The following is a 130,288-nucleotide window of genomic DNA, read 5'->3' on the forward strand; positions in this document are numbered from 1 at the left end:
CCAGTACCATTGCTTATATTCTCATTCCATGTGGTTCTCGGTCACTCAATGTTTCCAAGTATCAAATTGGTTCTCAGCCACTCAATGTTTTGTTAGGGAAATATTATCAAACGTGAACAATTTGTATATCCTGAAAGGCGTGAAAACAAATATTATCAAACGTGAACAATTTGGATATCCTAAAAGGCGTGAAAATAGTTTCGGATCAAATCAATTTGGCGGTTCTACCAATATTTGATCGGATACAATTCAGGTTTTGAAGTATATCGTATGTTGATTCTGTGATACCTTTTCGAACCAGAAGATGATCAATAAAAGGAGGTTGAAAGTGAAACGTTGCATCCTTTCAATATCACAACCGTTTTTAACAGTTTTTTGGCGGGTTACGAATATTGTAATTTAGTCCTTCAATTATCGAAAATTATATTTCCGAATGAATTTTCTGTATAGCAACTTTAATCGACCCCAGCCAGGGGCGCTGCCCTCGAACCCCCGTCTAATCATAACGAATTCAAATAAGGGTACACTCCGCACTTCCAACTTATTTGTTGTCTCATTATGATCATATTGATCAATCAAGTTAATCCAATTATACTAAAATATCCAACATGTTTCCGAGTATCAAATAATCCTAGTCCCTAGAGACGCTAATCAAGTTGAGAATTCACTCACAAGAAGAATTAAACAAACTAACAAAAACAGACAATTACACAATGCGAAAACTTGTATGGATTAATATATGCAATAATGGAGTATTTTCTATATCCTTTATAATTTCATATCAATTATTCCATATAATTATCTATCAAGCTTGTAGTCTCTATTATCCAAATGCCTTTACATTTTAGAAGCTTATAAAATATTGCACTTTATAAATTGTTGAAACATCTCATGTGCTAGTACCTCTCTAAAATAAACCTACCAAACACCCCTAAAATGGATATGAAAAATGAAATCGACATAAGAATGGCCGACATCGTCCACTATGCTATCCATTTATAGATATATATAGTCTAAGTTCAAGTTTGAGTTTAATTACAAAGACACTTTACTTTCAACAATGAGGAAGCTTCAATTGCAATATTTTGATAATTAACTGTCCATTGAATGTAGGTGGCTTCCCAATTTTTACTTTAATTTTGCATACTAACATAAAGTGCAACTTCACCAAAATAAAAACAATTAAAGATTATAATATTAACATGGAATTCATTTATTACAAAGTTAGTAGCATCTAACATACTAACATTGCGTGCAAATCTGTTGGAAATTAAGTCTTCAATTTGACATCCCAAAATTTTTGATAGTGACAAGTTCTAATGTTCAACTCATCAATTAAAGATTATTAAATGAGAAAACAACACGCATATGCATATTAGTGAATACTGCCTATAATTTGATTTTATGTCACTTTTGTTATTACTCATGACTTAATCAACCTATTAATTTCTTGTTTGGTTTTGTAGTGAGCTAAATAGGGTGGCGGGAAAATAAACATCATAATTTACCAACTACTTTTATTACACTTTTCGTTTTTAATTATGATTGGGTGCAATTTTCCCATTCGTTTTAATACAAAAGTTAGTATGCGTAGTTCATTTCTAACATCCATGGTCTCTCGTGAATTTTATTAGTAAGAACGATTAGTCATGGACAAGTAATTAAATTTAAGATTTTTTTAACTATATAAATATAATTTATTTTTTATCCTCTCTCATTTTTCACATACTTGTATCATTTTTTTGTCATTAGACAATATCTTATACTCCTACTACTATCTATTTTATACGGAGTAGGAGTATTAAAACTCTTGTCGTCTACTGTCAAATTACTATTTTTAGTGTATATGGACGATATTTTTAATACGAAATTTTATGTTATGTTAATTAAGTGAAACCATTTTGAAAATGTTTCATTTTAAATGGAATATTCCAAATAGAATAATAGTAGTATGTCATTTTAACACAGATGGAGTATTAAATTTTCACATTAACTCTTAATATTGATAAATCAACAATTAAAAAGAATACAAGATTTAAAAAAAATTCATTTTGTATACCAACATCTGAACTTTTCTATAATCGTACCATATGTATGGCCGGGAAAGTACAATTTAACATATATATGACCATTGTTATTAATAAGTAATTAAGATACACTATTCATAGCAATGACCGTTGAATAATTACATAAATGCCTTGTAGTTGGAGGTTGAATGGTAAATATTCAAAGCAAAAAAATTGAGACTAAAGAAAATTCCATGAATTTAATTTCAATTTATTATACTGTGAATAATCCAAAGTAGTAAAGAATTATTTATTGACGAGCGTTATTTAAATATATGTTGTGTGATGCAGAATCGATACTTCTCCTAGAGAAGATAGATAAGTCTGACATTGTTTTGCGTTGTTGTTTTGTGCTAGTTGATTTTGTCATTTGTTAGTTTTTAATGTGTCAGTTTTATTATTGTTTGTATTTTAATTGTTCGTGCAAGTTATTAAGTAATAAATCATAAAATATCTTATTCTCTTTTAATGAGAGTTATGTAAAGCAACAAAGGCAGCCTCTTTTAATAGGAGGTACTCCCTATTGCATAAAAACATTTATCTTACCCCTTCATCATTTGTCAAAGAGTAGTGTGTCCATTTCACCTAATATTTTGAGTTTTTTTTCACTTACTATTAATTATAGTCAAATAAATTAATTTCACTGCCAGATAAGTAATCGAGAAAAGCACACTTATTATTTATTCATAATCAGAGATTGAGTACAAAAGTTATTCCCTTAATCTAAGGCAATTCCACAATTATTTTTGGCCCAGTAACCTACTAAAAGACGACTTGTTATAGGAAATATATCCTAATATCTGCATTTTAATGGGAAAAAGTCAGATGATTTTTTTATAATAAAATAATGACTTTTAATTAGATTAAATTGCAATGAAGTGTTTTTTATTTGGTCTGTCAAGTTGAAATATCCAAAAACTGGTTTTATTTATTTCGATTTTATCTTTTATTTAAATAAAAAACGTCACATCTTTAACATGTTTTTTGGCATATGAAATCATTTGTGTGGCCTAACATTTACACCAAAAAAAAAAATCATATTGAGTTCAAGTAAGATTTAAGTAACCCATTGATAATAATAATAATTATTATTATTATTATTATTATTATTAGTATTTTTAGTTCCTACTCTTTTATTTTAATTACGTTATCATTTTTCATATGTCTCCTTAGGTTAGGGTGTCGGTTGTGTAACATACATTATCATTCAAATCGAACACCTACGTAAAGACTACGAGTAATTATAGGTAATAAATCCTAATATCTGCATTTTGCCTTAAAAAAGTCAGATTATTTTTTATAATAAAGTAATGTTTTTCAATTATAAAATGAAGTCTTTTATATTTGGTCGTCAAGTTGAAATATCCAAATACTGATTTTATTTATTTCTGTTTTATTTTGTTATAGTATTTTGAATCAAAACCGTCCCATCTTTTACATTATTGTTTTTATTTCTTATCCTCTTATTCTAATTACGTTATTAAAGTCAAAATCACATTATTATTATCTCTCTCTTTTTCATACGTCGCCTTAGGTTAGCATGCCACCGGTGTAAATATCATGTGGTGTTGTTAATTATCGTGTAGAGTCAACAAGAATCGGATCGTGTCTATAACTGGTCGTATTCAGTTTGAATGTGGCAGGTTGAGTTCAAAATGTAATTAATATAATAATCAACGACGTAATATATCGAATCTAGAGTTCGATTTTTATTAATGTGAGAAATAAAAGTATTAATTATAAATCAACAATTCCAATAGCAATAACAAACTGCAAATTTAGGAAGATCAGGATGTGGGTTAAAGCACTCGGCAATAGCTTGTATGCCGTGACGCTTTTGGCACTCGCTCCAACAATCTTGATCAACTCTGATCTTATTTTCACAGTTCACCTTAATCCATGGATACCCTTCCTTGCATTGTTTTCCACTCACTGCATATTTCTTTTCATTATTAACATTCTAATTTAATCAACATATGTATTAATTACTCCCTCCGTCCCACAAGAATATATGCTCTTTTCTTTTTAGTCTGTCCCACAAGAATATGCACTTTATAATTTTGAAAAGTCTTATATCTCTAATGAGGTGAGACTCATTCTCACTAACAATATTTTAATTATTTTTTCTCTCTACATCTCTCTTACTTTATCAATTTTACATTAAAACTCGTGCTGAATCTAAGGTACATATTCTTTGGGGACGGAGGGAGCGTAATTTTCTCTAAATATAACAAACTATCCACTTTGGGATGTGTCATACTTAGAGTTTTAATCGGGTCGGATCTACACAGGCCAGCATGGCCAGGACCGAGCCATCAGTGAAACAAAGTGGATTTGGTCTAGTCATATTAGTTGAAGCATGTTTCAATCAGACTATTTTCATACTTGGGCCTTGACCCAAGTCAGGCAGGCCCAAGCTGAAAAATTGTTGGAAAATGCATGCGTCTTGGTCATATTCTGGTCTGCTCCATAATTTTAAAAATAGCCAGAGAAAACATGAAGTTTGGATTTGTTCACAATTATGCCACATCAATTTTTTTATGAAATTGTATCAGATGCGATAATCGTGGAAATCATATGTGGCATGTCACCATAAGTGAGTTTAATCATGTCATCTGTTCTTACATAAAACAACTACATTTGGTTGAAAACATCAGCAAATTTACAATATATTACACGTATATAACAAGAGATATATGTTTGTTGGATAGTTACGAACAAATCCAAATTTTATCATTTTCTCAGCTGAGTTTTAAAGTTGCAGGATAGATGACCATAATTTGACAAATTTTCATGCCTTTTTACAATCCCATAAGTTTATTATTTTAATATTATTTAATATAGAACAAAACTTGATGTAATATAATTAAAAGCTTCAATTAACAGTAATAACAAAGGCAAAGTTAAAAAAAATTATAAACACTATTTCTGAAATAATCAAAAGTAAGTCATCAACTAAAAATGGAATTACCTGATGATACAGAGAGAAGGGTAAAGGAGATGATCAAACAAATAGCTATCAAAGATTTTGTTTGTGCCATTTCAATTCTCTGGATTTACTTGGGTATACCTATAGGCTATAGGTCAAGTCTATATAGAGATGTTGTAGAATTTTACATTTATAGCACCCAAATTTTTTCATACATAGATTGGTTCAAATATCCTATAGAATTTATGTGTTATGTCTCAATTCTTACATGCCACGTAAGCACAGTAAATAACTGTGAATATTGCACTGAATATAATACTGCTGGATTCGACATAAAATTGACTGTATTAAAAGAGAAGGAATACCTTTAAAATGCTATGAAATTTAGTTTACTTTCTTTGATTTTGTTAAGTTTGATATTCATAACGAATGTGTTGATTTTTAAATTTTAGTAGGTTTGGTTGTTGGCTTTCTTGCATTTTTATTACTCCAAAATGCTTCACTTTTCTTTTCCTTTCTCCATTAAAACAAATTATTATATTTTAATGAGTCATGGGATAAGCAATAATGGCACAAGCTGTTAAATTATACTGAAAATCTTGAATATTGTCAAGTCGTAATTGTTGCTTGCCAAATAACGTAGGGTTTATTTTTACTATTTCAAAAAAAATTATATATACAAATGTCATACGTTTTGATTTATCACAATATCCACACCTCAATTTTTGAAAATATCAGAAGATTGTCGACTTATCGTGTCAATGTGTCATGCCACATTTTTAATGCATACTTGGATATTATGTTCGGCTGTTCGCGTCAATTAATGAGGCATTTCATATCAATATCAGGTGATCCGGAAACCTACATATTGAAAATTAATAAAAGATGATTTGCAAGAATATCATATCAAAAAGTACAAAAGTAAATAGATCAAAGTTAACACAAAATAATACTAGTACTAGTCTTATTTATCAATTAAGCTTTGAATTATGAGACAGTTAACAGAATTTGGGGGGAATAATTTTGGAGGGAGCTCAACTACTCTTAACTAACATTTAAAATCAGAACAAATAAGAAGAAGAAAAAAACTAAACATTAAAAATCAACGTTAGGTAGCACACCTCACCTCAGCTCAAACCTTACTTGTTTTAGCTAATCTTAATCACTTGAAACTAAGAAGTTGGTCAACAAGACATAACTATTTTTGTCACTCGTGTCTGAAAAAAAACACCTTATTTAAACCTCAATCAAATCTCCAATCCAAAAACACCAAAACAAAACTTTTCAATCCAAACTAGAAAGGAAAATCTTGTCTTATTTTTTTAACTTGATTAGCAAAATGAGTTGGGCAAACAGGGTGATGTTGGCGGTGGCGGTGGTGGCGGCGGCGCTCCTAAGGGGAGGCATGGCGCAGTCGGGGTGCACGGTGGCGCTGATGAGCCTGAGCCCGTGCCTAAACTACGTGTCTGGCAACTCGTCTGATCCCTCATCGTCGTGCTGCTCTAGCCTATCAAGCGTGGTGGACTCACAACCGCAGTGCCTGTGCACCCTGCTCAAAGGCGGGGGCTCCAGCTTGGGTATCACAGTGAATCAGACCCTCGCCCTTGCTCTGCCCGGGGTCTGCAAGGTGCAGACTCCTCCAATGAGCCGGTGCGATGGTAAGTTAGATCGCGACGCTTCTCTGTTTTGGGTGGGCTTGGGCCCACCCAAAAGTTTTATTTGAGAAATAAAATTTATTAATTTAGAAATGTTGTTCGTTTAATTGATAGATGTGAATGGATCACCAACTTCTGCGCCCGCGCCTGGTGATGCTCTTTCTGGATCTCCTGACGAGACGGTTGATGATCCGACGACGCCATCCGTGACGGACACTCCATCGGGTGCAGGGTCGAAGACAGTTCCTAGGGCAGACGGATCGAGCAATTCAGGAAGCAATGTGGGAGCAAAAATGAGCCTTGTTGGGTTGATGATGGCTTCATTGTGGGCTCTTTCTTGAACACGATTTCCCACAAATTTGAAACATGATGGATGTTATTTGTTGTTTTGTTTAATGATTTGGTGTAATGTGTTATTCGTTGGGCTTGTTTATTATAGACAAAGTTCGTGCATTGATTATACAAGGAGATTTTAGATTTTCGTCATACCAAACAACAATAAAATCAACATAAAATAGCAAAGACAAAAATCAACTAACAATCAACAATGTCAAACCTGCTTGTCTCATTTAGGAGAGTCTTGCATTACAAAACATATCCAACAAACGCGCACGATACAGTAAACACGCAACACAATCTTCTCAATCAACCAACTGAAATGGAATCTGATCTCATAACTACAAAAAAAAACAAAAAAAACTTATATAAACTTGAATTTCCATCGATTCCTTTTATCTCTCTCAAGCTTTGGCTATTAATTTTATATGTTTTGCCTAGAAATGAATCACATATATGATCAGTACAACATATATATCCAAAATTTTCGGTTTGATGGTGCTCTAAAAAATAACTACGTGCATATTCAAAATCGACTAATCCTTTTAAGTAATTCAAGAATTAATCTTCTTAAATTGCCAGTATAGACTTTCAGAAGCACCTACACAGTTTTTAATAGGTATTTAGATTTGATTTAGGTGATAATGTATATTAATGAAAATAACACAGGTACTTCACTTTGTAGTTTAATAGATTTGTTGGATCACATCATATATTAAAATTATTAATAGTACTCGACCCTATATTATTGTAAGTTTGATCTATCGTTGTTCTACTACCCTTATTTTCACACACACTAAGTTTCTTCTAATTGTAATAATTTTTTTGGTGGCATTATGTAGCCTAGTTTTTACATATGAAAAAAATCAACATAAATAGCAATCAAAGATTTCTAATTCAGTTGAAATGCTCAGATTCTTACATAAGCACATTTCCTACTAATTAAGGCCTAATCACTTGATTAGTTATACTTAAAACTCAACCAACCAGCCCAAACAGTTGGCCAACTTAACAAAAACATCTCTTGTCCTTTTCCTACTTGCAATCCTTATTTAAACCCCCATTGTCCTCATCCAATCTCAAGCCATAGCTTCTTCAACCGTCCTAGAAATTAAATCCACATTGATCAATCTCCACATTCTCAATATTCAAAATGGCTAGTAAAATTACCAAAATACCCCTGATCGTCCTCGTAGCACTGGCTATGCTATGTGGCAGTGCGAGGGGCCAGACTGGGTGCACGAAGACCCTTATGGCCCTCTCGCCATGCCTGAACTACGTGACAGGAAACTCCTCCACCCCTGCGGCCTCGTGTTGTTCCCAACTATCGAATGTGGTCTCCTCACAACCACAGTGCTTGTGTCTACTTCTCAACGGCACCGCCTCCTCATATGGCCTCAACATCAATCAGACGCTCGCCCTCGGGCTGCCTGACGCATGTAGCGTCAAGACCCCTCCGACTAGCAGATGCAATTCGAACGGGCCATCTGCTTTACCCGACGCCCAGATCCCTCCAGCTGACGCATCCACACAACCGGACGCCATCCCATCAGGTAAACTAAAACTAGGACTGGTCAAACGTATGAAGACTCATATCCAGTGGCATATTTGTAATTATACTAATATTGAATTGTCAAACAATCAGACAGAGATAAAATTCTCACTAGGTAATAAAAGTAGGTAATAAAAGTAGAGGGCTATATATAATCCAACATACCAATATTCGTATTGAATGGCATAGTTGTAATTATACTGATATTGAATTGTCAAACAATTAGACACAGAGACAAAATTCTCACTAGGTACTAAAAGTAGAGGGCTATATATAATCCAACATACCAATATTCGTATTGAATGACATATTTGTAATTATACTGATATTGAATTGTTAAACAATTAGACACAGAGATAAAATTCCCACTAGGTAATAAAAGTAGAGGGCTATAATCCAACATATCAAGACTCGTATTCAGTGGCATATTTGTAATTATGATGATTTTATTGACTTGTCAAACGATCTAACACCATGGACAAATAACTGAACTTATATATGGATGATCTTGTGAATGCAGGCTCGAAAACTGTCCCGTCGGTGGATAATGGCGCCGGCGCCGGCGCCGGCAACATTAGAGCAACAAAAGACATTGCAGCTCTCTTCCTCTTTATTGGAACATCTGCACTCTTCGTAGCTGGATTTTGAGACTGTTTCTTTACCAAGAATTAATGATGTTTTGATCTTGCTTCAATTATTTGTTGTTGTTTCTTTTTCCCTAGTGGATTTGTTTGTTTGAGTTTGCGGTTCTAATTAAGAAGCTTCTTTGTGTACCAGATTATAATTAATTTGTTTTATTGAATTCCCATAAAAAAGCTCAATTCATTATGCAAATAAAAAGACTTAATTAATAAGCCAATATACAACTGATGGTGATAGTTAATAAACTAATGATAAAGAGTATTTGATTGGTTTATATACAACTAATAATTAAATAAGTATAGTTAGCGAACAAACCTATTTTTTAGTGGAGTTTATTTTTCTTTCAATGTGAATGATTAGGGAAATTGTTCAATACAAGTCAATAGTTTGAAATTTTAGTTGCCGTTATATCCTTTTGTTCCATTGGATTTGGGTCAGTCAAATGGCTTTATATCCTTTTCTTTAATTTTTAGTGGTGTTCGATTCATCAGATAAGATGATTCTGAGATACTCCCTCTGTCCCGCTTTAGGAGTCTCGTTTGATCAATTTCGGGCGTCCCTCTTTAGGAGTCTCGGTTGGAATAAACTAATAAAACATGCCTACAAAGTAAGTAAAAAAAGTGGGTCCCAACATTTATTTATTACACACTCAATTTAAAGTGAGTCTCAACATCCACTACAACATTTATTTATTACACACCCAATTAAAAGTGGGTCCCAACATACAATACAATATTTATTTATTACACACTCAAACATTTTCTTAAAACATGTGTCCGATTCAACCAGGACTCCTAAAACGGGACGGAGGGAGTAAAATATAAAATAAGTTAGTAGAGATAAATGTGTGATGCTTAATAATGAGATACAATTTAATTTTAGCATTGTGGAGACGGGTCAATATATATTGTCACGAGTCGAGTTTCTAGAAAAAAAAATCAACCAACATATAAAATTAGATTTTGATAAGTAATGAAGCTATGTTTCTTGAAATTGATGACTCTTGACAAATGACAAAGGACTATATCTATGTACATATACATTATTTGTATTTTAATTACATATTCATATTTAAATAAGGCATGTAATTCATAATATGATGGATCAAACTGTCATGATGAAGTTTGTTCAAGTCGGACGAGCAAACACACCGGTCGCATATACGCATTCAAACCAAGCTTATACCTAAGAAAATGATTGTTTCTCTAAATCAAATTAGTATTAAATTCTAAGGCTTTGTTCCTAATTTGTATTGTGGACATATCCTACTCGCTCTTGTTTGGCTTCATCCTTTTTTATACATGAAATATTAAAGTTGAGAAATAAAAGACCCCTTAGTGAAAAATAGTTCACAGTTATACTCCATTTAATGGATGTCCGAAGCTGTGAGAGTTAACATTTCAACTACTCTCATCAATTGCTAATTTCACACGTGGTCTTGGAAATATCATGACTCATGAGCACATGCGGTTTTAGCGTATTTATTTCAAGAGTAAAGGTTAAAATTGGTTCTAAACATATAGTCAAAATACGAATTTGGTCCAAAACATTCACTTTTTGAAAATCGGATTCTAAACATTTGAAATAGTTATCGAAGTGGTCCTAATTTGACAGAATCGTTAATTTCTTACGGTCAGCACCAATTAACGATTTTTGACTCAATTAGTATAATGATACATAATAATTTAACAAAATAAAAAAAAATCAAAATAGAGGCCTCTCCTCCTACGTCGCCGCCTATCTCGACCCTCAAATCAGCCCCAGCACCTGCCGCCTCAAGATCAACAAGCCCCGAAAGAGAGAAACACATGAATTTGGAAATCACCGACTACTTCCAAGGCCATAAATGAAATTGGGTCTGAATTTGGAGAAAAGCCAAAGCCTCCCACAAATTCCATCTCCTCAACTCGCCAAAATCAACCACAAACATCTCTATAAGTAAGGCAGCACCGCAGCGGAAATTTAAAGGGGTGAGAGAGATTGAATTGTTGAGCAGCGGCGGACAGTTAAGGTTCTATAAATTGATTAGAGAAAGATATGAATTTGAGTAAGATTAATTGAGAAGGAGGGAGAGAAGAGAGGGCATTGATGGTGGAGCTGGGAGACGAAGAGAGGATGACAATGGGCTAGACCGAGGCAAGGGCAACGGCGATGAGGTCATGGAGCAGTAGCGACTGACAGCATGCAGAGGCGACGAAAGCGAAACCATCTTCCGGCAACAATGGTGGACGGCGACGGTTTTGATCTTGGACAGCAGAATGCGGAGAAACACACGATGACGACGAGTTGTGGATGAGCGAGCAGAGAGAGAGAAAGACGCCACGATGTTGAGCGTCAGAGAGAAGAAGAGAGAGAGAGCCCGATTTAAGAAGAACGATGGGGAGATGGAAGAGAAGGAAGAAAAAAGAGAAAGAGTCTGACTTTGGAATTTCTTAGCATTTTTTAATTTTTTATTTAATTTTTTAAATTAATTATGCATTAGTATATTAATTAAGTTTAAAAAATTATTAATTAGGCGTTGACCGTTAGTTTTTGACGGAACCGTAAAAAAAGGACCACTTCGACAACGATTTCAAATGTTTAGGATCACTTCGATAACGATTTCAAATGTTTAGGACCCGATTTTCAAAAAGAAAATGTTTTGGACCAAATTCGTATTCTGACTATATGTTTAGGACCAATTTTGACCTTTATCTTATTTCAATCTTTGATTTCGTATGTACGTAATTTAAAGTTCAACTAGGATATAGTAGTATTATACTTATTAATAAAAATAAATAATTTTGTATGGTACTACTTAATACACCAAAATGTCACATATCCTCAAGTATAGTATATAAGCCCATGATCACTTTTTTCCTTAAACCGAAATCAATGCTTAGCTAGGAAAAAAGTGATTATTTTAAAATGTATTTGTAATAATGGACATTGTCAAAAAAAAATCACCAATTGTCTTCATTTTATGTTATATAATCCGTATTTGGGCAATTTATCTATCCGAGAGCTTAAAGATAGACTTAGGCCATCCACAACGCTGTTCCTATACCGTTCCTTAAACCACTATTTGAGGGCCCCACTGTACTTTTTTACTCCATTCCTTAACTAAGGAACGGAACCTGCAACCCTCCGTTCCTTAACCGTTCCATAAATTACTATTCATTCAATTTCATTTTTTTTATTTCCAACCCAATTCAATTTAAATAAACACACTTTAATAAAAAACAAACACACTTTATTAAAAAACACAAAACATTAAAAAAAAATCAACTTAAACTTAAAAAAAATAAAAAAAGCACACAATTAAAATCCTAAAAAAATAAAAATCACAAAATAAAAAACACACAATTAAACGTGGGAAAATAAAAAAACTACTCCGCCGGCGAATCATCCTCCGGAGGCGGTCGAGGTTTAGGGGGAGGAGGAAGACCAAGTAGTCCTGCCATATGCACGATTCCGTTCCACCAGGCCGTGAATTGGGCGTACGAGAAGCGGGAAGTGTCCACCATTGTGGCGGTCATGTACGCCACCATAAGTGTGTCCGAGCCTCCCCGCGAGTCCGATCCCGAGGCCGACTGGCTTGATTCGCCTCGGCCCTTCCTCGCTCTAGCCGCCTTCACCGCCTTCGTCCCTTGCGGCCGACGGCGCCCACGGCTGGATCCCCCGTATTCGTCGGGCGTTGGATCCCCCGTACCCCCAAACACCTGCGGTTCACCCTCGCTGGCCTCACCGGTGTCACCAGACGAGTAGTTGCCGCTCACCGTGTGCTTCGTGCGCTTTGAGGTTGAGCCCGAGCTCGAGCGGACACCGCCGGCCCACCTTTCCTCGTCCTTGACGAGCTGCCAAATATCAACATATTTGCACTGTAGACCGGTGTCCTGGTAGAAGACGCGCAAAGCCGCCCTCAGAATGTCGGCTCCCGAAGCTCCGCTTTGGTAGTTCGCCGCTTCGACCGAGTAGATGCCGCAAAATTTTTTGACCTGTACGTCGACTCGGCCAAAGTGAGCACGGGGCATTGTATATTTGCGCTTCCGGGCCCCTTTCGGCTTAGTCTGGTGGTAGACATCACGGACCTTTTCCCAGAAGCACTTAGCGACTTGTTGGTTCCCGACGATGGGATCGTACGAGACGGTGAGCCAGGCGGTGTACACCGCCTTAGTTTCTTCGTTGTTGTACGGATGCCGGCCCAGATCCTCCAGTTCCTCCTACTCCTCGGGTGCCTCAGACGCAGCCCTAGAGCTTCCACCGCCTCGGCCTCCTCCCTGGGTGGGTTCAACGGGGATATCCTCCCGAATCTGGGACAAACCCTGAGAAAGCCGCGAGCCGGGTGGTCGAGCGTAGGCATCCACATCGAAAGTGGGTGGTTGGTACCCACCCGGCGTCGCCGACCCCTGGGTGCCCGGCGTCGACGACCCGGAACCACCAAGTGTGTTGTACATGGTCTCCTAATCGCCGAACGCGTTGAGATCCCACCCACCGGAGCCGCCACCGCCGTAATTCCCGTCGCCGGACATTTTGTGAAGGAGATTGAAATAGAAAATTGGAGAGGAATTGATGTTGATTTAGGAAGAGTAGATGTGTAGTTGTGTGTGAAATGTAATAAATTAGGTGTATTTATAGAATAAGAAAATAAAAATAAAAATAAAAAAAATTTAAAAAAAGTTAAAAAAACGGTAATATTACCGTTAAATTTTTTTTAAAAAAATCATTTTTTTTTAAAAATAATTATTGCGTCATCTGCTGACGTGTCCCACTCGCGGGCCGGCGAGTGGGAAGCACGCACGAAGCGGGGAGCGCCACGTCGCCCCAGCGCGTGACGGCACAAGCCGTGCCGCGTTACGTGCCGTCGGCACCCGACACAGAATGGGAACGGAATGGGAGCGGAATGGTGCGCCGCAACGCGTTCCGCGGCGAAACCGTTCCAGCGGAACGGCACGCGGAACGCCGGCGGTACAAGTTGCGGGTGCTCTTACAAGTTCAAAACAATGGCTAAAGACATACTTATATCAAAAAATAAAGACACGCATGACGTCAAAGTTTTTGGTCATAAAATAATGTGCAAATTATCCATAAAAGTCACATGCTACAGGGAAAGTTTGGTTTTTCCCACAAACTATAAAAGTTGCGCCTAAAGTCACGAACTTTATCGGATTGTGCAAATTTCCCAAACTACCCGACCTGACGACATATTTCCGTTAAAAACTTATCTCACGTGGCATGCCAGAGGCATGACTTGGGCAAAATTTCTGACTGGGCACAAAACGACGTCGTTTTGTGTTTTTTTTATTGAATCTTCTTTTCACGTCACCGATATCATCCCTAAACCATTTGTCGACGATTTCACTCTTGTCGATTACGTTTTTCGCCGATTGAATTGGGGTTGCGCTTTCAAAATCAGCCAACAAGAGGTTATATTACCTGAGTTTTAAGCTAGAAATTTTGCCAATTCATGCCTTCGGCATGCCACGTGGAATAAGTTTTTAACGGAAATATGCCGTCGGGTAGTTTGAGAAATTTGCACGATCCGATAAAGTTCGTAACTTTAGGCGCAACTTTTATAGTTTGTGGGAAAAACCAAACTTTCCCCGAAGTTGATGACTTTTTAGGCAATTTATCCTAAAATAATTGAGAAAATTGTTAGAATTGTAGTAATATAATCAACTATTTCTTTATGTTGCGAGATTTAATTATTGACCCAATTTGATAGTCTTTTTAATAAACCACAAATTATACGTATATTAAACCACAATCAATGCTCTACTATACTATTAATATATGATTATTATTTTAATAATACACAAACACCACGTTCCACAATTTTCAATGCGAATCAACAAAGCTTGCATATTAAGTAAAACTTAATCATTTTAAAACCAAAATACAAAGAAAAACTATGTGTTATCATCATCATGCTGTGTTACAGGTGGAAACAGCTTTCAACAAATAAATCACAAAATTAATTTCCACACAAAAAATTGATTAATCCTATTTTCAATTAAAAATACGGAGTAATAATCATTTAAAGTGAGAGGGGAAAAATAAAAAGAAGAAAAAAGAGTGGAATTTCAAAATTGAGAAGGAACACGTGGTCGGCACGTGGCCGTGGCAAGAGAGCACGACGGAATATCCTAATGCCCAATTTTATGCCCAAATTATGAGGGTAAACTCTTTTACCTAATTTTTGCACACAATTTCTGATTTCATCTCACACTTTTTCGCCCTTCTCAATTTCTCGGTTCACCTCTGCAACAAATGTGTTTTCACGCATTTGCGTAGCGTTTCAATCTCCGATTTTATTATTTTTTTAATAAAGAATTTGGGTGATAACTGCCGCAGCACAGAAAGGGGGAATTTTGCCTCGGCGTTTTTCCATTTCTCCCGAGAATTCTTGGAGTTGAGCTTGAATCTTGTTTTCTCGATCGGGTTTCGGTAATTGAGGTAGGTTTTATATCGCATGTGATTTTCGTTTTATTTTGAAAATCTTGGGTTGCGCTGTAATTCGATTGTTTTGTTTCTCGAATTTAGTGGAGTAGCAGCTATTTTTGTTTTCTTATTGTTGTTTTGCTATGAATTGTGATCGAAATGAGTTCGACTTTTTTGGTAACTGTAAATTAGGGTTCTTTTTGGGTGATGAATTGAGGGGTCTCACATGTTGCCTGCCTCCGATGCTCGATGGTAAATTTGTTGGATTTGAGCACGTGTTTTCGGCTTTCGAAGTGTGTTTAGTTGATTTTTTATGGGGGTGACAAATTTATGCGTGCCTCATTTCTGTTCCTCATTGATTTGAGTGCTTCAAATCTAGAAGTTGTTTGGGGTTTCCCCCTTTTGCCGAATGACCTAAAGTGTATTGTTATGTATGAGAACCAAATTAGTGCGGATGGGTTTGGTAAAGATGCAATATGAATGTGATATTAGGGGGTTGGTTAAGTGAGAATGCTCCGGTTTTGTATGCTGGAGTTGGTACTCTGACTGCATTTGGGATCTTCCTTATATGGTTAAGCTGGGAAACCCATTGTTCTTGTTTCTGATTTGCAATTTCCGACTTACAATGCTTTAGTGCTGAAAATATATTGCCACGTGTTCTCTTTTTCGTGGCACTGGTAGCCTTGTCCATCCTTGTTTGGTCTCTAACCAATGTACAAATGTTTTTCTGCAATCTGGTCTCTCCTTGTTTTCTCCATTAGGGGTTCTATGTCCGTTAACTAGTGTTGTTAGGGTCGCGGGGCGCATCGGGTCGATGAGGTAAAAATTCGGGTCGCGGGTCGACGAGTCGACTGGGTCGAGAGACCCACAAATCTAGGCTAATTGTTTTGCCTTTTAATATTAAATAAAATAAATATATTGCTCTAATGTTTATAATATATCAAATAATATAAATGTTGACGCAATTCATGTGAATAGAGATAAAGTGGAAAATAGAAATGATCAAAATATCAAAACAATTCATAAGTCATAACACAATAAATAATTGATACCATTGTCTGAAAATATCAAAACAAAGGAATATATGAAGGGTGGCAGCAAAAGATCTTTGAATTGTTTATTTGTTTAGGAGTGAAGAGGCCGAATTCTAAAGTGTAGAAAGTAGGTTTGAAAAGTTTGATGTGGTGCATGCATATATATAGAGAATTGTGATTCAGAGAGTCAGAAAACATGTGAGAGATTTGAAAAAATCAGAGATAGCATATGTTTAGGGTGACCCAGGTGACCCACTCGACCCAACGGCGACCCTGTATCTCGATCAACCCACCCATGTTGGGGCGGTGATGGTCTCGACCCAGGCGACCCGGGCGACCCGAGCGACCCGAACGACATTTTGACAACACTGCTGTTAACCTATCCAAACACTAAGATGGAAATGATAAATTATTAATTTCTCAGTATAATTTTGATGGTTTTGGTTTTATACACTGAAACATTGCATTATTGTGTTTTATTTCATTTTTCTTCTGAATAATTTGAATCTGTGACTTGATTGCCACGTTGCTCTGTGTGGTTCCATGCATGATGGGTTTGACTGCAATAAATAAGTATCCAAAGAACACCAGAGAACTCGAACACATTTTAAGTAAACAGAATGAACACATTAATGATTGCTTGTTATGTGTGCTACATTTTTTTCTGATTAAGTTTTCTGCTATGATTGTTGGTGCTCTAAGATTCAGGAGCTGCTCCATGGGAACTTCATTAGAATTGGTGTATATTTGTTAGATAACTGTGTTCTGAATACATCTTATGATGTACTGGTATAGCATAGATAATCTACGATTACTTTTAAAATGTGCTGGCTGGCAGTTCGGACATTTTGATCAACTTGGTATGTGCAAAATGTTATGATAAAATGTGTAAAAGTCAAGTGTGGTGAAAGGGAAAATTATTTTTGATCTGTGTCTGATGAATCTTCATGCATATATCGATAAAGTGTTATCTTCTTTATCCCCTTCCTTATTTATTTTATATGATGGCCTCATTCAGCTAATGTAGCTTGTCATACCATCCCTATTACTAATGACTGGTTTGATGTTGTTATATGTGTTTCTTTCCGCCTTTCAGAAACGGATTGTTCGTAATTTAAGGCAATATTTTCTTTTCAATTTTCTCATCTGTGGTATTTTAACTAGAACCTGTCACGAATAGTTAGCTTGTAATTTCTCATCTACATTATTCATGTCAAATTCTAATTCTTCTTTGTACTGGTAGTCTGGGATAACAAGTTAGCCTTACTCGATTACATACTAGAGAATGAGATCAATTTGGCATCCTTGATGAGGGAGTAGCAGTCAGTGAATTTCATTTTCAGGCAACTTTGTTTCTGGCCTTGTTCGTGAACTTTTATATTCATATAAGTTTTTTATGGTGCCCGCAATAAGGTTACATTGGAAGAGCTTTTAGTCCTTAAATGTCATTTCACCTTTGCTACATAGTAATTGTCTACCTCATGTTAAAACCGGCCACACTTGGATTGGTTGATATTATTGACTACAACTTAATGTTTCTTAGATTTCTTTTATTTGATGCCACGAAGATTATCTTCCTGTTATGTCTTCGAAACTGAAAAAACTAGTGTTAGATTTTTTTGGTGGTACTAATGTGGTTTTTACTGACTATCTCAGATTAAGCATCTTGAAGGGAATCCTGCAATTGGCTAGTTAAAATTGTCCAACAAGAAACGATTGACAGTGTGGACAGCACAACAGATGTCTGGACTCATCGAAGGTCTTCCCGATGCTGTGGCCTTAAGGTGCCTTGCGCGGGTTCCTTTTCATCTTCATCCCACACTCAAATTCGTTTCACGCTCCTGGAGGGAAGCCATTCGCAGTGCCGAACTCTTCAGAGTCCGTAGAGAGGTAAATGCAACTGAGGACTTCATATGTGTGTGTGCATACGATCCCGACAATCTATGGCAGCTTTATGATCCTCAACATGACCTCTGGATCACTCTCCCTGTGCTTCCCTCGAGTATCCGCCACCTTGCACACTTTGGTGTTGTCTCGGCTGCAGGAAAGTTGTTCGTGCTTGGTGGTGGTAGTGATGCTGTAGATCCTTTAACTGGTGATCAAGATGGGTGTTTTGCAACCGATGAGGTTTGGTCGTACGACCCACTGACAAGGGAATGGAGCCTACGCGCGTCCATGATTGTCCCTCGTGCCATGTTTGCTTGCTGCGTGCTGGACGAGAAGATAATTGTTGCAGGTGGTTTTACTAACTGCAGGAAATCGATCACTAAAGCCGAGATATACGACCCAGAAAAGGATACATGGCTTTCGATACCCGATCTCCATCAATCCCATAACTCTGCGTGTTCGGGGGTGGTTATCGACGGTAAAGTTCATATCTTGCACAAGGGTTTATCAACTGTGCAAGTGTTGGAAAACATCAAGCAGGGGTGGACTGTTCATGACTTCAGCTGGCTACAAGGTCCCATGGCAGTTGTGAAAGGGAAGCTCTATATAATGAGCCACTCCCAAATTTTCAAGCAGGAGAGATATTCATATAAGCTGGTCGTTTCGGCATACGAGTTCCGCCGGAGGATCGGCTATGCGATGATAGGGTTGGGGGACGACATTTACGTCATCGGGGGTGTGATCGGGCCGGATAGGATGAATTGTGAGATCAAGGTAACGTCCGACGTGGACGTGCTGACGCTCGGGAATGAGAGGTTGGTGTGGCGCGGGGTTGCCCCGATGACGCGTTGCAAGGGGACGGTTCTTGGGTGCACACACCTTAGGATTTAGGGGCAGTGATGGAAGAGAGGGAAGACATGTTTTGATTTGCCTGTAACGTTGGGTGTTTGGACATACTTTTTTTGGGTTGTCCAATACATGTTGAATATGAGGCATTGCCATTACATTACTTGCTTTTCTAGGTTAGTTTTAAGATACATTTGACATCAATGGATTTCTATTCATTCATGTTTATACTTTTCTGTTGCTGTTACTGCTCTAGTTCTTTTTTATTGTTTTTATTATTATTAGTTTATTTAGTGAATTTTTATGTTCGATGTTACTCCTTTTATTTCTATCTTTGACAATAAATGGTTCTATTTTTTCTATTTTAGCATCTTAATAAAAATTAATCTTCTTTCGTTTCATTTTGGATGGTGTCATTTTCATCAAAACTCAAAATAGAATAACGGACATTTTATTCAAAACAATGTCGATTTATTGTCGAGTCATATTTGAATTTGTCATATGCTTGCAAAAAATTAAAAGGTTATAATTCAAAATTATAATTTTAAAAGTTATGAGACTTGCAAAAAATTGTAGAGTATGATCATTGTCAATCTCGTACGATATTGTGATGAAGTATCGGTCCAAATCGACCGCCCGGTGTGAAGTTGGAGAAGAAGGCGGATGGAGACGAAGCGGTGAATGGACGGGAAGTCGATTAGGGTAAAATGATGTAACGCGCGATTTTTTTACATACAAACCAAATAGAAAATCGATTGACCTAATGTGTTATGACTAATTGACTATATAACGGGACCCAAAAATTGTGCCTTGCAATTTTAAGTGTAGAAGATAGTGATATATTTTACATTTATGATTTAACCATAATTTTTACTCCATTTTATTAATCAATGGTGTCGAATATTTGAACTATTGGCCCAATTAATTCAAGCCCAACACAAATTCAGCCCAAAAATTGGGCGGGACGGTTTTGAACTTCATTTGTCGGCGATCAAATCCGAAACCCTAGTAAAAAATTCCCAGCAAAAAATGGAGGAGCACGACATCTATGAAAGCGAGCAGAAACTCGAAGCGGAGGTAGCTCCGGCGCTAATTGCGGTCCATCCCAATCAGAAATTCGTATCCGTCGCCGTCGGTTCGGATCTCCGGGTTTTCAGTTTCCAGTAAGAAAAGCAACAAGCTTGATTTATAGTATGTTAAGTGCTTAATATGTCGTAGTTTGGATTGAAATCTATTTTATGTATATGCTAATTATACAATTTTGTTAAGCAGACATGGTTCTGCACCTCAATTATCGGATGAAACTGGGGGCCACAAGGACTCTATTCGCGCCATCCGATACAGTAAAAGCGGGAAGCTTTTTGTGTCGGGTGGAGATGATAAGCTTGTGAAAGTTTGGGATACTGATTCCTGGCGCTGTGTTTATTCAGTGTAAGCATTTTTTATTGAATTTGAAAAGGTTTTGATTCAGTTCAGTGTGAAAGGAGTAGAGTAGTTTGTTGATAGTTGTTTGAATTGTTTTTGTTGTGATGAGGGCAGTGTTTCGGAGAAGAGAGTGACCTCTCTTGCAGTAAGTAGTGATGACAAGTTTGTGTCTTTTGCGGATAAGTTTGGTGTTGTTTATGTCGTGGATATAGGAGATTATGATGATGAGAATCGAGCTACGGTTCATAAGAAGGCAGTCCCAATCCTTTCACATTATTGTAGCATAATTACTCGACTGGTATGTGGTTTTATATCTGAGCTGTGTGTACAATTTAACATTTGACAATCGTCTAATTTTGAGTTTGAAGAGATTGTATTTATGTTGTATAAGAGGTAGCTTACATTTAGTATTGTCATTTTGCAGGATTTTTCACCGGATGGGCGATATATTATCAGTGCTGATCGTGACTTCAAAATTCGTGTAAGAGTGATTTGCTGCTTATCACTTTTATTAAATAGGTTGGCTGTGTTTTTCTATTTTTTTTTGGCATTGTTACCTTGTTGTATCTGGTTGCAGGTCACGCTCTTCTCCATAGAGCGCTTAGAAGGAGCTCATGAGATACAATGTTTTTGCCTTGGTCATACTGAGTAAGTGCCTTTCATTTGCTTGTTTGATTGGTGTGGACTATGTGATTATGTTTATCATACATGGTTTTGGCTGGTGACAAATTAAGCACCCAATGTGACTGAGTAACACATACTAATGCAGAGGGAAATTTAATAAGTTAATACATGGAAATCAATTGTGTTTCTGCAGCAACTATATGGGAACATAGCCTGAGTTTATTGAGCATTGTGTTACCAAGCTGTTAGTGATGTATCCACTACTGATATTATACCCATCCCTTCTTTGTGATCATTTCCAGGTTTGTTTCTTCCCTTGTGTTTCCCCGTAGTCAGGATTATGCACGAGGCCTATTAGTCTCTGGAAGTGGTGACTCAACAGTGAGTTATAGAAGAAGTTAACATATATGAATGATATGATTAGTCACCATGCACTTTTCACGGCTAACTTAGCTATTGCATTTTGAAGGTTCGGCTGTGGGATTATAACTCTGGTTCTCTGCTGGATACATGTGAGATTAGAACTAAGGTAGGATGTGAATTTTATCCCTTCATTATTATATTTAGACCTTATTTAGAGGAGTATTTCTCTTCCATTCTTTTACTCTTTCCTCATATAGTAGTTTGTGTGGTTTTCATCCTCTACATTCCCGAAGGCAGGACTTTTAAATTCTAATCAAAAGCAAGAGGATGTGCTACCCGCCGTAACTGATCTCTGCGAAACTTATGATGGCTCGCTGGTTGCTGCTGCTATTCAGAGGTAAGCTCTAGTTCTCAACTCAACTCCCTCTAGAGGTTTCTACTGTAAACTTTCACTAAAAATCCGAAATTGATCCCATCTATAATGTCTTAAGTTTGCAAGGGGTTATGCTGTTAAGATGCAATTTTTCTTCCAGGACTCTCTCTATTGCCAAAGTGAGTATTCTAAAGATATTATACAACAGTAGACACAATTTGATTGATCGTTTGTTATACATTGCTTGAATCAATAAGTGAGATCTAGCCATTAATCCTTGTTTTGTTGCAGGTGGTTTCTGTCGCTGGAGAGACGTTCATTCCAACAAGTATCTCATCTGCCTCTTCAGTCCTGTTGTTGTGGATGGTCATGGGTGCATCCAGCTTAAGTGCTACTGATTCTGCACTCTTAGCTCGTGTAAGAGTCGTTTCTGGGTTTGGTGCTGATCATTCGGAACCCATTCTGCCTGAGACTTCCGTGGTAGAAGATAAAGAGGTACCCGGAGGAGAGCCTCTGCTCCAAGCACTGCAAGGAAGATTGACAATAAGCAAAGAAGCATCCTTGACAACTGCTGAGGCAGTCAAAACAGCAATGCGCAATTTGCTGATCAAGAAGCAATATTCGGCTGAGAGACGAGACTTCAGAAAACGGGGACGAAATGATAAGAAGATCAAACCATAGCCTGTAAGTTTTATGATATAGTTTTGCAGTGTGTGAATATGGAAGTATTGCTATATTGTGAATTTATTTTCTTTTTATGTTTAAAATTTTATCTTTCCATAATTTAATAATTTGGGTTTGCTGACTTTTAATCTGTGTATCATTCAATCATTTTAGCAGTTAGTTTCTTCCATTGTTAAATTAATAAATACGGATTAGTATTTCATTTCCCATTCCATTTTTCCCCTATTGACTGCCGGCTGTTCTTCTAGTTTTTTTCCCAAATTGGTAATTTCATACTATTTGATTAACAAAACAAATGGAGCCCAATAATCGAAGCCATCTGTGACAGGGATATGAAGTTTTATATAAAAATTCTTGAAAATGAGTAAATACAAAATTGTACTAACAAAAAATGACAAAAATCGAGGCCAATGGTGGATGATTGATTTAGATGGTAACCAATAATTCAAAGAATAAACATAGGAAGAAGACAATTAAACATCGTGTAGATTAAGAAATCTTCGACATTTGTTCCACCCTCAGATTTTTCTATTTTTCCATAAAAAAACAACAAATTGATGATACGTGTAAAGAAGAATTACCTAACTCGTAATTTGAGAAATTGATGATCATTTAGTAGAAAGTGAAATGGTTAATTGGTTATACTTTTGTAACAGATAAGCCAAATAGATAAACATTGAATTTTAACTATTCTTAAGGGAATACCATATAAACGTACGAATTAGAAAACATGATGAATTTATTATGAAAAAATATGAATTCCAAAAAATAAAATTTCAAGGTGTAATTAAATAGCATTATATGTTGCAAACGTTTAAGAGAAGAACAACAAATGGTTCATAACAACAGAATCAAGTATGTTATCCAAGTAGCTTATATAAAATTATTTGTTCAACAAATGTTGTTTGCAATTTAGATAAGTAGACTCATAAAATTTTTAAAAAGTGTATTTGTTTATTTATTTATTGATTTAGAGTTGCTATCTCTAAATTAGTGATACGTGGGCAAGGGGCCGGACTGATATAATTTCAACAAATATAAGCTTTCATTACCTACTTTTATTTGTATTATATCTACACTCCATTCTTATCTTATCTTATCTTGAATGATTATTAAAACGATAATTAAGAAGCTAAATTCTTGATTTGACTTGCCAAATTTTATAGTGGGATATTGACAGGTTTAGTCAATATTCAGAATGAGAGATAGGAAATCACACACCACAATCTATCATTTTAATTTTATTTGCGGATTGTTTTGAGTTATGAAACCACAAATTACAATTTATGATTTCACCATACACAATAGAAAAATAGAGCGATATTAGACCGATATTACACATGTATATATTCTGCCATTAGGAGTCTAATTTTTTAACAGCATGAGTTTTGAGAAATGTTAAGAAAAATAAGTGAAAAAAAGTTAGTGGAATATAAGTCCCACTTGTATATATTAGTTTTAAATGAAAAGTGATTGGAAATAATTGGTGTAATGTGAGACCCTATTACTCCCTCCGTCCCCAAATAATATACACTTCGGGTTCGACATGAGTTTTAATGTAAAATTGGTAAAATAAGAGAGACATAGAGAGAAAAAGTAATTAAAGTTTTGTTAGTGGAGGATGAGTCTCACCTCAATAGAAAAAAAAAGACTTTTCAAAATTAGAAAGTGCATATTCTTGTGGGACAAACTAAAAAGGAAAGAGTGCATGTTCTTGTAGGACGGAGGGAGTACTATTTATGGTAAAAGTGAAAGTGAACCGAGACTCTTATTCGTGGACGAACTAAAATGAAAAATAAAACTTCTATTCACTAACGGATGGAGCATTTATGTATAGCATTTGACTGATATTATACATGTATAATAATTTAATCATCCAAATTAGTTCTGCAATTACCTAAAGAAAGAATTCTCAAAATATCAGTATATTTAACAATACTTGTCATAGATGGTTGGGCCACTTTTATAATATCGCGGGCCATTGATGTGAAAAATGTCAAGTTTTGCATCAAGAGAATTTATTCTTGTACCACAAAAAATAATTAATGGTAGTCTTTGTGTATATGATTGATTGAAACTATATATTTTTGACTTGGAGAAAGAAAATTCGACAAAATGGGGTCCAATTCAATAGTGCATAGTTTTCATGCATCATAAATCAATATACCAATTATGGCATTCATATCCGGATTTTTCAATATCGATACTTATTTATCCAAATACTTATCTCAATTTTTTGCATTTTTTTCGACCATTAATCTGTCAATAATAGTTAGTAACAGAAAGTAATCCACTGCTAATAAGCTGCAAACTATCTAATTTCGCCAATAATTCTTCGGTAGTTCATTTTACCGGCGAAATTTTAGAATTTACCAGTGAAAATTTCCGCTTCTAATTGGTATGTTTAGAATTTTTATTTATGAATTTAAACTTAAAACTTGACAAAATAAAATGTATGACTTGGTAGACTTTTTATAAAATATGAAATTAAATTAAAATTCATATAAAAGCATATAATTGGCGAAAGTGGTTGTACTTTATTATCATTTCAACTACAGTACCATTTTAATTTAATCAAATAGCATTAAATAAAATATATTATAAGCATTATTTCACATGCTACTATACTTATAAACGATAAAGTGGTTACAATAACGACATAAGAGCATCCGCAGCGATTGTATTACGCTGCTCGTCTGTCCTTGCCGCTGGCAAGGACACGCCTGTCCGCTGCTGGCACGGATGTGCTCTTAGCTAAGAGCACGTCCGCGCCCCCGAGCAGGGCGACGTGACGCGTTTCTATTGGCCGTTGACATTTTTTTTCTTTTTTTAAAAAATCGAAAATAATACCAAAAATTTAAAAAATATATATTTTTGGATTCTAAAAAATATAGCCGTTTTATTATCATTTTTTGATTTTTTTGAAATTTTTTTTAAAAAAAATTAATCCCAAAATCATTTATAAATACACACATTCATCATCCATTTGGACGAAATTCGGCCACTTATGAATTTAATTATATAATTTTTAATTTTTAAGACTTTAATTATGAAATTTTTAATTTTTAGGATTTTAATTATGTATTTTTAATTTTTTAGTAATTAGTAATAGTATTTTGGGTAATTTTAATTAATTTTAATATTGTGGAAATGTTTTTATTTAAATTGAATAATAGAATGGTGTGACCCTTGTGCTCGTCCTTGCGGAAGAGCACGGATGTGGGTTTTTATTTTTAATTAATTCCGCATGCTCTTGCCTAATAGCATACGGAAAAAGTGGGTTCGTGTCCACATCCGTGCTCGTTAGCAAGAGCACAGATGTGGATGCTGAAGTGTTGATTGGTTGTTTTTTCACACACTTGGTTGTTTTACAATGAATGACATGATTTGACCTCTAGTTATTTCACACATACAAATATATGCTTCTTTTATTTATTCTTTTCATATTTTTAATTTCTTCAATAATATTTTTCCTGTCAAATCAATATATTTATGATTGGCCACGCCACGCCGAGCATTAAATCCTTATCATGTCTTGTCTTTTTTCTCCTTTAAATTACTGTTTCTTAAAATTTAAGTGTCTTTAAAATATTTCTCGACATCACATCTTTGATCTAATAAGTCATATATTTATATTTTTGATAATTTTCAATGTGCTACATGATGCATGTCGTTCTCCAATGTCATTCACTTCCGATTTGTCAATTTTATTGTATATTTTAAGTATGATAAATTGTAAAAAAATCCTCAATTTTTTCAAATTGGGTTATTTCTTGCAATTTCAAAAATCAACCGTTAAAATCATGAATCTTAACGTATTTTCTCAACTTTTTGTAACAATTTTTTATTTATTTATTTGAAATATGTTGATGATTCGATGTACATGTATTTCAAATCGATGATGTTGTTGAGTATTTTGAGAAAATGATACCTAAAAATTACTGATGGTTTTGTTCTTGTTCTTGTAAAATTTATTTTTTATGGTTTAATTTTAAAATTACAGGATGAATCAAAATTTATAATTTTCTAATAATTTATTCATTTTAATAATATTCAAGTTTTGGAGTAACATATGGTAGTAGTGTTACAAATTATTTGGTATACATTGGAGTAGTTTATTTTGGTGTTAATTAATTAGGTTTTGTCATCATTTTCTTATCAATCATTATATATCTTTTTCATTTCATGTAACACAGTGCCTTTCTTTTCATGATTAAATTACCTTTCAATCATGGTGTTTTTTGTTTATATATTCCCTTTGAAAGCACCTTTTCAATATTTTGTTCTTTATTTTTACTTTTTATTTTTCCTTTTCTAATCTCAAAAGGATTTGTCTCGTTTCAATTGTTAAAGAGATCTCCATTCATTATTAAAACTTATAAAAAGTTTTTTATACATAATTCTAACATAAATAATGATAAATTTGGTCTTTAAACAAAATAGAACCAAAAAATGATTTAATTAATGATTCTATAATTAGGAATGTAACTATTTTAATCAAGTCCTTAAATGTTAATTAGACTAGGCTCAAAATTAAACATGAAGTCAAGTTGAATCTAATACTATATTTTAAAAAACATATTTACTGAATTAAAAAGTTTATATTAATATTAGTATGAAAGTATAAATTTATAATTTAAATATCAAGTTAATATACCTTGGTACTCATTTACATTAAAATAATTGGTCAAGCTTTAATGTGTTGAATTAAAATTTGAGTAACAAAATCTATAACCCTATCAATTAATATAATTGTTATTATATTAATTTTTATTTTAATTATTAGCTAGTTCTCTGAACTCAATTCTAGTTAAAAATTATAATGTGCTTATCAGATAACACTATCCTAGAAGGATACGTATACAATAAAACTTGATACTAGTATTAATTTTGTGTGTTTTTATGTTGTATTTTCAGATAATTCGATCGAAAATTGTCAAATATTTTGAGAGGGGGATAAAAATGTCGTCATCATGTCAGTATTTCACCTCCAAGTGCGTGCAAATAATAGCGACGAAACACAAACCATGACAAAATTGCTTTCACAATTATTGCTTAAACAACTAATTCCACTTTTTTTAATTATTGCGAATATTGATTTTTAATCTTCATTGTTACGTACATGATGCGACTCTCTAAATAATTCAAGCTATCAAAATCCCATGGTGTTTCATTATTTTATACTACTACAATAAATATTTTTTTATTATCAAATATTATTCTCTTTGTGCTGGGTTTTAATTTATTGTCGTCTTAGTGCATTTTAATTTATAGTACTATAAATAATTTTTTATTATCAAATATTTTTTTAATTATCAAATATTAATGGCGAAATTCGTGAATTCTTATTTATCTATATATAAGCGCGATCATGAGAAGAAAATAATAAGTCAATATGAACACTATTCGAAAAGTAATTTGTCTGAAAATGGAACTTTCGTCAACTTGATTTATGAAGTAGTTGATTTACTAAAGTTTTTATTGTAATTTTCTTACAATTTTTTTGAATTCAAATCCATAATAACTTCCTAATTAGTAAAATTGTAAAAAAAAAACAAATTATTCAAATTCACATTGGGATTGCCTACAATTTGACTAGACCCAATTGTTAAACACACTATTGAGATCACTATTTCAATTTAAAATTACACACAATCCCAAAACATTTAATTAAAAAGAGAAATTCATATAGAAGTCAAGTGGGGCCCAATCTTGCTGGCATTTCATTTTCTCTGTATTTATTTTCTTCCTCTCATCTCCTAAAATTCAATCAATCATACTCCCTCCGTCCAGCAATTGGAGTCCCATTTCTCCATGGCACGGGTTTTAAGAAAGTTGTTGGAGTGTGTATTAAATGGTGTGTGATAGTGGAATTTGGGACCCACCTCAAGTGTGTTAAATTTTTGGCTTCCAAAAATTCGAAATTTACTGCCTCTAAAATCGAAACTTATCACCAAATTTATCAGCAAATCAAAATCAGACATGAAAATGAAGAATCCAAAATCGAAAATGAAGAATCCAAAATCGAAATCGAAATCCAAATCCAAATCCAAATCCGAAATCGTAATCCAAATCGAAATCCAAATCGAAATCCAAAATCGAAATCCAAATCCAAAATTGAAATCAGACATGAAAATGAAGAATCCAAAATGAAGAATCCAAAATCGAAATCCAAATCGAAATCGAAATCCAAATCCAAAATGAAGAATCCAAAATCAAAATGAAAATCCAAAATCGAAATCCAAATTGAAAATCCAAATCGAAATCCAAATCCAAAATCGAAATCCAAATCAAAATCGAAATCCAAATCAAAATCAAAATCCAAATCAAAATCCAAAATCGAAACTTATTAGCAAATTAAAACATTAAAATGAAGAATTAAACACAGAGAGCGGCGATTTGGAGGAGGAGGAGGCGGCGATTTGGAGAAGGAAGAGGAGGAGGCGTGGATTATGGTTCCACAGAGAGCGGCGACTGGGAGAGGAGGAGGAGGAGGGCGGCGATTGGGAGAGGAGGAGGGGGGCGGCGATTGGGAGAGGTGAGTGGAGGAGGGAGACCGAGAGTGTCAAGAGTGAGGGTGAGAGAATGAGGGAGACCGAGAGTGAGGGTGAGAGAATGAGGGGGAGGGGTGTTTTTTTATGGCAATTGTGTAAATTAGTAAGAAGGGGGAGGGTAATTAAATTGTCCAAATATGGCAAGTAGAACCGGGACTCCTATTCCCGGACATCCCAAAACAGAAAAACGGGACTCCTATTGCTGGACGGAGGGAGTACTCTTTAAAAAGCATCACACACTCTCTCTCCTTCTTGATCATTTATGCACTCTTCTATAGCTTTTAATAAGAGCCTTTTTTTTTGTTTGTGTCAAAAAATGGAAGCCAATGAGATTTGGCATTGTTTTTCATCCTCCACTTTATTCCTCTCCATTTCCCTTTGATTTCTCTCAATTTTCACCTCACAACAACTCTTCCTTCCTTCACTTAACACACTTTCTCTCTGATAATTTTAGCTTAAATTTTGAATTTTTGAAAAGAAATGGTGTGGAACAGATCAAGAGCAGTGAGAACCAAACAAGCCCTAATGTCTGATCAAACTCCATTATTCCTCTCTCCCACCAAAAACCCTAATTCCTCCCCAATTTCCTCTTTCTTCAATGGCTTCCTCTTCCCAAAATCCAATCTTGAATCAGAAACCACCAGCCCCACCTCAATTCTCGACCCCAAAATCCCCAATTACCAAAACCCCTTCGCCCTCGACCCACCTCCCCCGCCACCGCCGATGCCGCCGCGCCACCACGACTTCGAAAAATCGATTGGGCTAGCCCTAATCGACTCGATCGCCGACGATTTGGGCGGCGACGATTGCCGATTCCCGAAGCCGATTAATCGGCTGGCGCTGAAGGTGCAGATTCCGGAGATCAGCAGCTCGATTTCGGCGGCGGCGAGTGAGCAATCGCCGAGATCGCCGGCGGATTTTGGGATCAAGACGCGGGGGTTGCAGGTGACGAGCCCGAGCCCATTCGGCGGCGGAGGAGGGAAGGGTTTTGTGCGGCAGCTGTCGCTGAAGGAGATGGAGATGTCGGAGGATTACACGTGCGTGATCAAGCACGGCCCCAATCCAGAAACTAAACATATCTACGATGACTGCATTTTGGATAATCATGATCCAAAATTGGATCTTTCGCAGCCCCAAATTGAGGAATCGAAGGATTTCTTCGGCTTTTGTCACGCTTACAAAGCTGCTCTTCAAGAGGATAAAGAAATTTACATTTACAGGTTAGCTTTCCTTTTTCATTTAATTTTTTTGGTATCAATGATTGAGGTTATGTTACTAAAAATTAGAAAGATTGCAGCGGTGAGAAAGCATTTTGTAGCCAAGAATGCCGCAGCAAAGAAATGGTGATGGAGAATCCAGGGGCATTTTAGGGATTTTGGCCACAAACTGATGTGAAGATTTTTTGGTGTTTGAATCTTCTGAATTTTTGTTGCTTCTCTTTCTCCCATTGCATATATACAGATAAATGGGAGGCAGAAATCATTGCTTCGAACTTGTATCACATTTGATGAATGATTTTTGGCGATTGAAACATTTGTAAGAATTGATCAGTGGTTAATTAAAAACATTGTAACTTAATGATTACCTTGTTGCATTTCATCTTGGCCGTTGAATCTAATCCATCACTGTACAAGTCTTCTCTTAGGTTGCTTTCATATATAGGAGTAGTATTTTAATATCCCAATGAATGTCTTGTTGATAAAAAAAAATCCAAAACTAGTTGTCGTTTTCAGGTTAAAGGGGCTTAATATATAACTCAAATAAATAGAGGTTAGCTGCCTAAGATGGGTTTGTCTTTTGCTTGAATAGAGTCTAAGTTAATCTATCATTTACTTTAATGGATTGAGTAATATTGTCAATCTTAGGCTCAACTTCAATCAAACAAATTAAATGTTTCATCATTATAAGCTCACACAAATTGAAGATTCATCAAAAGCTACATTTATAAGCATAATAGTACTAGAAAAAACAGCACAATTGGAAAGTAAAACAGCCAAAGCTGTTACAACTTGGAATCTGGAATAACAGGATAAGTTGCTTGGTAGTAAGAAACCAAACCACACAAGCAGACACAAGTTCAGAACATCTCAACAAGACATATGATAGGTCGCAGCTATCAGAAACATTAGACTCGAAACATGACACTTCGAGCTCCAGCAGACTACCATGCATCGGAATACGAAAGGATCAGAACCAACAGATCAGCGATACGAGATATTGGAACAGCCTCCAGAAGAATCTCTCTTCCATCAGCTACATGAACAAGCACTGGCAAAGAGAATGAGTACTATATTAGCATCTACTATGAAACAAATATTACCAATAAAAAATTAATTACCTTGAACAGCTTCATATGATCGACAATCTCTGGTGTCAATGGAACTAAAGACCAACAAGGAAAGAGTTGAAGGTAAAAACCCACTTCATGGAAGTAGACAGGCAACAAAGAGGAATGCACGGAAGGATCAAGCTTAGGCACTAAAAGAAGGAATCACCTCATCAACAAAGAGAAAAGGCTAAGCTTGCAAGAACAAACTCAACTACTACCGGATGGAAGCACTATAGGTGAAGAGATGTACTAACCTATTCCCATTCCCAGTTTTCTTTTTTTAAAACCAAGAAAATTTGGCGAAGGGAAAACCTAGATCAGAAGTCAGTAACATTTTTAACTAGAGAAAAGGAGGAAAGGAAAAAAGGATGATGAGGCGACTCAGATAACAAGGAAAAGAGAATGCAAGAGCATTTGAACAGGAAAGTGAAAGGAGACTAAAGAGAATATTAGGACGGAACCATGGAGAAAAGAAACAGGCAAACTATTGACACTAAAAAAGTTAGGTTATACATTGAATGTACATTCTGTATAAAAAATCTAACTACTGAGGAAGAGGTTAGGAGAAGTGAACGGAAAGCTGAAATTCCACTTTCAATAGCATCTAGGTTACCCCAATCTGAAAATTTGATTGCTTTTAATGGAGCAATCATAAGAACTTTAAACAGAAAGATTTCCAATAAAGCATGCTAATTGAACCCTTGATCAACCCCTGTTTTCCATTTCACAACTTCCATATGCAAAATCCATGCCCAAGCAACCAAACCATACATTCCCAACCACACAAGAGGTTCCGGTTCCAGTTCCAGAGATAAAGAGATCATCGATCAACAAGATATAGCTCCAGCACTACCAATGACACCAGTGCTTTAGCATCACATGATCTTTTTTATTAGACTTAAACTCTACCACTACTGAACTACATAAAGCTAAATTCCTTATTTACAGGAACATTATTAACCACCACCACCCCAGACCACCCTTCATTCCTCATCGATATCAAGATTAAGCATGCGACGCAGGGTCTTCGTCGCAGAATCAGTAATGTCAAACAAATCACTAGGACTGCGCTCCCTAGGGGAAGCAGGTGCAGATTTAGAGAGGCAAGGCAGATCAACTTCCGATGCCACCATTGGAAAATCAAGAGAAACGGTTCTTTTAGGCATCAGTGAGAATTTAGGCATCGGCAAAGAACTCGGGGGAGGTGAATTGGAATAAGCAGGTCCAGCCCATAGCTCAGAAAATTGAAACCCTTCAACCCTGCTCTCAAACTTGATATCCATAGGTATTGGAATAGAACAGCTCTTAGCAATTCTTTTCAGTATTTTCGGGGGTTCACAGGCGGATGGGGAGGGAGTTTTAGGCGATAAGGTAGGGCAAAATGCTTTTTTGATAGCAGGGGCTTTTGTTTTACTCGAGCCAGATTTAGCTGGAGTTGAGAGCAATCCTTCCCCAGAATGAAATGTCCTACAATTAATTCCCCAAAATCCCCCCATAGGTGGTGAACTGGACCCAAACCTTGTTGAGCCATGGCCACGGCTTCTTCCATTGTACTGATCATTTCTGTGATGAGCAATAGCAACTAACGTTTCCATTTCCCCCAAATTTTCACTTCGGTACTCTCTGTTCTTCTCTTTCTGATCTAATCTTAACTAGATCTATCAAATCAACGACTTTCACAATTCTAAGTCTATCAATCTAAAGCAATCAGCAGGTTTAAATTTCCGCCACAACCACCAAAACCTCAGTAGATCAACCTCTATTTCAGCCAAACCGTCCAAATCATCAAACATATATCTATATACGAGCTTATTCAAAACAACCGTACCCTCACTCTTCAGTTTCTTCAGATCTACCAACATTACACAGAAAATAAACACCAAAAAGGAACAATCAACAAAAAAAATTACAAATAAATAATATTGGGGGAAAAACACGCACATGATTCAAACAAACCTGATTTCACAAACGAAATCTTCGAATCAAATTTCCTTTCTTCGGAAATAATGGGCTTAATCGAGTGTATTTTGGAGTGTGAATCGATATAAAGGTCTGATTTAGCTCGTTTGAAGAGAGAGAGAGAGCGATTGGAAGTTCAGTAGAGAGCAGTCTACGAGAGCCTTTTCATTTGTATTTTTGTGAGAGAGAAAAGAAATCTTCGGATCTCAAATGGACTCACAGTTGTATTTAAATCTCATTTTCAGGAACGGCGTGCTGTCGTGATGTGAGTGCGTGAGTGCTTTGAAATTACCTAATGGGCCCTGCGTGTAACTGCGAATTACCCCAGCCCTAATTGAATCTGACGTAATAGAAAATTTCTGCGACAAATTTACCCTTATAAAGAGAGTTGAGAACCCTACATTTACAGAGTTAACATGAAAGAATAGAGTGGCAGAATAAAATGGATTTACTTCAAAAATATATTTTAAGTACACGACTTCCCACCAATATAGGCCATTCGATTTGAGTTACGGACGCATATGATTGTGCCACGTACCCGCTTGGAATTTCATGTAATATTCATATTTGCATGTACGAAGAGTAAGTTTGGAATGTACATATTCATCAGTTATTTTAAATCCTAAACTGCCGTCATTTATGTGGGAGAAATGAGAAGTTACAATCTTTACTTTATTTACGGTTGAATTAATCATTCTTCACCAAGATTTTATCTTTTAAACAGTTGAGGAATATTTATACAATCTGTATAGTCGATTACAATCTCTACACTGCCGAAATCTACATTCACCAAAGAATGGCATCAATGGAATTAGACAATTCATGCGAAAGTCAGCTTTTTATTTTGGTTGATTCACGTTCAGTTGGTGTTCTAATTCGCTCTTCGTTTTTTTACTTCTGTGATTAAACTTAAATTCCAGTTTTTTATGTTTGTTCATTTGACTTCGTTGATTGAATATTGATTCAACATATAACACATGTATTGTCCTTTGCCTAATTTTGCAATTTCTTTGTGAAGATGTTGCTTATGTTGCACAAATGTTTGCTTAATATATATATATATATATAAATATGCTTATGTGTTCTGCCAAAATTTGCTTATATTGAAAGAGAATTCGCTTATGTAGTATAGCGAATTGCGTCACAGTTTAGGTTAGTGTTTGATGTGTTTAGCTATTTTCTTTTATGACTAGTTGCATATGTTGTTTATAATATTGCATCCCGCCATGTCGATTGTTGCATTTATCGTATTGTCACACAATGTATGACGTGTTGCAGGTACTACATGATTTTTCCACCTTTCACTTGGAAAGACAATCACGGAAAGCCTGTGACATTCAGTGCTACATTGTTGTCTAGCTAAGGGACGGAAATGTAATCCTGGCTATTCAAGCATTTTGTTTTAATTTTTGAAACTATAAATTTGAAGAGCAGTTATGTTTTATTATATTAACATTGTGTATGCTGGTTTAATTATGCATTTTCGAACACAATTGTACTGTACCAATGACTCTTTACAGTTTTTACAGTGCAATTCCATTTGAATTATGATAGGTTAAAAATTTTATATCAGCATGAACTGATCAAATTCATAAGTCAATATTTGCATTACTTTCCATGCGAAGTTGCTTTACAATGGAGACAAAGTTGCATTACAGTGGAGACAAAGTTGCATTACGAAAATTTAAAAAATTTAAAAACTGACAGCATAACACGTACACAAAATAATTGCATTCTAAACATATATAATTGCATCACCATTAACAAAGAAATAATTGCATCACTATTAACAGACATTCGCATTGCTGTCAAAAAAATGGTTCACATATCAACTACAATAGGATATCTCCAAGTCAAAAAATAAGGATCAACTACCAGTACCAAAAACTAGTTAGTCATAAACCATTGTTTCCATCACAAACTTATAACATAAACCTAATTGCACGTTCAACAAGAATCAATTGCATTGTACGGTAAAAAGTTGCTTCACAACATTGTATCCAACAGAAAACAACAAGTGCTTGAAAACCATAAACTCTCGTGCGCCACTATTTAGAGTACGTTGCTATAATTTTCTCAAAATCAATTGGCCCTTTCTTCTTCCCTTCCTCATTGCATTGTTGGGTAAGATGCAGGATTTTATACATCACTGTGTTTTAATTCCCAAATAGCAGCTCTTTGCTTATTTTGGCTCTCAAGTATTGCAATTGATTCTTGTTGGGCCATGTATGTCTCCATGTGCCTCATTACATACACTCCACTGTCGACCTTGTTTGTTGCAGTCGTCCACTCTATTAGAAGCACTGTTGGTGTACATCAGCTGGATTCTTTCCTTTCCATTGCTTGTGAACTAAAGGTGTAAAAAAAACCGATTCAGATTAGGATAGTAAGCAATTTTTTTGAAGTAAGCAAAGTATCTCAATAAGTAAGCAACATTTCGAATAGCTTAAGCAAAACTTTTTGTAGCCAAATTAAGCATAGGTAAGCACAAAGTTAGCAATCATTTGTACAGAAAAAGCAACATTTTAAATTGCACAATCAAAATTTTTAATTTATAAAATATCAAACAAAAATAAGCACATTTTACAAGAAATTAAGCATGTTCTCGAACAGAATAAGCAAAATGTCCAACAAATTAAACACAATACAAAGTCAGTAAAAAACTAATTATCGTATCCAAAATAAGCACAGTTTATCGCAAATAAGCAATCTTTGTACAAAAAAAAGCAAGATTTTGAATATCATAAGCAAAAATTTTCAACACACAAATATCACAAAGCAATAAGCTCATTTAACACGAAATTAAGCAAACAAAAAAAAAGAGTTAATCACATTTAAGCATAGTTAAGCACAAAGTAAGCAAATTTTTGGTACAGAAAAAAGCAACATTTCGAATAGCTTAAGCAAAACTTTTCAACAAACAAATATCATCCATCAAAAAACTTATTTATCACGAAATTAAGCAAACAAAAAAAAGAATTAAGCAACAAATCAGTCGCAATAAGCAAAATGAATACAACGCTAAGCAAATACACCACACCAAATTGACATAACGAAGAACATCTAAATAGAAACAAAAAAAGTAATTAAACAGATTAAACAATTGAATCAGTAAACAGAACTTCACGAAATAAGAACCGAGAAAATTACCAATTCGCGAAGATTTTTCGACGTCAGGCTCTGTGGTGTTCGAAATTTCTCGTCCTTTAGACATTTATCGAATTGGTGGTCGGTTGATGGAAGCGGTTTACGCTATGTTGATGAAATTGCTGGACATTGTTGTTACCGGAACTGTGGTGAGCGGCGGAATTGGGTTAGGGTTTTGAATTGAGAATGTGTATTTGGAGGTTTTTGGAAGTGAATGCGGCGGAACGGAATTGAGAAGTTGAATGATTTGGAAGAGAGTGGAAATGTTTGAAAGGAGTTGAATGAGCAGACGGATCGTGTAATTGAATGATCCCTGAAATCTCGCGCCTCAAATTAGGAGAGTGAGTTAAATACACGAACTGACTAATTTACCCTTCAATGCAACGAAAATGCTAAAAAATGCAATCTTAGTTGATGAAATCACAACCCCACATCTGTATATTTAACGGTTCATATCAGTAGAATGTTATAACTATATAAGTGTATAGGGAGTGTAGTGCTCCCCGAGAATAAAATAAGTAAGAAAATTTTTGTGACAAATTCACCCTTAAAAAGATAGTTAAGAACACTACATTTACATAGTTAACATGAAATAATAAAGTGTTAGAGAATAAAATAAGTAAGAAAGTTAACAAATACTACTTCCTTTCATGAAATATTATTCACTTTTATGATTTCGAGTCGTGTCTGCAAAATATTGTCTACTTTACTTTTTTCCATTATTGGTAAATGGAGTTTACTTTCTATTAACTTAGTACACTCACATTCTATTATATAACTAATACTCCATCGATTCCGCAATAAGTAGGACACTTCTTTTGGGATAAGATTTTAGGAATTGATATTTAAAAAGTTAAAGTGTGAAGAGTAAAGTATGAGAGGGAAAAGTAAAGGAGTGAAAAGAATAAAGTAGGTGGGAAAATAAAGTACTAATACAGATGATTTTTTGCTTAAAATGGATATGACTCACTTATGGTGGGACATCTCAAAAAGGAAAGTGACTCGCTTATGCTGAGACGGATAGAGTAGTATAAATGTCTAACTCATATTCTACTAACTTTTTCCACTCACATTTCTTCTCATTTCTTAAAACCTGCGTCAAATATTAGACCACTCTTACTTTATTCCACCACCTACTTTACTCTCTTTATTTTTCCTATTTTATCCATCTTTCCTACTTTTCAACATAATTTCTTAATCTTCGTGTCTAAAAGTGTTGACTAAATTTATTTGGGACGGAGGGAATAATAAAATGGGAGAAAAATAACGTAAAAGAAATAATTGAGTACTATTATATTTTGTCAAAAATTGAAATGACGCACTCTATATAGGACACTATAAAAGGAAATAAAAAATCGATTATGGAAAAGTGAAGGGAGTAGAAATTTTGGTCAAAATTAGGGAGATTTCATAAATTTGAGAAGTAAATATTTCCTCAGTCCCACTAAATATAAAGTAATTGATTTTCGACATGAGAGTTTATATAGTATTGTTGTTTGAGCTAATTGGCGAAAAATGAAGTAGATATCTATTTAAGGAAATGTGTCATTTAAAATGGGACAAACCAAAAAGTAAAACACTGTCATTTTTAATGGGATCGAATGAATATTACTCTTCTATTTCTATATAATTTATTCAATGCAATATATTTAACTATTTAAATCGTTACAACGATTATTATGTTAAAATTAAGTTACTCTTATACCTAGTGGTTTAATGCACTATATTTCTCACAAATGAAAGAAACAAAAAGAATCCAATAAAATCGATACTCCCACTAAATTGTAGGTGCCACATAAATAATTCTTTAATATGAGCACATAGGACATAATTTATGAAACCGATTATGATTACAATTTATGAAACCGATTATGAAAGTAAGCAGTTAATATCTCTCTTCGGTACACTTTTGAATGATCTTGGTACCCTTATTTTGTTCTTTTTTTTTTCTTTTCTTCAATTATGTTATTTTCCTTTTTTTTATGGAAAGAGATGTTACAATCATAAATAATGCTAAGAGATAGTGGAGGAGGAGACAGAAGTTGATAAATAATGAAAAATTGTGGAAGTAGTGAGAGATGAGAGAAAATATAGAAGAGAGAGGAGAGATGACAGAAAACTATTCACACTGCTAAAAATGTGGAAAAGAGAGAAAGAGATATACATGAGAGAAAAATCACATACGGTTTTTTAGCAAAAATATGAAATATAGGAATTAATTTAAAAGTAATTAAAACCATAAACCTATAATCACTCCTCTTGGAAAAAAACTAATATTAATAATTATGGAGATATATCCGCGACTTTCTGTTAAATAATGAGTCTTCCCCTTTTCAATTAGTTTTGAAAGCTATGGTTTCCACGGTATTCACTTTATAATAGGAGTATAAGTATTATTTTTCTAGTTTGGATATTTTGCATATTTGAATGGAGTCTCATTGTTTTCCTGAGGGTGTTGGGGTTCTGGTTGTGGATCATGATCCTCAAGGGTTGGAGTCTCTTCACAAGATGCTTCTCAAGTGCAAATACAAAGGTATTTCCCCCTTTTTCCATTGTAATTACATATATAGATTAATTAAGATGTTATGCATTCATGTTTTCAGCTAGTATATGTAATTCAGCACGAGAGGCACTCGATCTGCTCGACACACGAGAAGATGAATTCGACCTAGTACTCGGTGATGTGGACTTGCCAGACATGGATGGTTTCGAGTTTCTCCAACAAGTAGTCCGTAAAACGGAGATTCCAGTTATAAGTGAGTTCATGTTGATAATTAGATATGTGTGTGAGTTTTAAATATTTAGGGTTTGAATTATTTAATTAGGGTTTGTTGAGTTGCAGTGATGTGTGATGACGGAGAGACAAGCAAGGTGATGAAAGGGGTTCAGCACGGCGCCTGCCACTGTCTCGTCAAGCCCATAAGGCTCAAGGAGATCCGCAGCATATGGCAGCATGTGTTTCGGAGGAGAATGCACCAACGAGATGATAATTCTACTAATATTCATGTTGGCAACAAAAGAAAACAGATCGATACTGTTGGCGTTGGTGCTGGTGCTGGTGTTGATCGTGCAGATCCGGATCCCACCCCACCCAACAAGAAACCTCGGGTGGTTTGGACCCCGGAACTTCACCAGAAGTTCGTCAGTGCTGTCCACTGCATCGGAGGATTAGAGAGTAAGTCACTTTAATTCGTTCATGATATCTGTTTAATACTTTACTTCATTCTTTGGTTTATGACTTTACTTTGGTTTTCTTTGGTTTATGATTCGTGGTTTACAATTTTGTGATGGAAGAAGTAGGCCTTTTAATTCATTCTTTGGTTTATGATTTGTACAATTGTGTGTTTGAAGAAGCTGGCCCCAAGAAAATACTTGACTTAATGGGAGAGCCGTCTCTAACAAGAGATAATGTAGCTAGCCACTTGCAGGTAAAAATGCTATGCTATAGTAGTAATCAATCTTATAGTAGTAATCAACAAAAATCATCTAGTGAGTGTTTTGATATTCGATTTTGTATTTTTTTTCAGAAGTATAGGATTTCTGTGAGCAGGCAAAACAAAGAAAAAGAGCTAAAAGCTTCCTATAATGTAATGAATCTCGCAGTTTCACACGCGATGAACCACAACAACAACCAGAATGATACAGGCATCTGTGCAACGCCAACGCCACTGGTGGCCGATCGGCGAGACACTAGCCTCTGTGCAATGCGAATGGATTACATTGATCAACCAATTGAGTACATTAATCAGCCAATGAAGTATAATGATGAGCCAGTGGAGTACAATGATGAGCCAACGGAGTACATTGATGAGTTATTCGAAGCTCTCGAAGCCACCTACAACTGGAGCTCCGCTACTCATTACCTTGGAACTGATTACCCACCACGGACAACTATGCTCCGCTACTCATTACCTTAGAACTGATTACCAACAACTTAGAACTGATTACATGCTCCGCTACTCATTACTTTAGAACTGATTACCAACAACACTATTTTTCTAAATACTATTTGATTGACTTATAAGAGCTTATTTGGGATAGAAAAAGTGCTTAGAAAAAGTATATACATGCTCCTGAATTGTACTTACTTATTCTGCTTAGTAAAAGTGTATACATGCTCCTAAATTATACTAATTGTTAACGGTGATTAAAGTTTCGGTAAAACACGCAACGAAGAAACTAGAAAATTAGAATATGGGGAATATTTTATTATCTTCATCAGCAATTAAGTATTCTTAATAAGGATGTTGAACATGTCAATTAACTTATCTTAAAACGTTAATTTGTATGTCAGTTTAAATACCGAACTATATGGACAATGGTAATTTCTATGTTCATTTAAATACCGAATATGACAATAATATCTCGCCGTCAATGCAAATGCAACATTCCCTACACCTAGGGATGTCAATCGGGCCTGTCCACCAGGTTTTGGGCCAACCCTATTCGGGTTGCGGGTCAATCGGGTACGGGCTAATCGGGTTGTGATTTTTCCGGGTTATAAAAAGTTCAACCCTAACCCTAAAAGCTCGGGTTTCGGGCTAGCCCATCAGGTTAATCGGGTTGATACCGATAAAATTAACATGCGATCAATCCAATAAATAATGGTGAAAATTAGTTATATTTATAAAATTTAAAATATTTAATTATGATAAATTTGAGATGCTTAAACTCAAACATAAACATGATCAAATACTAATATTTGAGATTTATGCAAAATAAAACATAAATATCAAGAAATTTTAAAGTTTTAGAAATTTAAATATATTTTTTAGTGAATTTGAAGTTTCTAATTCATTTATCTATTATTATATTAATAAAACTTAATATATAATTTATCTATTTAATATATAAAATGAAAAGTTATTTTTTCAGTAATCTATATTATAAAATAATCAATGAAGTGTCGAATTAGAGTCAAATAAATAGAACAATAGAAATTTTATCGGGTTTCCGGGCCAGCCCATCGGGTTTTCGGGTCTGGCCCTAACGGGTTGCAGGTTAATCAGGTGCTGGCTAATCGGGCTAGAAATTTTCAGCCCTAACCCTATAAATTTGACGGGTTATTCGGGCCAGCCCACGGATTAATGGCTAAATTGACATCCCTGTCTACACCACTGCCATATTATAATTTGAGTGTTGAATAGCCATATTATAATAAATGCAACATTCCCTACACCATTGCCATATTATAATTTGAGTGTTGAATAGCCAAATTATAATTTGAGCGAGGTTCCTTTTTATATAGTATTGACTCAAATCAAAGTGTTTTCTCGATTTTCATTTTCATAGTAGTTATTATTTATTTACATCGCTATCTGCCATTGTGATTAAATCGACTCAAATCAAAGTTCTGTCTAAAATAAGTTTATAGATTAATATGACTCGTGCAAGTCATAGTAACACTTTTTAAAAGCATATGCCAATTATATTCCTATTAACAAATAAATCCACTAATAACACATCTTCATATAGGGGTGGCGAAACGGGTTACCCACGGATACCCGCACCCGACAAGTCAGGTACTCGTACCCGATTTTAGCCAAATTTGTTGTCCCAATACCCGCCCCGCGACATACCGGAATTATCCGATACCCATGCCGGGTATCCCGTACCCGACATTGCCGGTACCCGTACCGAAATCTTAATAAAAAAATCTAAAATCATAATAACCGTCAATGTTCCCTAATTTACTTTATTGATATCGATGATAAACTTTGAATAGATTGAGAATAAAAGTGAGGGGACACTCTATAGCTAGTTTCGGTGAGTTTTCAATTGTATGTTCGTTAGAATATAAAAATGTTTCAAAAGAACTCTTAGATTATATAAAGTACTCCCACTGTTCCGACTTAATAGAGGCATTTCATTTTCTTCACTCATTTTGGCTATTATTATTTGACTTTTTCTTCACTTTAACTATTTGAAACGCCTATATTAATATGGAACGGGGGAAGTATTAAAAGATGGTATATGAATAATACTTATAATAACATGTATTATTGGGACTAACTAACGGGTATACCCGTGTGGTTAGTGGGTACACCCGCTACCCGCAAAACTCAATTATCAAGATTTTGGAACTAGTAAATAAATGCAATTATCAAGATTGTGGAACTAGAAAATAAGCTCAATTTAGTTAAATATTCAATTAATTTATCGAATATTTTCCTAATTCATTAATAAAGTCATCGAAATATCCTCCAACAAAATCGAGCCATTATAAGAAATGCACGAGGATAATCAATTAAATTTACTTCTTAAAATAATTTGATATTGCATAAATTGAATAAAATCAGATTAAAAAAATAATATAAATCGATTTTATATTACGAAGATAATAACTGCGTCTTCTCTCTCTCTCTCTCTTCCCCTCTCTCCCAAAACCACCTCTTTCTTTTTTCTTGGATTTTCTTCACAACAATTCCACAGCCCCAATGCATTTCTCCGAAATCGATTGATTAATCCTCAAATTTCACAAAGCACCGCCCTTTTCCTTTGCAAGATTCTTCCTTTTTCCCCAATTTCTTCCTCTCGCATCAAAATCCGTTCAATTCAGATTCAATTTTTCCCCCAATTTGAATCCATGAAGGTCCACCCAGCGCCGCGGAAGCGCAACATCACGCTGCAATACGACGTCGCATCGATCCTCGCCCAATCAGAGGGCTGCCGGCAGAAGAAGCTGCGGCGCCTCCCTCACATCTTCGCCAAGGTGTTGGAGCTCCCCTTCCACTCCGACGCCGACGTCTCGATCGAGGACACGCCGCTGTCGATCCGATTCACCGCCGCCACCGACGACATCAGCGGCGACGTCAGGGCGGAGGCCGTCGCGATCTACCCCGGCGTCACGAAGATCGTCGTGAGGGGAGACGGCGTCGTCGATGTCTCCGGGACGGAATTCGAGCTCGATCTGTGGCGGTTCCGCCTGCCGCCATCCACGCGCCCCGAGCTCGTTTCCGCCGCCTACGAGGACGGCGAGCTGGTGGTGACCGTGCCGAAGGGGGAGGACGAGGAAGACGGCGGCGGCGGGGATTTGGGGAATCGGAGTAGGCTTGTTCTTGTACAGTAACCTAATTTTCCCCTCTTTTCTCTTAGCTCCAATTTCAATTTCGAAGAATGTTTATTTCGTGATTCACGACGCAATTTCAATTTCACTTTTGATCAATTTCTACCTGGTTTAGATTAGATGTTAGTGAAGCTCTAGCTAGGTTTTGTTGAGAACAGAAATTGGGGGAAAAATAAGCTTAATCTTGAATTCATTTTTGCTTCAATTTTGGGGCTGAGCTTCATCAAGGTTAATTCTTGCATGGTTATTTGATGTTTGTGTGGTGAAATATGAAAATGAAACCATGTTAGAAAAGTGAAACTCCCATTTCTGAATATTTTATTGGATTTGTGTGTATGAGTGCATCATGCTTGTTTGAAACATCAACCCTTGGTCTGAGAGTCTACAAGGGAGTTTTACTCTTCTTGGTTAGGTTTGTCCAATCCGGTATATGGTATTCCTAATCTGACCGAAAAATCATCGGGTGGGCTTCGGGTTCGGGTTCGGGTGGACTGGGTTCGGATTAATTGGGGTTGGGTCGTGTTTGGGTTTTAGAGATTGGGTACCCAAAAATTTTGAGATTACCGATCCGACCCGATAATCGTCGAGTACTTGGTGTCGGGTTTGGGTTCAGGTAAATTTTGTTCGGATTAATCGGTTTGGGTGGTGCCCAAAATTTTCGGGATAACCCGATCCGACCCGAAAATATCCGGGTTCGGTTTAGATAGACTGTGTTCGGATTAATCGGGTTCAGGCTTGGGTTTTCGTGATCGGGTATCCGAAACTCTCAAGTCAGGTACCCGCGGATAGCCGATTGGAGAGCCCTAAATTCTTGGTTGTTATAGCAAGGGTCATATCTTGATTAAATTAGTGTATGTTTTGTGTTCTTGTGTTTTTTGAGAATTGGATGTTTGATCTATGTGTTTGTGTTGTTGATTGGAAGGGAGGTGGGGTGGGGTCCATTTTGCTTTGTTCAATGCCTTTGATGAATTTGTGAGTGAAATTTCCTATCCTTGTTTTGTGACCATGACTAGATATGGTGGTGGCCATTGTGAAATCGATTCGAAAGTGAGAGATTCGATTTTTATTTCACTTTTGTTGTCTTGTCTTGTTTCTTTTTAAAAAATTTTGGATCAACCATAATTTATGCCCACAACTTTCAACCCTTTTCGAGAAAACGCCCTTAATTTTCATTTTTAGGTTCATTCAACTCCTAGATTCTACAATATAAATCGATTATTTTAAAGGAAAAATGTTCATCAAACTTTTTCGAAGCAGGGATTTTTTTTAATTTAATACTCCGTATAGAATTATTTTATATGCCAATGGTGGATGGTTTTGTAACTTTAGGAAAGTGGGCAAAAAAAAGCATTCATCCTTATACAATTTTAATTGATTCATTGCATTGATCTCAATCTTAGCTCTATCCCTTTCTTGTCAAGGGTCGGCCAAAATTGGAAACCACCTTTACAAAAAGAAGGGAGTCAGCTTAGGCAAAAAAGAAAAAAATTGATTAAAATTTATTTTTTAATTTTGAGTTTGAAATTCAAATAAATTTAATTGGACCAACTCCTCGAGTTCGGCCAGCCAAACCTATCGGATTCATCACCTCCACAATTAATTTTGATTCTGTTATTAATATTAAGGTAATTCATCCATGTAATTAATTTAATTTAATTTAATTGAAATGGAATTATAAATAAAAAAGATACATTAACATATCACATATGCGATCCGCAAATTAGTGTATTTGGGCTATTAATATATAGAGTAGAATTGTTAGATATTGAAAACCAGAGTAGTTGTAACGTGGAAATTATTTTTTAATATTCTATACTGGATATCATATTAATTGACACACAATAATGTAATCCATTTTATATTCAATTAAGCACAACGATTGCTAAAACCTCTACATTGAAGGAATCGGTTCATTTTGATAGATATGAGAGTTTCTGAACGTATATTTGGTGTTCCTTTGTGGTTTTCATGTGATATAGTTGAATCTTGGGAATTTGGGATACGATGTTGTGTTCGTATTTCTGTCATATGTCTACTTGTATATCCTCGATATTTATAAATAGTGAAAAACAAAAATACTCAAACTAATCTCACATTAATGCCACTTTATTGATCATGTTTCCAAAACAAGAGTTACCTTTCCACTAAGGATGTAGATTCTAGAAACAAGTTCACACATATCATAAAACTAGAAAATAAAACGATTTTAGAATTTAAATTACCTTCTCCTCTACTCATCCATAGCAAATCGCCCCAAAAGCTACACACATCATTTTAGCTCATCAAATAAAATTCAAGAACATAAAAAAAATTATCTTCATTCATTAAAAAAAAAATTAAAACGATACATATTTTAATACTCAATTTGACAAATAAGAGAAAACTAGTAAGACTGAACTATTGTTAGAAATAGTATTTTCAAATAAAAAATGTAGACTTTACACGGAAGGACTAATATAAAAATAGTTGCCCCGTCCCAGATAATTTATCTCATTTTTCTATTTCGGCCCGTCTTGCATATTTTTTCTCACTTTTTATCATACTTTTTACCAATTTTTGGTGGTGGACCTCATGTTCCACTAACTCATTCATACTCACATTTTATTATAAAACTAATATTTTCACATTTTATTATAAAACTAATATATAAAATATGACCCACGTCCCACTAACTTTTTTAACTCACTTTTCATTGCATTTCTTAAAACATGTGCCCAGTCAAAGTGAGACGAATTATCCGAAACGGAGGGAGTATAAGTTAATTACTTGTCCGCCGATGGATTCGGATATGAGGCGGTGGCCGACGACAGTGGTCTCTGCGATTTCTGTTCCGCTCTCCTTAACGGCGTCGGTGATGTCGTCGCGGCAGACTAAGCCGTGGTGCTCGTTGTGGTCCGCCGCGAATTTCATGACGGTGGCCATCCCGCTCTTGGGGATCCACCCGAGCACGCTTTTCTCCGCCGCCTCCACTGTGGCGGCGTCTTGCGGCGCTATGGCTTTGGCGGCTAGCTCGCCGGAGACGTTGAAAACGTCGCCGTATTTGATGGGCTTCTCCTCTTCATTCTTATTCTTATTCTTATTCTTATTCATTTTCACGTTAATATTTAAATTAAAAGGTTTTCTCTAATTTGATGGTGTTTTTAAGGGGATTTTGGCGGTGGAGTTATACACTTGTTAGCTTTGTTCGAGTTGCATGTGGCATAGTACTAAGGATTTTACAAATTTGCTTGACAATTAATTTCTTTTTGTTTAATCTGATTTATAAAATAATGAATACTTAAATTCATATAAATAGATTGTTTTTAATTGGCCTATGTGATGGGCCTAGCTACTGGGCCTAGCTATTGGGCCTTTATCAATCACAGGCCCGTGCCTCAGCTATATTCATGTTCAAAAGATAGGAAAATTTCATTTGTACTAGTAAGTTAGTATAGTAAGTGTAACTATACTTCTATTACATGGAATATTGACTAATTAAACAATTTATCTTCTTCATTATGTCGTGTTCATATAATTATATCGTGCCTTAGCTATTTCATGTTCATTTGGTAGGTCCAAATAACCACAAGATCTCTCTCCACGATTCGAATTTTGTAGCTGATGAAGCTAGAAAAGTCATAATCTCGAAAAAAAACTTGGAATTCACATGGGACATGTGAAATAGTCGGAGGAATCAAACACAACACTTTGCTGGAGAAGTACTAATGCATTGTGGATTTTTGGCCATCAAAGACCAGTTGAGGAGAAAATATGTAATTTTAGTAGTTAATATTATTTTAGTTTGAGTTATTAGGATTTTAGGACCTCATATAATAGTTGAAAAAAAACTGTTTTTAGAGTCAGATTTGATTTAAAATTATGTAACGTTCTCAAGAAATTAGGATTTAGTTGATTTTTTTTGTTCGATCATTCTTGTGTAATTAATTATTTAGATTGAGAAAAAGAATAAAGAAAATAAAATAATGTAGTGAAGTCAGAAGTGTCACAGTCGAAGGCAGCTATGATTCGGTAATAATGGTCGAGGCCCCATTCTCTCTATGTACCAAACAACTTGTAATGAGTGGGACTTCTCTCCATACTTTCCACAACAAAATCCAATTATTATCCACTATTTAATGTTTATTTATTGTTTGTTTAAGGTTGTTTATGGCTTAAATCACGAGTCAATATTATGATAGGGTCCTCGAGCATCTAAATCACGTTCAAGATCACGTCCAAATCTCTCTCAATCCCAAACTTATCTTTTAATAGTATTTGATTTGATTTTGCATATCTTTTGTAATCTTTTTTATTTAATTATTTTGCTTGCTTAGCAAGATATGTTTAGCGTTTAGAATTCTATAAATTATAGAATTCTATAGTATTTTGAGTCATTGAGAAATAAAGTTAATTACTTGTTTTCATTCTCGGTTCTGGCGGAAATCGCCCCCTAGCACCTCAACTAGGGTTTATTTTATTCTTCGTAATCGTTCGAGTGCTCTATTGCTGAACAATAGGATACACAATCCTATCAACTGGTGCTTTCATTGAGAGAGATTTGGACGTGATCTTGAGCGTGATTTAGATGCTCGAGGACCCTATCACAATATTTAGTTTGAAGTTAGTCCTCTATGGGTTTTTTTAGTTTTTATTTGATGCTTATTTTATACTCTCGTACGTATTTTTGATAGAGATTGCTTTTATGTTTGGATAGACAATGCCATGCAAAAGATTCGCTTTTTATACCTAGGTATGCATCTTTTCATTATTTTAAAGTTCTTTTTGGTAGATAATTAAATGTGAATTAATTATGGAGGTTGCCCTCATACTCCCTCTGTCCCGTGAATAGGAGTCTCATTTTTTTTTTCGGAACAGGTTTTAAGCATTATTAAAAAAGATGGGTCCCACTTGTATATACACCCTTCGTTCCCAAAGAGTATGAATAGTGGGTTCGGTACGGGTTTTAATAAATAAAGGGAAAAGTAAGACAGAGAGAAAGGGTAGTGGAAATAATGTTAGTGGAAAGTGAGGTCCACATTATTGTAATGATATATAAGTTGTTAATAGTAATGGTATAAGTTGTAAATAAAATGATGTGTAATATGTTATTTGAATTTTTTAAAATTAGAAAGTTCATACTTTTTCGGGGCGGACGAAAATGAAAATAGTCCATACTCTTTGGAGACGGGGGGAATATTAGTTTTAAATGATACTCCTATGTGGGTGGAATGACTTGGTGGAGTGTGAGGTCTTTTTACTGTTTATGGTAATTATGAACCGGGGCTCCTAATCATGAACGGACCAAAATGGAAAAATGGAACTCCTATTCACGAACAGAGGAAGTACTTATGTACTTCTGTTTTCTTATTTCTATTCCACTAGTTTTAAAGAGTAGAAAGTAATATAAATATACAAAACAATAATTTTTGAAGGACATTTGAGTAAATAAATTGTTTATATTTGAGATCAATTAATTTGCCAATCTAGCTAGCACACGTGATCACTAATGATAAATTATTATTACAGATAAGAAAATCGTCAAACTATGTCAACTATTTTCATTTGAAAAATGTAGTAGTTGATAGAGTTGTATACATACGACAACAAGACGTGATTTTTATTTTTATTTTTAATTAGGCTTAATAGCTGGTATTCAGTGATTTAATGACACAATGATTATTTAATTACAATATGTTGCTTATTAACTTCATCAATTGGCTTAGCAGTATCTTTGCAGCTCACATATTAATATTATACACCAATTGTAAAATATGTCATCAATTTAAATGGAGATCATTTCCTAATAAATAAAGATAAATCAGAAAACGCTATAGAAAAATCTTAAACTTAAAACACGAATTAATAGCTTTTAGTATACCTTATTTGCCACTCAACTTAACTACATTTTTGTAGCATTAAACTACATGTATATTTATAGAAATATGTAAGTTCATAATCAAAAAAGTTGTACGTATTTCGTTTAAAGGCTAGGTAGGCTAAGAACTATCACTTTCATCCCTTTATCCATATAAAAAAGTAGAAGAAAAGTTATTTAAATATATAAGATCCATCTCCATCAATATTAATTTTTTTTGGCAAGATAAAGTTTGAACATGTGGAATATTAAATAATGCTAGAAAAAGTTAAATATTTTCCAAATGTTTTCTCTCCCACCAAGTGAATCTTAAATCGTGTATCAAATGTCATCTTAGACATTTCCTCTATAACCAAGTGTTTAATTCACCACACAAATGGATAAGGAGTTATTATTAATGCTATTTTCAAATTTTAAAAAAAAAGTTAATGCCACTCGATGCAGTTCTAACCGACGAAGTTGAAATAGTCACAGTCTCAAATTACTTGAAATTTGCACTACGAGGCTTGCAAAACGGACTGAGAAATCGAACGAGATTATGGGGGCATGATGGTTTTCGGCGATCGTTGATTGTTTATGGAGCGAAAACATCGTTTTACTATTTTCCAAATTTTATTTTCCAATTATGTTACTCCATTGTAACCTTTTCGTTTTAGGTTTGGATCTCATATAATTAATGGGAAAACTATTTCCGTAATCAATTTTTTTATATTGAATAATAATTTTAATTTTCAAAAACTATGATTTATTTAAAGTCTCGTATGATTCAATCATTCTAGCAGATCAATTGACAATTGAGAAGTTGTAAGAAGATTTAATTACTTATACTAAATCATAAGAAAAATAAAATGCCAATTAATATCAATATGGGCTTGCATGCTCATGCTTAAAATAGTAAACATCAAACATTATCATCTACAATATCTATAAGCACGAGAACCCATTATTATTATTCAATAAAGAGTTAAAACATCTAATTTATAAACTATTCAAAAAAGCTATACAAACTCATAAATTCGACATTAATTAAAGGATCGAAATTAATGTTTTTGTCAATGCGTCATTTATTATCATGACAAATAACAAACTTTTCAAATAAAATAATTAATTAATTAAATAGAGCAAAATGGTGGGTGAGATATCCCCACCATGTGAGCTTTTGATGATACGGCTCTGAATTTGTTTACAACATCCCTTTTTAGCAAAACATGTCTTGAGTGAACATCAATATTTTTTATATATGTAAATATTAATGTAATAAGATTTCTTGGTTTTAAATCTTAAATATCTAGTTGTGATGTGAAACATTCAACCACAGATGATAAAGTGGGATTTGGTTGTATTTTGAAAAAGGACTCTTTTCTTCTTTGTTTTTAGTATTTGTATATATGTCTTATTTGAGCCAGTTTACATGCAAAAGAATCATATACTATGGTAAAATTGAGTAATTTTTATATAAACATGGCAACCACAAAATGATTCCTCATTCCTATGTGTTACATTATAATATTTCAATCTATGTAGTTGTAAATTATCATCACTAATAAATGTGCATGTAAGTATAAGATAGAATTGTAACTGAATCAAAGGGTGATGTCAAAAAAATTTCTTTCCTACCATGGCAAATGTATGAGGATCTGGTCAAGATTATAAGATAGTTAGATAACAAGCTTAGGACCACAAATGCAACAATCAAAGATCATTGAAGAGATGACCTTTTTCTTGCTTTCGATTTGTTAGTTAATGCTTTTATTTTCCAGTCTTACTTGTTGTGTTGGGTTATTTTGGATGACTTACTCAACGTTTCCGGGTAGAGACTTAGTTACATTACCACATGAATTTTTGTAAATTTTTTACATCTAATAATATAAACAATTTGGTTACATACAAATATTTAATACACCAAAATATAACTAAATTTTGTGACGCACCTATCTTAACATATCAAAATTTTAATTTGGCAAGGTTTTTTATGATATTTATTTATTTAGAAGATGATATTAATTTGTAAAATGACATGTGTGTATATATATATATATATACATGGTTGTGAAGTCGATTTAATCCTAAACTACAAAGGTGTAAGGATTCATCTTGACCCCATCAACATTTTCTATACAGTTTCCACACATGCATGGTTTCCTAATTTCATATTTTCCTAATTTCATATTTTATTTTATAATTTAAATATCAATATTTTTTCAAATTGAAATACTTGTTTTGTGAACATCAAGTGAAGAACAAATATGAGTTTTCTACTATAAAAAAAAGATCCAATTATTATGAACTTTTATCTTTCTAATGCATCAACTCCATAAGTTTTACCCATTTTTAATTATTATCACTTTCTCTTAATGGACATTTAATTAACCACGTAGGATAAAATTTATAAGTTACAAAACATAATCTATTTTATAATCTATTTTTATTTATGGATTGTTATTTGTAGAGGAACGGTGTATTATTGAGGAATGAGTAGCAGAAGCATTATATTGCTACATCACCCTTAAATTGCTAACTACAACTAAATGATAGGCTTTGAATCATTAAATCAAGACATAAGATCGTACAACCACTAATATCAATATAGTGTAAAAAAAGTCAATTATGGGTATTAATGTCATTTAACAAAAAGTTAGTTATAACTAACTTTTAAAAAATATCTCTAAACTTTAAATGGTTATATCTATCTTAATTTAAATTATTTTTTCACACAACATATATCAAATTAAAGATAATTTTATAAGGATTCCAAAGAGATCTTATATGCATATGTTCCGATGTCAAAACAAAAAAAATTGTAAATTTTCAAATTTTCAACAAACAGCCTAATATAGCCTAATATCAATATAGATAACATAATATTTCAACATAACATGTATACAATATCAATATTAAATTGTGTTGACATATTTAATGCATTGTGTTGATATCTTTAATACACAATACTGACATTGCGATTCAAAACCCTAAATGTGGTAGTTAATCTTATATTTTTAAGGAATATTGGTATCTAATATCATGAAACTTTCAAAAAGTTAGGTTTTTCCCACAAACTTTAAAATTGGCAAGTAATATCACGAACTTTATCCCGGTTTTTTTTTTCCCACGAATGAAAAATTCATGTCATTTTAATAGATTGAAGAATAATTTTGGAGGGTGTGCTTCAAGAAAAACTATATTCAAAGATTGAAAAACTTGAATCTCTCAAAATTGTTGTCGGAAAATTACGAAAACAAATCCGTATCATAATATTATTTGTGGGAATTTTTTTATTCGTGGGAAAAAACAAACTCGGGGTAAAGTTCGTGATATTATTTGTCAATTTTAAAGTTTGTGGGAAAAACCCAACTTTTTGAAAGTTTTATGATATTGATGCAAATATCCCTATTTTTAATATTAAAATATGAAAAACGAAATTACACATGGCAAATCATAAACCATTAGATCTCTTAATTCCTTTAGTCTTAAGTTAGTTGTAGTTAGCAACTAAGGGGTGAGTTAGCAATTGATCACTCTCCACCTTCTATATTAACAACTTTGACGAGATAAGACAAACAAATTAGAGTACCCGCAACGCGTCCCGCGGGTGTCTCTTATCTCGTCCCTCCGAGACGAGACGCACGCGAGACACGTTGCAGCTTCCCGTCTCGTCCCTGTCTCGCCGCGACGACCGTCTCACCGAGACGGCTGGCGCGTCAGCTCGCCACGTGACGCCCACTCGCCGGCCCGCGAGTGGGCTTCATCAAGCTAACACAATAAATCATTTTTTAAAATTCGAATTTAATAAAAAAAATAATAAATAATAACTAAAAAAGAGTAATATGACCGTTTAACGGTCATTTTAAAAAAAATATTTTTTTTCTTTTTTTTATTCTATAAATACTCATCTTTAACACACACAAACACACATCTATTATTCTCAAATCATCTCTCTTTCCACTCCAATTTTCATCTCAAATCATCTCTTTTATTCTTCTCCCAAATTTAATCCATTCATGGATCCATTTGAGCAAATGAGTCGAATAATGGAAGAATCGCTTGAAGAAGATCGACGTAAGGAGGCGGAGGAAGTCGCGCCGCGCCGCCCCAATGACGATCCCGGACTTACATCCACATTAACCGGGAGGAAGTCGCCGCAAGGTTAGTACGCGACTACTTCTGTGATAACCCAGTATGGGGAGAGACCTACTTCCGTCGCCGTTTTCGCATGCGGAAACCCCTATTTCTGCACATCGCAAATACATTGGCTGCCCGGGAAGAGTTCTTCCAAGAAGGGTTCGACGCCGTCGGCCGTCCCAGCCACATGACGTTGCAGAAATGTACTGCAACAATCCGTCAGCTTGCTACTGGACAAACGGCGGATTTGTTCGACGAATACCTCCACATTGGAGAAAGCACTGGGAGAATGTGCTTGATGAACTTCTGCAAAGGCGTCCGGGCAGCCTTCACCGACAAATTTCTCCAGAAGCCAAGCACGGCAGATTGTCAGTTTCTGTTCCACCTTAACGAAGAAGTGCACGGATTCCCCGGGATGCTTGGCAGCGTCGATTGCATGCATTTGCAACGGAAGAATTGCCTTGTGGCGTGGAGGGGGTTATATACGAGCGGCCACAAAAGCACTCACCCCACCGTTATACTCGAGGCCGTTGCCGACTACCGGTTATGGATTTGGCATGCGTACTTCGGGGTCCCCGGATCGAACAACGACGTTAACGTGCTCAACCAATCCGACCTCTTCGCCGAAGTTTTGGATGGTAAATCGCCGTCCATCAACTTCATCGCTAACAACCGGCGGTATAAAATGGCGAACTATCTTTCCGACGGCGTCTACCCGAAGTGGCCAACCTTCGTGAAGACGTTCAGCAGGCCGGTGAATGAAAAACAGACTCTTTTTGCGCAGAAGCAAGAGGCTGCTCGGAAGGATGTTGAGAGGGCGTTCGGGGTTCTCCAAGCACGCTTCAACATTATCAAAGCCCCGCCTCGTACGTGGTTTATGGAGAATATGGTCGACATCATGTATACGTGCATAATCTTGCACAACATGAATAGTTAATGGATGAGATGGTTAAGAGACAGATAAGAGATGAATGGTTGCAGGTGGTGTCTCTTAGTTAAGAGGTGGAGTAAAAAGTACAGTGGGGGTCATGAATAGTTAAGAGATTAGATGATTAAGAGACAGATAAGAGACAAGCGTTGCAGATGACCTTAGTATACTATTAGATTAACAACTTTGACAATAAGACAAACAAATTATTAATTTTGGACGAGCTAAGACAAGACAACCCATACCATGCCGTTTATTTTATTTTCTATACAAAATTATTATTAATTTAATAGTAGTTTTTTTTTACATATCTACATCAGACGTTTGATTAATTTCAAAATGAGAACAAATGCAAAATTACGAAACTATCATCACAAAATGCAAAATTATGAACTTTGTTAGGAGAGAGAAGAAAAGTCGTTAGCCAAAATATTAACAGATGGCAAAGCCCCCCAAAATATACACATTTCATACCTTTCTCAACATTAACACAATCAACTTCTCTCCCACCAAAAAAAAAATGTCAAGAAACCTCAACTTATGCTTCACAAAGATAAAATCTCCGCCGCCGCCGGAAAATCAAAATCCACCCTCCCACCTATTCAAGAACTTCAACTCCCTCTACGAGAGCTTCCCCATCCCGGGGGCCGCCTCGGCCCCCTCCACTCCCGATCTCGCCACCGCATTCGCCTCCCGACGCTTCTTCTTCTCCTCCCCGGGCCGGTCTAACTCCATCGTTGACTCCTCCTCCTCCTCCTCGTCCGTCGCGTCCACGTCATCGGCCTCGCTCGACAACGAGGCCGCCGTGGCCGTCCCCACCTACTCGCCGGACCCCTTCGCCGACTTCCGGCGATCCATGCAGGAAATGGTGGAGGCGCGTGGCGTGCACGACGTGGAGGAGAGCTGGGATTACCTGCACGAGCTGCTCACGTGCTACCTCTCCCTCAACCCCAAACCCACCCACAAATTCATCATCGGAGCCTTCGCCGACCTCCTCGTCGCCCTCATCGCCGGTAATTCTCGCCGGAAAACGTAAGATTTCACCGATTTTATGATCCACTCTCTTTTTTTTTATGATTAGTTATTTAATTAATTTAGCGTCGTTTTCGGCTACATTTGCGGAATATTAATCATCGGAGAACATATGTAAATGTGATTATTTACTCTATTTGGATATATGACAAAATGGTTGGTCCCCAATTGGTCTTCAACTCCATATCTAGTTACATTTTGGGTTGTCCAAAGTTACTTGAGTCATTTTTTTAGGACTAAAAATAAAATATATAATTACACCTACTTTATTTTTTCTTTTACTTTATCCTCTCTCCTCTTATTTATTGCATTATCTCTTCTACTTTATTTTAATTTATTTAACTCAATAAACACAATTTTCTTAAATCCTGTGCCGAACAGAAATGCCTCAAGTAATATGGAATTGAGGGAGTATTACACTGGCCTTTTATTTTTTATAGGAGGATTTTCGTATTTTTTAAAAATAAATTTTAAATCACCAAGTTTACATTTTTCACCATTGTCTCATTATTATTTCGACCAAATATGCAATAATGTGACAGCCAGATTTTAACAAGTCGTCCACCACCATAAAAACATACACTCCGTCACCTTAAATATGAGTTAATATTTTAATGTATTCATAATCTTACTGAGATATTATCGCAAATTTTGCCAGAAAGAAGACCGATGAAATAACGGGAATTCCGAACTTCATAGTTTATAATTCAGATTTTGAAAAATACGTGACAAGCCAGAATTTAACAATTTTTCATGAATTTTTTTATTAAAAATATGGATAAAATGAAAATAACTCCATTCTCGAATTGATATACATTAACTTTGCCTTTTATTTAATTTTGGTCGCCCATAAAAAAAGCAATCAAACTTCATTTTCTTCGTTGGAAATTTTGATCTGTCACATTATAATTACAATAAAGGCTATAAATATTATTCTGAAACCCTACAGAAAAAGGCTGTCTCTATTTTACTGACAAAAGCTTTCATGAATTAATTAATATATATCTACTTAGGATTCTCTAAGTTATTAAATCACTATAATTATTTAATTATTATTACAAGAAATAAAATATAATTAGAAATTTACTAGTAATTTTTTTTAATAGAATTGTAATTAATCTATCAACATCTGTATCTTGAAAATCATGTTACTGGTCCCCTATTATGGTCCAACCATATTGAGCAATTACCTAACATGTGATAATTGATTTGATAGTTTCTGTCACCAAACTTCTTCATACTGATAAATTTATTTATTTCTGAATAAATGAATAATAGGGGTAATAACAAATGAATTTCGTTGCCATTTACTACTACTAATTATGTCATCCTTCAATATCATATACTACTAAATAATTATTGGTTGTATATTCTCAATGTCGTATTTCTATGAAGAATTTTATTTTTCAGGCTCTTTATAGGGTTAATAATTTCTTAAAAATGAAGATGTAATAAGTAAAATAGTGCTATCTATGATTACAAACTTAGATACATATGATGATATCTCGGACCAATAATTTTATTTTATAATAATGACAAATATTACTATATGTATAGTGTACATGTGGTATGATTTATCAGACCAATCATGTGGTTCTTTTATCAGAAAGTACACATTTTTTTGGCATCATAGGTTAATCATGTCATCGGTAGAATACTCTCTTTACTAGGTTTTTGAATTTTATTGACTTTTTAAAAATAAAAATCATATGTAATTTACTTTTCCTGAATGTATATATGTTTTACATAATGTAAGCTACAGAGACTAATTAAATAGTGATGAAGAAAAGTGGCCGATGTCCTTTCAATGAAAACAAGAGCATGTGGGCTCATCTTTACAAGTACAAAGCCCTAAACTCTATCACATTTTAGGGCACCATTAACCCCGGTCCGGTTTCAGACCCCAAATCCCCTCCACGTCATCATTCATTTACAGTTGCGGCACAGGCCCCAACTGCTCTAACCCTGCAGGTCACAACCGGGCTGGAACTAATAATTGACACTATTCACAACTTCAATCTATTTGACTCGTAAATGCAATACGTTGAACAATTCAAATCGGGAAAATAAATTGTTCATTCGAAAAAAGAAATTACAAATCCTAGAAAAAAAATACAAATCCAAAAAAAACTAAAAATTTTAACATAAAAAAATGCAAAAAAACTAAAAATTATAACATAAAAAAATGCAAAAAATTTATAAATTACGCCTCCCCTCTTCTTCATATTCCTCGCTCAACTTCCTCTCTCCCTCCCTCTTCTTCCTCTTCCAAATGCAAAAGAAATCAGAAAATTGGGCTCTGTCACCCATCTCCCTCTCCCTCTTCTTCCTCTTCCAATTTTTGGCAAAAATTACAGCTCCGTCACGGCATGGAACCATCCAACGCGAGCCCGGGCCGGACCCCGAGACCGTCCCCAGGCCGCAACTGTGGCCCCAGGACCGGCCCAGGCCGCAACGTCTCTCCCTCCAACGCGCAGGACGGGCCGGGACTCGCGATTTGCGGCCCGGCCCCTTGTGTTAACGATGCTCTTACATGTTCAATCAAGTTACAATTTTTATAACTCTTTCATTAAATAAAAACTTTAATGTGATTGATAAGAACACCAATACATAGAGCCAAGAAATTTAAAGATTGTAGTAGCATTTCTACATTTGTTGAAAAGGCGCATTATTGATTTTTCATTTACCTGTGGTGATGTGATGCGAATCCTAAGTTATGTTTCATTTAGATTCAACAATAGTTCATCAATGGCTAAAAATGGTTTGTTGTCTGAAGTAAACGAACGAGAAAAGAGGAGTGTTTAATAGGATTAACAGTATTCTAATAAATTTTTTTCTCTTTCTATTTTACTAATTTTATATTAAACACTCGTCACTGCCACGGCATCTCATACAAGGGAGAAAGGTGTCATCTTAGGGTTCGTTTGATTGGTATGAGAGTATTGTGTATGATAGGGTAGTTGTATAGGGTTTCACATGATAGTGCTGATAGTATTATATCTCAATCGGACGTTTGTTTGGGCTGATAGTGATAATCATATAACTTATTTGGTCTTTGGTTGGGCTACTACAAAACCATGATAGCAACACTGATTGACAAATATGCCCTCATAAACATAGCATGTAAATTCCATTCATCATCAAATTAGAGATGAGTTTGAAATACATAATTTTGCTATCCACTTTTTGTAAAATAAAATTTCCATACATCATCGAATTGGAGATGAGTTTTCAAGTTACAAACCACAAAATAACTAAATTTAAATGATGAAACCTATGGCACAATACGAAGCAGAAAAGGAACCAGTTTGAAGCAATTTGCACTTTCTCCCTCAACCCCTTTTTAAAGCCTGCAACAATTTCAACATAATAGTAAATAGTTCAAGAAAATCATAGTGCACTTTATTCAAATCTCAGCCTCCATGAGAATCTCCTCAAATAAATTAAGCTCAAATAATCATGAAGATTGTCAAAATCACAATGCATAACTGCACAAGTAATTAGCACAAATCGCAAACAGATTGAACCTCCACGAGTGAATACTCGAATACACTAATTCAATCGATTGAATTCAGAACTTAAGCAGAGAGAAATAATACCTTTCCAATAAGAATTTCGTTGGTGTGGGGACCGTAGGCGTCGGAGGTGTCGAGAAACGTGACGCCGGAGTTGATGGCGTGGTGTATAAATTGGATCATCTCATCTTCGGGCTTCCGCTGGCCATAGCTGGCTGACATGCCCATGCAGTCGAGGCCTTGTTTGGAGACCTCGAGCCACTGCGATTCTCGGAACATTCACCCCCATTCCTCTTAATTAGGGCTTCTGCAATTTGGGTTCAGTGGCCTCTTGACTGCCGTCAGTTGTTGGAAAGCAAATGAAGTGAGGGGAGGAAGGGGAGGGGTGTTTTAGACAACCGATGTGTAGAACACAATCTGGATCGGCAACATAACTTCAATCATAGCCTTCAGCCTGGTTAGGCGTATATGAAAATGACATGTAGCTATCATAAATCTTTCCGGGTCATGGAGTTTATACCGGGTCCTCGTGTAGTTATATCATACCAATCAAACACTAGATAGAAGCCAATATCTAGGGCTATCATACCAAACAAACGCCCCCTTAGGCTGATTAAAGGCAGAATCTTGGTGAAGTGACAAAATAGTAATTAATTTAGATTAGGATCTATGATTAAATCATTTGTAAAGTTGGGCCATGGACAAAATCAGGGAATCTTCAATTTCTTACCCCCCAAACCCCACTTCTCTTGCTTTGCTGCTTTCTGAAATTATTAAGAATCAACTGTACTTCCTCCGTTTTTCCATAGTTTTTATTTTGGGAAGTTTCCTCATAGTTGAGTCATTCCCCTATATAGTAACTTTTTTCTCTTTCTTACTTTATTCTCTTTACTTTATTCACTTTCTACTTTATTCTCTCTACTTTTTTCCTTCTCTTACTTTTTTGTCTATTTATTTAACACATTCAACATTCATTTCTTAAACTCCGTGCCGAAAAGTTTTACCTCAATTATGAAGAAACGGATGGAGTATTTTTTTCTTGGATAAAATATTGTGTGACTTGGGATAACTCGTTGTCAGAATTGAAAATTCTGTGTTTTTATGTTTGTGAAGAGCATGTGATTTTTAATAAATTGTAATTGTCCTGTTATCTACTTACAAGTTGCACCACATATAATTGTTCAATAGGAATAATTTGTTTTCTACAAAATTACTAGTAATATCTTTTAACAGTTGACTAGTAGTAGTTCATATATTATGCTCTGTCCTATTACTTATTACATTTGGCTTCCTCCACATATCATCAAGTATAAAAGATTATCAATTATATCATGATGATTTTTTTACTGGACAAATGTGATGATGCTATGTTGGTGCGCGTTCGAATTTTTTGTGATTTAGATGAATAATGACACATAAATGGTTTTAATGAGATGATGTGGTTGATTATAAGAAACAAAAAAATAATAATTCTCCTAAATGGGATAATTGATCACTTTTCCAATAACATCTAGTATTAGGCAACAGTTTTGGGCCCGATAGAATTTCTGGCTACCCCATATTCTTTTTTTTTTTGTTTGGGCCCAGTAATGGACCAAAATAGAGAAGTGGATATCAAAATATTTATACCCAAATTTTTTTATTTGGTGTATTCTTCCTATAAAAATATAATCGGAATTAATTTAAATTACAACTCAACCATTACCAAAGAAATTTAAATTAGTAAAAATTACTCTACTGTAAGAAATCAGGCCATATATTATGTGTAAACAACATTAATGAATAAATGCAGAGAAATTTTAAATAAAATATAATAAAATAAAAACAGCATTAATAAAATTCTTCGAATAAATTACTTGGGCACAAAAAGCTACAAGTTCCTTCTTTGATTTACCGAGTGTCATAAAAATAATGATCAAAATCAATATTGGAAGACAAACTTGGAATCCAAAACAAAGGTAAAGAAGTTGGTTCATGTAAATCTCTTGCAAAGCCTAAAACAAAACAAAGGTATCCATAGCAACAAGATATAGATGAAATGACAACGCTCTATCGCTTCTTTGAGACACCAACTGTCTTTCCCCTGCGACCGGTGGTCTTGGTGTGCTGTCCACGCACGCGGAGGCCCCAGTAGTGACGGAGACCACGATGGTTTCTGAAAGTAGAGCGCACAAAAACCAATTAGATGTATAAGCAAGAGCTGGATACAAACTAAGATATGTCAAGTCTAGAATCACACCTGATCTTCTTCAATCGCTCAAGATCATCTCTGAGCTTCATGTCCAGGGCGTTGGATGTCACCTGGGAAAACTTGCCATCCTTGTAATCCTTCTTCCTGTTCAAAAACCAGTCGGGGATCTTGAACTGGCGGGGGTTCGCAACAATAACCATCAAGCTGTCGATTTCGGCAGCAGAGAGTTCACCAGCCCTGCAAAAGAGGATGATAGTTCAGATTACTTGCAAATTGCACAACACAAGTCGACAAAATGAAGACATGCCAAGCATTCCAACAAAGAGAATAATTAAGCACAGAGACAACAAAGTAGAGAGGAACTTAGAAAGTTTAAGACCACTTGATTAGAACATATATAAATCAATAGTAAAAATCTTTAGTCCAAATAGATTAATAGAGTGAAGTTTTTTTTCTAATATGGGAATAAGTTTTCGACATCCATAGCAATGTTTTTAGAATAGAGGAATCACAACTATCTATAATCAATTAGCTGAATACAACCACCAAAATGCCTAAACCCTATGAGCTCAAAGCAAGAGATGGCAAAGCTGACAATATACAACTTTGAAATTGAATAAAGTTCAAATGAAAACCAATAAGTGGTGCAGCAATGTACATAAAAACGGCCGTGTTTAGAACTACAACCTATATAAAGGTAGTATCAAATTCGCATCACTCATAACAACATCATCAACGCATTTAAATTATCTCCACCCTAGACAACACAATAAATCGCAACACAAAATCAATAATTAAATTCATTCAGCAATGCGATTGATATTATAATTAGGAGAAAAACTGAGTGAAAATCAGTAATTAGTCCTTAATTCAACCTAATCTTAGCACGAACACAGAAACACAGAGAGTTAGCAAAGTATGGAGAAAGAGAAAGCCAGACCTCTTATTCATGTCAATATCGGCCTTTTTGCAGACGATGTTGGCGAAACGGCGACCAATACCCTTGATCGAGGTCATGGCGAACATAATCTTCTGCTTTCCATCAACGTTCGTGTTCTGCACACGTAGAATGTGCTGGAAATCTTCGTTTGCAACGAGAGACTGCAGCTCGAAAATCCCAAACAGTTAGTCACAAATCAAAAGGATTAAACAATTTCACAGATAAACTATAACAGCAAATTAGTTCGAGGAGCACACCATTTTTTGGATTACGAATCGAGCAGCTTCGTTCTTCGACGGCCGATCTGCTCTGAGCGGGTTGGGAAGAATTAAAACCCTAACTTGGTTTTTTAATTTATAGCCGAAGCACCTGGAAATAATTGCACTTTAGCCCCCATAGTTAAACTAAACTGCAGTTTCTGTTCCTCTATTAAAATATAAATATAATTAAAATTTTAAAGTAAAGTTAAAATTAAATTCAAGTAAATTAGCTATATTGGAAAATTCTGAAAATTTCTCTTTTGTTGTCATAAAATTAAAGATTGCTCATAACATAAATTTTTCTGAAAATTTGATGTTTCACTATTGTTTTATAACAGTCTAATTTTTGTTGGCTAATACTCCACTTTGGTTCTTCTAAATCCAAATGTATGAAAATTATGGTTTTTAGTTTTCTAATGATACTCATAATATTGGTTTTAAGTTTTAACCATCAAAAGTAATCTTAAGTTTCTTGAATATTAGTATATCACATAACTCTATATTTTTCTTTTTTAAAAAAATATAGATTTACACAGAATGTACCATTACAAAGGTATTGTTGAGATTTTTCCAACAAAACCATAAAACCGATATTGGCCAATGAAATTTAAAACTATGCCGAATTCTAGAAAATTTAAATCTACTGTATTTTAAAATTTTTAAAAATGAGCTTGTATAGAATATAGTAGTACTTTTTTACTACTATATTTAATTTATTTTGAGAACAACTTAATAAAACTAGGATTTTGATAACACTGAAATTCAAACAAGGAATTATGAGAGTTCAGCTCATTATGATCCATTGGCAAGATTGGTTACTCTGAGAGCCTACCCAAAAATAAGAGAATAAAAAAACAAACTCTTAATGAAAATTTAAAATCAATGCAATACTTCCACAGAGAAAATTGAAAAACATTTAACTTTAGCAATCTTTCGACGGCATAATCACAATTATGATAGACAATATCATTAATAACTGTTTGCAACATACGATTATGTCTAAAGAAAATACTCTGATGATATTGATAAAGCAAGAGTAGGAGCCTTAAGTAGCAATCCAAAAATATTGTGCGGGTTTAACACATTAAACGAGTAGCTAAATTAACTCTATGACAAAACAAAAATATACGGTCACAACTCCAAAACGAAAAAAAGTGAAATAAATTATTTCTTCTTGCCAGCCTTAGCAGCATCTCCGGCTTTGGTCTGCAAAAAAATTACAGCACGATTAGCACACAAAAAGGTAAGGCAATTTAGTTTAAGGGATACAATATCGCACCTTCTTGACACCACGGATTTTCTTTGCCCTGTTCTTCCTTTCCTTCATCTGCTTCCTTGATTTCTCAATCTTGGTGTCAAGACCATTCTGCAAACAAAAATGTCCACGCGTAAACATGTATCCGAATAATGAAAACAACTAGTGTGAACTTCACAACCATAGAGTTATTCAGATAATCTGTTCATAATAATGGTGAGCAATGATAGGAGCAGCAACAGATTGAGGGTATTCACTGAACATCTGGACAATATCGTTGTCTAATCAGTCGATACGCTGTATTAAGAACACATCATACACGAACAAAATGCTTGACAAAATGTAACAGTCTGAACTAGACATATAAATAAGTTCATAGAGTGAGGTAGTTACCCTGATTAGCCTGTACTTGGGCTCGAATTTCTTAGCATTCTCAACAGAATCATAGATCAAGCCAAAACCAGTAGATTTTCCACCACCAAAGTGGGTCCTGAACTTGAACACAAAGATGGCATTTGTGTCCTTAACCTCGTACATCCTTGCCAACTTCTCCTTCAACTCAGCCTATAGCAATGAAATAGAGAACTAAGAGAACGCAAAAAATATTTGGGGAAAAGGGAATGAAAAAGGTTAATGATATCATATTTATACCATTCTCAGCAAAAACAAAAACACAGCAAACAGAAATAAATGCCATACATAATTACAGAAAACAGAAATAAATGCCATGTATACTTATTGGTAAAACACTGCCAAGCAACTTTAAGGGCAATATCACAATATTAGTGCATATACATATTTTACTTCACCGCCCCAATAGCTAAATTCTAATTTTAGTGGATGGGAAGAACACTGCACTATTGATTAAAACTTTGGTAAGAACAGAGAACTGTACAGAATAAGGGGAATCAATTATGCCAAAAAGGTCATATAATTAATTGAAAAGGAAAAGTAAAAAACAGAACAGCACAATTAATCTCTGTAACATAAACAAAACATATAAATTAAACGAGAGCACACCTTAGAAACATTGGCCCTTCCTGGATGCAAGACATCAATGATCTACAATCAGAAACAGAAAACGGAGATTCAAAACACAGTGAGCGAAACTGCGACAGTCAATTACCAAAAAAAGGTAAAATCGGGGCTAAAATTGGCAATACATACAAATTGCTTCCTGGAGAGGAGACGGTTAGTCATGAACTTCCTGGTCCTGATAGTAACTGCCTTGTCCGCCATTTTCCTGTAACAAAGAGGAATTATCAACCTAATTCACCTCGATTTGATTTCGAACTGAATGGAGAAGACTATCTACGTATTTAACAATGCAATTTTAAAAGGAAAATCTGAGCGACAGAGAATTCGAGAGATTACGGTATGGTTCAAGCAGATCGCCAAATGCCGCTGCTCTTGAGAAGCTGAGATGCGTCGTTCCCAGCTAGCGAGGCGTTTCTGCGTAGAATGAAGGCAAGAGCTTTAACCCTAGGGTTTTGTAGTTCATATCTATTGGTTCTGGGCTCAATTGGGCCCAAATCTTGATGGCATAAATATTTTTTAAATATTTATTATGGGCTTTAGATTTAGCCCAATTTTAACGTTGTTGGTCATAAACTTTTTGCATTGGTAACCTAATGGTAAAAGGAAAAGTATTACTACTATTTTTCAACCTCAATAAATTATGGAGTACTACATTTGTCCCATTTAAGTTGAATATTTTTATTCTGATACAAGATTTTATATATTATTGATTAAATTAGTTTTGTCTGTTGTGAAAAAATAATTGGACTAACCTAAATATTCATCCCAAACTTGATTTGATTTCCAACGTCGCATTAATTTCAAATCGAAAATCATTTTTTTGAAATAAAAGTTGATACGAACCATTTTGTTATTATGTATGTTGCGAAAAATTACTTAGGCACAACATCTTGAATCCTTGATAGTTGATACAAATAGTCTTTTTATTTTAGGTGTAGCAAAGAATTAAAGTTCGTACATGTAATCAATTTGATTTAACTACCATAATATTTTAAATGGAAGCTAAATAGTGTGCGCATATAAACATAGCATATGCATGTGACAATTGACAAATGACAACTATAACCAAATCTCCAATAATTGATTCTAAAATCCACCATGTATTGTATCTCTGTCAATATCAATTTAATAAAATCCAGCCAACTAACCAACAAAAATACGCATATGTAAAATAAAAATATGAAATTAGTGTTATAGCAACTTATTTCTGGGATATAACATCACTAAAATCAAACAAACAATCTAAAATATAGAAAAATTTAACAAGTACTATTAAGCATTTGAATGTATCTAAGTAAAATTAGCATCCGAATCAACCAGAAGCGTCCACAGCGCGTGCACGTCTTCGCACGAACACGACTTCACATCCTCGTACAATACATATATCCCACGCCCTAAAACAAGAAACACACTTTTCTATTTGTTACAAGAAGCAGTTTAGAATATAACCATCAACGAAGAAACAAGAAAAAAAAAACATTGTAAACACGATCATAACAACACAATGTATACAAGAGGAAGAAAATAATGATTTTTCGAGTAAACTTACGCGTTCTTCGGGTCTCCCGGAATCTGCCCCAGAATTTCTTCAATGGAGAAAGAAGAGAATGAAACCATGCCATCACTATAAGGAGAGGAGAGACCCTTTTTCTTCTTCACTTTGGTTTCAAAGTTTGGAAGGAAAAATAAAATGGGGTTTAATTTAAGACTGTAGGATTCCCATGAGATTAAAAATAAATTTGGACATCACCACTGTTTCATTAAATCTACTTTTTTTTCACTAATGTTGCAGCCAAGAATGTTGTAATAAAATCATACTACTATCCTTTTTCTTTAATAAATCTTTTTTTGTATTGGTGTGAAGTCCCTATCACAACAACAGATATTATTTATTCTCTAATTATAGGAGGTGGTAAAGTTTAATTAGATTTGTAGTCAATTGACAAATTTGATACTCTATCACCTAGCTTGATTAGTGTAAATTGTAATCATGCCCATCTTTTTAATTTTTTCTTAAGTCAAGAGACACTTTCTTTGCTTTGATTTGAGAGGCCATATCATTATACTTCATGATTTGAGTAATTCTTGATTTGTTAGATGATGGCCTTTTTCTTCTTTTTTTTTTTTTGATTTCCTAAGACCTATTTGTAGATATCTTCTTGTTGACATTTTAATTAAGTGGAGTGTGGATTAGGAGGTAGTTATGAGTGATGGTGTTCCAAGACCCAAGTAAAGATGGCCTAATTAACTCCACAAATAGCATTAAGTTTTGGATGAAAATTGCCACTTGTAATTACTTCAAGAGTGGCTTCTTCTTAAAGCAATGAGCAAGAGCAATCTTCACAAGACAAGATATTGTTTGGCTTTCTTTATTCAATAAGATGTATTAATGATGAAAAAAATATAGGGCTTTAATTCAAAACTAATTGGTGATAAGTGGATTAGTTACAATGAAACACGGTGAACTCAATTATTTCTTTAAATCGATATGTGATATTTTATTATTTCATATGTCAATAATTCATATTCTATCCACGCTCAATATTTTTTTTTCTCGAAGTCTAAAATTGAGCGGTTTTCCTAAAATTAATTTTCCAGGTTGTCTAATCCAGAAAATTTTGTTTTTGCTTTATTTTAAATAAAAAAATATTTGGAAATATATTCATGTAAAAGATACTCGTAGTTATCATTGTATGAGCGTAGGCCCAAAATACAAAATACTCAAATGGGCCAAGTTTTATATAAGCATGATCAAATTTGAGAAGAAACATTTAATCAAAGATAGGGCCAAGGTTAAAAAGTGTATAGGACTAGTAGAATATATGATCAAATTTGAGAAGAAATATTTCACCAAAGCTAATGGGATAGTGATTCTAAGTCTAACTAATTATCTTAAAATTTTGAAATTTCCCATGTTTTAGATAAAATATCACACTTTAATTATTTTTTAAAAAAATAAATTATGAAGTATTGATATATTGAATTATTTGTTTTCAATATTCATTCTCATTTTTTTCCGATATACTTATATATTGATGGATTTTAAGATTGGGGATAAAAAAATCAGAATTATACAGTATTCTTATACGGAGTAATTCAAAAACCCCTAATTCCCTATTTCGTATCATTCTGAAATCCGCAATGGGAAGAATTTCAGAAATCCCCGATCGCCACCGCCGCAATGGTGGATATTCACCGGACTCCCGCAGCTATCCTCGGCGCAATCGAAGCTACAGCCGCAGCCCTAGCCCCAGCCACAGGGGAGGTCCGAGCCGCGGCCGTCGTTTCAGCCGGAGCCCCACCGGAAACGGTTATAACAGGTACCGTCGTTCTTCTCCGGATTACTCTTACCCTAGTATCGAAGGCACCAGAAATTCGGGCGAGAGAAGGAATTATAGCTATGATAATACGAAAACATCTTATCTAGATCGAGATAATAGAAACGAACAGCATGTTGAATCTGATTCTGATGAGGAATTGAAAGGCCTCCCCTACGAAGAGTACCGCCGGCTGAAGCGTCAAAAATTGAGAAAGTCGCTGAAAAATTGTATTTGGAATTGCACTCCTAGCCCCCCTAGGGGACCAGATGAAAATTCGGATGCAGATCCGGAAGAGGATTTTGGAGGTGAAGATGAGAAACATGGTAAGGTGTTGAAAGCGGAAGTTAAAAAACCGAGAGAGAGTCAATCTGAATCGGATGGTTCTGCATCTGAATCCGATGATTCTAGGTCGAGGAAGGGTAGGAAATCTGTCTCTGGGAAGAAAAGCAGGAGATCGCCATCGTTATCTGAGAGTGGAAGCGAATCCGCATCCGAATCCGATGATTCTAGGTCGAGGAAGGGTAGGAAACATGTCTCTAGGAAGAAAAGCAAGAGATCGCCATCGTTATCCGAGAGTGGAAGCGAGTCCGAGGAAGAATCGAGCTCGGATGATTGTGAGGAAGAACGGAGAAGGAGGAGAAGAAAGAGTAGTAAGAGAAGTCACAGGAGAAAGAGAAGCAGTAGGAAGAAAGCAAAAACAAGTGAAAGTGAGAGCGGAGATGAGGATTCTGATATGAGTGAAGATGTGAAGTTGAAGAAGTGCAGTCGGAGATCATCCTCGAAAGGAAGCAAGAAGAAGAAAGACACGGATATTGAGATTTCACATTCAAGTGAGGGTGCTCCTGATTTGGAAGCTGACGCGGAGGACTTAACAGAGAAGAAGGCAAATGAGGTCATAGTTGATGATGATGTTAATGAAGAGATACTTAAGTTTAAGGAAATGATCGAGTCACGGAAGAAACAAAACTTGGAAGATGAGGAGGAAGTGGTTGGACCAATGCCTCTGCCGAGGGCGGAAGGGCACATTAGCTATGGTGGTGCGCTTAGGCCTGGTGAAGGTGATGCCATTGCTCAGTATGTTCAGCAAGGGAAACGTATCCCTCGTAGAGGAGAAGTGGGGCTTTCTGCTGACGAAATTTCCAAGTTTGAGACTCTCGGATATGTGATGAGTGGTAGTAGACACCAGAGGATGAATGCCATTCGTATAAGAAAAGAAAACCAGGTGTACAGTGCTGAGGACAAACGAGCCCTTGCAATGTTTAACTACGAGGAGAAGGCCAAGCGCGAGCAGAAGGTTATGGCTGATCTGCAGCGGTTGGTGCAGCGTCATATTGGTCAGGACACTGGTCCTTCTCACGATCCCTTTGGTGGAAAGGTTACCGAGGTTGATGAAGATTGATTCTGTCTACTCTTATTACAATGTCAGTATCTGGCTTTTACCTTTTAGATTGACATTTATATTTGACTTATGCACTATATTCGTATACTCTCTTGTGTTTGGATTTACTATTTGTGCAATATAGGATAGAGATTTATCATACCATGGGGATGGACATGATACTGACTTGCAAAATTATTCAATGTGTATGGGGAATTATTTATTTATTTTACAAGCATGATCATTTTAGGTCCCATTTTGGTAGTCAAGTTGAGAATTGCCATATTAGTTAATAAATAAGACATACTAGTACTACTACTACATAGTTTTATGTGATTAAGATGGCATGACTGTGTTTTAAATTATGTATTTGGTACAATACTCTGTATTTAAATTTGAATTATATCCAAACATGGAAAACAAGCAGCCCGTAAAGATAACACGGATCAAGAGATAATTTAACTTGCATACCAAATAACAGACCGACGAACGATAAATACCTTTATCCCATCGAAATATAAATACCGAACATACCCTTGATATACTACTCATAAACAAACTACATAGGCCTTGATAGATTTCTAGTTCTAAAAGGAGTGTTGTGATATGAGAATTTGGTATGTATATTATAGAGTTGGGCATTTCCAAAATTGTATGGTACCAAAGAGGAGTAATGAAGAGTTATTTTTCAAGGAAAGCTACAGAAATAAATAGCACATGGCATGTTAATGTCTAAATGAATTTGGCTACTCATTAAGGACATGTGAGGTGGTAGGCTTGAAAATACATGTTGCCAATCATCTATATTTAATTTAATTTGGAAATTGTTGGATGCTGAGGCAAGCTAATTACCCCATTCTTCATCATTCTAGCTGTTTAGGGCAATGATTAGGTACAATGTCCTTTCAATTTGGAATAATTATTTATTATTCCATATAATTTTTTTTAAAGTATCATTTTTTTATTTAGTCATTCAATCTCTACGTAGCTACATTGTATTGATACGACATCGATAAGACACAGTATAATGGACCAATACGTTAAAGGAACTTGGAACTATAAATGTTGGGACACAAAGTGCTGCTTCAACTCAGGAAAAAAAGAGGTTCAGAGCCTTTGTCCTAGCGGCAAAGAGTTTAGACATTATTGTACGAGGTGCCGAGTTTAAGCTCTCTTGACATCAGTTGTCATTTTTCTACTTTCTATAGGAGTTTATTCGTAATTTCCTCCTTCATACAGGAGTTTATTTTTTTATAAAAAAAAAGAAAGAAACTCAGGAAAAAGAGAAAACTATAATAGAACTCCCTATTTTGGTTTGAGAAGTCATCAAGTTCTTGGCATCATCATTATGTAAAAGGAGCAATTAGTAATGCTTAGGAATGAAGGGTTTTTAATACTACAAGATAGTCGCATTTGTTTTTGGAAAATTTATTAAAATCTCATAATTGGAAATGAAATGTGTTGTTGTCGGGTTGTACCATGAATTTAGGTACAAGAAAGTTGAGGCACAAAAACATCAACAATGTATTCTCCTCATTTCATATGATGCATATTCATTTCCATCCAATTAATATTTTATTTTTTGGTCTTTATTTTCAAAATCTGAATAATTCCATTCATTATACTATGTTAGGATCTTCACCTTGGGACTTATTCTAAAGACTATCAATAAAGGAAAATATTCTCCATGGTTAGGCCATCCACAACGCTGTCACTATATCATCCCTTAAAATACTATTTGCGGGTCCCACTGTACTTTTTTACTCCATCCCTTAACTAAGGGACGGAACCTGCAACCCTCCGTCCCTTAACCGACCCTTAAATTACTATTCATTCAATTTCATTTTTTTTATTTTTTTCCAACAAATTCAATTAATAAAAAACACACTTCATTAACAATAAAATAAAATTACAACATAAAATAAAAATGCAACTTAAAAGTTAAAAAATTAAAAAACACATAATTAAAATCCTAAAAAAATAAATGTGGCATAATTTAAAATATAATTTTATAGAAAATAAAAAAACTACTCCGCCGTCAAATCATCCCCCGAAGGCGGTGGAGGTGCACTAAAGCCGGTAGGAGGCGGAAGGCCAAGTTGGGCTGCCATAAAGACAATTCCGTTCCACCTGGCTTGGTACTGGGCGGGCGTAAAGCGGGAAGTGTCCGCCATTGTGGCGGTCATGTACATGGCCATAAGGGAGTTCGAGCCTCCCCCGAGCCCGAGCCAGCCTGGCTTGATTTTCCTCGGCCCTTCCTCGCTCTAGCCGTCTTCGCCGCCTTGGTCCTTTGCGGCCGACGGCGCCCATGGGAGGATCCCCCGGCATCGCCGGCCATGCCCTCAACCTCCTGCGAGGCACCCTCTTGAGCGCCGCTGCCCTCACCGGCGTCACCAGACGAGTATTGGCCACTCGTCGTGTGCTTCGCGCGCTTGGAGGTTGAGCCCGAGCTGGAACGGACACCGTAGGCCCACCTTTCCTCGTCCTTGACGACCTGCCAAACATCAACAAATTTGAATTGTTTGCCGGTGTCGTCGTGGTAGACGCGCAAAGCTGACCTCAGAATGTCGGTGCCCGTGGATCCGCTTTGGTACTGAGCCGTTTCGTTCGTGTAGATGTCGCAGAATCTTTTGACCTCTCTGTCGACTCGGTCAAAGTGAGCGCGAAGCATCTATATGTGTGGTGGCCGAACCCCTTCGGCTTAATCTGGTGGTAGGCCTCGGAGACTTTTTCCCAGAAACATTTCCGGCTTTGTTGATTCCCGACGATGGGATCGTATGAAACACGGATCCAGGCGTTGTACACCTCCATCGTTTCTTTGCTGCTGTACGGATGCCGGCCTAGATCCTCCTCCTCTTCCTCCTCCTCCTCCTCCTCCTCCTTCTCCTCTTCCTCCTCGCCCGCCTCCGCTTCTGCCCTGGAGCTTCCACCGTCTCGGCCTCCTCCCGGAGTGGGTTCAACGGAATAATCCTCCCGAATCTGGGATAATCCATGCGAATACCGCGGGGCAGAGGGACGAGCGTATGCATCCACGTCAAAATTGGGTGGTTGGTACCCCCCGGCGTCGACGAACCCTGGGTGCCCGGCGTCGACGAACCGGAACCACCCAATGTGTTGTACATGCTCCCCCAATCGCCGAACGCGTTGAGTTCCCACGCGCCGGAGCTGCCACCGCCGGAGTTTCCGTCGCCGGACATTTTGTGATGAGATGTTAGATGAAAATTGGAGAGGAAATGGAGATGATTTGGGGAGAGAAGATGTGTAGTTGTGTGTGAAATGAGGATGAATTAAGAGTATTTATAGAGTAAAAAAAATTAAAAAGGCTAATTAAACGGTAATATTACCGTTTACAATTTTTATTTTTTATTTTTATTTTTTAAATTCGATTTTTTTTAAAAAAAAATTATTTATTGCGTCAGCGTGACGATGCCCACTCGCGGGCAGCGAGTGGGCGTCACACATGGTGCCTGGGAGCCCCACGTCGCCTCGGCGCGTGGCGAGAAGGCTCGTCACTCGTCAAGCCGTGACGGGACGCCGGACGGGATCGGGACGAGACGGGGCGCCGCAACGCGTCGCGCCGCCATCCCGTTCCCCGTGACGGAACGCGCCCGCGTAACGCGTTGCGGGTGCCTTATGAATTGTCAATTATGCGCGAAATTTTATTTATTGAGCTGAAAGTGTGACTACACATGACCTTGATATTTTTTATGACAAGTCTACTCATTAATAATCTAAAAAACATCGAAAATATGCTTTACTATTTATATATGAAAAATGGTGATATTATTAAGATGTTTGAAAAAGACTAAAGGCCCATTTTGATCCTTAACATATTGCGATTTTTTGATTTTGGTCCAAAACATTATATTTTGAATTATTCGGTCCCTCACATTTGAAATCGGGCTGAAATCAGTCCAAAATGGACAGCGCCGTGATAAATAAATGGTCAACGGCTGTTAAGCCAATTTTGACCCAATTATGTATATTGATTACATTTTTTCATTATGTAGAAAATAAACAATTCATCTTCTTCCTTCCTCCTTCTCCTTCTTTCTCTTTCAGGCACGCAATAAAGTATATAAGCACTTTTATTTCTCTTTCATCTTCTTCCTTCTTCCCCTTTCAGTGACGCAACGAAGAACCCTAGGTATTACAGTGTCTCAAGTTCATCATCAATGAAATTGTTCCTTTTATGAACCCTTCCTTCCGTGAATGCTTCAAGATTTTGATTAAATTGATTTCTAATGGACCGAATTTGAAGTGATTGATTGTTGGAGGTAAAAAAATAAGGAATGCAGATGGAATTGATGTGATGAATTTTAGGATTTTTCTACTTTTCCTTCGATTTGGTCAATCGATTTCAATGTCATCGACTTGGTTGGTTTCTATTCGGTTTCGTCGCCAGAGCCGTTAATGAGGAGGATGAAGGAGGCACAAGCCAGGGCTAGGATGAGCCCGTCGAGGCTGAGCTAGGGGCAGTCGCCAGCGGATTTGAATTTGGCGAGGTTTTGCTTGGATTTGATGTATTTGACGGCGGTGATGGCGAAGGAGAGGCCCTGGGCGAGCTAGATGCCGAGGAAGACGGTGATGGGGATGAGGTTGTAGGCGAGGTGCATGAGGCTGGTGGCGCCGAGAGGAGGAGGGCGGCGGAGGTGAGGATGCCGGCGGCCATGACTTCGGGGAGGGCGAATGAGGGGTTGGAGTATTTCAGAGTATTTGATTAATTCATTTTTGTATTTTCATTTTACATTTATTCTAAATAAAATTTAAGTAGTTGAAGTAATGAAGTTTGAGATGATGAAAAATCTAGAATGGTAAACAATCAGCTTAATTGTAGTGTTGTTGTAAACAATCTGGAGTGGTGGAACAATTTGTGTTTTCTTTGGAATGGTGAGATCAAGAAGAAGTGGTACAAACTTGGTTGCACACCAAGTGTTTGATAAAACACCCATTCCAAAATTCAAAATAAATTTATTAGATTTGGGTTAATTAGATATTAGACATTAATAAAATATACTCCCTCCGTCCCGCACTACTCGCACTTATTTCCTTTTTGGGCGTCCCAAGTTACTTGCACTCTTTCCATTTTTAGTAAAAAATTTCATCTACAGCCGTCATTTTTTACTTTCCTATACACTCATTCCTTAATCTCCGAGCCGAAAAGGAAATGAGCGAGTAGCCCAGGACGGAGGGAGTATTTATTAACTTAATCCGGTCAAAATGTAATTAAAATTCATTGACCGTTAATTTTTTGACGGAACCGTCCAAAATGGACCAAATGTGACTCGTTTTTATTTGTGAGGGATCGAATAATTCAAAAGATAATGTTTTGAACCCAAAAAAAAAAAATCGCAATATGTTAAGGACCAAAATGAGCCTTTAGTCTTTCAAAAATCATCTTAAATTTGCAAAATGTGTCAAAATTTTGTAATATTTAATCGGCACTTTAACTATTTACTTTCTTAAGTTCGTATGTCACTTCTTTCCATATGTCACAATAAATATGTAAATCGACTTAGAATGTGACAATACTATATGGTGTTACATTGAAGCTGTAAGAGAGGGATATCACCCAAATTGGTGGGACAGTTGATAAAATTAAGTATTGATGTTAATTGTCATATCTATTCAAATTTTGCAAAAATGAATGAAATAAAATACAGTGCATTTTGGTTCCTAATCTATTTTTTAGGTTATAGTTGGATGTACCATTTTGGAACATCATTTTCCAACTTACTTTAGTGTCAAAATAGGCCCCTAACCTATTTTTTTAGGCATCTATATCTTTCACAACCCCCCCCCCCCCCCAAATTTTCTAATAGGAAATATTAAAAAATCTTCTCAATATATATAACTCAAAAAGAGGCCCAAATTTTCTAATAGGAAATATTAAAAAATCTTCTCAATATATATAACTCAAAAAGAGGACCCCAACCTCCCTCACATACTACAATTAATTTTCCAATTTCTTATCATTGTATTATATAGAGTTAAAATATGTTAGGTGATAGAAATGGGACATGATTAGAAAGCTATTAAATAAAACCTACTTTGATTTAGGTGGATTTGCACTTCTTTAATAACCCTTAGTTGGGTTCATAAATATTAATGTAACATTTCGACCAACCCCATAACTTTTTTTTAAAAGAAATTGAATCTTGGCAATAAATACTAATGTAACATTTCGACCAACTTATTAAAAAAGATTGAATCTTGGCTTGTGGTAAAAGATTCAAGTTATGATTCACTGGCATGCCAGTGCCAAGGATTATGCTGTTTCTTCCTTAATTATATCTTGAAATGAATTTTTGTCTTATTTTATCCATCACCATTATTTGATTTTATCCAAAGTTGAAAAAATTGAAATATCTTCTATAAAAGTGATATATATGAATACTGCTAAGATCACATTTGTGAAGCTGAATCCTCTTCTCCTTTTCTGATCCTGCAAGAATCAACAAAGAAACCAGATAAAAATCCAATCTTTTTCTTCTATGATGCCAAATCAACTCAAGAATCACACATGGTTTGATGCTTCTTGAAACACCATCTCATCTTGTAGGTTTGATTCTCTCCTTCTCTTCAATCTCTCAAGAGATAAGATTATTTGGAAGATCAATCATATCAAATAATTGATCCCATCTATCTATCTATAGCAAAGATTTGATTTTTATTATTTCAAGATTCATCATTTCCCCTTCTCATAAATAGCCAGGATCAAGAGGGCTTCAATCAAATGGTATGATGAAGGATTTCCCATCTTGCTTTGGTGAAAATGGAGTTCAAGTTGCAGATTCATCACCCTCAACAACCACCACAACCAGAGCTCAAAATCTTGTCTCATGCATCTACCACCACCACTCCCACTCTTTCTCTGGCTTCATCACAGTCACATGGATCAAGAATCTCATGGCACAGGCGCTGAGCATCGCGGTCGAGAGCTCGGCCAGCGACAGCCTAGGGAGAGTGGACATCAGGCCATGGCTCTTCTCCAAGAGAAAAGGGTCCAAGAAAATGGTGGTGGACTCCACAAAGGTAGACATCTACTGGGACTTATCCTCAGCCAAGTTCGGGTCGAGCCCCGAGCCCTTAGAGGGATTCTACCTAGCCATAGCACTAAACCAAGAACTCTCCCTACTTCTTGGAGATTTGAAGAGTGAAGCCTACAACAAGATTGATCACCATCCATCACCATTTGCATCAAAGACCAGTTTTCTTGCTAGGAAAGAACACATTTTTGGGAAGAGATTGTACCATTCGAAGGCGCAGTTTTGTGCCAAGGGGTGCTTGCACGATATAAGAATCGAGTTTGATCCGAATGAGAGATTCGGGAAGTGTTTGACTGTGTTTGTGGATAGGAAGGCAGTGTTGCAAGTGACTCACCTTCAATGGAAGTTTAGGGGCAACCAGGCTATCTTTGTGGATGGAGTTTGTGTGGAGGTGTTTTGGGATGTTCATGGCTGGCTCTTCGATAGCGTCGCCGGCAGCGCCATCTTCTTGTTTAGGACGCAGGCGCAGCCGGGGGCGCCATCGTCGGAGGATTGGCAAAGATGGAAAGACACACCTTCACATAGTCTTGGTTTTTCACTTGTGTTGTGTGCTTGGAAGAGTGAATAGTGTAGCATAGTATTGAGTTTAGTTTTGGTGTTTGGTTTTTTGTTATGTGTGGGGTTTTTGTACATTATGATATCATTACAAATATGAAGATATACCATTTGTTTTTCCTTTTATAGCATGATAGTACCTGAGCAAAACATGGCATTTTATTTATTTGAATACTTCTCTTTAAAGTTTCAACTCAATTTTCAACAATGAGCAATATACACATTTGCACACTCTGAATTGATGCTTGCCCTTGGCCATGTTATACAGAGTCTCGAGTCGAAAACAAGAAAGGTTGAGTGGCGACTGACGTATATCACTAAAAAAAAAACGCCTGTTTGCAAGCACATATTTACAAGCACAGCATGTGCTCACAAATTCTTGCAGAATTGCGAGTAAAAAGCTCTTGCTTGCTATTTTGCGAGCAAGTAGTGCTCGCAAACAATAAATTAGTTTTTACATCAAAAGTTTTTACTTGCTCGCAAACAATAATTTAGTTTTTACATCAATAGTTTTCTAGTAAACGAATTGTGCTTGCTACACTGCTTGTAAATTTGCGAGCACAATTAATAGTGCTTGCAAAATTATTGCTACTAGTAACTCTTATCCAGATGCATCTTCCTCATTTTTTTTCCACCTCATTCTCTTTCTTCTCTTTTTTGTTTGCGATTTCTTCAACTGTTATCTTTCTCATTTTTTCCGTTCCTTTTTTCCCTGTCTATTTTCTTGCTTTTACGATTTCCTCAGTGAAATAATGGGCCGCAAACCCTACACTGAAAATACTTCTCAAAATTTCTCACCGCCTAATTCTTTTCCCAGCCTAATTCTCACCATCTCTCTCAATTCTCAAAATTCTCACCGCCAATCTCTCTCCCTAAAGAAACCCTAAACCTCCCCCTCTCTCGTATCATCTCTCACGAAACCATCTGCTGCTCTCTGATTCATTTCATCCCTGCGCCTTCGAACAGTTATTAGCGGCGAGATTCGATCAGAGGAACAAACGCTGCCGCGCAAAGCTTCTCGAAGAGCAGGTATGTTCTGCTCCAGGTCTCCAGCGTTTCTGTTATTGATTTTTTTCAGATTGCTTTTTCTGATCTACTTTATTTATCACCTAGATTCACGATTCTAGCGTTTCTGTTGTTGCTTTTTTTTTCAGATTGTTTAAATTGAGAGAATGAGTAATTGGATCCCTTGAAGCCGAGACTCTAGTGAATGAACTGCTTCTGGACTTTTGTAATGAATTATGTAGATATGTGATCCATATTTGAGTGGAATGTTGAGTTGGTTAACTGCTTTCGTGATTGAGATTGCATTGAGTTCGATGCAATTGTGATGTTCATTTGATGTTGTTTACTCTTTACATTGTAAACTGGAAATTAATAAATTAAATCATTAGTAGCATTAGATAATTGAGTTAACCATACATTAAACAATATTGAGAAATAGGGAGGTGACGTTTAGCTATATGTTAGCTATGGATTGCTCACTGCTCACTTACAATTATATTTTTTTATAGTCATCCGTTCATTGTTAAACCCATCTCTAGTCAAAATTTTGACTGGAATAGAAAGGTTGATTAAATTTTATAAGAAAAGTTAAGAAACAGAACCATAAATATAGGTATTGATTATTGAAGGAGATTCACTATTGCTCCAGCTATGTTTATGTGTTGTTTCTCACAATCATAAAAAACACATTAGTATTGATCCCATATCTTCATGTGATTGTACATAAAAATGGAGTATAAAATATATCATGTTGCAGATTTGTGCTTCCGTTAGAGGGCACAAAGTTATATAACTAACCCAATAAAATCAACTCACCTCGTTTTTCATTGATTAGGAGCTGCCAACTGTGTGAATACTACAAAATCCTCAATCGGTTTACACACTTATCTGATTTCTAGGTGAAATTATGGTTAGATTTTCAATTTCTTAGTTATTTCCATGTGGATTTTGAAGGTTTCACTTTTATTTGTATTTTTTTTTATGTATTTTCATCATTTGCAGATTTGTTTACTTCTATGTAAATTGTAACGATGTGAAAAACTTGGAGAAATTTTCAAAGGGGTAAGAGTCCATTCCTGCTGGAAAATAAACATCGTTTCGAACTTTATAAGTTGCAAAAGCTTTTGATTTACTGAGATTTATGTGCGGTAGAAACCAAATTTGATTATTGAGCTCACTGATTTTAGTTCTAAGGGGATATTTCATTTTGAAGTAGTCTTTCAAGCTGCAAACTGGTAATAGACATATCTCCTAACTGTACCATTTCTCATTTGCAAAATTCATGTTTCTGCAAATGAATGAATATGCTTTGAGTGGGTGTGATTTCCTTAACTACCATTCCGTCATACCAGAAAATTGATCTTAAACTACCTGATTTTGACGGCCTACACATTGTGTTATATGTATTAATTTCTTGAGAGTTTCCTTGATCTCAGTGAAAGTATGGAGCCACATATGAAGTAAGTATATTATTGGTCCTAAACCTAGATTATGTTAATATGAGTGTTTCTGTCAATGCAGCAGGAAATCGAAAAATTGCGGGAGCTGGTAAAGGTCCGTAGTCAACAAATTCAAGAGAGGAGGAGAAGAAGTGCATAGATTTAGGGAGTGTTAGGTTTGACATCTATGTTTATGGAAGAAAAGGGAGTTTTTTTTTTCTATTCTAGCTTCATGGTCTGCAAGTTATGAAATAGTGGTGTTTGACAGTTATCATTTTGGAAGATTCAAATCATTCGTTTGGTTTGAAGTGTAAAACTATATTTTTAATTTTATGTAAAATTTAAATTTTGTCATTCTTTTGATTAATTTCATAGTATAATTTTAAAAAATAAACCCAAATATTAATTTGAAAAAAATAATAATAAATCAAAATATTACCGAACTTGTAGAAAAAAATAGTACTCAGTTTGCGAGCACAGCTGTGCTAGCAAATAGCTCAGAAAATGGAATTATTTTTCGAGCACATATGCAAGCACAAAAGAGGTTTCAGCAAATTTGCAAGGAAAAAAGGTGCTTGCAAAGTAATAATTCGACCACTAGATTTTGAAGCCATTTTGCGAGCACCGGTCAATGTGCTCGCAAATTTTTCAGCATGTGCTTGCTAAAATGCTTGCATTTTTTGCGACGAGCCAAATGGGTAGTACCCTTCGTGCTCGCAAAGTGCTTACAAAATGACGTTTTGCGAGCATATTTGGTTATTTGCAAGCATTTTGGTGCTTGCAAAACACCATTTTTTTTGTAGTGATACGTAGTACATGGTGTAACTTCATCCGCTTGGCAATGTTATTATAGTCTAGTCCGAATGACACGTCATTTTAAGTAAAGTAGAGGGAAAAAATAACTAAATATTTAATGAGTAGAAAGTGGATAAAACAAACTAAAAGGGAAAGAATGAACAATTTATTTAGAATCTGCACATAAGTTTGTGTGTTTAAGTGACGGGACTCAGAAAGTTGGATAAAATAAATTAATCACTATACTTTAATTTTAATAATTAATTATTTTAAAAAGTAGCAAATAATTATGAAAATAAGTTGTGGGCTATCTATATTTATTATTATTGGACCTTAACCTAACATAGAGAGAAAGAGAGAAGAGAAAAATCGCATTAAATTATTATGAAACGTCGATAAATTGCTCTCTGAATTGCTAGCACGACTTCTCCAACGGCAACGCCATCCGTCTCTTTCTCTAGACACCAAAAATTTGTAAGCATGTTTTATATGGAGTATCTAACACAAGTAAGAGAGATATTACTTTTTGCTAAAAATAAAAATTACCCGCTGAAATTTTTCAAAATAAAAAATGAGTCGATTGATAAGGAAAGGAAGGAACGGAGAGAGTGCAGTATAGATTCAGGTTCTTGTTTGGTTTTTGTCATGTGTGGGGGTTTTTGTACATTATGATATCATTACTAAATTCGAATATACCATTTGTTTTTTTCCCTTTTATAGAATGATGATGATGTTGCCTGAGCGAAACAGGGTATACTCTTGATTTAAATACTACTTCTGTTTGAACTCATTTCTATAAACAAAGTAACAAGCTAAGAAAAAGGTTTAAAAGAGAGTTTCAATTAGCAGCAACAATTTCCACTACACATTACAAAGCAACTGCAGCTATTTCATGTTTCTACTGCTTGCCTTGCCCGCCAATCTTCTTAAAAACAGCACGGTGCAACTTCATCAGCTTCACGATGTTATTATAGTCTAATCCGAAGAGTTGTCACCATATAGCTCCGGATAGTATGATTGGTGGAATCGGCTCCTTAAATCCCTGTTTGACAGAGCTCCATGATTTGAAGAATTTCAACTGTCCAAGATAAAGAATTTCATATCATTCACAGAAATCGCTGAGATTTCATTCTCAGATAATCAATCGGTTTCCTAACTCAGCTAGATAATAGATATAGAGGAAGAATGATAATAGATATGCAACCATTGACGTATGAAACCAATGTGTTCAGTCAGTAATTCGTATTACTTCTTCTATTATTAAACAAAACATCAAGTCAAGTCAAATGATAATCTAATTATGATGAAGTGAGAAAAGACCAGATAGATGGCAGGAAATATCAACATTTACTAGACAAGAAAATTCGAAATTAATGAAAATGCTATTCCTGGACATCAGTTGCAAACAGTGTCACCCTCTACATAGCAATTTCTTTCTATCACGTTGTTTTATCAATGCAAAATTCAGAAAGCTGGACTGAAGATACATCACACACCGCAAAAACATGTTTTGTGGCACTAATAGGTATAGTATCACAAAGAAGCTAAAGATACAGCAACCTCAAAGGCTCGACCGATATCCAAGCAAAGAAAAGAAGCGTTATATGATGGAAAACACTGGCATAGTACAATTCAAATTTAAACCAGTTTCAAAAACAAATGCAGAGGACGGAGATCCAAATGCTCAGGCATATTAAGAAATCACGCAACAATAATTCTACTCTACTATTTGAGCGTAAGCACCATCCAAAGGAATAGAAAATTGATACTCTAGCCATTTACAGAGAAAAACCTCTAACCTGCTAGTGCTTGCTAACTATGTCTCGATATATATTATTGCTGAACCCAGACCCTCACCGTCTTGTCCTTCTCAAGTCCAGCAGATATAATCATATTCAATGTGGGGTGACATGCTACAGAAATAACAGTATCTGTATGGCCTTCGAGTTTCTGAAGCATTTTCCCCTGTAGATTCCATAAGTATACACACTTATCCTCGGAGCCACTGACAATTAACTTTTCGCTGTCGCTGCTGACAGAAAATGTTGGAGTTATGCAGTAGACTCTGTTCGTGTGGCCTGTATATAACCTTATGCTCTTCCCAGCTGCGTGGTTCCATAACTTCTGCAATCAAGAAAATTCATATGTTAGAACTAAATTGCACCACCACCACTACACATAAACTCTTACAGTGATTAATCCAATTATACCCACCAAAATGCTATCAATTTATACAAACTATGGTCGTTGCATTCACTAAAGACCCGAAATTTTAACAATTTCTCTCATTCTAAGCATACATCAAAGTCTAATATGCATAAATAGGCAAACTGTAAATACTATCCGCCTACATAAAAGCATATTTGATACAGAAAAAAGCTAAATCATTTCCCCTCTGTTAAGTTCAAATCCTGTAACAAAAGCAAAATTTGGAAGCACGATTTGTCAATGATCTCCTCAACTCGCATCTAACACAGTTGATAATGCAAAGCCTAATACTTCCAACTCCATACATAAAAGCTCAATATATTTTCACCATTTCTCTCATTCTAAGCATACATCAAACTCTAATATGCATAAATAGGCAAACTGTAAATGCTATCCGCCTACATATAAGCAGATTTGATACAAAAAAAAAGCTAATACATTTCCCCTCTTTTAACTTCAAATCATGTAAAAACAAGGCAAATTTTGGACGCACGATTTGTCAATTATCTCTTCAACTCACATCTAACACAACTGATAATGCAAATCCTAATACTTCAAAATCCTTACACGAATCAACAATTGAGCTTTGTAAAAATTTCAAAATTTGGAAGCTCGATTCGCCAATGATCTCTTCATCTCATATCTAACACAATCGATAACGCAAAGCCTAATACTTCCAATTCCATACACGAATCAACATCGAGGTTGAAAAAAAGACTTACAAGATTATCATCAAGCGTCGCAACAAGGACAAACTTCCCATTTGGCGAAAACTTGGCAAACGACACCGCCGGCACCGTGACATCAATCAGCGTCTTCACCCAGGCCCCAGTGTCCGCATCCCAAACCTTACACGAGCCGTCGTGGCTCCCGGAAACGATCAAATTGCCGTCTCTGTTGAAACTCGCGGACGTGACCGGCATCGTGTGCGCATGGATCACGTGCACCGCCTTCCCCGTCTTGACGTCCCAAACCCGAACGGTGTCGTCGAAGCCCCCGGAGACGAGGAGATTGGACTGCGTGTTGAAATTGACGCAGAAAACCCTGTCGGTGTGGCCGCGGAGGACCTTGACGCACTCGGCGGTGCGGACGAGCCAGATGCGGAGGGTGCGGTCGTCGGAGGCGGAGCAGATGTAGGTGGAGTCGGAGGACCAGGAGAGGTCGCTGACGCCCTCGGAGTGGCCGATTAGGTGGGAGATTTGGGTTAGGGTTTGGGTGGAGTAGACGATTAGGGTTTGATCGAGGGAGGCGGAGGCGAATAGAGAGCCGTCGTTGGAGAATTTGACGCAGGATACGGCGAGGGTGTGGTTGGAGAGTATTTTACGAAGGCGGTAGGGGCGGATCGCCGCCGGTGGCTGGGTGCTGGACATGGCTGCCGTTGAAGCAACGGCGTAGCGCCTAATTTTCCTCTTTATAACTAACTAACAACTCTTCTTCGGTTTTACTCAGAAATAATTGCACTTTAGCCCCCATAAATAAAAATTCATTCCATAAAATCGATATTGGTTGATGAAATTTAATAATGCCAAATTTTAGAAAATAAAAAAATTCCTGTATTTATATATTTTAAAGGGATATTGGCACCTAATATCATCAAACTTTCAAAAAGTTGAGTTTTCCATTAATTTTGAAATTGACAAATAATATCACGAACTTTATCCTGAGTTTGTTATTTCCCATCAATGAAAAAATTCGGGCTATATTAATAGATTGAAGAACAAATTTGTAGAGTGTGTTTCAAGACAAACTATTCTCAAATATTGAAAATCTTAAAACTCTCGAAATTGTTGTCGAAAAATTATGTAAAAATCCGTATCTTGATATTATTTGCCAGAATTTTTTCGTTGGTGGAGAATAACAAACTCAACATAAAGTTCGTGATATTATTTGTTAATTTAAAAGTTTATGATAAAAACTCAACTTTTTGAAAGTTTCATGATATTAGGTGCCAATATCCCAATTTTAAAACACTAGTTAGTATAAATCATAAATTTTTCACTCCACTATATTTCATTTATTTGGAGAATTACTTCATAAAACTGGGATTTTGATTACACTTAACCTCTCCTCTCCCAAATAAGAAGTATATAAGAGAATAAAAAACAAAACTCTTTTTATTTTTTGAACATTTATAAACCATGCAATACTTGGATAGAGTGTATAAAAACAGGCAGTTTAGTAATGTTTCGACGGCATAATCACAATTTCTGATAGACAACATAGTTAATAATGTGTGCAACTTTGCAACATATGATTGTGTGCAAGGAAAATACTCTGATGATACAGATAAAGCAAGAGTTTGAGACTTCAGTAACAATCCAAAAATATTGTGCCTGTTTAACATTAAACGAGTAGCTAAATTAACATTAAGATAAAACAAAATATACTGTCATAAGAAAATCGTCACGACTCCAAATCCAAAAAAGTGAAATATCAAAAACTTATTTTTTCTTGCCAGCCTTAGCAGCATCTCCGGCTTTGGTCTGCAAAAAAATTACAGACGCGATTAGCACACGTAAAGGTACAGCGATTTAGTTGAAGGGATACAATATCACACCTTCTTGACACCACGGATTTTCTTTGCCCTGTTCTTCCTTTCCTTCATCTGCTTCCTTGACTTCTCAATCTTGGTGTCAAGACCATTCTGCAAGCAAAAATTCCACACATAAACATGTACTATCCGAATAAGGAAAATAACTAGTGTGAAGTTCATGACTGTAGAGGTTATTCAGATAATCTGATCATAACAATGGTAGCCAATTACGGCAGCAGCAAAAGATTGAACGTATAAACTGAACATCTGGCCAAGATTGTTTTTCTAATCAGTCAATACTTATTAAGAAGTAAGAACATATCATACATGAACAAAATGCTTGACAACAGTTTGAACTAGACATACAAATAAAGTGAGGTTGTTACCCTGATTAGCCTGTACTTAGGCTCGAATTTCTTAGCATTCTCAACAGAATCATAGATCAAGCCAAAACCAGTAGATTTGCCACCACCAAAGTGGGTCCTGAACTTGAATACAAAGATGGCATTCGTGTCCTTAACCTCGTACATCCTTGCCAACTTCTCCTTCAACTCGGCCTAAAGCAATTACATATTGAACTAAGCGAATACGAAAACAAATGGGGAAAAGTAAATGAAATTACATTTATACTATCAAAGAAAAACATATCAAATGGCATAAATACTTAGTTAACAAATCTTATAAATTTGCTCAGAAACTACCTAAGCAACTTCAAAGCATTATCACTATATGTAATTCAATTTCAATACAGCCCCCTATACGGCTATACATAAACACTGAATTTAGTGGGAGGAATAACTGTGCCCTACAATTGAAACATTGCTAAGAATATAGAAATTGACGTAATTTTGATAAAGGCAGATCATTTCCGCTAAAAATCAATTGAAAAAAAAAGTACAAAAAAAGAACAATACTACAATAACATAACAAAACGTATAAATTAAACGAGAACAAACCTTAGAAACATTGGCCCTTCCTGGATGCAATACATCAATGATCTACAACACAATCAAAAACAGAAAACAGAGTTTCAAATCAGTGAGCTAAACTGTGACAATCAATTACAAAAAATCGGGGGAAATTCGGCAATACATACAAATTGCTTCCTGGAGAGGAGACGGTTAGTCATGAACTTCCTGGTCCTGATAGTAACTGCCTTGTCCGCCATTTTTCTGTAACAAAGAGGAAATATTAACCTAATTCACCTCGATTTGATTTCGAACTGAATGGAGAAGACTATCTACGTATTTAACAATGCAATTCTAAAAGGAAAATCTGAGGGATAGAGAATTCGAGAGATTACGGCGTGGTTCAAGCAGATCGCCGAATGCCGCTGCTCTTGGAAGCTGAGATACGTCGTTCGTTGAATGAAGGCGCGAGCTTTAACCCTAGGGTTTTCTAGTTCATATTTATTGGTTCTGGGCTCAATTGGGCCTAAATCTTGATGGGATAAATGTTTTTTTAAAATATTGTATTATGGGCTTTAGATGTATTTTAACAAACTTTTAGCATTGGAAACTTAATGCCAAAGGAAGATGAAATATGTTGGTCTAGTCTAGTGGAGTAGGATTATCATAATTTGATTTTACAGTAATTTTATTTTAATAAATTATTGATGTATTATTCAACCTCAATAAATTATACTAGTGCATCTGTCCCATTTAAGTGGAGTATTTATATTCTGATATAAAATTCTTTGTAGTATTAGTTAAATCAGTTTTGTGTGTTAATTGAAAAAGATAATGGAGTAGAGAGTGGTATTTCAGTTTTAGAAATTTGTCATTTCAAGTGGAACTTCTTCAAATGGAAAACGTGCCACTTAAGGGGATTGAGTATTTGTGCAACAAGTGAATAAATAAGTTAACCTAATAATATGTGTAACGACCAGACTTCTTGATTTGTCTTTGCATAATAACACAAGTCTTTTAACATATTTTGTCTTCATTTACACGCTCATGAGAAACTTTCTAGGGGGTCACTCATCCCAAAGAATTGCTCCGTACTAAACACGTTTAATTTTGGAGTTCTTACGAGATACACGTTGAAAATCCATTCTTTGCTCAAATAGCATATTCGCAAAATCCCTTCTTTCTAGTGTCTTTTAGTTTATTCATGAAACTTTTCACTTCATATGTAGGACTTGCTTCTTGTTCGTGTCCTATACATCGACGTTTACTCGCAGGGGCCGCTCTTTGTCCGTATGCCTACACACAGACGTTCACTCATAACTTTTTGCCCTGAACATTTGAATATGCCTCTATGATAGTTTAGTCTGATGAACAAAAAGTTCACTCATAAAAATACGAGTGATTTTTTCCTTACGATTAACACATTCTACAATCATACATCAGAATGGACTCGAAACACTAAGCCGTGTTTCATCGCCAAGAGAGTAACTAATAATTCATCATGCCTATAGCAAAAAATAACTAAGTTAGGACCGAATTAAGGTAACATAATAAATGTGGTACATTTTTTAATTTTAAAAAATTATGGAGGGATTTACATATTCGCCATTTTATATTAATGGGTGGGTTTTACTTTGGTATCTCATTTTGATTACTTTTTATTTCGCTATTTCTTTATCATGTAAGACAAGCACAAAACATAACTACAGGTCCTTTTACTTCGATTTGTTTTCCCGACAAGTTAGAGTTTTTTAGTTTTATTAGATCCTTTTATTTCGTTAAATATATTCCAATTTATCAATTATTAATATACTAGTAAATTCCATATCATATTTTAAGTTAGAGTTTCACTTACATCGTTTATAAGCAAAAGACGAAATCAGTCCAAGTCAAATTAAGGTGTATACCCATTTAATCGAGCATACAACGCAAAAAACGATTGAAATTTAGATTACCTCCCAAAAACAAAAACCATAGAGATTTAGATAATAAATAGAACTTAATGTAAGTAACTCCTATGATCCTTTCTGCAGGTTCAAATGGATAAACAAAGCTTGAAACCTGAGCTAACTAATCGAGACTTACGACAATCTGCAGGTCCTCGTAAACAGGAATGTGAGTGTGTATACACCAGCCGGTGACCTGTAAAAAAAATCACAATCTATGCAGCAGCCGATGAATTGCCACGGTCAACAATGCTCGGAGAATGAAAATCCTCATGTTAATGCAATAAGGATCGCACTGAATTTGCATTGCGTGTAGGAGTATCGACAGGAGGAGTCAGGACACCTGATAGCTTGCAATGAAGTTTACGAATCAGAATTCCTCATAACCAGAAACATGGTTTCATTAAATTGAAAAAGCAGCAACATCATGTGGATTAATTTATGCAACAGTTTCATCTCGTGAGTCGTGACCTGATGAGTTTCATCTTGGAGATTGTACCAGTTATACAGCCGGTTCCACTGGACCGAGATGCTGACATCTCTCTCTCTCTATAAATCATCCACCTCATCTGAACTCTCATCATGGACTGGAAACCCGGCATTAGGGTAGTCCTCGTTGCCACTACTGTGGTCGCTATTATAACTGCTCTCCGATGAGGTAGTGAATGCATATTCCCCAGAGGGTGAGTTGGTATCGTTGTTGACATCACTGCTGGTCATTGGCTCTTCCACAAAACTGAGCTTGAGAAACAGGGCTTCATATTTGAGTAAACTAGTGGAAAAACATCTACTATACGAAGTTCACATGTACAAAGAACAGAAAATTAGTTACCTTCCTTCGGCAGGAAAATCTGCATGCACCTTTAGATTGGGCCTTTCTTCCAGTAACTCGCGTAAAGACATGAAACTGCATAATTGTTGCGTCACTGTAGTTCGAATAGATAAAAATCGAAGTTGCGGCAACAGCATATATCAGCATGTACCTTGGGGTGTAACATCTCTGGTACCAGTCGTCATCAGATGCAAGCCCCTCTCAATTGGATACGTCCTATCAACAGGCAATGAGAAATAATTACTTAAGACACAGGAAAAAAAAATGGAAAATATTAAGATTTATGACATCGGTGAGATTGGATTCTGACAAGGTTCTTAAGAAGCTTGAAACGTCCTGCAAGAATCGCCGAAAGCAACCTGGAAACTTCTGCCTGAATGATACAGCTTAAATTTTGAAAACTATATAATCAATTTTGTAATATACTCTTGTCGTATTTACTAAAAATACTCAATTCCTTACTTCTCTCAGATGCGTACAATCCCGTAAAATCAAAACTTCCAGTAAGCTTCCACCTCCACTGCCACCTAGGTTTCTACAAGCAGAACGTAAAAAACATGAATGATGACATGTGTATGAAGAGGACAAAGGGGAAAAAGTCCTTCAATATCCAAGGAAACTCCACATACCTAAGAAATTCACCAGTGATGGCATAGGACATTGTAAAGTCAACAAACTTCAAATTACGCAATCCCTGCATGGACAAAGTATAACAATAACAACCCTATTCAAGACGAGTGGGAGAATACAAAAAGGTGAATGAAAGGAAAAGGAAGCATACCTTGACAAGATCACGGACTTTACGGTCATGCAATTTAAACCCTCGAAGTGCTAATGAGGATAAATATGGGCAATTGTTGACTATGTCATTGCATGTTGCTAATGTTAAGCTGTCATCTCTACCTGAGAGGTAAAAAACACATGAGCAAAAATTTCTTTTGACCTGCAAAACGTGGCTGAAGTCTGGACAATTATGCACCTGTTTCGGATGATTCAAAATATAGACGTCCTATTAGGGGACAAGATCTACTCACAGACTCCAGGGTATGCCGCAGCTCCACATGTCTGCAAAGGAGATGTATACTCATGTCAGAACAACTGTTACTCAGACAGGCAAATTAACTTTTGGGTTTCATCCTTAATGCAACATATCTGTATAAACATACTACAATATTTTGTTCACCAATAGGTATGACGCTCTGAATATGTGCATCGAGAGATAACAATGCAATAAGACGTAGAAACCAACTCAGAATTACAATTTAAGCAACAAATAGATATTGATACTCACAGGCCAACAATTTCTAGATCAAGCAAAGAAGGGCAAGCTGATATAGCAGCTCCCAATGCTGCATTGTCCATTCTTTCTATGTTATAAAGGTGTAACTTTTTCAGAAGAGCCCTGAAAATTGAAGACAGGAAGATAAGTAAAACAGTAAATGGAAAGACCTTTTTATGAAATGCTAGAAATACTCCATAAAGCAACAAAAGTTACCCTGGAGCACCACCATCACTGATCAATGGTGCCAAGCAAGACCTAGTAAGTACAAATGTCTCCTTTCCCTGTCTTGGCCTTTTATCATTCCATGAAAATTCTGATGTATCTGATGAATTTCTCATAGAATAAACGAGTGTTTGGGACAAACCTAGTGATGCAACAGGTGGGCTAGGGACAATCCCAAGCTTAAGGGACCTACAAATGGTAAGATGATCAAAGTTCGTGGCGCAGCATTGTGAACACGTGTATTAAACATCTGCAGATACCCCTTTCACATAGATGTAGGCTATGAGGATATGCAAATATTCAAGCATTTCACAATGGCCAGCCATTTCCAGATAAAGCATCACAAAAAAAAGCTAAAAAGAAGCATAGCGCTGATGATTCTCGAATCCGTATTGTCATTATTACCGAACTTGAAAGCAGTTAGATACCAATTCTTGTACTGGAATACTAAACTAAATGCACTATTGAATCGACCAGGATGCATGATCTCAGCCCACACACTAACTGAAGTAAAAAAGAAATACAACACATATCCAGACATTCTAAGATAGAGCAGAGTAGCAGACACAGAAAACAGTTCTCCCAGGAGCTCATATAAAGAAAAACAAATGGTCATAGCCCTTACCGCAGTACTTTTCCCGCTCGTTGAATCATTGTGGAAACTACTACGTTATTGACCCTTGGAACAGTCGTGGTTAAGTTAATATTGGCATAGCACAATGGATCAGCAGCACACTTATTGAAGAAGGAGCATGTAGCAGCAGCATGACACACACTCTGTGTATCGAGCAACGAGAATACCTGAACAAAGAGTAAATGCGAACATCATGAATCATAAATCCTCCACTTACTTTAACTACATAAAAAACCTAAGTGATAGAAACTTCTTATATGATAAACTCTATCTATTCAGTAAGAAAACATCATCCGCGCAGGAATACCTAAAATTCAGCTCAATTCAGAAAATTGGTCACTAACTCAAGAGAACTTGTGCAATCCACAACAAATTATTTACATTGCTAGAATGTTGACAGTTGCTCAATTGATCAAAAGCTAATAGAAGATCGATCCACCACGATCTCGGCGTAACTAATCGCAGGAAGACCTACAATTCCAGCTCAATGCATAAAATAGGTAACTAAGTACTAACTCAAGTGAACTTGTGCACAGAAAGAATCCGCAACACATTATTTACACTGATATAATGTTCACGCTCACGCAAACAGTAATGCAGCTCAATGGATCAAAAGCTAATAGAAGATCGATCCACCACGATCTCGGCGTAACTAATCACAATCCAGTAGAAGAAGCATCTGTAAAATTATGAACTACCTATTACCTAGATCTTCAAGTAGCAAATCACCTTAATAGTGAGATCGGACGGTAGAGCCCAAACGGCGGCGTTGTGCATGGAAGCCAGCCTCCTAGCGGATCGCTTGGCCGCTTCAGTGAGCGCGGAACCGAGACGGAGCGCGCGATCGACGACGTCTTGCTTCTCGGAATCGCGGGGGCAGGACTCGACGATTCGACCGACGGCGAGGTCGAGAGCGATCGCGGAGGAATCGCGGAAATGGAGGAGAGACTCCAATAGCGCGTCGAAATGATCGGAATCGGAGGTCGAATTTTCGGTATGGGTGGTGTAGCAGGGGCGCTTGAGCTTGGGATTGGGAGAGGCGGCGACGGCGTCGCGGCTATCCATGGCGATTTCGAAGGGGATTCCCGCTTCCTTTTTCTCTGTGTTTGTGCGGTTTCGCCTAGTCAAGAGTGAAGGGTTTGGGTAGACACGTGGATTTTAATTCTATTCATTTATTTTTGATTCATTTAATAATAAAAAATGAGATGGAACGGATAAAATGTGAAACGGGATGGAAGGAAGTGCAACAAATACAGTTGTTTAGTTTAGTACTCCCTCCGTCCCGGACTACTTGCTCTTATTTTCTTTCTGGGCGTCCCAAGTTATTTGCACTCTTTCTATTTTTAGTAAAAATTATCACCTACAGCCGCAATTGTTGACTTTGCTATACACTCATTCCTTAATCTCCGTGCCGAAAAGGAAATGTGCGAGTAGTCCGGGACGGAGGGAGTATAATAACGATGACGTTTGGATGTGACGTCGTTTTAATTAATCTGTATTGTCACGTAAATAAGTCATTAAGTAATGACATTGACAACATCATAGCTCGTTTGATAAGAAAGATGGGATATAAGAAGATTTGCAAAGTAAGATAAGAAATGCGGGCTTGGATGGACCATAGAGAATAACACAGGCTTACATGATAAGTTAACTATAATACTAAACATTTGAAAATGTCATATAAGTATCTATATCTAGGCATTACCAACTTATCAAACATGTAGTTTAATAGCTTTACTTGTAGATTTTAAAAATGATATGCAATATCATAATTCAACAAAAATTTAGGAATTTACAAGCAAATACCCCTTAAAAGTTGATTTTATCGCTTGTTAATTTAACAAGCAAAATACTATAGAAGCTTCCTAATTTAAGTTAACTAAAATAGTAGGAGTAGAAATAAATAAATGGAACGGCAATTGGTTTACTGTTGAGAAAATGAAAATGGATCAGTATTGAGGAGCAGCTAAGGTAGATATATATACTCAGTTGAAAGGCTGTGTTGGCCCAAGAAATGAAAGCCCAATTATATCCATTATACAAACCCAACTTCTTCATATTTGTAAATGTTATGTGTTTTTATCATTATATAAATATTAATGAACATGTTAGAAAAAAATAGTTTCATTATAAGTTAAGTTTGTAAATATGATACCATTACGATCAATTTCAACCGTACCGACTTTTAGGTACGTTGTACCAATATCCTATATACTGTACTTTCACGATGTACCAAAATTTGTTACATCGTACTAAAATATCATTATACCAAAATCTTGTTTCATAGCATGTATTTATGGCATGAAATTTTAATATATATTGTATTGTTGGTTTATATCGGCATGTGGTACTATATCAAAAAATTCAATATATACGGCACTACAAAGTATATACGGTAAAATACGATATGCATAGAAATTTTAATATGTCACGATATATAAAAATGTATACCGTTATTGTACTGATACATTTTAGCCAATATCAGACTCTATCGAAAATTTTAATATTTTCGATTACGATAAATATGGTATACCAATATTTCGGTATTTTGTGGCCCCATGATCTAAGGTGGAGAATATATCCTATTTGTGGCCATAAATTTGACCACAAATTGAAATAATAGCATTATGGGAACCACTTGTGTACCTAAATGGTTGGTGTTTTACACCTTCGACCTACACTCTCTTTCACACACACACACACACACACAAAATCTATTATCTATATATGTGTGTTGGATAAGTAGATGGAATAAAGGTGAAGGTGAGATGTTGGGGTGTGGCACTACATAAATGTGAGAAAGATATGGTGATGAATATGCATTCTATAAAAAGAACATGAGATATTTCAATTTGGTGGGATCCCATTTTCTTTTGTTTGGTGCTCAAATCGCCACGCTCTCTTCTTCATTAACCATATATATGCATTAAGCCTTTCTTCATCAATTAAGTAAATGTCCCTTCAATCTCCAATTTGTGGCATAGACATATATCCATTTCATTTCACCAATCTAATCTAATCTAATTAGGTATTCTCTCTCTCATTCTCCACTCCAAATCATTTCACCAATACCACTTGCCTAACGATACAAATGTGACATTCATCTTATAGATACATTGTCCTCTTTTTGTGTGGTCTTAGTGATTGTGTTGTCGGTTGTTTTCCTTCTACTCCCTCCGTCTCCGAACAGGAGTCTCAATTCTTCTCGGCATAAATATTGAGAAAAGTGAGTAGAAAAAATGTTAGTGATATAGTGGTATATGAGTCTCACTTGTATCTATAGTTTTGAAATAAAATGTGACTGGAATGAGTTAGTTGAAATTGGTGCCTATTACTATTAATAGTATAAATGAATCGAAACTTCTATTCGCGGACGGACATAAATGGAAAAACGGAACTCCTATTCGCAATGGAAGGAGTAACATTTATAAGTGCCCCTCTCATATTCTCACTTTAAGGTATACTATCCATTATCTTTAGGTAAAGTTGTGGTATCTTTTCTCTTTTTTTTGCAAATTTAAAATAGTGATATGCAAATTGAAAATAGTGAAAATTCATCTTAATTCAGTAGTTTCACATAAAATGTTGTGACGTAATTCACAGTGTAAAGATCAATACTATTTCCCTTTTCTGTAATAATAGATGTCACTAATTTAGATTTTTGGCAATTTGGTAGGTAACAAGATTATAATTATTTTGTTAAATGTCTAGGCTCTGCATTGCATTTTGGACCACTTAATAGTAAATACAGACGTGTAATATAGATTTTCATTTCCACGTCAGATATGGAGTCCACATTAATAGAGTTTTTCGATAAATAAAATTCGGGAATTGCATCATTATTGAAAAAAATGTAACAATAATATGTGTGAAATTGTCAAAAATCAAATTAAGAACCTGGAGTAGTATTTTATTTGTATTTCAAAATTATATAATCAAAATTTAATTCAAAAATCAAAACACATATTTAAGACAAACTCCCTCACGATATTATACACATCAACTATGCTATGACTAAAACCTAATTCATTTGTCATATCAATCACACCATTTATTTGGTAGTCAACATGAACAAAAATGAAAAGACACATATAGTACTACTACATGTAAAAAAAAGAAAAATAAGTAGTATAATAGTAGTACATTTTCACTGCGACTACAATTACTAATACTCCCTCCGTCCGCGAGTAGTAGTCTCATTTCTTTCCGGTCCGGACATTACTAAAAAAAGTGGATGAGAAAAAGTTAGGAGAGTATTTAGTTTTAAATGAAATGTGTGTGAAATGAGTTAGTAGAATGTGAGACCTATATACCATTTATAGTAAAAGTGAAATCGGGACTCCTATTCGCAGACGAAGGGAATACATTTCACCAATTATGTTCTCACATTTTATCGTTTTCATCGTCGTTTGTTGGAACTACATCATTTTAATTTATTATCTAGTGTTTATTGAATTGGAGAGAATTTCTAGAAGCATTGATAAAGTTGGTGATTGATATGATAAAGTAGTTTGAAATCAGCTAGTTGTGTTAACAGATTATATATTGTTGAAATTGATAATGTGTAGTGATCATATCATTTCCACCATTATATATGCCAGTCGGATTTAACCATTTATTCATCATTTTATCTGTTGAAAAAACAAAGTCAAGATTTTTCTCAAATGCGTTACTGTTTTATTTGAATAAATATACTATTTTCATCTGATTTTATTTAATATCTTTCATTTTCACTAAATAGTCCACATTCCATGAAATAAAATCCATATTGCTTGATTTATGATCACAGTCAACTAAATATAAGATAGTTGTAAATTAAATTTATTTACATGTACATGATCATTGTACTCTTTCAAAGAGTACTTTCGAAATATGGAAATTAATGGTTCCTATGTTACAATAAGCTGAATAATAAAAGCTTCTAGCAATAATAAAAAAGTTTTGCTTAATTTGTGAATCCAAATCACCTGCGGATTTTGTCACAACTAATTTCACTAATTCTTGCATCGCCGATTCTATGTCCAAAGTTGTAATCCCTCGGGCACTAGCCATGCACCCATTTCCGTCCTAAAACAACACGAAAATCCGCGTCACAAAGATACCTATAGTTATATCTCATTTTCAATAATGAGATAGAGAACGTGATGAAGAAAAAAAATGAAACCTTTCGATGTTGAAACTGATGAAGCTTATCGCAAACACTAACGGCAGCCTTCATCAGATAATCATATTTCGGGTGGAACAGTGGCAACTCCTCAGACTCTGTCCTCACCCGGCCACTTAGGTTTAGTGTTTGCACCAATAGCTCGGCGTCGCGGCCTCCTCCCCCTTCCCAAGTCTTCATCCACTTATGCCACTGCATGGTGGCAGAGTTAGAATATTTTATACTCCTTTCATTCTTAAAAAATAGTATTATTACTGTTTTGCCATTTTGTTTTATCTATCAAATTAGTCAATTTCTATTTTTTTTAAAAAAAATTCGTCACACATTATACTACTATAATGATGTGGATTCCACTTTCTAGTAATACTATTTCTACTAATACTTTTTTATCTTTCTATTTCTTAATTTTACATTAAAACTTGTATTGTTACTAAAGTTTCGATATTTGATGAATGAATATATTATTTTTACAATTTAATTAGGTCGATATTTTTAAAATATCGAGGAAAATGTATATTTGTAACTTTATGAACGTGCAAATAATTGAAGTTAGTTGACTTAATTCTTCTGCAGGCTGCCTTTCTGTGTCAATGAATGGGTAATTTTTTTTAATACCTACATATATGTAGTATGCTCGTTTATGATAACGTGGAACATGAACAACGATATAATTAATTTAAAAATAACTGGACAATAACTATATATAGTTATTGAGAACATGGATATGAATGAGAATGTTGGACATACTGCATTTTTCAATGGTTGATGAATGTTGCAGCCTTGTGCCAACAATATATCCAATGAAAGTTGATTTAGGGTTCTGAGTAATGTCCCCACCAAATTTGGTCTTGTTTTGTACCTGTGGCCATTTCAAGTTTCAATAACTTATATTCGATACGATAAAGCATAACTTAGTTAGTAAGTCAATCAGTTTTCTAACCAATTGACTGAAAGTTCGAGTTACGGTCACTATTATTACCTTACTCCATTTGCATACGTGAGGACGCTGTCACGTTCGAATTCGTCGATGAAGGCACGCTTTTGCTCGGTCGATTGGAAATGTGACGTGATAGTTTGCATTAAAATCGCAGTCTTGGCCCAAGCAAGGCGCTCTTGTGACTTTTCTGGCTCAAAAACTGATGCGGCAGCAACGTAGTATGCTTGCATAAGGCTTCCTTCGCCCAAACCGAAAACACCCAAATTCGAATTCCGGCACCATCTGCCCCCAAAATAATCAAATTAACATTTATTGGTCAAGATTTGGAGAATTTTTTATTTATTTAAACAAAAAAAGAAATTAAGGTATACACTATTTCTTACTTTTGGAGGTCTTTCCATTCTTGTTGGTGTAACGCCTGGCAATTATTATAGTCCAATTTTGCTAGCTCGAGATATATGTTATTGTTCACATATGGCATCCTGAAAAAAGATTTAAATGATTTCATGATAGAATTAACACAACGGAGTATATATACATATTTTACTGAAATCTAAAAATTCCTATCTGAAATTTGTCCTAATCTTTGTAGACAACAACGCATGTATGATCATATTTTCTAATCCAACAATATTAATATAAATACACTCGTAACACATGCATGCAGCCAAAACATGTCACGTGTTTTATTTGGTCAATTCATATTTCTTACTATTTCTTTTCTCTATTCCAAAATATTACTCTCACATTTTTGATGCAAAAGTGTGACAAGAATGACCTAATCTTAGGAATCTCAGAGAAATCATGGTTTCTTGAAATCAAATATATTAGTACTACTAATAATATCAAAATTGGCAGCAAAACATCCCATTTTGAACTAGATCACGTTCCATTATAAAACTAACATATAAAAATAAACTTACACTCTGTTAACTTTTTCAACTCATTTTTTTAATGTTTCTTCAAATCCACACCGAGTAAAATATGGCATTATATCACGGATGGAGGAAGTATATACTCCCTCCGTCCAATAATAGGAGTTCTCCATTTTTGGTACGTTTATGAATAGGAGTTTTATTTCACTTTAACTATAATGGTAAGTAGACCTCATTTTCACCAACGCGCGCATTTCATTCACTATAATATACACAGAACTCATATTTCTTAAAACTCGTCCCCAAAATAAATTAAACTTTAATTGTCGATGGATAGAACAAAAACAAGAATGTAAAAGAAAGTGTACCTATATAAAGTTTTGCCAATCCAAACATCATCTTCACCACCATATTGTTCAAGATAAAATCTTGTTTCAACTCTAGGTAAACTGGCATACCAAGGAACATCTAGTGCATATCCCACCTGTAAAATTTTATCATAAACTTTTTTTCTTTAAAAAATGAATTATTCAAAATAATACTATCAGAAATATTAGCCACTAAGGCATACCCGAATGTTGCAAATAAACAACAAGATAAATTTAATAGGGTCTCTATGTTTTTTGGGATTTAATTAAACTTAATTAATTCTCAATTCATCTGATATCTTTAAATAAAATAAAAAAAAGTTGCCAACTATTAAAAACGGTTTTAAAGGTCATAGATATATAGAGGAATCATCTTATACTCTTCCGTTCCAATTTAAGTGGAGTATTTTTTATTCGACATGAGATTTTATGTAGTAGTATTATAATCCTTACTTTTTGAGGAACTATATATAATTATATATTATATTGTACTTCATATGTTCGTTATTAAATATCCGTTATTATCGTTTCGGGATATAACCTTTATTATATATATGTCATATTGCACTTGTAATATATTTGGTTAATGAAATGCTACGTTCTAGTAATTCATTTCAATCGTATTTTATTACAAGTGACTCATATTATATTAATTTTTTTCACACGCTTTATTTTACATTTCTTAAAGCTAAGATATTTAATCCTACACGAAATATATAGTAGTACTATATATATTTTTCACTTTTGATACAAACAACGTATATTTTCCTCTCAAGTAAACTAGCTCGAACTTTTCACTACATATTCTTATAAGTATAATGTGATTACTCTTTCAAAGTGACTATGGCTCTTTACATAGTTGAAAGGAAACCTAAAAGCTTATCCACATTTCCCAAAATAAAGAAACATTATCATTCCTTATCAAATGAAAAGTTCACTCTTTTCTACCACATAAATTCATGTTTTCTTCGTCCATAATCAATTGTCTTTTCCTTTCTATTTCAATCCGTTCATAAAAATTAATTAAATTTATTTATTTTTAAATGGTCCATCTTTTTTTCTTCTACCTCCTATTTATCCACCTATCTTTTACATATAAATTTACATTAAAACCCGTGTTGTGTACTATTAACATCTCGCGCACACACACGGACTGACCTCGCCGGGAAGGTCTTTGGTGATGATCCATTTATCCAAGAGCTCATTATCAGCTCTCTTTTGGTGCAAGAATTTAGAAGAGAAAGCAGCTGCATCTTCTAGAATGTTCTCTCCCGGGAAAATCAACTGAGCCGCCCTGTAAAGATTGAACATTCCGGTAACCGCCTGCGTCGACTGTCCCTTGAAGCAGAAGAACTCTCCACCACTCCAGAAATGTCCAAACACATCTGCATATTTCTTTCTATCTCAATTACTTTTAAAAAGTAAAATGAAAATTTTTAATTATGAACATCCATTTATGGTTTTAAAAAATGAGATTTATGGATTTTCCACTTTTAAATACTAAAACTTTGGTAAAATAAAAGAGAATAAGAGAAACAATGGGTAATGTAGTAAGAGAAATAGAGAGAAAAAGTAATGGAATTAGTGTTAATGATGGATTGTGGGTCTATTTCCTAAAATGGAAAGTTTCTATTTTTAGGAAACGAGACAAAAAGAAAAGAATTTTTATTTTTAGAAAATGGGAAGAGTATAATGTGAGTGGAATAGTTTAGTGCAATGCAAACGGACTTGGAAAGAATGAAATGAGTTAATGAGAATTCTAACTACAAATATCTATGTATGGTAAAATTAAACTTGTGGTGCCTAACTTTTGAGTATTAGTTTCATAAAAAAAATACTAGTAATTAAAATGATTTAATGAAATATGATGACCATTTAATAAAGAAAAAAGAAGTTAAGTGGAGTAATCTTGATCTCGCACGTCCATTTACAGTAAAAATATAACATGTCATGTGTATCCTCACTTTTGTATATTAATTTTATAATAGAATCGTGAGTTGAATAATTTAGTAAAGTGCAAAACTCACTTATCAATTCTAGAAAAAAATTGAAATGCGTATTTTTCATTGCATACATCCATTAATAGTAAAATGTGATTTTATTTCGTGTATAGAAGAAGTATTAGTATTATTACCGGCCGAAACCTTGTATCCATGCAACCTCAGCAGCCGGAACGCCATAGCCGTGTCATCGATGTCCTGAACTTCCGAGTTCCGTGCCCAGCAGATCCCTTTTTCCGTCCAATACCTTTGCAATAATATTTTCAAAATTAAGAATTTTAGGAGTATTTTTTATTTGGTCCACAAAAAATATAATTTACTTGTACGGCTGTACCAGTGAACATATGCGATACATTCGTCCATCTCTGTCTGAAAATAACGTGAGACTCCAAGTCTTTGCAATCTGTCTACTGCCCATAAATGCTCGAACAAATCCACAGGGTACACATTTGGAACTAATTAATCATTCAAATAAATCACATAAGTATAAATTAGATTTAATGGGTTCACATATGAAATATCTCTCGTCAAGGATAACATGCACAAATTGGTTGCCTACATGTAACATACTTATTGTTTATGTTTTTCAACTAAAAAACATTTTATGTACATAAATAAACAACATTGCTTACTCGTATCGTATGATTTCTTGTCTACTTACATCAGATACAATTTCACCAAACAAATTAATGACATTTCCATGCAATTTTTGAAGTTGTGGGACAGATATTTATTTGATCAAATTGAATATACCTCCTCCATTAAATTTGTTGAGGTGGTTGGTCAAATAGTTGAGGCAATTATGATCTTTGGTTTGTTGGAGAGCAAAAGCAGTGGAAGAAGGAGAGAAGAGAAAAGAGCCATCTTCACTTTGCAATTTCAATAGCTTTTCCCACATTAAACCTTCCATTCCTTCCAAACTATGAAGCAAGGTTGTGGGCATTTGGTGTAGTATGTCTTTTGGTATCCTGCAATTTATTATTATTATTATTATTATTTCCATTATTTTTCATTCAAAAGAGAGTAAAAAAATACTATCTTTTTACTTCAACTATATTCTTCACAACAATAACATCAATGCTTACTTTTTGAGCTTTATCTCTCTTCTTGCATAGATCTCTCTCAACCTTCTCGTATCGCTGGGGATATCGATTCCGAGCTCTTTTGCTTTATCAATGAGCGACGGCAGCGCCACCTCGAAACCTATCGGCATATGCTCCATGTTCTCCTCCTCCAGTCTGTTAATATTCTTTTTAATAAATAAAATCCCTGCAAAAAATAATATATTAAATATTGTTCTCAAATGAAACAAAATGAGGTACTTTTTTCGTCCACGAAAATTAATCTCATTTTTTCTCATTCTATTATGTCCCACCAATGAAAACTTTGTTCACCAAAATTTCTTTGTTTCACTCTTCTTTATCCTTTTTTGTTTCTCTTTCTTAACTAATGGTGCATTAAATTAAAACTATGTAATCTACAAATAAGACTACTATTTTTTTTTACAAAAGAACTGAAACCACTATATAAGATAACAACAACAGAAAATACGAACCTTTCTCTGTTTTCTCGGGATTTACGTCCCAAGATCTCAACGCGACCACGCACGCCAGCGTGTTGATGATCCGGTCGAAGATCGAGAATCTTCGACCGTCGCCCCACGACCCGTCGCCGAGCTGGTTCCTCGAGATCCACTCGAGGCTCGACGGGAACTGCGGCCCCGCCTCATCAGCCGCGGCCACGAGCGCCACCCACGCAGTATCGTACGGCGAGACGCTGATCTCGCCGTCGCCCATCGACCGCAGCATCGACCGGACCGCCCCAGCCAGCTCCGCGATCTCATCCGATGTCGTTACTATCTCCCTCTAATAAAAACAAAGCCATTCAAAAAAAATATAATCTCTTTCTTCCAAAATAGAAGAAAAGTTGCTAATTTTTAGCACCTTTAAAGAATCTTTTTCTGTGTCGTCTTCCACAATCTCATGCCACTTTATCACTGGCAAACCACTCTGAATCGCATCTACGAACTCTGCAGAATTTTTTTTTTTTCAGACAAGATTATGAATTTATGAGAGAGAGGGAAAAAAAAAACCTTGTGTACGAGGTTTGGAGATGGCATTGCATTGTAGTGAGGAAGATTGTCTGAAGAGTTGAAGATATGCTGCAAAATAGTAATTTGCAGAGTGTTAGAATTTTGAAAGCGAAGAATCGAGAATATTGAAGAGAGAGAGGAGTGATGACCGGAGCGAGAGGTGGCGGAGATGAGGCGGAAGGCGATGGGATAGGAAGAGAGAGCCATGAGTGAGTGAGAATGTGTGTTGGATTTGTAGAGAGAGAGAGGAAGAAGGAGGGGTTTAAATGGAGAGGGATGGGAAAGAAAGAGACAGAAACGACTTCCCAAGAGATTCCCACGAATAGATGCATGGGTTCATCCAAATTCTCGAAAATGAGAGCACTCCTTTTCGCATCCATCATATATTTCCGAAATAAAATCACCAAATTTGGTCAATCTCGTAATTTCTATACTTTATATGATAGTAGTAATTTTGACAACTTCCGAAAATAAACACCGTTTGAACGACACAGAGTTTTAGTGTACAATTGATAAAGTATGAGAAATATAAAAAGAAAATATTATTGGACTATTGTTAGTGGCGAATGGGACACACTCATTAGTGAGAAAAAAGTTTACCAACGATAAGAACAGGCTATTTTTATGTGACATACAAAAATGGAAAGATTGGCTATTTTTATGGGACGAGCTATATGTCCATAATTTAAAGATCCATCTAGTATTTCCTTGGCTAAGAAGTTTCTGGCATTTCTCTAGTATCATAATCATTCCTCATAATTATGTGTGAGAATGAGTATGATTCATGCATGTATGATTATCATTTGTTGGAGAATTTAAAAAAATCATGATATGATTAATAATAAATTGTGGGAATACTTCAACTTTTTATAGATAAAATGAAGTTAAGTACTTGTGCGGAAAATCCTATCTCCAACAAATATGGTAAAGATTGAAATAAAAGCCAATTTATGATTCACAACATGTGATAAAACCGACGATACTTAGCAAAGCAACAATGGAGTAACTATTAAGTACATAAAAGAATATTAAACTGACAAAATGATAATTAAAAATGATGGTTGTGATAGTAAGTTAACATCCAATTTGTATGTTTCCATTAAGGATTTTCGAATATTTGCAGTTTTTTGATGCTAAATAATAGTGACAAGAGTCCAAGGAATATTAGTTTGAGGCATCTTATTTTGTTCACGAGTAGTAATAATACAAGTTTGAGGCATCTTTATCTTTGTTTGTACTAAGTTGAGTTTGGATTCATTTTTGTATAATAAAAGAGTATTTAATGTACTTATTATTTATACATGCAATATGCATGGAAAGTGACGATGACTCATTGTGTGGTCGATTCATTATTACTATTCGTGAATTTTATTAGTATTACTTTTATGTGTCATTTACCAGTAGTCATTGTGTGACACTACATAATCTTCAACTAAGTGAAAGTGTTTTCAGCATTGATTAATCGTGAAATCAGGTTTACAATAAAAGGCATGTTTTAACTATATATGACATTTCACATCATGTAAGTTATGAGTCGAATTAATTTGTTACTTAATAACTAAATATCACATGTTTTAACTATATATGACATTTCACATCATGTAAGTTATGAGTCGAATTAATTTGTTACTTAATAACTAAATATCACAGAGTCATCAATGGCTAACTAATTAGCAATCACAAATTAAGATCAAATTTCGGCCATTAAATTAAGAGATCTAGTGATTGAAATAATGTCACATAGATTATATTTTATATTAAAAAAATTATTAAATAAACTTAAAGGGTATTAATGTCAATTCTCTCTCATCAAAATCATCTTAAAATTTTAAATTTACGTAACTCTCTTGATTTAAATTATTTTTTTACAAAAAATATATCAAATTAAAGATAATTTTATAAGGATTCTAATGAGATCTCAATTGCATATGTTCCGACGATGTTCAGGTGATTAAATTTGATAAATTATATTTCAATTTTTGTGCATGTTGATAAACATATTTTATCAATAAATGCAAAAAAAATCTCAATATAATGTATGCAAAAGGTCAATATAATGTATGTAAAATATCAATAAAACTGTGTTGATATTTTCTTGTACTTGTGTTGATTTTCTCATGTCATATTGTTGATATTTGTAATACACAATGTTGATATAAAAAAACACCCACGAAAATTATCATATGATAACATAATGACGATATTACCATTTGTTCATATTTTGTCTACTATTTATTGAAATTTGTGAGTTTTAATCCCATCCACTTATTTCAAAATCTAAGGGTGTAAATTTAGTCTTAGTTTTGGATTATGATGTTATAAGCATTAGAAGAGGACCCTCAATATATATTACTAATTCTTTTGTAGTAAAAGGCATGTTAATTAATTTGTTAAGCCTTTGATACGAAAGAGTGAAGACTTACAAAAAATTTTAGGTAATTTGTTAGTATTTGCATTCATTCCATACATCATCACTCATCAGTAGTATACTTGCCACTGACCAACAATTTTATTTTTGCAATAATCGTATAACAAAAAAGATTATTGGCCCAAATTCTACATTAATGGGTTTTTTTGTAGGCCTATTTAGCATTTCATTATTGAGTTTTTTTTAGTACAATAAAATTGCTAAATGTATTTAAGATAACAGATACTACTACAAAATAAAAGGCTTGAACGTTTCAACAAAAAATGTGAAAAAATAAAATAAATTGATGGAATAATTAAACAAAATCTAATTGCTCAATGGCTAAACTTAGTTGATGGTCCATGTTTCCCTTATTTCTAGTTTAGAGCCAAAAGCCCATTCGGTTGGGCTAATGAAGCACTTAAATCACATAAATAATTTTTGCCAAATAGTTTTCTTTTGTCTTAATTCACTAAAAAATACCTAAGCGCAGAAAACGTGAGTTGTGATTGAATAAAGAAATCTTAGTTACTAATACCAAGCATATATAAACTTTTTATGATTAAAATATGAATTAAACAAAAAAATGGTCTAAACAGAAAACATAACCAAATAATAATGAAAAAATGCCATAAGTGACAAGTCAACTTGGGATAAAATTTCAAACATAAAACAAAGTTTTGAGGTTGACAACTCATGTTAACAACATTAATTTAATACCAAGATGTTTTGCCACCTCATCAACTTAACTCCCTAAAATCAAAACAGCAACCAACTAACTAACCAACAGATAAGATGTCAACATTTCATATTACAAGAAGGAAAAAATGAACCAAAGCCCACTTTTTTTTACTAATTATAGTTGGATAACACTTTCCCATTCAAAAATCAAGTAAAATAATCATTGAAAAAATTGAAGTTTATATGTATGGGCATATGGCTATCATTCATGATATGTAGTAACATATTAGTCTATACAAAAACAACACATTAGTGTTGCATTTAAACCAAATGGATTAGTAAGGTAGGGAGCCAACTGATAAATAAACACTATCAAAGTTGCAACCCTCCAAAATTTTCAACCAAACTTATTCCAATCTCTCTTCTTTCTCCTCCTCCTGATTAATAATGACATTATTGCAGAAGCAATTAAATCTTACCAGGGTGGAAGAAACGTTCAGTATTTGAGCTCCGGCAGTTGGCCGGGACACGTGCCTAGAATCGATGGAACGTTCCGTCTGCAAGCAGGGGACGGCGACTTCTGGCAATCCGCCTCTTGGGATGGTATTGGTGAGGCCACGGAAGAGGGATTTCTTGGCATCACAGACTGATGTCCTTGAAACGAACCATTACCAAAGGTTATGTGAGTTTGGCCTTGAGACACGTGGCTACTGCTGCTCGGGAGTACGCCAGCAAGGAAAGATCCATGAACGTTGTGATGCTGCTGAAAATTTGGGACAGGAACACCAGATGTTGTCTGAAATGGTGGGCGGCCATCGAGGGAGGATGGAAGAAAATTCATATTTCGAGCATCGAACTTGGGAGGTCCCATGGTGGAGAGGGCTGATATCTCTGAGTAATCAGATCTTGAGGAGTTAAGAGACTGACCACCACTGGCTACGGACTTCCCTTCGGAGGTCTGGAAATTCTTCTGGTGTAATATCTGCATACCACTCGGAGACATGTCAGGAGGCATCTGGAACATACCAGAGCTCTGCACCGTGGATGAGAAGCTGAGCACTGGGGTAGCAGAAGCATTTGAACCGAAAGAGAAATCATATGCAACTCTGCTCTTGGAACCCTGTTGTGGAGAACTATTTGGTTTTGCAGAGTGAGATACAACGCTAGGAGCAAACGAAGCACCATTTTTCCAATTAATTTCAGCATCAGACATGATGGACGAGTAGGAGGGCTGGGCCGGCTTCTCTGACTGCAGATTTGCAGATACAGTAGTAGGGAGTTTATTCTCACTGGTGGACTGTGGTTGTCTATGTGATGACAAGTTCATATTTTGAGAAGCTGATTGGGATGAAGCATGATGAGATGTGGTGAAAGGCTGCTGATTGAATGCCGGGGAAGGGTACAAAGAGGGGTTAAAGAAGGGGATTGAATTGGATCCTCCTTTAAAGGGAGGCATTGAAATGTTTGTTGAAACAGGGATCGAGCAACCATTGTTCTGTAGTATGGCCATGTATGGGGAAGAAGTTGATGCATTAGGCAAAGGAAAGTTGACCGGAAGTCGCCCAGCTGTAGACAGCATAGTAGTATTTGCAGCTGAGGTTGCAGATTGAGGAGATCCAGAAGAATTAGTTGGTGCCATCATTGTCATTTGATGGTTACCAAACGGCAATAGAAAACCGTGGCCATGCTACAATCATCAAGAAAACAAACTAAATTTAGCTTCTTAATTGTTATGAAGAGCCCGTAATGACAAACAGGGATTCAGGGAACAAGCTTTACCAAGAAACTAGAAGCGGAGGCTTGATGTGAGGACTTACTGCTTGTGCTATTTAAAGCCACAGCAGCATCCGAGCTCTTATCTTTTCCATTTCCAACAGAACTAGTTGCTAAATTCTGCCCTCCTTGAAACTCTCCAAGAAATGGGCTTCTGGGGATGAAGTGTTGGGCTGGTGATGTAAATTTTAGGCTCGGTGACTTGCTTCCACACAAAGCTATGGGACCAGTTGATAGAGACTTCTTGACGAGCTCCTGGTGGCAATGGATGCTTTGCGCGAGGTATTGATGGATGGCACATCTCTTTGGACGAGGCTGAGAGAATTTAAATTGAGGGGGCTGCACATTTTCAAAACCACTATGACAGTCAAATAATCAAACTGAAGTAAATAAGATGAGCATTGCTTTCAAATCCATCATGTGAAGTACCTGCATTATCAATGAAGATTTCGTGATTCCATTTATAGGCATAGCTTGCAGAGGCAGCATAAATCTGCATATGAAAACAATTCAGCAATGCCTGCAGCAATTAAAAAGAAGGAAGAAACAGGATTCTACGTTACACACCCTGGATTAGGAAGAACACCAGGCCAGCTACTCATACCAATAGGGAAAGGCAACAAGGAAGTTGGTGCTGCAACAATAGTAATATACAAGTAAATTTTATGCATTCAGATTCTTGAAACCTTAAATACTCCAAATTCAATATGAATTACATTGATTTTTATTCTCCTTCCTAGCTTGCTGCTGAGGGTTATGCTTCTCAACATCAAGATTTGACTGTTGATTGCTATTAACAATCCCAATCTTCTCTCCGTGCATTCCTGATGCAACCGCAAAGATACCGTCCTTTGCAGCAACCTCACTCTTCTAAAGCGGATTTACAAGTACAAAAAACTCCAGTCAATTTACATACACATAAAATAAGTTCTTTCCCGAATTATAAACGTTAAAAAGATCAGCCTGCCTTTCGAACAGCTTGATCCATAACAGCAGGCTCAGTCCACACATGCCATTAGAATTTGAGAATCACAAGCCCAAAAAACAGAGACCACTTCAATTAAGGTACTCACCATCAAATCAATCTCCAGCTTAGTTTCCTTCTTAGTCTCCACAATAACTGCGTCATAATGCCTGAAACATAAATGCCGTTAGAAGAGGTGGAGGAGATGGAGAAACTCGGCTGAAATAACGTATTAGTCCACTATAAAATTAAGCAAAAATTAGGGATGCTCACGCTTTTGTAACTGTCGCATCCTGAATTTCACAAGCATTTACTTTAGCAGATGACGGCGACTCGCTTTCTTTTGGAGACCCCACTTTAACTTTATTCACAAAACCATCATCCGGAAACCTCTCTTTCTCAGCCCTTCCTTCTCTCTTTAGCTCTTTCAACGAGTCACCCAAATCTGCTCCAGCATTCGCTTTTATTGGTGGCTCATTTTGAACTGAAAAGGCGTGATTCTCATCTTTGCCACCATCAGCTTTCGATATCTTTAACTCTGTATTCCACCAATTCTACTGTAACTGTTGCGAAACAAAACTTCCGAATAAATTAAATAGAAATCACAGAAAATTTACTGTCGCCAGCTGGAAGTAATCTATCTCTATCAACGCTTTCTTGTCTTTGCGAAGATTTGGATTGGGATTGGGATTGTTTCATCAGATCGAACAGAGCTTCAGCAACCTCAATCTCGATATCATCTTGACTCTGCTTGGGATTTGAAATCGGATTTCTTCGCTCCGAATATTTCTGCTAAGTAATTTCCACGTCAATTCGCCGTCGCATCAAAACGCATATTCAAAAAAAATCCGAAAACCAAACTAACCATCTTTTTCATAGAGTCATCGCCAAAGCCGCCACTGCCTGAATTGGAAAACTCTTGCAATCTCTTCGCCGAAGCTATGCAAAATAAAAATTAAAACTAACAAGGCAATCAACAACATAAAAAAGAAGAAGATAATGATTATTCCACTTATTCCAAACATTTACCAGAGCGGGCTCTTCGGGGAACAGGAACCCCCAACATTTCGTCTCCGGCGGCTATAAGAACCGGCGATGAGCGGTGTGCACGGAGACCTCGGCGATTATTCAACGAGAATTGATTATGCTGATGAATCCTCATCTCCTCTTCCTCTTCACTCGAGTCCGTACTCTCGCTTCTCTGCTGCGCCGCAGTCCTATCGATTCTTCTTCTCTTGCGAAACTCTCGTTCCAGCTCCTTCTCCTCTCGATCTCCTAACCTCACGGTTTCCTGCGATTTCATCTGCCTATCCTTGTCTGCAAAATTCGGAAAACAAGGATGGCAAAAACACATTAATAAAAATCAAAATACAAAAATAATCGTCGAATCTCTAGAATTTTTTTTCTCACCGATTGAATCTTTGAGAGTAGTGATCCTTTGCCGTCTTCTCGGCAAATCGTTAGCTGCGGAGACAGTCGCTCTTCGTGTATCTCTGTTCCTCTCCATTTACTGCAAAAATCTCCTCCAATTCACCGGATTTCCACCATTGGCGCCGGCAGAATGAGCAGAATCAGAAATGAAATTCCGGAAAACTGTAAGCACACTCCGAGATTTACACAAAAACGAAACTGAATTCGTTGAAAATCTCTCTCTCTCTCTCTGAATGTGAAGCTTCTTGTAGTTATTTTTAACTCACGCGAAACCTACTCATGAGCCGGTGTGGACGGCATCGATTTCTCTCTCGCCCGCTTAACATTGGATATCCGTCCGATCAAATCTTCATCTAACGGCCACGATCAGCCGGTGCCAACATGGCACAACTGTCGCTTTCCTGGTTATAATAAGCTGCTCCCGAGCCTCACACTGCCACGTTGCTCATTTATTATTTGTATTTCATCAGCTAACTTTCCTCATATCTTACTATCAATTTTAAATTTTTGAATTATTATGTTACCAATTTATTAATAATTTTGCAATCATATTAATTTTGATGCTAACTTAACTTTATTGCATCCTTAGTCCATTGAGCAACCATATTAATTTTGATGCTAACTTAACTTTATTACCTCCTTAGAGCATCCGCATTGGTGCTCGATGCGGAGGACGGCATATGTGCCGTTGGCACGACACTCCCCTGTCCGCCGCTGCGCTCTTGCAGCGAGCACGGCTCTGCTCGATACATCGAGCACGTCCGTGCCGCTGAGCAGGCTGACGTGGCGCGACGGGATTGGCCAACAGCAAGCCATTGGCATTTTCAATTTTTTTTCAAAAAAAATCGAATTTAATTTAAAAAATATTTTTTAAAAAAAATTAATTTAATTTAAAAAATCTTTTTTAAATAAAAAAATATTTTCCCAATTTCTAATAAATTATATCCGTTTTCTCCTCACTTTTAATTTATTTTTCAATTTTTCCTCCAAAATTCACATTTTCATCTATAAATACCCCCACTTCCACACAAAACATTTCCCACCACACTACACAATTCTCATCTAAATTCTCTTATCAATTCTCAATCTTTCACTCTTACAAAAAATGTCCGGCTCCGGCGATCACCCCTCCGACTCCCACAGTTGGAACCACGAATGGTTCGGCTCACAACCATTCCCTAGTCCGGAAACGCAATTCTCGGCCCCTCTTCAAACCCAAGGTTCTCAAGTTCCGGGTGGCTACCGACCTTATCCGGCAGACGACCAAGATGCCCCCGATGAGCGATACGGGTGGGCACCCGAACCCGGATCGGGAGGGAGGGAGCGGCTCTCAAACTCCTCCTACTCCTACTCCTCGTGGTGTCCGCACCCCGTACACTCCGGCAGAGATGGATCAGTTATTCAAAGTCTATTTGATTATCTCCGAAGATCCGGAGGTTGGCACGAACCAAAGCGGGGATAGGTTTTGGTGGCGCGTCTCTCGCCGGTACAATGAAAACCGCCCGGATGGAACCATCGAGCGCAATGAGAGTATGGTGTGCAATGTCATCTTCAGAGCCAACGAAGAAATCCAAAAGTTCCAGAGTTATTACCTCTAGGAAGAGCGGTCGGCGAGGAGCGGCAGGAGCGAGCTCGACATCATCAGTGCCGCATTGGCGACCTACCAATCCCAACATTACAAACCGTTCAAGTACCTCAGCGTTTGGCAGGAGGTGCGCCATCATCCGAAGTATAAGGGAGGCGTATCATCATCCTCCAGCTCCTCCAGAAAACGGTCGAGGTCGGTATCCCTATCCGACGCCGACGAGGATGAGGTGGCTAGCCAGCTTGCCGGAGCTAACTTGGGTAGCCCCGACGCCGGCCCGAGCAGTTCCCAACGCCGGTCGCAAGGAAGGAAGAAGGCGACGGCCAACCGCCGTCGCGCCGCGACTCTATCCGCCCCCGCTCCCTTTGTGCCACCCCAACCCCCCACCAACTAGTTGTGGACCCTTTTGGCTCAACTCAGTTTGGCCAATAGGTCTCGGATGACTCCCGAGCAACTTGATTCACATTTGGCAATGATACGGGGTCACCGAAAAACATTGGGGATAGGGCCAGAGGACTAGTCTTCCACGAGGGTATTTTTTAGCCTTTAATTATGTAATTTTTTATTTGTAGGATTTTAATTATGTATTTTTTATTTTTTAAGATTTTAATTATGTAATTTTTATTTTTTAGGATTTTAAGTTTGTAATTTTTATTTTTTAGGATTTAATTATGTAATTTTTATATTTTAATGTATTTTTAGTAATTGAAGTATTTAAATTAAATAATGGAATGGTAGGACCCTTAAGCATGTCCTTGTGGAAGAGCATTGATGTGGGTGTTGTGCTCTTGGGGAAGAGCAGAGAGTAAAAAATTAATAGAAGTGGGTCCGGGCCCACATCCATGCTCTTGCCAAAGAGCATGGATGTGGATGCTCTTAGTCTAACTCAATAGGTTCATTTTTCTTTTTTAGTTTATCTCAATTAAGATATTCACTTTCTATGTTTGTAGATAAAATTCTCTCTCATCTATCTTAAAATATTCAATTACATTTTTTTCCTCTACTTACTCAACTTATTAACTCCTTATAAATTTTGCTTCATTAAAAAATGTGAATATCTTGAGTGGGACGGAGGATTACTTACTAAGATGATAAATGTGAATAACTGCTTCAAAAGTCATTAACTTTCATCAAATTCCGGTTTTTCCCATCAACTTTGAAAGGTTTGTGTAATGTCATGAACTTAATATGGCGTTGTCGTTTTCCCATGTCGGGTTCTCCGGCTGTGTAGATAGCTTACGTGGCATTTTTATCTGATGTGGCTGCTTAGTCGACACTGAGTTGGATATTACCCCTAAAATTAAATAATCCAACACTTAAAATCCCATTTCATTTCCCCCTTCCCAAATCACTTCCCCCATTTCCCCCCAAATCATTTCTCGTAAGGAACCCAACTCCCCCAAATCCCAAATCATTTCCCACACTCCCACATCCAGCAGCACGACCAAGGCGACCAAGGCGTTGACGACGACTAAGACGGCAACAGCGACCAAGGCGGCGACGGCGAGTTGCAAACGTTTTCTCGGCAGGAACGACCACTGCGCGAGGAAGAGTTTGTTACGCGATGTCAGTTCCCCCGTAAGTGTGACGAACCTTCTTTATTCATCAATTTGAAATTTTTGTTGACCAAATTTGGCTCGCATTTAGGGTATGAGTATTTTAGGGCCTGAGTATTTTAAGGCCTCGTATTTAGGGTCTGAGTATTTTATGGTCTCGTATTTTATCCCCAATTGCATCAATTTTTTGTTAAAATTTGATTAAAATTTATTATTGAATCTATCAGGAAGCCCTTTGGAATTTTTTCCATCATGGGGGTAGTTTATTCCAGATGGGAAGTTTGAGAGATATTTAGGTGGAGTACTTGCAGCAGTAGGTGGTGATTTTGATCCTGATAGGTTTGGGTATTTTGATTTGGTGGATGAATTGAACAAGTTAGGATTTGAGAGGTGGAAGAGGCTTACCTTTCAGAAGCCATGGTTAGTAGAGCAAGTAGACATAAAAGGTGATGCTGAGGTGATGGAAATGATATCTCGTTTTAAGGAAGTCAAAACTCAGATGTGCAAAGTGTATGTTGTTGATGGGCAAAAGGGTGAGCAGGAGCATATAGTGCAAGAGAAATCTGTGGGAAGTAGTGTGCTAGAGAGTATGAGTGGTAGAGGTATGAAGCAGAAAGTTATTCAGTCTGTGAAGAAGTCTAAGGTTGAGACTACGGTGAAGAGTAACATTCATTCTATCACAAAGAGGAAGAGGGAAACAACTGTAAAGAATGGGAAGAATAAAGTTGTTGAGGATAATTTGGAAAAGACAGTTGATAAGAACGTTGAAAAGAGTGTGCAGAAGAGTTTATTCCAATCTACACAAGAGGTAGTTGTTGAATCTAGAAGTGCATCTGAGAGACAGAATGAGAGAGGCTCTAGAAGTGCATCTAGGAGCATGAATGAAAGAGGCTATAGAAGTTCATCTGTGAGCAAGAATGAGAGGAGTGCATTTGTGAGCAAGAATGAGAGAGGCTCTAGAAGTGCATCTAGGAGCATTAATGAGATAAGTGCATCTGTGAGCAAGAATGGGAAAGTGATGATCCAAGTGTCACTGAATGTCATTTTACATGTTGTAGGTGATTTGCTAGCATTAGTTATATGAAAAAGTGCTACATCTTGTTGAATGTCTGCAATTGGTACTCATTGCATTCATATCACAAAAATATGAGATGGAACTACACAAAAACACAATACCAAATGTCAAATGATAAAGTACTTGTCATAGTCTAGTACAAACTAAATACTGGATAATCTAGATAACTAGCCAAATGACAACACATAAAAACACAATTGCCAATTTCAAATTCCTATTTGTATGACAAAGATTGTCGTCGACAACACATTGGAGTGCATCAATTTCATCGTTTTTTGCACAGATTTCGTCTTGAAGTATATCCAGCATAGCAACTCTCATATGTAAGGAATCTTCCATTCTATCCCTCTCCATCTTCAATTTTTGAACATAGTTATCTTGATTTGGCGTCAAAGACGGATCAATCCAGCAAAAAAATTTGCAATCATCATTCTTCCATACTTGGCAACGATAGAAACATCGTCCCGGATTCGCCTCCGTCTTCGATGTCACAACATCCGCTTCAAGACCGTGGTTACAAACCACTGCTTCAGGCCTTGGCCAAGTCCTCGAGCTAAATTCGATGATGTGGACATCCTAAACTAACAACAAGCACAACACGCTCTATTATGTTGCTACATATTCCAATAAGCACAAAACACAAGCACAACAAATCCATTATCTTGCTGCATACGTCCAACAAGCACAACACAATCCATTATCTTGCTGCACAACACAAAAACACTCTATTATCTTGTTGCTAAAATCCAGTTCCAAAATCAAATGAGCAAAAGTACATTCATAGAGTACACAGAATCAATGAAGACACAAAATTGAAACTAAACATATTCAATCCATACAACCCTAAAAATGAACTCCTGAATTCGAAAAACAAAATTCGAAAATTTGAATTGAATTTGGGTGGAAAAACCAATTGATATCGAACAATTAATTCGAAACACGCAAACCAAAACTGTAATTGTTACTCAATTTCGCAAATCGCACAATGAATTCATGTAGACCGAAATGACTTGGACAACCTTTACCTTTATTAACCTATTTAACAGAAAGAATTCGGTACAGATGTAGGATACCTATCCAGAAGTTTTACCTCCTCTATACTCAATCAAATCCTCTTTTTTGACGATTGAATCCGTTTCGAGAGTCCCATGAAATTGGTATTCATCGATTTGAATCTTTCCTGCAAAATATTGCATTCTTAAATCCTCTCCTTCTTGCTTACCTAGCTCTTGTCAAACCAGAAAACTGAACAATGAACCGAATATTACCTGTAAATCGCTGCGAAATGCCTCAATCTATTGGTAGACCGAATTCACCAAGTGAGGGATACGAATTGAGTTCATGGGTAATAAATTAGGGTTCTTTCGATTTGGGATTGGATTTGGGTATATAAATTAATTTCGCTTTGTTTATGTGAAACAACGTCGTTTTGTTTGTGTGAAACGACTTCGTTTTACATCATTCCGCCGATTGCCACATCATATTTCAGGCGCGCCCCGTCAGCATTTATTTTTCCGGAAAACACCCGGGTCGGGTCAGATGGGAAAATGGCAACGCCCGATTAAGCTCATGACATTACACGAACCTTTCAAAGTTGATGGAAAAAATTAGAATTTGATGAAAGTTAATGACTTTTGAAGCAGTTATCCCTATTATAAAGTATTGAATGACAGCGTATGTATAATTTTATTTATTAAACTCCCTTCTATCTCATTTCTCATTTTTTTTAAACTTTTGTTCTCTTTTTCAGTTCATTCATTTTTAATATCATACTTAATGTAACGCTATATACTCCTATTAGTTGACATTCAATAACGTGGCAATTAGTGTGTGATAAAGCTTTGTCAATACTGAATCTTAATTTGCTGCAGAATCAAAAATAAGTTACTACTAATAGTTTGGTTATAAAATCGGTAAATTACCCTATTAAAAAGAAGTATTTAGTTTTTTTTCTTTTATAGATATAAATAGTTGTATAACTCACATTTTTCAAGTTCACAATATTTAAGACTACAGATGTGAATTATTTAGTTCCACCTGTTTCCCGTTTATGGTATAGATTTCATAGCGAAATCTAATGATATGTCCCATCTTTCTACTCCAAAATTATGTAAAATAAATAAATCTCATTTTCAAACTTAATAAAAGAGTGCACACCTAGTATTGAAGCAGGCAGCATATACCATAATTTTCTAGCTACCAAAACCAAGTGAAAGGAGCTTCTCAAAATTTCGTTACAAGCTACGAATCTCATTTACACGTTGCGGGGGGAGGCCTTCATACTTGCAGCAGCTCCTGAAAGACGAGAACGGTAATGGAGTTGAAATGGTCGAATCCATAACATGAAAGAAGCTTCCAACTTTACTATTGATATGATCGAATTGATAGCGTAAAAGCAAGTATTAGACTGTCTATAAGAGCATGGCAACCTCGTCTTACAGGGGAGAATAGATGTTACTATAAGAATGCATTTTCGTTCTACCCTGTGGCAACGGGTGACAGCTCCCGGCCTCCTAGTACTCATCTGTATTTCCATATTTTCGTACTTACAAACAGAAAAAAAAATGATGCAAGGACATATACCTTCTCTTTCTGTTTGAAGATGGACTCGATCTTCTTCATGTACTCATCTGTCACTTTCTGCAGATGGGATATAGAAGATTGTCAAAAAAGTTGTGAACGGAAATTGAGGAAGCCGTTTGCATTAACATACTTTGATACAAAGATAAGAACGGGGAATTTAATATTTGTAAGGTAAATAAAAGGCAAGCAGCAATAATCAGAACTCTTCTCTAGCACAATTTGTTGATAGAGATACCAAAATATTTGTGTTTCTTTATAAACACGACAAGTTCAATTGGGGTTGTGTAGCAACGTAACAGACTGAAGACGATGAATGATGAGTCTCTAGCAGTTCTCGGTAATATTAGTTGAAAAATGAACTTAAATAGGTACCTGCAAATCAGCAGATAGGTCCTTCACATTATCCTCTGAGAGCTTCTTCTCCTGTAAGAATGTTTCCGATTACTAAATCATGACGGTACGGAAGGAGGGAGGGGATGAGAGGGAGATACAAGTCGATTTTAAAGAGACCTTCTCAAGCTTTTCATAAGATTTGATGGCATCTCTTCTGATATTCCTTATGGCAACCTACAAGCCAAGATGACTTAATGTGACTATATAGACAGCTTCCATTGGAGCGACTTAGCGTTAAGGTATTTGTGCATATCGCCATAGCATACCTTGCCTTCTTCAGCTTGCTTAGCCACAACCTTTGACAACTCCTGCAAAAACAGAAAAGGGTCGTAAGAATGAGTTGTATTGACAAGTCTATGTTCACAGGAGGCTTTGATACGAAAATTCACTTCCAATTTCCGAAACCATCCTGATAAAACATACAGTAAGCACATAGTAAAAGGATGTTCAGAAAGGAGCTCTCTTTAGTTTTCCGAGTGGTCAAAAACTCAATTACAATACCTTCCTCCTGTCTGATGTGAGTTGTGGCATAGACAACCTAATAACATCTCCGTCATTGTTTGGAGTCATCCCAAGGTCGGAATTGACAATTGCTTTCTCTATAGACTTCAAGCTGAAAACAAAAAGGCAAACCAAATGTCATAGATTACGCACGAATTGTATCACATGCGGCCAGTAAAAGCAAACAAATTAGGCAAAGATAATCTTCATATCTTGACATCATATTATTTTAATGAAACTATAAAACTAAACTCGAAATCATTCTTATTTTCCCAGCAACAGCATAAATGTTCAAAATTTCAAATATTGTACTCAAAAATTGAAAAATGCTCAAATGTTGTCCCTCGCCTTGAACATCATTCATAAACGACTAATTACATATTTCTGTTCTAAACTGAAAGTACCTGGATTTGTCATAGGGCTGCACCAGTATGGAACTTGCATCTGGAGTACTTATCTGAGCTATGCTCTTCAAAACAACTGGTGTTCCATAATACTCTACCTGGAAAAGCAATGAAATAACGTTATGCAGTCATTTCCAAGGCAAGGCAACTCAACGAGAACACAATACATAATTCAACCATTAAAATCAGCATCATCTCACAACACTCACTCATCAAAACTCTGATGAAGTTATTGCAGTATTACATCTACACATGGGCTGATTCCCATTACTCAACTGGTGCTCGTTAAGCAAATTCATACATTCGGATAATGGCGTTCAAAAATGATCATAGATGGACTAACACATTCACACCAAAGTGCTAGATCTTATCATGAACTACATACATTATGATAAAAACTAGCAGACATATCTTCAAATAAGTAAGAAACTTTAGATTGTGCACAAAAATCAACTAAGAAATCACGAAATGTGCATCGTATAGCGGATATAATGCTATGTATCAATCAATAACACATCGAATTCTACCTCAATTTTGTCCAGTATAGCTGGATTTGCCCTTCCCGTTCTAATCGAATTGAAACTTGCCCTAACATTATCAATAGTCTTCTCCATCCTCTCTCTCTGATACAGAAATAACGAAATTATTAGCTGATTGCCGAACAAAAATGATTTGATACTACAAAAAATTAGGTAACGAACTCTTGCATAAAATGACTTACAGCATCTTCCTCAATCATCGACTTCTCCTCTTCTATTTCCTCGAGAGTTGCACACCTCACTCCGATTCTATCATTCATGAAATTTTCATCCATTAAAAAACTGAAAAAAATCAACGTAGTGAAGTTATTACCTCTTCGCTTTCGCAGAAACCGCCCTCGCCGCCGCGTGAAGCTTAACGTCGACGTAATTCGCCGAGGCACTCCATGAACGCACATTTTTAAAATCTGCAGCCAAATTCAACCTTAACCGCGAGTTACCGAAGAGGAAGAAGTGAAAGAGGAGCGTGACCTGGAAGTGAGGGGCGAGTTTTGGGAGCAATGGAGGCGTAGAAGACGGAGCGTAGGTGAGATACAGACGAGAACGTCGTCGCCATGAGAGTGTTCGATGAAATGCTTCCGATTATTTTTACACTTGTGGATAAGAACCATTTATCACTCATCCACAAAATGGGCCAATTCTTTTACTTGCAACTCCAAAACAAAACATATCTTATGTTTTAAAAATGACTAAGAGCATCAGCCGTGGCGCGAAATTCCCGGCGGAATTCCCAGTGGAATTCTCAAAAACACCTCCTGCCACGTCATATGGACTTCCCACTGCACTGCCACGTCATAAGGACTTCCCACTGCACAGTGGCGGACATCCTCAAGGACTTCCGGAATGACTTCCCACAATTAAAAAAATTTAATGCAATAAACGGGAATTTCGAACGGACGTCCGTGGGAGTCAACGCAATGTCGGACGTCCGCACGCCCGTCGCGACGGAATTCAGTGTAACGCAGCGGAACTGCGGTGTCCTCAGCGGAATTTTGTATCCGTGCATACCATGCACAATGGCGGACGTCCGGTCGGAATTCCGCCGGGACTGGCGCCATTGCTGATGCTCTAAAGGAACGTATTGCGATTTTTTTTATTTTGGTCCAAAACATTATCTTTTGAATTATTCGGTCTTTCACAAATAAAAACGGATCACATTGGTCCATTTTGGACGGTTGCGTCAAAAATTTGACGGTCAACACCAATTAACTTAATTTTGACTGGATTAAAAAGCATAGTACATCTAGCACACTAATCAAGTCATGAATGAGTGGTTACATTCACTTATTTATGTGATCTTTTATGTGGTCATAGAGTCGAGTAGTTATATTTAAAGGGTTAGTGGTAGGGTTAGTGGTAGTTGTGCATTATGTGAGAATACGTTTCTATTTGAATTACCATCTAATTGTATCTAATTATATGAATATCATACGTACGAACTATTTTTGTTTAGTAGTATCAAGTATGTGTTTGTCGTTAGATATGCTTTTTTGTTACAAGTAAATATTGCAATCGAACGGCTTGTATGAAAAAACAACAGCAGATAGAAAGTGGCGATTAAGATTGACATTTTTGTCACTTATTTGTATGAAGACACTGAAAAGTATTACAATTGCATTTCACCATATTTTTGGTTGAATTCGGTAGCAAATTTGGTTGTTGTGTTTTCATGTTTTTCAACTTTACTTTTACCAAACTTTGAGAAGCAAATGCATAAAATAAACGACAAGCAATCGAATGGAAACATGTTGAAATAAAGCAACATTTTGGGATAGGTCATCTAATTTTTTCAGATTCTTTCTTATCCCAATCTATTTGAAATTTGTAGTATATACATTATTGCAAATTGAAGTCCGACATTTAGGTGACATTAATTTTATTTTTATTACTGGCTTAATTGGAAATGATTTCTTGGTCACCATAAAACAAAAATATCATTTATATTTGAGACTGAGTTCAACTCTTTAATATTCCGTGACTGAGAGATGTCGCAGGCCATGCTTGGGCAAGGGTCCGGTGCATCCAGACCTTGTGTTGCAGCACGCTAGCCCGCAACGTAATTTAAAACATTTTCATTTTTAATTCTTTATAAGAATTGATTTTTAAAGATATTCTCATTAAATATTAAAAGAGTGTATTTTAAACGATGAAACTGGATGATAATTAAAAATATATGGAAAAAATAAAATTAAATTGTTGTGTGATTTGTAGTAGTATGGATTGTCGAAGTGCATAATATTAAAGAAATGATGATGCGTCAACGTTAAATCAAGTTTAAAGTAAACATTGAATGAAAATGTTTAAAACTCATGCAATGACCATGTGTCAATTCAAATTCCAGATGAGATAAAGGTGTTTATACTCATCTATATATAACTACTTTAGCTAGTAGTACTATAATTTATCTTTACCAGAGTAAATGAGAGATTGTAGTTTATAGCATCTCCATCCATGCTCTTTGGTAAGAGCATGGAAGTGGGCCCACACTCACTTTTATTCATTTTTCACTTCATGCTCTTCTCCAAAAGCACAACACCCACATCCATGCTCTTCCGCAAGGACAAGCTCAAGGGTTCTACTATTCTATTATTTAATTTAAATAAAAACATTTCCACAATATTAAAATGCATTAAAAATACCCGGAATATTATTATAAATTACAAAAAAAATAAAATCACATAATTAAAATCTTAAAAATAAAAAATTACATAATTAAAGTCCTAAAAATTTAAAATTACATAATTAAAATCCTATAAATTAAAAATTACATAAATAAAAATACCCCTTTGGAAGACTAGTCCTCTGGCCCTATCCCCAATGTTTTTTCGAAGACCCTGTATCATTGCCAAATGTGAATCAAGTTGCCCGGGAGTCATCCGAGACCTATCGGCCAAATTGAGTTGAGCCAAAATGGTCCACAACGAGTTGGTGGGGGGTTGAGGTGGCACAGCGGGAGCGGGGGCGGATGGAGTCGCGGCGCAACGGCGGTTGGCCGTCGCCTTCTTCCTTACTTGCGGCCGGCGTTGGGAACTGCTCGGGCCGGCATCGGGGCTACCCAAGTTAGCCCGGTAAGCTGGCTAGCCAGCTCATCGAAGCCGCCGTCAGATAGGGATAACGACCTCAACCGTTTGTTGGAGGAGCTGGAGGAGGAGGATAAGCCTCCCCAATACTTCGGATTTCTACGCACCTGCAGCCAAGTGCTGAGGTGCTTGAATGGTTTGTAATGCATGGAATGGTAAGTCGACATGGTGGTCGTGATGATGTTGGCCTCACTCGTGCCGCTCTCCGCCAACCGCTCTTCCTGGAGGTAATTGTTAGAGTTTGTATACTAGAAATCACCTTTCGAATGATTGAATACTGTAAAAACTCTTATTTTATTTTTCAAGGAATAAAACAGATTATGTTTGTCATAATGTTGTTATGTTTTACATTTAATTGATGTTTATTGCATGTTTAAATGTATAAGTAACTTAACAAAGTCTAAGTCTTTGTTTTAGTAGACCGGTTGTGGGCATCGTCCACTTTAAGGTAACACGGTTAGTTCTGAACAAAGAAAAATAAGAATTTCACAACCCAGATAGGCTTAGACTACCTATCGTGAAAGGTTGCATTGTTGGTCCGCATATTTCTAAGTCTTACTGAAAAAAGATGACATTGGTGTGGTAGAGCATTGAATTGGATCTAATAGTGAGACAAGTCTTTATGCTATCTACTGAAAGACGAGGTCTTGATAATTATTTGTTTCTTAATCAATGTACGTTAGCATTGAGCATACGGTATTGATTATGCACTACTTTGACTTACCAAATGGTGCGGGTTTTTCGCAACCCAATAAACCTGGTATATTGGGTAGTGGTGATTTATATCTAGCGGTGCTAGGATTGCTATTATGTTGAATCGTGCGCGAGGTGAGTCTCGTTTGATAAGGTCCTCAAGAGAAGCTCGAAATAAGGCTTTATTATTCGGAACCTAGCTAGTTGGAATTTGATTACTCTATGAATAATAAATAAGCGTTTCTTGCTGAGTCCACTCTTGGAATTAATAAGATGTTAATTAATTAAGTCTATAGCAGACACTAATTAATTAATGGATGTTTCTATCTTAAGCGCGGGAGATAAATAACAAACAATGGAAACCCGTATTACTTATAATTTCGGATTTGGATGTGGAGTTCAATATTACTTCTGTAGTGGTTGCTCGTAATATTCCAATTAAAAGCTTATATTAAATTGGGGTTCAATTTAATTAGGAAAAAGCAAATTGGGGGAGCCCATATTCAAAACCTTCCATAGATCCCTGTCTGGGCCCAATATGTGACATAATATAAATAGGAGAATAAAGGAGAAAAAAAATACACTTAATTATACCCATAATTTTCGTCCCCCTCTCCTACACTGTGAGGGACGATTTTCTCTCCTCCGTGAGATAGGTTTTCCGTCTTCTTTATTTAAATCCTAGTATTCTGGTGAGATCAGCCCACCCTGATATCAGTTTACAGTCCGAGTACCAATCAGAAGATCTGTGGTTTAGTATTCAAGATTTTCACGCAGAGAATGCGCTAACTATCTTCGATTCTTTGAAGAATCACCAAGGTAAAATAGCTAATCTGTAGAAAAGCATGTTTTAGGTTTCAATTATTCTTAAAGCATGATTTATTTGAGTTATGAGCATGATACATGTGATAATTGCGCGAATAGAATTTGTCTAAATAATCACCTAAATAGATCGCTTTCGTTATCTAATTTATTTGTATGCACGCTTTCGCTGCCAACCCCTTCAGTAATACCCATGGAACTTTTGGATTTTTTCGTTGGCTCTGAAGATGACATTGCGCACCATACTCTCGTTGCGCTAGATGGTTCCCTCCGGTCGGTTTGGCATTGTACCGGCGAGAGACACGCCACCAAAACCTCTACCCGGTTTGGTTCGTGTCGGTTTCCAGATCTTCGGATATTTCCAAATAGGCTTTGAACATCTTCTCCATCTCCGGCGGAGTGTACGCGGTGCGGGCCTGAGGGTCACCACCACGACTATGAGTAGGAACACTACGAGGAAGAGGAGGAGGAGCGTTGGGGTTGTCCTCCGGAGTTTGAGAGCTGTCGATCCCTCCCGATCCTTGTTCGGGTGCCCACTCGTATCGCCCATTGGTGGCATCTTGCTCGTCCACCGGATAAGGTCGGTAGCCACCCGAAATTTGAGAACCTTGGGTTTGAGGAGGGGGTGAGAATTCCGTATCCGGATGAGGGAATGGTGTTGGGTTGAACCATTCGTGGTTCCATCTACGGGAGTCGGATGGGTGATCGCCGGAGCCGGACATTTTTTTTGCAAGAGTGAAAGATTGAGAATTGATGAGAGAATTTAAATGAGAATTGTATAGTGTGGTGTGAAATTTTTTGTGTGGAAATGAGGGTATTTATAGATGAAAAATTTAAATATTTGGGGAAAAATGAAAAATAAAGTAAAAATGGAGAGAAAACGGATATAATTTATTGGGAAGTGGAAATTTTTTTTTATTAATTTAAAAATGATTATTAAATTAAATTCGAATTTAAAAAAATAGAAAAAGCCAACGGCATTGGCGTCGACCAATAAAATGTTGCCACGTCGCTCTGCTCAGCGGCACGGATGTGCTCGATATATCAAGGAGCGTCGTGCCGTCAGCGCGAACACAGCCGCAGACACGGGTGTGTCGCGCCGTCGGCACGGACGCCGTCCGCCCCATCGAGCAGCGATGGGGATGCTCTTAATGTGTCTTAAATAATTAATTGATAGTAGTAATCATATAGTAAGAAATTTAAGTAAATGTTTAAATAAAATAAGGGAAAACGCGTGTAATAAATTGAATAAAACAAAAAATCAAATACAGCGCAGCACATCGTAAGTAGAGTACTACTACTCTCTCCGCCATCGCATTCTTCAATAAGGAGTAATAATAATATGTGTGTGGGGGTGTATATATATTGGCACGATCAGTCTCTCAAGTAGCCTCACAGTAAATCGGAATGCGCAGTTACCCGCTCAGTGATGGATCCGCGAATTTCTGATGTTTGTAAATGCTGGTAGAGAATGAAGATTATGACACAAAGAATTTACGTGGTTCGATTTACTGAAGTAAATCTACGTCCACGGGAAGAAGGGAGGGCAAGATTGTATTGCTTGATCTGGGATTACAGCTTACAACACAGACTTGCTATATGGTATTTTTATCTCTGGAGAGCTTAACCCTTTTCTATCTGATCTAAGTTCTATTTATACATTGAACTAAGATCGTGGTTTGCAGCCCCACTAACAAGATCGTGGGTGAGCAATAACTGCTCAATAACTGCTTCATACCACTAAATAGATCGTGGGTATAGTGGAGGTCGTGGAGGCCTTTCATGAGTCCACTAACTCCTAGTTCGGTCGAATGCTGAGACCGAACTGCTGGACTTTACCGATCAACTCTTGCCGATCTGAGAGGAGAGCTTGACTGGTCGGCTTTTACCGAGCTGTAGGCTGAGTCCGAACTCTTTGGTCGTGCCGAACTCTTTGGTGCCGAACAGATACTCTTTCTTGGGCTCTAGGCTGATGGGCCGTCACTGTTATTGGGCTTGCCATTAGGGTTTAGTTCGTACCCCATCACTACCCCCCCCGAAAAGCGAAGTGAATCACTTCGGCGAGGTGAGTCACTTCGGCATTCTAGATAACGGTAAGGGGGAGGCTGACGTCAGGGGACATGCCTTGCGCGTGCCTGCATTAAATGCGACAGTAAAATCCGGCCGTTGAATCCTGAAAAGGTGGGATTCGAAACGGCGCAACGATCTCGAAATCTTTCCCGAATCTAATAAATATGCTTTTTCTTCCTCATTTGAACACCTTTTCTGTTGCGTCTTCTATACTCTCTCTTTCTCGAGAAATTTTCTTCCGCTTTCAAGAGCTTCTTCAGACTTTCTTCACCTTCAAAAAGTAAGAAAAATGTCTTCTTCTTCTTCGGAGTCGGGTAGCGGTAGGAAAGGGGATAAGGGGTCTTCTGGCCGGAAAGGGTCCGGGGAGAAGACCGTAGAGTATTTCCATAGTATTTTGAGTAAGGATACTGTGGTATCCCTACCCGAAAAATACTTTTTTCCTGGGGGAAAGGCGGTGGTACCTGACGGTGATCATAGGGCTGACTCCCCGCCGGAGGGGTACGCCACCGTGTACGAGGCCTGCTTAGAATGCGGGCTTCGTTTCCCCCTCCCTTCTGCCTTTATAGATTTACTAGATTTTTTTCAGCTTCCTTTAGGCCAAGTGACTCCGAACTCTTGGAGGCACTTGTCGGCCTTCGCTGCCGAACTCCGTAGGTTAGGAAGGGATTTGTCTTTGAAAGCGATCCTTAAATTCTTTCAATTTAAGAGGAAGGGGTCTTGGTTTTACTTGATCCCTTTACAGCCCTTTAGGGCCTTTTGTAAAACGAAGTGGCCGAAGTGGCAAAATCGCTTCTTCTACTATGATAGGACCGCGGCTCCTAGTTTTCCCTGGAGAGGGCCGGAGTCCGTTATCCGTCATCCTCGGCCTGAACCGTTGGACGAGCTCGATGGCGAGCTCAACAAGATTCCCATAGTTAGGAAACAATACACGGAGTCTGAGCTCGTCAAGGGCGACGTCGTGTTCGACATCTCGTCTTCGGACGAAGAGGCCGAGGGTGAGGATTTCTCTTTATCTTTATGCTCTACTGCTTTAACGAAGAAAATCTGACTTTGCTTTCTTGCTTTTTGGCAGTGTACATGCTGAGTATGGCTAGCCGCAAATCTTCGGAGTCCAAGGAGCCGGAGAGGCCGAAGACCACCAGCTCGGCGTCTGATGCCGAGAGGACTCCGAAAAGGCAAAAAACCTCTTCGGATCCGAAGAAGCCGGAGTCGACTTCGGCAAAGGGGAAGGGGAAGGCCCAGAAGCCCCCGAGAGCGCCAGAGAAAGACGTGGTCTTGGCGCCTCCTTCGGAACATATCTGTGAGCCGTTTTTATGGCCCACGGACTTCGCCGAGGTGAATTCTCTTCTTGATTTTCTGGCCTTGCTTTTTTCCTGTATTTTTTGTGGCCCCTTTGTTGACTTTTTTCTTTATTCATTTTCAGAGGAACGATATGCTCTCCAAGCTCGTCGCCGTCGAACTCTCCAAAGCGTCCAATGACTATGCTGAGATGCAGAGGAAGTTGGCGGCTGCTTGTCATCGGGCCGAACAGGCTGAGGCTAACTTTGAGAAGGCCAGAGCTGCTAGGATTTCGGCCCAGGATGAAGCTCAGTTTGCCAAAAACCAGCTCGTCATCCAGCGGGAGCAGACGAAACGGAGGGACGCGGCTGCCGTGGTTGCCCAAGGGGAGGCTCTCCGTGTTTACACGGAGAAACTCTTTTTGAGCAGCCAGTTCTCGGCCTTTGTCGGTAGCCTGGTAAGGCTAATTGCCGATAAGGGCGAGCAGGGGGCCGACGTCGTGCTGCCTCTGTACAGCCGAGAGATAGCAGCTCGGCTTCAGAATCTGCCGCTCCTTGAGGAGCTCGCTTCATCCTCGGTCCTGCTTTCTGCAGACCGAGTCCGGAGTTGTCGAGCTGATCGGGACGAGAACCTGGAGGCTATCTTTGCCTCCGTGGGACCCGTTTCACCCGCTTCGACTTACAACGGAGAGGGTGAGGCCGAGCCGCTGGAGCTGGAGGCCGAAGTCGAGCGGGCCGGGCATCCGGAGAAGGAAGCCGATCAGGAGGCGGAGGCGAGGCCGGCAGGAGGCGAGGCCGGCAGGAGGCGAGGCCGAGGCTGAGGTAGCTCGGGAGAAAGAAGCTGAACCAGACCAAGGAGCCGGAGACGAAGCTGGCGGAGTATGATTTCGTCTCCCTTCTCTTAGTCTAGTTTCTTCCTTGTAAAATGGCCTTGAAGCCCTCCTAGTGTAAAAAATTTTCCTTGTGAATGAAAAATTCTCTACACTTGTCTTCGTATAGCTTTTCGTACTCGCCTTTATTCCTGTTGTATTTTACTATCTGCTCGGTACAGCTGCCGAACTAACATAGCTGCTTTGTACTCAAGGAGATGGAGTTACTTCACTGGAAACGGCTGTACTCTTCGGCTTTAGACGAAGCTGAGAAAAGAGCTATAGCCGATCAGACGAAGAGTGACGAGCTTCTGGCTCGTTTAGTGAAGCTGGAGGCCGATAATAAGGACTTAGAGTCCGATAAGAAGGATCTGGAGGCCGAGCTGAATACGACCATTGCTGAGAGGACTGCGTACGAGGATTACATCCGTGTGCGCGGGGGATTGACCATATCAGATGTTCAGAGTCGAGTTGACGAACTGTGGGAGGAATATCATGTACTCCGGAGGGACAATGCGCTGGAGAGCTCGGCTTGCCAACAAGTTGTGACATCACTGCGGCGTTGGGCTTCTCGGTACAACATTGTTCTTTCTCGGCGCCCCTCCATAGAAAGATTCCTTCGGCATATCGTGCCAACAGATGCTCGCACTCCAGATCAAACCTCTGGTTCCCTTGTTCAAAATCCTACTCCCAGTCGACAACGAACTCCGGAACAGCCGGAAACGTCAAGACGAGAACGGGCTCAGGAGCAACCGGAATCGTCAAGACAGGGACGGACTGAAATTCGCCGAGGAGTTGTGACTATGAGCGAGCAAGATCAGCAGATGCTTATTGCAGAGACTCTTCATCGCCGAGGTGTTAGGACTTCTCGGGCTCGGGGAAGAGGCGTTGGGTCGAGGATAGCATCTCGTCGACCTGCTTATTCTTCATCTGCTCGGAACAACCGAACTCGGCTTCCAGAGGATTTTGCAGATAGGTGGCTTAACTTCAGCAACCCTGGACAGTAGAATAGTCCTTTGTAATAGCGTAACGCCATTTTGTAGGGTAGCGGAGTTGTATGCCGAACAAGATTTGAAAAATGAAATTTTGTTTTCGCTTCTAACACTGTATTTACAGCTTAGCGAAAAAATTTCATCGTACTTGTCCTCGGTCTTATGAAGTAAACTTCTTTGACCGGACTCGTCTTTGGTCTGATGAAATAAACATCTTTGACCGGACTCGTCTTTGGTCTGATGAAATAAACATCTTTGACCGGACTCGTCTTTGGTCTGATGAAATAAACATCTTTGACCGGACTCGTCTTTGGTCTGATGAAATAAACATCTTTGACCGGACTCGTCTTTGGTCTGATGAAATAAACATCTTTGACCGGACTCGTCTTTGGTCTGATGAAATAAACATCTTTGACCGGACTCGTCTTTGGTCTGATGAAATAAACATCTTTGACCGGACTCGTCTTTGGTCTGATGAAATAAACATCTTTGACCGGACTCGTCTTTGGTCTGATGAAATAAACATCTTTGACCGGACTTGGTTTGTGTTCTAATTTGGCGATTTTTGTCGCCGGGATCGAACTTTCCCTTGTCCTAATTCGGCGAGTTTTATCGCGTGGATCGGACTTTCCCAGTTAACCGAAGTGGTCTTATGCAGTAAACCTCTTTGACTAGACGTGGTCGTCCCCGGTCTTATGAGGTAAACTTCTTTGACCGAACTTGGTCGTCCTAATTCGGCGAGGTTTATCGCGTGGATCGGACTTTCCCTTATTGCAGTTCGTTTCAGACGAAGTGCTTATTAAGCTGAATTGCGGTCTTGTATCCTCCTTGGAAGCTTGGACGCACAATCGTTGGCTTATTGCAGTTCGTTTCAGACGGACTGCTTGTTAAGCTGAATTGTGGTCTTATATCCTCCTTAGAAGCTTGGACTCACAATAGTCTTTAATAATCGATCTAAAAAGGGGATCAGTCTTTAAAGAACGATATACCTTGGTACCATTTGTAAGAGACGACAAGCACATAGAGACAAAACACATAGAGAAAAAATGAAAAAGACGAAAGAAAAAAACTTTAAACTTTTCATAAAACGACAAGTAAAAGGTACAAGTAAAAAACAAACAAATAAAAACATGTACCCCTATGACCGAACTAGACACAAGACAGACTGACCGGACTTTGTCTCTTACAAGTGGAACTTCTTGAGGTTGGAGACGTGCCATGTTCGGGGTACTTGTTCTCCTGACATGTGAGTCAATTTATAAGACCCTTTGCCGAGGACTTCTGACACCCGATACGGACCCTCCCATGTGGGCTCGAGTTTGCCCAGCTTTTCTGCTCGGCTTACTTCGTTGTTTCTCAAGACGAGATCTCCCACTTGAAATTGAAGCTTTTTCACCCTTTGGTTATAATACCGGGCTACTTGCTCCTTATACTTGGCTGCTTTTATGCACGCCAATTCTCTTCTTTCTTCGGCGAGATCTAGTTCGGCTCTCAGTCCGTCGTCATTCATTTCTGAGGAGAAGTTTAGAGTTCGGGGACTGGGTACGCCGATCTCCACCGGAATTACGGCTTCAGTGCCGTACACCAGACTATACGGAGTTTCACCGTTGGAGGTTTTGGGTGTAGTTCGGTAGGACCATAGGACTTGAGGGAGATTTTCTACCCATTGTCCTTTGGCTTGTTCTAACCGAGCTTTTAACCCTTTCACCAGAATCCGGTTCGTTACTTCCGTTTGTCCGTTTGCTTGGGGATGGGAGACCGAAGTGAACCGCTGTTGAATGTTCAGCTCTTGGCACCAATTCTTGAACGTCTTGTCGGTGAACTGAGTCCCATTATCCGAGATGAGGATGTGGGGTATGCCAAATCGGCACACTATGTTCTTCCAGACGAAATCCAATGCCTTTGAGCTCGTTATCGTAGCTAATGGTTCAGCCTCCACCCACTTCGTGAAGTAGTCCACGGCAACGATAAGGAATTTCATTTGCCGAGGAGCTTGAGGAAGTGGTCCCACTATGTCTATGCCCCATT

The 130,288-nt window shown here is 36.5% G+C and overlaps 18 protein-coding genes and 2 long non-coding RNA genes across 30 annotated transcripts; 11 read left to right on the plus strand and 9 right to left on the minus strand.

The window, feature by feature from the left end:
- The first annotated feature begins 6,276 nt into the window (after window positions 1-6,276).
- LOC121803797 (non-specific lipid transfer protein GPI-anchored 5-like) lies at window positions 6,277-7,118 on the plus strand. The gene is made up of 2 exons (XM_042203402.1): window positions 6,277-6,653; window positions 6,765-7,118. The coding sequence occupies exons 1-2, from the start codon at window positions 6,335-6,337 to the stop codon at window positions 6,989-6,991; spliced, it is 546 nt and encodes a 181-aa protein (XP_042059336.1). The 5' UTR covers window positions 6,277-6,334; the 3' UTR covers window positions 6,992-7,118.
- Window positions 7,119-8,084: 966 nt separating this feature from the next.
- On the plus strand, window positions 8,085-9,322 carry LOC121804237 (non-specific lipid transfer protein GPI-anchored 5-like). Its single transcript, XM_042203755.1, has 2 exons — window positions 8,085-8,539; window positions 9,059-9,322. The coding sequence occupies exons 1-2, from the start codon at window positions 8,140-8,142 to the stop codon at window positions 9,184-9,186; spliced, it is 528 nt and encodes a 175-aa protein (XP_042059689.1). The 5' UTR covers window positions 8,085-8,139; the 3' UTR covers window positions 9,187-9,322.
- A 6,028-nt stretch (window positions 9,323-15,350) lies between these two features.
- Window positions 15,351-19,614, plus strand: LOC121802084 (F-box/kelch-repeat protein SKIP30-like). Its single transcript, XM_042201652.1, has 2 exons — window positions 15,351-15,615; window positions 18,291-19,614. Exon 2 carries the CDS (start codon window positions 18,375-18,377, stop codon window positions 19,410-19,412), a length of 1,038 nt encoding a protein of 345 aa, XP_042057586.1. The 5' UTR covers window positions 15,351-15,615; window positions 18,291-18,374; the 3' UTR covers window positions 19,413-19,614.
- A 735-nt stretch (window positions 19,615-20,349) lies between these two features.
- Window positions 20,350-22,964, plus strand: LOC121802093 (tRNA (guanine-N(7)-)-methyltransferase non-catalytic subunit wdr4-like). Its single transcript, XM_042201664.1, has 10 exons — window positions 20,350-20,530; window positions 20,640-20,798; window positions 20,907-21,090; window positions 21,217-21,273; window positions 21,370-21,440; window positions 21,719-21,797; window positions 21,886-21,945; window positions 22,073-22,176; window positions 22,271-22,331; window positions 22,444-22,964. The coding sequence occupies exons 1-10, from the start codon at window positions 20,397-20,399 to the stop codon at window positions 22,831-22,833; spliced, it is 1,299 nt and encodes a 432-aa protein (XP_042057598.1). The 5' UTR covers window positions 20,350-20,396; the 3' UTR covers window positions 22,834-22,964.
- Window positions 22,965-29,616: 6,652 nt separating this feature from the next.
- On the plus strand, window positions 29,617-30,974 carry LOC121755698 (FCS-Like Zinc finger 8-like). 2 transcript variants are annotated; one of them, XM_042151064.1, is made up of 2 exons: window positions 29,617-30,610; window positions 30,681-30,974. In XM_042151064.1, exons 1-2 carry the CDS (start codon window positions 29,871-29,873, stop codon window positions 30,691-30,693), a joined length of 753 nt encoding a protein of 250 aa, XP_042006998.1. In that variant the 5' UTR covers window positions 29,617-29,870; the 3' UTR covers window positions 30,694-30,974. The 2 variants fall into 2 exon arrangements, with proteins under 2 accessions (XP_042006998.1, XP_042006991.1); XM_042151057.1 differs by having other exon boundaries at window positions 29,620-30,610; window positions 30,688-30,974.
- Window positions 30,975-31,308: 334 nt separating this feature from the next.
- LOC121755709 lies at window positions 31,309-33,881 on the minus strand. Its single transcript, XR_006040847.1, has 3 exons — window positions 33,676-33,881; window positions 31,729-33,571; window positions 31,309-31,658 (listed from the first exon to the last, which is right to left on the minus strand). It is a non-coding gene; the product is annotated as an uncharacterized LOC121755709 (long non-coding RNA).
- A 5,371-nt stretch (window positions 33,882-39,252) lies between these two features.
- LOC121792656 (two-component response regulator ORR26-like) lies at window positions 39,253-40,880 on the plus strand. The gene is made up of 5 exons (XM_042190688.1): window positions 39,253-39,358; window positions 39,429-39,581; window positions 39,668-40,000; window positions 40,177-40,253; window positions 40,353-40,880. Exons 1-5 carry the CDS (start codon window positions 39,253-39,255, stop codon window positions 40,740-40,742), a joined length of 1,059 nt encoding a protein of 352 aa, XP_042046622.1. The 3' UTR covers window positions 40,743-40,880.
- A 2,284-nt stretch (window positions 40,881-43,164) lies between these two features.
- LOC121802101 lies at window positions 43,165-44,096 on the plus strand. Its single transcript, XM_042201675.1, has one exon. It carries the CDS (start codon window positions 43,412-43,414, stop codon window positions 43,892-43,894), a length of 483 nt encoding a protein of 160 aa, XP_042057609.1. The 5' UTR covers window positions 43,165-43,411; the 3' UTR covers window positions 43,895-44,096.
- Window positions 44,097-55,202: 11,106 nt separating this feature from the next.
- LOC121803305 (transcription repressor OFP16-like) lies at window positions 55,203-55,992 on the plus strand. The gene has a single exon (XM_042202987.1). The coding sequence runs from the start codon at window positions 55,232-55,234 to the stop codon at window positions 55,826-55,828; it is 597 nt and encodes a 198-aa protein (XP_042058921.1). The 5' UTR covers window positions 55,203-55,231; the 3' UTR covers window positions 55,829-55,992.
- Window positions 55,993-61,169: 5,177 nt separating this feature from the next.
- Window positions 61,170-62,815, minus strand: LOC121802115 (40S ribosomal protein S18-like). Its single transcript, XM_042201697.1, has 4 exons — window positions 62,728-62,815; window positions 62,471-62,631; window positions 61,579-61,767; window positions 61,170-61,494 (listed from the first exon to the last, which is right to left on the minus strand). The coding sequence occupies exons 1-4, from the start codon at window positions 62,728-62,730 to the stop codon at window positions 61,389-61,391; spliced, it is 459 nt and encodes a 152-aa protein (XP_042057631.1). The 5' UTR covers window positions 62,731-62,815; the 3' UTR covers window positions 61,170-61,388.
- A 908-nt stretch (window positions 62,816-63,723) lies between these two features.
- LOC121802125 (40S ribosomal protein S24-1) lies at window positions 63,724-65,492 on the minus strand. Its single transcript, XM_042201706.1, has 6 exons — window positions 65,360-65,492; window positions 65,153-65,228; window positions 65,006-65,047; window positions 64,379-64,549; window positions 64,010-64,096; window positions 63,724-63,936 (listed from the first exon to the last, which is right to left on the minus strand). The coding sequence occupies exons 2-6, from the start codon at window positions 65,222-65,224 to the stop codon at window positions 63,895-63,897; spliced, it is 414 nt and encodes a 137-aa protein (XP_042057640.1). The 5' UTR covers window positions 65,225-65,228; window positions 65,360-65,492; the 3' UTR covers window positions 63,724-63,894.
- Window positions 65,493-68,062: 2,570 nt separating this feature from the next.
- On the plus strand, window positions 68,063-69,975 carry LOC121802135 (NF-kappa-B-activating protein-like). The gene has a single exon (XM_042201717.1). The coding sequence runs from the start codon at window positions 68,165-68,167 to the stop codon at window positions 69,740-69,742; it is 1,578 nt and encodes a 525-aa protein (XP_042057651.1). The 5' UTR covers window positions 68,063-68,164; the 3' UTR covers window positions 69,743-69,975.
- Window positions 69,976-75,915: 5,940 nt separating this feature from the next.
- On the plus strand, window positions 75,916-77,451 carry LOC121802146. 4 transcript variants are annotated; one of them, XM_042201730.1, is made up of 2 exons: window positions 75,916-76,283; window positions 76,437-77,451. In XM_042201730.1, the coding sequence occupies exons 1-2, from the start codon at window positions 76,253-76,255 to the stop codon at window positions 77,336-77,338; spliced, it is 933 nt and encodes a 310-aa protein (XP_042057664.1). In that variant the 5' UTR covers window positions 75,916-76,252; the 3' UTR covers window positions 77,339-77,451. The 4 variants fall into 4 exon arrangements, with proteins under 4 accessions (XP_042057664.1, XP_042057672.1, XP_042057679.1 ...); XM_042201738.1 differs by having other exon boundaries at window positions 75,916-76,279; window positions 76,433-77,451; XM_042201745.1 differs by having other exon boundaries at window positions 75,917-76,283; window positions 76,433-77,451.
- A 445-nt stretch (window positions 77,452-77,896) lies between these two features.
- LOC121802172 lies at window positions 77,897-80,123 on the plus strand. 4 transcript variants are annotated; one of them, XR_006050746.1, is made up of 4 exons: window positions 77,897-78,354; window positions 78,480-79,240; window positions 79,333-79,392; window positions 79,855-80,123. It is a non-coding gene; the product is annotated as an uncharacterized LOC121802172 (long non-coding RNA). The 4 variants fall into 4 exon arrangements; XR_006050744.1 differs by having other exon boundaries at window positions 77,898-78,354; window positions 79,852-80,123; XR_006050745.1 differs by having other exon boundaries at window positions 77,898-78,354; window positions 78,480-79,229; window positions 79,852-80,123.
- Window positions 80,124-81,323: 1,200 nt separating this feature from the next.
- On the minus strand, window positions 81,324-84,214 carry LOC121802185 (COMPASS-like H3K4 histone methylase component WDR5B). Its single transcript, XM_042201782.1, has 3 exons — window positions 83,495-84,214; window positions 82,364-82,688; window positions 81,324-81,642 (listed from the first exon to the last, which is right to left on the minus strand). The coding sequence occupies exons 1-2, from the start codon at window positions 84,140-84,142 to the stop codon at window positions 82,398-82,400; spliced, it is 939 nt and encodes a 312-aa protein (XP_042057716.1). The 5' UTR covers window positions 84,143-84,214; the 3' UTR covers window positions 81,324-81,642; window positions 82,364-82,397.
- Window positions 84,215-85,053: 839 nt separating this feature from the next.
- LOC121802194 (40S ribosomal protein S24-1) lies at window positions 85,054-86,744 on the minus strand. Its single transcript, XM_042201793.1, has 6 exons — window positions 86,609-86,744; window positions 86,402-86,477; window positions 86,262-86,303; window positions 85,692-85,862; window positions 85,330-85,416; window positions 85,054-85,255 (listed from the first exon to the last, which is right to left on the minus strand). The coding sequence occupies exons 2-6, from the start codon at window positions 86,471-86,473 to the stop codon at window positions 85,214-85,216; spliced, it is 414 nt and encodes a 137-aa protein (XP_042057727.1). The 5' UTR covers window positions 86,474-86,477; window positions 86,609-86,744; the 3' UTR covers window positions 85,054-85,213.
- A 1,420-nt stretch (window positions 86,745-88,164) lies between these two features.
- Window positions 88,165-92,307, minus strand: LOC121802203 (F-box protein SKIP17-like). Of its 3 annotated transcripts, none has more exons than XM_042201823.1 (13): window positions 91,859-92,307; window positions 91,121-91,296; window positions 90,487-90,684; window positions 90,283-90,393; window positions 89,971-90,056; window positions 89,773-89,894; window positions 89,621-89,685; window positions 89,454-89,526; window positions 89,302-89,377; window positions 89,143-89,207; window positions 88,992-89,066; window positions 88,631-88,895; window positions 88,165-88,502 (listed from the first exon to the last, which is right to left on the minus strand). In XM_042201823.1, exons 1-9 carry the CDS (start codon window positions 92,192-92,194, stop codon window positions 89,309-89,311), a joined length of 1,236 nt encoding a protein of 411 aa, XP_042057757.1. In that variant the 5' UTR covers window positions 92,195-92,307; the 3' UTR covers window positions 88,165-88,502; window positions 88,631-88,895; window positions 88,992-89,066; window positions 89,143-89,207; window positions 89,302-89,308. The 3 variants fall into 3 exon arrangements, with proteins under 3 accessions (XP_042057757.1, XP_042057746.1, XP_042057739.1); XM_042201812.1 differs by having other exon boundaries at window positions 89,302-89,364; window positions 91,859-92,306; XM_042201805.1 differs by having other exon boundaries at window positions 89,143-89,364.
- A 3,616-nt stretch (window positions 92,308-95,923) lies between these two features.
- On the minus strand, window positions 95,924-102,901 carry LOC121802217 (ent-copalyl diphosphate synthase, chloroplastic-like). The gene is made up of 15 exons (XM_042201836.1): window positions 102,715-102,901; window positions 102,566-102,634; window positions 102,417-102,502; window positions 102,029-102,338; window positions 101,559-101,742; window positions 101,227-101,441; window positions 100,808-100,928; window positions 100,608-100,720; window positions 99,632-99,858; window positions 98,474-98,589; window positions 97,614-97,712; window positions 97,273-97,512; window positions 97,041-97,152; window positions 96,294-96,485; window positions 95,924-96,196 (listed from the first exon to the last, which is right to left on the minus strand). The coding sequence occupies exons 1-15, from the start codon at window positions 102,770-102,772 to the stop codon at window positions 95,969-95,971; spliced, it is 2,370 nt and encodes a 789-aa protein (XP_042057770.1). The 5' UTR covers window positions 102,773-102,901; the 3' UTR covers window positions 95,924-95,968.
- Window positions 102,902-105,852: 2,951 nt separating this feature from the next.
- On the minus strand, window positions 105,853-110,047 carry LOC121755717 (protein TIME FOR COFFEE-like). The gene is made up of 11 exons (XM_042151078.1): window positions 109,801-110,047; window positions 109,420-109,707; window positions 109,256-109,329; window positions 109,008-109,179; window positions 108,664-108,928; window positions 108,500-108,560; window positions 108,143-108,296; window positions 107,994-108,060; window positions 107,856-107,919; window positions 107,433-107,765; window positions 105,853-107,340 (listed from the first exon to the last, which is right to left on the minus strand). The coding sequence occupies exons 1-11, from the start codon at window positions 109,895-109,897 to the stop codon at window positions 106,150-106,152; spliced, it is 2,766 nt and encodes a 921-aa protein (XP_042007012.1). The 5' UTR covers window positions 109,898-110,047; the 3' UTR covers window positions 105,853-106,149.
- Window positions 110,048-116,143: 6,096 nt separating this feature from the next.
- Window positions 116,144-119,095, minus strand: LOC121755726 (ribosome-recycling factor, chloroplastic-like). Of its 2 annotated transcripts, none has more exons than XM_042151089.1 (11): window positions 118,929-119,095; window positions 118,771-118,864; window positions 118,640-118,706; window positions 118,446-118,541; window positions 117,919-118,016; window positions 117,515-117,626; window positions 117,280-117,321; window positions 117,131-117,187; window positions 116,993-117,043; window positions 116,621-116,677; window positions 116,144-116,332 (listed from the first exon to the last, which is right to left on the minus strand). In XM_042151089.1, exons 1-11 carry the CDS (start codon window positions 119,077-119,079, stop codon window positions 116,315-116,317), a joined length of 843 nt encoding a protein of 280 aa, XP_042007023.1. In that variant the 5' UTR covers window positions 119,080-119,095; the 3' UTR covers window positions 116,144-116,314. The 2 variants fall into 2 exon arrangements, 1 of the variants encoding a protein (XP_042007023.1); XR_006040861.1 differs by having other exon boundaries at window positions 116,300-116,332; window positions 117,131-117,203.
- Window positions 119,096-130,288: the final 11,193 nt, after the last annotated feature.

Source organism: Salvia splendens, chromosome 1, assembly GCF_004379255.2.
Source record: "Salvia splendens isolate huo1 chromosome 1, SspV2, whole genome shotgun sequence".
NCBI classification, from domain to species: domain Eukaryota; kingdom Viridiplantae; phylum Streptophyta; class Magnoliopsida; order Lamiales; family Lamiaceae; genus Salvia; species Salvia splendens.

Excerpts from the sequence above, each read along its gene's own strand:
- LOC121802101 (XM_042201675.1), top strand. The coding sequence starts at position 43,412 with ATGAAGGTCCACCCAGCGCCGCGGAAGCGCAACATCACGCTGCAATAC.
- LOC121802217 (XM_042201836.1), bottom strand. The coding sequence starts at position 102,772 with ATGGCTCTCTCTTCCTATCCCATCGCCTTCCGCCTCATCTCCGCCACC. Across the intron at positions 96,486-97,040 it reads ATCAACCATTGAAAAATGCA|TGGCATAAGTGGATGAAGAC; the intron begins GTATGTCCAACA and ends GCCACCATGCAG. Across the intron at positions 96,197-96,293 it reads ATCAGTTTCAACATCGAAAG|GACGGAAATGGGTGCATGGC; the intron begins GTTTCATTTTTT and ends GTGTTGTTTTAG.
- LOC121802093 (XM_042201664.1), top strand. The coding sequence starts at position 20,397 with ATGGAGGAGCACGACATCTATGAAAGCGAGCAGAAACTCGAAGCGGAG. Across the intron at positions 21,091-21,216 it reads GTAGCATAATTACTCGACTG|GATTTTTCACCGGATGGGCG; the intron begins GTATGTGGTTTT and ends GTCATTTTGCAG. Across the intron at positions 22,332-22,443 it reads GGACTCTCTCTATTGCCAAA|GTGGTTTCTGTCGCTGGAGA; the intron begins GTGAGTATTCTA and ends GTTTTGTTGCAG.
- LOC121803797 (XM_042203402.1), top strand. The coding sequence starts at position 6,335 with ATGAGTTGGGCAAACAGGGTGATGTTGGCGGTGGCGGTGGTGGCGGCG. Across the intron at positions 6,654-6,764 it reads TCCAATGAGCCGGTGCGATG|ATGTGAATGGATCACCAACT; the intron begins GTAAGTTAGATC and ends TTTAATTGATAG.
- LOC121802185 (XM_042201782.1), bottom strand. The coding sequence starts at position 84,142 with ATGTCCAGCACCCAGCCACCGGCGGCGATCCGCCCCTACCGCCTTCGT. Across the intron at positions 82,689-83,494 it reads CGACGCTTGATGATAATCTT|AAGTTATGGAACCACGCAGC; the intron begins GTAAGTCTTTTT and ends TCTTGATTGCAG.
- LOC121803305 (XM_042202987.1), top strand. The coding sequence starts at position 55,232 with ATGGCAAAGCCCCCCAAAATATACACATTTCATACCTTTCTCAACATT.
- LOC121802084 (XM_042201652.1), top strand. The coding sequence starts at position 18,375 with ATGTCTGGACTCATCGAAGGTCTTCCCGATGCTGTGGCCTTAAGGTGC.
- LOC121792656 (XM_042190688.1), top strand. The coding sequence starts at position 39,253 with ATGGAGTCTCATTGTTTTCCTGAGGGTGTTGGGGTTCTGGTTGTGGAT. Across the intron at positions 39,359-39,428 it reads TCTCAAGTGCAAATACAAAG|CTAGTATATGTAATTCAGCA; the intron begins GTATTTCCCCCT and ends TCATGTTTTCAG. Across the intron at positions 40,001-40,176 it reads CTGCATCGGAGGATTAGAGA|AAGCTGGCCCCAAGAAAATA; the intron begins GTAAGTCACTTT and ends GTGTGTTTGAAG.
- LOC121755726 (XM_042151089.1), bottom strand. The coding sequence starts at position 119,079 with ATGAGTGATAAATGGTTCTTATCCACAAGTGTAAAAATAATCGGAAGC. Across the intron at positions 117,188-117,279 it reads AGCAAGCTGAAGAAGGCAAG|GTTGCCATAAGGAATATCAG; the intron begins GTATGCTATGGC and ends CTTGGCTTGTAG. Across the intron at positions 116,678-116,992 it reads ACCTATCTGCTGATTTGCAG|AAAGTGACAGATGAGTACAT; the intron begins GTACCTATTTAA and ends TCCCATCTGCAG.
- LOC121802203 (XM_042201805.1), bottom strand. The coding sequence starts at position 92,194 with ATGGATAGCCGCGACGCCGTCGCCGCCTCTCCCAATCCCAAGCTCAAG. Across the intron at positions 90,057-90,282 it reads GATCTAGAAATTGTTGGCCT|ACATGTGGAGCTGCGGCATA; the intron begins GTGAGTATCAAT and ends TCTCCTTTGCAG. Across the intron at positions 89,527-89,620 it reads ATCACTGGTGAATTTCTTAG|AAACCTAGGTGGCAGTGGAG; the intron begins GTATGTGGAGTT and ends TTCTGCTTGTAG.
- LOC121802115 (XM_042201697.1), bottom strand. Across the intron at positions 61,768-62,470 it reads GATATTGACATGAATAAGAG|GGCTGGTGAACTCTCTGCTG; the intron begins GTCTGGCTTTCT and ends CCTCTTTTGCAG. Across the intron at positions 61,495-61,578 it reads GAGCGATTGAAGAAGATCAG|AAACCATCGTGGTCTCCGTC; the intron begins GTGTGATTCTAG and ends CTCTACTTTCAG.
- LOC121755698 (XM_042151057.1), top strand. The coding sequence starts at position 29,871 with ATGGTGTGGAACAGATCAAGAGCAGTGAGAACCAAACAAGCCCTAATG. Across the intron at positions 30,611-30,687 it reads AAAGAAATTTACATTTACAG|CGGTGAGAAAGCATTTTGTA; the intron begins GTTAGCTTTCCT and ends GAAAGATTGCAG.
- LOC121755717 (XM_042151078.1), bottom strand. The coding sequence starts at position 109,897 with ATGGAGAGGAACAGAGATACACGAAGAGCGACTGTCTCCGCAGCTAAC. Across the intron at positions 109,708-109,800 it reads TACTCTCAAAGATTCAATCG|ACAAGGATAGGCAGATGAAA; the intron begins GTGAGAAAAAAA and ends CGAATTTTGCAG. Across the intron at positions 108,561-108,663 it reads GATGCGACAGTTACAAAAGC|GCATTATGACGCAGTTATTG; the intron begins GTGAGCATCCCT and ends TTTATGTTTCAG.
- LOC121802194 (XM_042201793.1), bottom strand. The coding sequence starts at position 86,473 with ATGGCGGACAAGGCAGTTACTATCAGGACCAGGAAGTTCATGACTAAC. Across the intron at positions 86,304-86,401 it reads TCCTCTCCAGGAAGCAATTT|ATCATTGATGTATTGCATCC; the intron begins GTATGTATTGCC and ends ATTGTGTTGTAG. Across the intron at positions 85,863-86,261 it reads GAAGGGCCAATGTTTCTAAG|GCCGAGTTGAAGGAGAAGTT; the intron begins GTTTGTTCTCGT and ends TAATTGCTTTAG.
- LOC121802146 (XM_042201730.1), top strand. The coding sequence starts at position 76,253 with ATGCTTCTTGAAACACCATCTCATCTTGTAG. Across the intron at positions 76,284-76,436 it reads AACACCATCTCATCTTGTAG|GATCAAGAGGGCTTCAATCA; the intron begins GTTTGATTCTCT and ends ATAAATAGCCAG.
- LOC121802135 (XM_042201717.1), top strand. The coding sequence starts at position 68,165 with ATGGGAAGAATTTCAGAAATCCCCGATCGCCACCGCCGCAATGGTGGA.
- LOC121802125 (XM_042201706.1), bottom strand. The coding sequence starts at position 65,224 with ATGGCGGACAAGGCAGTTACTATCAGGACCAGGAAGTTCATGACTAAC. Across the intron at positions 65,048-65,152 it reads TCCTCTCCAGGAAGCAATTT|ATCATTGATGTCTTGCATCC; the intron begins GTATGTATTGCC and ends TTCTGATTGTAG. Across the intron at positions 64,550-65,005 it reads GAAGGGCCAATGTTTCTAAG|GCTGAGTTGAAGGAGAAGTT; the intron begins GTGTGCTCTCGT and ends TCATTGCTATAG.
- LOC121804237 (XM_042203755.1), top strand. The coding sequence starts at position 8,140 with ATGGCTAGTAAAATTACCAAAATACCCCTGATCGTCCTCGTAGCACTG. Across the intron at positions 8,540-9,058 it reads ACCGGACGCCATCCCATCAG|GCTCGAAAACTGTCCCGTCG; the intron begins GTAAACTAAAAC and ends TTGTGAATGCAG.